Raw genomic sequence first — 123,942 nt, 5'->3', positions numbered from 1 at the left:
CAGCTGACTCGACCCCATATTCAGTTTTGGCGCCACGGCTTCTAATCTAACGTCATATGACCCACTTAAAACTGGAACTTTAACTACAACACGTTTTTGCGGCTCATACTAAGAAATTTCCCCATGATCTTATGGTCGGAATTAACAGCGATAATGCAATAGACGGCTACCTGAAGAAGGCACGTATGCCGAAACGCGCGTAGTAGACATCTGCCGCACTGCCTCCATCAACTTTCCGTCTATCGTATTTGATACATGCACAATCATGCTATTTTGATGATATAAATTTCTTGTAATTATGATCATAAATTTTATATGAATATGTCAATATGTCATTTATCAAGTAAACAATGAACAATATATAAAATAAGAGAATAAAATTTGTTTTGATATTGAATCTTGTGTGCACACATTTGTTAGAATAGGGTGGTTAGTTTATCTAAATGTGAAAATGTATTCTCACATGCTCTCTCTTTTAATATAAAGGTATTTTTATTACAATAGTCCTTGGTCATTACCTGTTTCTAGCTATAATTTTCTAACACTATAAAACGCAGAGCTACATCGCTTTTAAAACAAGCAATGGTGGCGCGAGCGGGCGCGATATGGGGAGAAGCGGGAGTTGCGTGCACGCGCGGCCAAGGCTTAGGAAGAAAAACAAGTTGGATGAGGGTGGGGGAGCAGGGGAGTGAGCCGATCATATGAGCATTGCTGTGGGGGGTGGGTGAGCGGGGGAGCAGCAGCCTTTGATAAAGCGCGCGCCTGGTGAAGCGTCATGCTTCAGTAGACAACATGCATTGGGAGGAATCCAGCTTGGAATCCTCTTGGTCAAAGAGTTTGTTTTAACTACAATAGTTCAGAGCTATAAATAGCGCAACCTAAAAACATGATGGTGAATCGAGATGAAAATGCATGTCGAGGTTCTAGTAGGGGACGTTGTGGCCTAGAAAACTTTTAACCATTCCCGCCTGCTAATTCCTTTGCAGAAGAAGTCCTGAGATATTAAAACGAGGTTCAGGAGTGGACTCACTCCGCACCTGGTGGAGGATCAGGGACCGTACCAAGGGGCAATAGGTTAATTCGCAATATGACTGGGGTCCTAAAAGTAACAAAGCGTCCTGTGATAAATCGGCATCGGGCAAAACATGAGACAGCAACAAGGTACCCTAAGCTCAATAGTGTGGCAGAAACAAGCAGGGGTGGTCTCACCCCGTATTTAGTTGGGACCCTATGACAGTAACAAGAGCCCTGATATCAATCTCCTGCAAATGGAGGGCCTAGGACAGTAAAAGAAAATGGTGCTGATTTCAATCCTCATTTAGAAGAAGCTCTGAACCAGCAACACTAAGCTTTGGGTTCAGTCTGTGTCTTCTAAATGCCCTGGAGCAGAAACAAGATGCAACGAGATCAAACCTCAACTGGTATAAACTACAACAAGATGCCCTAGGCTCAGTCCTTATCGAGTAGAGGTCCTAGATTCAGTTTATAGTGGTAAAGACTTTGTTACAGCAACAAAGCAACATATGTTCAATGCCCTTCTAGAGAGGCTTGGGGAAGTAACAACGGTTCCCTATTTTCTGGATCCTGGTCACTAGCAGTTCAGTACTGCTCCCTGAATCCACTGCAGGCAGGTCATTAATCAACTTGCAGAGGACGTCTCGGGGAAGTAACAAAGAGTTTTATGCTCAGTCCTTCTCTGTAATAGGCCCTGCCCACAACCCTCATCCAGTAGAGGCTTGAGAGAGCATTAAGGGAGGTTTAGGACAATCCTCACCTAGAACAGGTTGTAGAAGCTAAAGCGGGAGCAGAGCAGCTGTTAGCAGCCATGCAACAAATATCAGAGGGGGGTCACTGCAATTGTCATCAATCGAAAAGAGGCCCTAATGCAGCAGCCAGGGACCCTAGGCTCAGTCCCCATTACTAGATGTTCTGGGGCAACAGCCAAGGGCCCTGGGCTCAAACATCATCAGGAAGTGTATCTTCTAGAGCAACAAGGGACATTGAGCGCAAATCTCACCTGGAAGAAGCTGTAAGACAGTTACAAGGGCCCCATGGACTCAAGCCTCACCTGGAAGAAGAGGCTCTAAGAAAGTAATTAGGGGTCTGGAGATCAATCCCCATCTGGATAATGCTTTAAGACATTGACATGGGGCCCTTATTTCAGTCCACATCTGGAAAGGACTCCTAGACAGTAACAAAGGGCCCTGGGCTCAATATCCATCTGGAAGAAGCTGTAAGACAGTAACAAGGGGCCCTGGGCTCAAGCCACGCCTGGAAGAGGCTCTAAAAAATTCTTTAAAGGTCTGGGGATCAAACACCATCTGGAAAATGCTTTAAGACATTGACAAGGGGCCCACATCTGGAAGGGGCTCCAAGACAGTAACAAATAGCCCTTGGCTCAATCTTCATCTACAAAAGGCATTGGGCCCGTAACCATTGGGCCTAGGCTTAGCTACAGTTTGAGTAAGACAGTAACAAGGCGCCTTGAACTCAATCGCCATCTGGAAGAGGTTCTAAGACAGTAACAAAGAGACCTGGGCTTAGTCCTCGTGTTGACGAGGCTCTAAAACAGTAACAATGGACCCAGAGCTCAATTTCCGTCTTGAAGAGGCCTTGGAGCAGTATCTGGAGGGCCTGTGCTCAGAAGCATGAAGAAGGGCCCCTAGTCTCAATTCCCATCTGCAAGAGGCTGTGGGGCCGTAACCCAGGGCATTGGCTCAATCCCAATCTGGAAGACGCTTTACAACAGTAACAAGGGGCCCTGGGGTTAGCCCCTATCTGGAAGAGTCTCTTAAACAATAATAAAGACCCTGGGCTGGACTCCCATCCGAAAGAAGCCCTTGATGCTGCAACTGAAGGCCCTGGGCTCAGTCACAATCTGGTTGACGTCCTGTGACAATAACAAAGGGTTCCAGACTCGGTCCCTGCCTGGAAGAGACTCTAAACGGTAACAAAGGCCTTGGACTCAATCGGCCCATGGAAGAGGCCACGAGGCAGGAACCAGAGGGTCTTGGCTCAGTCACAGCCTGGACACAGTAACAAGTGGTCCTAGGCTCAGCCCCCCTCGGAGAGCCCCGCGACGTCGGGGAGCGGAGGTCGCCATCACTACCAGCCCGTGTTTACCTCCTCCCTCCCTCCCCTGCCTTCAGGTGAGGCGGAAATGAGCAGCGCGCGCAGGGCGTGCTGTGTGTGTCTGTCTGTCTGGCGCAGGAGGGCTGGGCTCCTATTCAGAGGTGAGTCAGTGCCGCCAGGGCACGGATTCTGGCTGTCAGCGGTGAGTCAGGTGGAGGAGATGATATAAACTCCTGGTGCGCGCCGAGGGGAGAGGAAAGCAGGCCACTCGGACCACTGAGCCCACCGGTGACCCCTGAGCCTTCCATCGGGAAACAAAGGCGGCACCATGGCCTGGCTGACAGGAATCCTCAGCCTGAGCGTCTGCCTGTCTCTGCACCTGCCCGCAGCAACCGGCACTGCCCGCAGGGAAGGTAAGACATGCGCGGGTCGGGCCCCGGGGGTCACAGAAAAGAGCTGGAAGAGGGGGTCCTGGAGGCCGAGGAGCGTAGAGAAGGGGCTGGCAAAATAATACTGCGAAGATGTGATTTCGTGGATAAATCGCAGACTGTGGAATGCGGCTAGACTGATTTGTAATCTCGGCTCACCCTTGACCAAATTGTGTGATCCCGGGCACATCGATTCTCCTGTCTTAAAACCTTTGCAGGCAATGGGAAAGAGGCAGTAGTTGCTACTAAGTGGGAGCTTTAAATTCGAGCCGTTTATGTCGCATGAGTGTGTTTTGGCGCTGAATTCAGTCGTTGCTTTCCACATTTGGGGACAAGCTTGCACCCTCAGGACCTGCCTTCATTTCCAGGGACGACGTAGAACCGGGTCACCAGGCGCTATATCAGCACGTGGTGGCCTCTCCGCTTTTCTACCCTCGTAGGGTTCGCAGTAAATAGCTGCGCCTGTGACCCCATTATATTTGAAAGCAGCAAATTAAGGGAAACGAATTTACGTCTTTAATACTATAAACTCAAATACATGACGTGATAGTTGATTGTAATGGTCATTTGTTGATCAATTTGTTCGTTTTCACCATTTTGTTACCAAATGCCAGGGAGGCAGGGGACTTTTGCATTCTGTGATGTTTTACTTCTCATCTCCATTGGTGTTGCAACCCTGGTATCCAACAGGCATCAGTAATTAGATTTGTCTTGGTCTTTTTAATGAGCAGACCATAATTGGTATTGTCACGTAATCAGTGTAAGCAATATGTAAGTCATATGTAGTTTACATTTTTATTGTTTTAGTTTTCTGTGAACTGTTTCACCTCCTTTGCTTTTTTGTGTGGTGTGTATGGTAAAAATGTATGTGCATGTATTTTAATGGATTTCTGATAAAGGCTGAGCACTGCACTGCGATGTTAGTCTCAGAAACAAGTGGAAAATCTCTGGACTGCCAAAAGTTCAAAGAAGCCTTACCAGTGGCAGAATGTGCACTATACGGATGGCTTTAACCCCTTCCATGCTGATGACGGCCCCCGTCCGTCATGCATCATGGTGGGCGTGTGCTGATGACGGCTGGGGGCCGTCATGATCCCACCCACTCTTTAAAATGGCCGCACAGCGCGAAAATTCGCCGCGCATGCAAGGGGTTAAACTGAAAATATGTTTATGCCTGCTAAGTTCTCCAGGCCCATACATGACGTGCTTCCTGAGTGCTTCCTGAGTCCAGTTTTTAAAAAAAATTTGGAACCTGTAGTCTTGCTTATGCCATTATAAACCAGAACTACAAGTCCCAGAATTCAAAGAAAAAACTGGATTGGAGCAGTACATAACCTATGGACCTGGAAAACTTGGCAGCTCATGTATACGTGCATAGCGCATTTCCACCACTTGAATAGACCCCAAGTAGAATATGGGTCGGGGCTTTACAATTCCGGCAATCTCATTTACTGGGGTCAAAGTTTGCTGCATTCCATATTGTTTCGAAGTGGTTCGTGCTTAGGGTGACTAGATGGCCTCGTGTGACCAAGACAATTAAAATGAACAAGACTACATCTCCCAAAATGCACTGGTATGTAAAAGTAAAGTCCTGGAATGGAAAAGCGATGTCCCGGTGGAGTGAAGTCAACTGATCATCCTACTCATGCTGGATAATGACCAGCAAGGTTAAAATAGACTAATGCTTTGTTTAATGAAGGATTGGGTTAGATAAATCACCTCATACTAAACACTCAAAAAAACGAATTCCCCCTAATCACCCCGCCCAACTAGTCACCTGTCATTGAAGACTGGTTGAAACACCCTACAGCCCTCAACTGCATTCCTCAGGTCATTGACCCAGCTAGATCTTTAGGACTAATTCGCGACAAGAAGCTCAACATGCAGAAGCACATCATGGCCACCATCAAAGGAGCGAATCAACAAATTAACACTCTAAGAAAACTCAAACCCTTCCTCCTCCCCAGCGACTTCAAGCAGGCAGTGCAAGCCTTAGTGATTCCTATGCTGGACTATGGAAGTGCTACCCTCTCTGGTTTGCCCAGATCCATACTGGCACCACTAAGGGCCTCGCTTGACGCTGCTGCTAGAATCATCACCAGCTCAAATAGAAACAACCACATCACCTCTGACCTGAAATCCCTCAACTGGCTCTCATATGAAGCAATAGTCCAGCTAAAAAGGACCTGCAGGACACATAAAGTCCTTCACTCCAGTACTCCCAGGTATCTTGCTCAAAAGCTTGTACTTTCTGGTGGCTCCAGATCCTCCAGAAGCTCCAACACCCTTCTTTTGAAACCACAGAGGTTCCGCAAGAAGAATACGTACAATCGATCCTTCTCTGCGATGACCCCGATAATTTGGAACATTCTGCCCCTGAAGTCAGAATGAGCCCCTCAGCTATTTCCTTCAAGGATGAAGTCAAAGCACTTCTTATGAACAAATTCCTTCCCTAGATTCCAGGATACCCTTCTTCCCGCAATCACAATCTAGACTACTGGCACCGACGACCTCCTGGTTCTCTTCATATTCAGCCCGTACTTTACCCTCATGTTTATTGACTTTGCCTATCTCTACAGTTTTTACGTAACGTTATTTTTGACTTTTATTGATGTTTCCCCCTCTGCTTCATGAACCTTGTATAACAATCCCCCCTGTTTCTGGTTGACACCTGTACATTGACACTGATTTTATTGCTATCACTCTGTTGCTCTCTGTAAATCTGTAAAGCACTCTACACCCGCAAGAGTCAGGTTTGCGCTATAAAAAACACTATCTAAATAAAATAAATAAATAGTGGGTTTGAATGCAAACTAACGAGCATTTTCTGCTCACTGTTCACTATCAAATTCGAATTGTAATGATAAATAACTACAAAGTATATTAGTTTGCCGATTTTGCAGTAGTAATCTCCACAGTACTATGTAAAATGTCGCAATAACAGAAATAGCACCACTGCAGCACTTAATGCAAGTAGAATACTCATCCCTGGCCTTTCCTAGGAATGTTACTGTCATCCTCTGTACTTTTTTATGAACATAATACAACTCATGCTCTGTGTTAGAATATGGTTTTATTAATTATCAAATGGAAATGCAAATAAAGTTACAGGTATGAACTACAACATTACGTTGTTAGATGCCCCGCCAGCTTCACACTCTTGCAAGAGGGAGGACAATAAATACATGAAGAAAAAGAAATTTGTAGGAAACCCACCTCTCTATATAGTACACCACAATGGCGTACACCGTGCAGAGAGGTAGAGGAGACCCTTATTGGTTTACAGAGGCAAAAGTAGATAATACTAACGCTTGATTTTGTGGTAGTGTGCGCGAGAATATGCCTCCTTATAACGCATTACTTCACTCCGCATGCAATTACAACGTGGTAGTTACAACGACTGCATTGTTACAACGCATACCATTACCCCGCAAGTCTTCCAACTGCAGTATGTGCAACAGTAGGGAAGGTGTTGGATTTTAAATCCAACACCTTCTCCCCTTGGATTTTAAACCCAACACCTTCGCCCCCCTCCGCAAATCGTTTTTACGACTATCAGGGTAATGGTATGCGTTGTTACAATGCGGTCGTTGTAACAACTGCTTTGTAATTGCTTGCGAAGTGAAGGATTCGTTGTAAGGGCTGTTTACCTGTGCGTGAGCAGTTAGGCTTATTAGAGGGTAGTGCTAAGCATTTTTTGTACACACCAGGGCAATAAATGATACACACACTCAATGACTGAAGTCGAGTCCTAATAATTATATAAATATTAGACCAAGAAATTCAGGTAAAAGGTAGATACTTTTCCCTATATGAGGAAATCCTAGTAAATGCAATATCTAGTGGTGCTCAATTAAAACTAGAACCTGGCCATAAGAGATCAGCATAGAAGAGTTGATTACTTGCCAATTTTATTCAAGGAAGGGGGTATGCATACAGTTTACATCAGACTGTGGCAGAGAATCAATGGCCTTATTCATCGCACCGAGCGCTCACTCGTACTCAAAAATGTATGGAGGAGGGGGGCGTCGACACCCCCACAGCTGGAGGACTGGAAGCGGGACCTGGACTGGTGCCAAAGGGCCAAAGAAACTGTGTACAAAAGTAGGGGGGGTGCAAAAAAATGGAAAAAAGTTTGGGTGTCATGGCAGAACTACAGAGGGTTTGGAGGGGCCCCGTAGTGGTTGGTGGGCTGGGTATTTTTGATTGTTTTGGTTGCTCCCTCATGATTGTGGTACTGTTGATTTTTGTGCTATCTCCAAAAATTGACTTTTGGAACTACTTTGTGGTGTATGGTCTCATGAGCATGGTTAATAAAAGATAGATTTATAAACATTTTAAAAAAATGTATGGAGGAGCACATCACTGAAAGCACCCTGATGCCTCTTCAGAAGTATGAAGCGCTAGTTCAATGCAATTGAAAATCAATGCAATCAGTACTTAATTTGTAAAACAATAAGTGCCAGGGCCCTTGTCAGAAGGCCACTGCAACTTGCGCCAACCATTGCCCCCACTAGCCCTGCCAATGACAATACCTTCACAACTAACCATTGTGCTCAGAGGAGTGTGACAATTTAGACTTTAAAAATACATTAAAAATGACTTACATATGCTGCCCGAGCTAATCATTATACCTTTGTGTGGCAGGTATTAGTGATTCTAATGTATATTTAATTTTTTAAACAACTGTTGTTGTGCTCCTCACAAAATCAGATAAACAGTGCCACCATGTGGCAGGCTGTTATAAGAATTGGTGTTGACAATAAAGTGCCAGTGCCGAGCACCGAAACCACCAGCTCAAATTAAGCACTGAATGCTATGCAATAACTATCAGACCAGAAAGATAAAACCCGAGAAACAGTGCTATATCATGTGCCTCAGATTACTGTTCTCAGCTGTAGATGCCCAGCAGTTATCTGAGTTAGATATGGTATATGTGTTCATTTTTACCATTGGCCAATAAATCCTAAGCATTCCTATCTGCTGAATTAGCATACAGTAAGATCTCATTTCATCACCGTTAAGAGATTGAAACATTTCTGGTTCAAGAGCTGATCCACGGAAACAAGCAGCTCACAATTTCAAGCTTTTTAGCTTTTTTCCCCATTGTAGAATTGTGTTCATCATCAATGTTGCAAACTGGCTCAGTTTCTTACAAATTGGGAAGTGGGAACCATTTCTTTTATATGACTATGACACATATGTTAGCTACACTTGCAATATTTTATTAATTAGGGATTTAATTGCATTATTGGTTTAAAGGTGTCAGTGAATACACTCATGAATGGCATATCGAGGAATGTTTGACGAGTCCTTTTCCTTTTGCATCTCTCATTGGGTGAAAGAGACAGTTAAACAGTATATTATTCAGTTATTCCAATCTCTCATTCTTTCTTATACAACCTGCATGCCATAACTAGCGATATTCTTACATTTGCACGGTTGTCCTGCAATTTTTCAATTGCATTTTAACCAAATGACCAGCGCACAAATGACAACTACACCGAGGGGGCAAGAACTATATTTTAGCACTCCCAACATGTGCAAGCACGGCTCTTTTTCACTGCACCATAGGGGCATTTCACTAATGCACTGTTCATGCATGTGCATATGGATCCCCACTGAAACGAGAAGCGTGGTCACCCAGGCCCTCGTCAGCAGCAGGTTGGACTACGGAAATGCCCTCTACCAGAAGCCTCAGCCAAACTCCTGAGACGGCTCCAATGCATCCAGAACGCCTCTGCATGCCTGATCCTCGACATCCCTCGCCGCAGCCACATCACACCCCACCTGAGAGACCTGCACTGGCTCCCAGTCAACAAGAGGATAACCTTCAAGCTCCTCACCCACGCACACAAGGCACTCCACAACACCGGACCAATGTACCTCAACAGACGACTCAGCTTGTACACCTCCACCCGCCAGCCTGCTCCGCCGACCTCGCCCGCGCCACAGTCCCCTGCTTCCAAAGAGCGACGTCCGGCGGCAGATTGTTCTCCCACCTCGCCGCCAAGACCTGGAACACCCTCCCCATCCACGTACGGCAGACCCAAGACCTGCTGACCTTCAGAAAACTCCTCAAGACCTGGCTTTTCGAGCAGTAGCAGCATTCCCCACCCCAGCGCCTTGAGACCCTCACGGGTGAGTAGTGCGCTTTACAAATGATATGATTGATTGATTGATTGATCCATCGGTCATTCTGCTATGCTAATGCATAGTTTTCATGATTTGGTCTGGTTAAAGCATTCATCCTCCATGGAGGCCTGTTCACCAAAATGCTATGGATCAAGTGAGCGACATCACACACCCTTTGTACTCAATGACGTCACACAGTGATGGTGGAACCCTTGCCGCATCCGGAGCAAATCATGCTCCTAAGGGATTATGGGAATGACTGTGAGTGGAACCTACAAACCTTAAAAATGTTTTTCTTTCTATTCCTGGTGCTGCCTTCATGGTTCCTGGGATCAGGGTGGCAAAGGCAAGCCTTGGGTGGCAGCTGCTACACCCTATTGGCACTCCTGCCCATTGGCTTAGTGAGGTTATCATGGAATCTAATACATGCAAAGAAAATGGGCCCCTGGCCACTGGTTGGTTAGTCAAAGGTGGTCATAGCCGGGGTGCAATAGGCCCCTCAGGCACTTTGTACCCGGTGCTACTGCACCCGCTGCACCATTGACAACTGCTCTCCTTTCAACTCAATCTACAGAAACTGTGACGCATTCACACTTTGCACGGTTTGGGGCTGCTGCTGAGTATTTGTCTCCTCACAAGCGGCCCAAAGCTTGTGAGGGAGAACAAACCCGACCCCCCCCCCCCCCCCCCCCCCCCCGGTGTGGCAGAGAAGTGCAAGATGTTGCTGCTGAATGTGAAATGCTCGTGGAGTCCTCAGGCATGAAACAGAACCCTGGGGAAAACAAGGCGCTTGCCAATTTTGTGTCCATTTTTATCTCTCACTCGCAATTTATTTAAATACTTTTTTTCAGCCGTTTGGGAAAGTTCGGAATCAGAGCAGAAACTTGATCAGTGGAGGTCTTCCCTGCTGGAAAAAGTGCTTTGACGCCCTCTCAAATTATTTGGTGCTAGAGGGGCATTATCCCGATGTAATGTTAATATAAAGGGGGGATTAAGATGTTACCGTTCAATTTCGTTGAGAAGAGCCAGGCATGAGATGGCAAAAATTTGCAAATGCAAGCATTTTATTGTTTTCTCCTATTTGTCGATATATTGCTGTAATCCAAACCTTTGTAGCTACCGGTCAAAATGCCAGAGAATTTAAAGGTGACTATTGGTGATTTCCCTTTGGGGGAAAATTAGACTGGGAAAGGCAAGCCTTGAGGTTCGATGTAATGTCCGCAGATGCCCATTGCAAGTTATGAGCCAGCAGTTTTAGAGTGTCTACTACAGAAGGACTTTGTTGTGTTTTTTCTTAGCTGCAGGCCCCTTCCTTCTATGATGGGGTGCTCTATCACCAACACTCTTGTGTTTTCTTCCGGCAGTTTCAAATTCAGTCCAGTCACAGTATTCAGCTTATATTGGGGGGTTCGATAACAGCTGAGGCCTCTGAAAGTAGGTTTTGCGAAGGGTCGTTGGCCTGACAGGCAAAGATTGATATCTACTGACTCTGCCCCAGCCCTCTCTGGCTTCCAGAACGACCATCAGCCTCAAGAGGGAAACCTAGAGTTTAATGTTCCTTCAAAAATATATTGAAAATGTATCTCTTCAGCAAACATTTTGTTACTCCGTTGCCTCGTATTCTTACTAAAGCGCTGTGACGTCTCTCCGGAGGCCGTTGCTGGCTATACAACTGATATTTCATTCATTCATTTTTTTCATCGCTTAAAAGGACCAGCGTGGCACGGCATCCACTCTGCCCATCTCCTAATAGGACCCTTCGAGTGACCTGAGTTTGCTTTGAACCCCACCACCTCTGAAGGGGTAGAAAGACTTGAGCTCAGTCCCACCGTAGCTGCTGGGCACCGCTGGTACACTGTGCAACCCTACATGATGGAGGTCACCGCGGGGCAGGCGCGCCACATAACCATAGGCATTGGAGCTGAATGTGGGAGCGGATAGCTCACTGCCACAGGTTTCTATGGATCCTTGGACACTGGAGCGGAATGCAGAAGTGGTTAGCTTACTGCCATGGCCATCTGAGCGACCTTGGGTGTTGGAGCTGTATACAGGCCTGGTGATCTTGCTCCTGTACTTTTTGCAACCTTAGACATTATAGATTAATTAAAAATCCCAGCTAGTAATGGGGAGGAGTTAAGACTGTTAGTCTAGAATATTGTGCGTCTGTAGGTTAATTCTGGTGACAGTACCCGGGTGCAGTTTGCTAGGACATATCATGTCATCTGTCTGCAGGAAACCTGGGAAGTGAGTTATTCTTTCTTCCTAGAAGGTTATAAAACGTATATTTCCCCTGGAGTGGCAACAGTGTGAGGGAGGTCTAAAGGGGGCTGGCCATTTTCATGGCGCTGGAGTTATGTGGAGTTAAGGACCTCAAGTGGGATCCACCCCTGTTTCAGGCCCTGAAGCTGCATGTCTCTGGCTTCACACCAACCATACTTATTAATTTCCTACAATGCAGAATCATGGCCTAATGGGGCCTCCAACCTCCTTGGCGGGGCCTGGTGTTTGCCGAGATAAGCTTGTATTTGAATCTAACTGCCACCTCTGCGCTTGTCCCTCAGCTTCAGTTAATATCAAGCCCAAATATTTGATGGCAGAGAGGCTCCTCATGACTCATACACTGGAGACAGCGAGTTAAACATATTCTTGCACACCTACACCCTGGTTTTTGCTTTAGAGAAGTTGGTCAACTCAGTCAAGCCACACATTCTTCCTACATTTAAAGGGAGGGGCTGTGCATCTATAATAGATTTTATCTTTGTCTCCGCCCCCTTGTTTTTGTTTATCTTGAACTCTAATATAATCCATAGTCCTTTCAGTGACCATAACCCTCTGTCGCTAGCCATTGGTGGAGTGAGGAGTGGGAATAGGCATTGATGGGTCCACCCTCTCTAATCAGGGTAGACCTTTGAGATGGTCTCATGTACACCGAAAGGTATTTAACCTGTCGCTCTTTACTAAATGTTGGCTGGAGATATCTACCTTCTTGGGTTTGAGTACCTTGTGGGGGTACGTTGCAGGAATCGCCAGCGACCCTCCCGCTCTTACATGCGGCTGCCGCGGGAGGTAAATGCAGGGTGGCCACGGGCAGCACAAGGTGTAGCTACGCCCCTGGTATTGCTGATGGTATGGAGCTTCAGGATGGTATGGCTATGGGGAGAGACAATGTTGTGTTTTCCCTAGAGGACGTTTCTCAGGGCATTCAGGCGCTAACCTTTAACAAGGCCCCAGGACACGACTGTATACCTCCTATTTTGTTTCGGGACAATATTGAGATCTGGGGGCCAGTTCTGACGTTGGTTTTAAATGCTGCAGTGAGGGAGGGAGCAACGCTTTTGTGGTCCACTGTTGTAATTGTCCTGCTTTTCAAGAAGGGGGACAAAGACAAACCCCAGTGTTATTGCCTGATTTCTCTTATTGATGCAGCGAAGAATGGCCTCAGGAGGATCATTTTAAATAGGCTGACTCTGTGGGCAGATGCAAATGATATATTCTTAGAGGGCAATATGGTTTTAGGCCTGGTAAATCGACAACTGACCAACGAATAAACCTTTATAAACAAGTACATTGTTACCCAGCCAGGTTCTCTTCACCTAACGTTTTTGGACCTCACGTCCGCATTCGATAGGGTTAGCTGTAAGATCTGGTCTTTGTGATGGGCGTGGATCTAGAACTAGTACTCCTATCGAATCTACACATTAACATCTTGGCTGCTGGGAGGTGCTCACAGATGGTGGCTTTCACCAAACAGATCGGGAAGAGGATGTGGCCTAACGGCTAGGGCATTCGATCTCAAATTTAGGGAACCAGGTTTGAGTCTCGGCAATGATGCCCAACATCCTGTGATTGTGGGCAAATCACTTAATGTCCCCGTGTCTAACAAAAATGAATGTGTCCTTGTGTAACGCAACTGGTGCTCATGTAAAATGCTCTGACACCTTCGGGTCAAGTTTGCGCTACATAAAACTCTGGAAAAAAAGCATTTTAGGGCTAAAAGGGTGAGTGCATCAGGGTTGCATACTTGCTCCTTTTCTGTTTACCCTTTATATCAACGGACTGGAACAGGCCCTCCTCTCATTGCAAGCTGATTGCCTGAGGGTGGGAACAAAATCATTGCCGTTCTTGTTATATCCCGATGACGCAATGCTCATGGCACGTATCGAAGTGGGACTACAGTCATTATTGGATAAGTTTGTCTCCTTTATGGACAGCTTGGACCTTGCGGTCAACTTCACAAATTCATACGTTATGGTCATTGGCCCTCAGTCCATGAGTTCACAAAACCTTTAAAGCGGAGAGCCATACCCTTGCAAAAGTTCCAGCTTTTTCCTATCTGTGGTGTTATTTGATGTTAACATAACTTGGAAACCCCTAGTTGAAGGAAAGAGATGTGATCTGGTCGAGACCACTGGTGAAGTAGCTAGTTTTGTGCAAAGGCTAGGCTCATGGTTACCGGACGCCTTAATTAAGGCCAAGTGTGTTTCCAGGGCATTATATGGCAGCGAGGCATGGGGTTACATAACAGCTGACATGATTTAGCTTGCAGAAAACATGTTCTTAAGACGTATCTTGCAGGTCTCGCAAAGCACGCCAGCCTTTTCAGTTCATGAGAAGTTTGGTATAATAAATATTGGGGCCCTTATTGCTCTTACGGCCCTTGCTGCGCCGGATTGAGATTTGGACTGGGGAAGGCTCTCAATTGAACAGACTGATCCTGTCTGACTGTTTGTCTCTCAATCACTCGCACAAAGTCCCCAGGATTGCATATGTGAAGGCAGCTTTTATCCGCATGGGCAGGTATATTCATAACCATCATTCCCTGCGCCGCCAGGAGCTTAAAAGAATGAGGGATCTATTCTTTGAATGTGCTATACTGCAACGCGAACACACGGAGTTGGTGAAGCCCATGGTACGGGCGCATATGTTACTACAATATGTTCTGGGTACAGAGCCCTATCCATCCCTTCTATCTAACAAGAGGGAGAAGTTTATGGTGGTGAGATTTAGGTTTAACTTTCTGCATTGTCTTTTGCCCTCACCTAGTGGATGGGCCTGTACGGTAATCTGGGGCCCTGTCGCTGTGTCAATGTGTCTCCACAGGACACTTCAAATTTCGTGCTGCTTTGTAAAAATATTAGTTTGTCAAGGAAGCGGTTCATTCTCTCGTCATTAAAAGTTCTGACTATTACACAAGCTCGCCGGCGCTTAGGTTTTTGCAGCTCCCGGCAAACGAGCGTGCTTTGTGCTGTTTCATGCTTTTTACGTGCAGCTGTGAGACCAAGGCGATCTAGACCCGATTAACCCAACGTGGCATACGAGGAATTTTTAACAGCAATGAATTGTCAGCTCAATCTCTCTTTTTAATTTTTATGTGTCATAATAATGAATGCCTATTTGTCATTATGGGTTTATGTAATGTATGTTTTATGATTTTATGCTCTTTTATGGTTGTATTTATAACCGAATAAAGATTTATATGATGATACAAGTTAATGTGAGTTGCTTAGGTGACTGCCATAGGTTTCCACGAACCTTAGGCAGTGGAGCTGAATGGAGGTATGGTTAGCTTACTTCTGTGACCGGACTGGCCGTAGCCGGCATCGGGCGTTTATCCGGGAGGCTAGAAGGGTGGGGGCCTGTTTTGTAGTAGTGTGGGACCTCTTTGCAGCAGTACTGCAATATCAACCCCCACTAACAAAAGCAGCTGGGCTTCACACCTGAAAACAGAGCTGCTTTGGATTTCCAGTCCGACCCTGGGTGGAACTCTCAGCAGCCGCATGAGTTAGAGCTGTATATGGGTGTGGTTAGCTTGCTGCTGCTAATACTTTTTGCAACCGTAGGCATTGCAGATTAATGTGAGCTGGTTAGTTTACTGTCACAGGTTTCCATGGAACCTTGGGCTTTGGAGCTGAATACAGGGACGGTTAGCTTACTGCCGAGGCCCTTTCAGCAACCTTATATGTTAAAGCTGTATATGGGTGTGGTTAGCTTCCTGCTGCTGGTACTTTTTGCAACCTTAGCCATTTCAAATTAATGTGGGATGGTTAGTATACTGTCACATGATTCCATGGAGCCTTAGGGATTGGAGCTGAATGCAGGAACAGTTAACTTACTTTTTGTGGAACTCTCAGCAGCTGTATATGTTAGAGCTCTATATGGATGTGGTTAGCTTGCTGCTGCTGGTACTTTTTGCAACTTTAGGCATTGCAGATTAATGTGAGGTGGTTAGCTTACTGTCACAGGTTTCCATGGAACCTTAGGCACTGGAGCTGAATGCAGTGAAAGTTAGCTTGCTGCTATGGAACTCTCAGCAGCCGTATACGTTAGAGCTGTATATGGGTGTGGTTCGCTTGCTGCTACTGGTACTTTTTGTAACTCAGGCATTGCTGATTAATGTGAGGTGGTTAGCTTACTGTCACAGGTTTACATGGAACCTTAGGCACTGGAGCTGAATGCAGTGATAGTTAGCTTGCTGCTGTGGAACTCTCAGCAGCCTTATATGTTAGAGCTGCATATGGGTGTGGTTAGATTGAAGCTGCTGGTACTTTGTGCAACTTTAGGCATTGCAGATTAATGTGAGGTGGTTAGCTTACTGTCACAGGTTTCCATGGAACCTTAGGCACTGGAGCTGAATGCAGTGATAGTTAGCTTGCTGCTGTGGAACTCTCAGCAGCCGTATATGTTAGAAATGTTTATGGGTGTGGTTCGCTTGCTGCTGCTGGTACTTTTCGCAACTTTAGGAATTGCAGATAAAGTGGGGTGGTTAGCTTACTGTCACAGGTTTCCATGGAACCTTAGGCACTGGCGCTGAATGCAGTGATGGTTAACTTACTGCTGTGGAACTCTCAGCAGCATTATATGTTAGAGCTTTATATAGGGTGTGGTTAGCTTGCTGCTGCCGCTGGTACTTTTTGCAACCTTAGGCATTGCAGATTAATGTGAGGTGGTTAGCTTACTGTCACAGGTTTCCATGGAACCTCAGGCACTGGAGCTGAATGCAGTGATAGTTAGCTTGCTGCTGTGGAATTCTCAGCAGGCATATATGTTAGAGCTGTATATGGGTGTGGTTCGCTTGCTGCTGCTGGTATTTTTCGCAACTTTAGGAATTGCAGATAAAGTGGGGTGGTTAGCTTACTGTCACAGGTTTCCATGGAACCTTAGGCACTTGAGCTGAATGCAGTGATGGTTAACTTACTGCTGTGGAACTCTCAGCAGCATTATATGTTAGAGCTTTATATAGGGTGTGGTTAGCTTGCTGCTGCTGGTACTTTTTGCAACCTTAGGCATTGCAGATTAATGTGAGGTGGTTAGTTTACTGTCACAGGTTTCCATGGAACCTTAGGCATTGAAGCTGAATGCAGGGATGGTTAGCTTACTGCCGTGGAACTCTCAGCAGCATTATATGTTAGAGCTGTATATAGGGTGTGGTTAGCTTGCTGCTGCTGGCACTTTTTGCAACCTTAGGCATTGCAGATTGATGTGAGGTGGTTAGCTTACTGTCACATGTTTCCATGGAACCTTAAGCATTGAAGCTGAATGCAGGGATGGTTAGCGTACTGCCGTGGTCCTTTCAGCAACCTTATATGTTAGAGTTGTATATGGGTGTGGTTAGCTTCCTGCTGCTGGTACTTTTTGCAACCTTGGCCATTGCAAATGAATATGGGGTGGTTAGTTTACTGTCACAGGATTCCATGGAGCTTTAGGGATTGGAGCTGAATGCAGGAACAGTTAACTTACTGCTGTGGAACTTTCAGCAGCTGTATATGTTAGAGCTGTTTAAGGGAGTGGTTAGCTTGCTGCTGCTGTTTTTTTTGCATCTTTAGGCATTGCAGATTAATGTGAGGTGGTTAGCTTACTGTCCCTGGTTTCCATAGAACCTTAGGCATTGAAGCTGAATGCAGGGATGTTTAGCTTACTGCCGTGGTCTATCAGCAACCTCATGTGTTAGAGCTGTATATGGTGTGGTTAGCTTCCTGCTGCTGGTACGTATTGCAACCTTAGGAATTGCAGATTAAAGTGGGGTGGTTAGCTTACTGTCACAGGTTTCCATGGAACCTTAGGCACTGGAGCTGAATGCAGTGATGGTTAGCTTGCTGCTGTGGAACTCTCAGCAACCGTATATGTTAGAGCTGTAGATGGGTGTGGTTAGCTTGCTGCTGATGGTACTTTTCTCAACCATAGGCATTGCAGAATAATGTGAGGTGGTTAGCTTACTGTCACAGGTTTCCATGGAACCTTAGGCATTGAAGCTGAATGCAGTGATGGTTAGCTTGCTGCTGTGGAACTCTCAGCAACCGTATATGTTAGAGCTGTAGATGGGTGTGGTTAGCTTGCTGCTGATGGTACTTTTCTCAACCATAGGCATTGCAGAATAATGTGAGGTGGTTAGCTTACTGTCACAGGTTTCCATGGAACCTTAGGCATTGAAGCTGAATGCAGGGATGGTCAGCTTACTGCGTTTGCCCTTTCAGCAACCTTATGTGTCAGATCTGTATATGGGTGTATTTAGCTTGCTGCTGCTGGCATTGCACATAAAGTGGGGTGGTTAGCTTACTACTGCAGGTTTCCATGGAACCTTAGCATTAAAGATAACTTTTGGGGTTGGTGGCTCGCTTCTGTAGGCATTTCGTGCAACCATAGGCGTGGGAAGTGAATGCAGGGGTGGTTTTCTTACTGCTGTGGTCCTCTGAGCAAAGTTGGGTGTTAGATCTTCATAGAACCTTCAGTGTTGGAGGTGAATTAAGGGACAGATAGCTTCTGTAAAGCTCTTGTGCAACTTCTGGACCTGAATTTGGTGCTGCCGCAGGTGCGCCTTTCAACTTTGGGGTTGGAGCTGACTGTGGGGATTATTAGTTTGCTGACACAATTGCTCTTGGTAACCGTAGATGTTGAAGGATTTAATAAACTCTTATGTTGCTCTATAATAATTTGGGCCACATACCGGATTTACATGACAATCGGCTTGCCTCTTAGTGCACTAATGGTTTCTGTTTAAAAACTATCATTTTTAATAAGTGCTTCTCAGTGCAGTGCTGCCTATAACTTGATGTATTAAAATCAAAACTTCACGTTAACGAAATACACTTTTTTTTAAACTTTGAAGTGTCTTTATCATATTCGATGTGATGATTGCTATGCAACTTCCATAGCTAACATTTTAAGGGCGTGGCTTGTGCACGGGCTCTAAGATCCGAGCCAGACCCTTAGTGCGACTCGGCCTTGGCTTTGTGTAAATTTGTTAGCTCGCCCACCTCTATTTACATGCACAAGTAGGCTCTTGTATTGCCTCAAACAATCACTGCTTGGCAAAGGTAGTTTAACAAATTAATGTGTGTGCAATGTACAGTGCCTGTGTTTTGGTGTGGCACCTCCCAGCATATTGAACTGCTGTGCTGGTGGGGCGCAAGGGCAGCCCGGGACAAATGGAGCTCGTAAGTCCGGCACGGTCGCTTTCCACCAGTAGCAGGAACAGTGTCATTCTTTTTATCTTGTTCATATCACAGGGCATACTCTGCTGCCCTTTTAGCACCCCTGATCAAGTGGCAGGGCATCAGTAGCGGCTGGTGTTGGGGAAAAGTGGTTCCCCAGCGCTGGGTGGGGCCAGTAACAAAGCAAACACCTCCAAAAAAAGGTACCTGCTGTTCACCGCCCTTTTGCTCCTCTGGTCACAGGCTGCGGCTCCCAGACTCCCCTACGGCCAATCCAGACGCTGCTCTCATGGTGGTAATACCCATGAAAGCAGGGTCGGGATTGGGCGGAACAGGCTGGTTTTGCGTTCCATCGGGTGATGGGAGCCTGTGCCTGCTGTTGTTCTTCACCCATCAAAGCAACTGGGTTGGAGAGATGTCAGTGCGCATGTCGATTAGGCCGTTCTAAGACGACTGGCCAAACCGAAATGCGCACTGACATCTCTCCTCTGCATGCTCCTCCCGGCTGCTGTCGTTATGATGGCCCCGCCACCATGAAGAAAAATAAAAGGATGATAAAATATGTTTTATTATTATTTTATTTTCCAATTTCCTCTGCGGGGAGGTGGGCAACGCCTCTCCACCATAGCGGAGGAGCCGCAGCATCAGGGCATGCGTAACAGTATACTTTCTACTCCCTTGCAAAACAAGCAGCGCCAGGATTTTGGAGAGGAACTTCTTTCTAAAACCTCCACCTCTGTGATGCAAGTCAAGGGGCCAGTAACATCTGCGTTCTCTGGTGCTCAGTCATCATTATGCATGCTTTTGCACCTTGGCATACATGTGATAAAACACTAAAACCGTCTTCTCCGGTCCCATCCCATTTATTCTTGGCACCAGGCTTACCCATGAGTAGTTGCACAGTTTTATAGTTACCAGGAAAGTTGACTGTCTACATCTTTGGTATTTATGTATGTTGTAGAGATTGCTGTGACCACACCCCTCCTTGGCACAGCATCAGTCGCTCCAGCTGCCTCTCTCACGGTGCCACACCTTCCCAATAGGGAGGAGGCAGCGTGAAGGAAGAGTTATTGCTGCCCGGGGAGCTCTTTCCTCACCGGTTTTCATATTTCACAAGGACACATGGGGCCCTATTTATCAATGGTGTGTGTTGCGTTTGCATCCTGCATCACACATGGAACACATCGAAAGAGGAATATGCCCCAGGGGATTGTTTTTGTGCAGGAAGGTGCTCCTTTCTGCATAAGAAACATTGCTGCATGCAACGTACCATGGTGCAAGGGAGCCTGTGTTGGCACTAGGCAGCCCATTGTGCGCCAGTACTGGGGAAAGGACAGGAATGCACCGTATTGTAATAAGTACGGCTCATTCCTGCCCTTTACCTGTAACGCAGCACAGCAAGGTGACTAGCTGCACGGCTTTACTTTTTAACAAATAGGCCCCATAGTGTAATTGTGTTTACATAGCACTTACTACCCCTGACGAGGCATTGCAGCACTATATGATAAGCAGCATGCTGCTCTGAAACCCAAGGTTAGGGGTTAGTTCAGTGTTGCTGGTTGTTGGCATTAGTCTTGTGTGCTCAAGCAAACCATTCCAGGCATTCACTACAGTTTGTTTGTGGAAGCTCAAAGTAATAGTACTTAGGTGAGTATTAAATTGTATGTGTATCACTTTCCAAAAAAGGAGAGATTGTGCTACTTCAGATGAGGTTGGGGTAATTTGCATAAATGCATTAATGAAGATTATGGCAAATATTCACAGACTTAGAGAAGGTGGTTATGTTATGTTTTAAAATGTTGCACATTGCTAAATTCTCCATTGGAATACATTTGCACTTAAATGCCAGTGTACTAAAAAATAGATAAAATGTATATATATATATATATATATATATATATATATATATATATATATATATATATATATATATATATATATATATATATATATCTTCAATGAAGAACAGACACAGCCAGCTCCAATTCGTAACCAGAGCGTCCGAAGCACCACAGCACAAACAGGGTCCAACACTCGTTTTTCAGGTAGGTTTATTTATTTTTCTTTCAACACCATTGTGCAGACAAAAGAGGACGGTCGACGCGTTTCGGCGGTTGCCTTCGACTGGACCATAGAGTCCTGCAGTCCAAAGAGTCCATTCAAAGTGCAAGGTGCTTAAAGTCCCTTCTTTATTACCATTAAAAACAGACTAGACTGTTAACCCTTCTAATCACTTATTTTTCAGTGGCCATTTTAGACTTTCATTTATGTACACAGTTTTATGACCAAAGAAACATATAGGTAAAGTACCCTATCGTTGAAGATGGCAAGTTAAAACCTCTTTTAAACAGCATTCCTCCCTTCATGGCTTCTCAGTAAAAATGCAAATTTCCACGGTATCATAAAAATAGGAAAAGTATATATGTGGTACAATGTATTCCTAATTACTGTATCAAACAGTTTTAATAATTCATAGTGAGCATCAAGAGATTAATTATTCATGGCAGAATGGGGGAAGGTAAAGGTGGAGAGTAGATGGATTGAGGAGAGAGACAAAACATTTCTCTGTCAGGTCAGTCAATCAATTATACTCTGAATAAAGTGCCAAGTGTAATGTGCAAATTATCATATGTAAACATGTTATGTGCAAATACCATCAATGTGCAAAAACGCATTCCTATCCTTGACCTTTCACATATCCCTCCACAACTAAATCTTCCCCATCAACCCATGTACATTGAACAGCCGGGAGGTATAACATGGCCCACTATCTGTTATATAATCAAGCTAAAATAGACTTACACTAACAGTCATAGTGAGCAACAAAATAAACCCCCGTATTCAACTATTCAATATACCCTGCCCTAACACTATGTCATTGGGTGTGACCATCTATATAGTACTCATGTGGTCATTATCCTTTTTGCTCAGTTAAATAGGACTTTTAATCACGTTTCCTCTTAAACCTTAGATTGTTTTCTCTCTCATCCAGTTTGACCAACAACATTTACACGTGTTATCCAAAGATGTAATTATTCTACAAATGTACATGCAGTTCTGCGTCCAGATTATGTCCAAAAGGATTCTCTGTTCACAGTGCCAAGATGAACCTTGATTCTGCTCTTCTAAGTTCTAAGGTTCTATCTCCTCCTCTTTCATGCTGTTTGACCAGTTTTGCACCAAAGAATTTAAGTTCTTGGTTGTTACTAGAATGTTTCTCCTGGAAATGTTTGGCCATTGGGTAAGAGAGATCCTGATTCTTGATCGCCCTAAGGTGTTGTAATATGCGTAGCTTCAATTTGCTTATTGTACTGCCTACGTATAGTTTTTGGCATGGACATTGTGGGACATATACTACAAATTTGGATTCACACGTTATGTGATCAGTGATTTTTTCTATGGTTCCATTTTGTAGTTGATATGAGAGTGTGTTCTTGCCATGCTCACAGGCTTTGCATTTAGAGCATTTCCAGAAGCCAGGTGTTGTAAGCCAGGGTTTGTTGCCTTTCTCGTTCCGTGGATTGATAGCGGATAGGTGACTTTGTGTGAGGATATCTCCCAGAGAAGCTGTCTTTCTGTACGTTATTTGGGGAGTTGGTGGAAGGTTTTTTTTCAATGAATCATCTAACATCAGGATTTTCCAATTTTTCTTTATTATTTTTTTAAGACTTTGGTGTTCTACGTTAAAATCCATGATGATGCGAGTTGTTTCTTCATTTTCCACCTTCTCCATTGATTCCAATAGTGTGGATCGTGGTCTTTCCTGAATTTTTGTCTTAGCTTGTTCAATGACCTCCATAGGATATCCCCTTGCCAGAAATCTGAGACCAGTGTCTTCAATAGTTTCTTCTATATCCTTTGGTTCTGAGCAGTTTCTTTTTACGCGGAGCATCTCTCCATACGGGATGCTCCACTTTAGATGGTCCGGATGTCCGCTACTAGCATGAAGAACACTGTTGGTGGCAGTGGGTTTCCTATGTATTTTTGTGCAGAATCGTTGGTTTTTGACAAATACTTCCACATCTAAGTAGAACACTCTGGTTTTGCTGCAGGATGATGTGAATGTTAAGTTCAAGTCATTGTGGTCTAGATCCTCTAAAAATTCTGATAGATGGTTTTGATCTCCTTCCCACAAGACAAACAAGTCCTCAATGTACCTTATCCAGGTTCGTATACTGGACTCATATTTGCCTCTTAGTATGTTTTCCTCCCATACTGCCATAAAAAGATTTGCGTATGTTGGAGCTACAGATGTTCCCATGGCAGTGCCCTGCCTTTGAAGGTAAATATCCCCATTGAAGAGAAAAACATTGTGGGTTAAACAATAATTCAACATGTCCAGCAGCATATCTGAGTGTTCGAGGAAGCTAAGTGACCGAAAATCCAAGAATTTCCTCACAGCTAAGAGTCCATTTTGATGTTGAATGGACGTATACAATGAGTTTACATCTATTGTAACCATGGTAAGATTCTCATTCCAGGTAAGATTTTTTAATTTGTTTAGGAAAGCTGTTGTGTCCTTTAGATAGGACGGAAGAGATTTCACGTACTCCATCAGGAACACATCAATGAAATGTGAAGTTTTCTCGAGTAGCGAACCCATTGAACTAACTATGAGTCTGCCAGGTGGACAGGTAAGAGACTTATGTACTTTCGGCAGAAAGTATATCGTTGCTGTGATAGGGTTCTCTACCTTCCAATACATGAATTCCTCAAAATTTATAAGTCCTTTATCTTTCCAATTCAGAAGTAGCGAATGATATTCTTTAGTCCATCGTTCAGTTGGATTGCTCCTAACTTAGTATAGTGATCTTGATTATTCAATTGGCGGTAAGCCTCTGTAATATATTGCTCTCGATCTTGCATGACAATATTTCCGCCTTTATCTGCGGCCTTTATAGTGACTTTTTGGTTGTCTCTCAGTTCTTTCAAGGCCCTTTGTTCTCCTTTTGTGAGATTCCATGATGGTTTTTCATATTTTTTCTTTTGTTTGGTAAGTTGGTTCATTTCCTCTACAACAATTTCATGGAAAAGATCTATTTTGTTACCAGGTGGTAATTGGGGACAAAATTTTGATTGTGTCTTAAGTCCACTTTCTCCACCCTTGTTAGTCATGATGCCTTCCCGTTTGCAGATGTCAAGATCAGTTTCTTTGGTTGTAGACTCAAAGGAATTACTTCCTGTTATTTCACTATCCAAATTTGACATTACCCTCAGGGCAGGTAATTCCTTTCGTGTCAGCAGCGATGTTTCAGTTGGTAATGAACGTGAGTTGGATTTGTTGGGCGGTCTCTCTTCAAAATGTTTCTTTAATTTAGCCTTACGACAAAATTTATATAGATCGATCCGAAAATTGGGGCTGCCCATTTTAGTGTTGGGGCAAAAGGAAAGTCCTTTATTAAGGAGGCTGATGTGGTCTTTATTCAGGATTATGCTTGACAAATTTATAACCAAGTCTTCGTTTTGTGCCATCTTTTTTATTTTTGTTTTTTCTTTTCTTCTCCTCTTTTGGGCCTTGTTCCTTCTTTTGCTGCGTCTGGTGGCGGGGGATTTGATTCCCTCCCTCTTCCCCATGTGGTCCCTCGTGCTCTTCCTCGTTGTCGCGTCTCCATTTGGGCTAGCCTCATTTCCCCACGAAAATCCAACTTCGCCAGGTCTGATTCTTCATCTGTTGAACTCGGATCAGAACTTTCATAGACACCCTGATTGTCATGACTGATGCATCTATCCATAGCTGCTCTGTTTCTTAGTGAGTCATACTTCCTTGCGAAGGTGTATATCCTCCCATTGGCATAATCTATGCGATCTCGGTTGAATTTACTCGCTTTTCTTTTTTCCACATCCGCTTCGTGTTTAGCAATTTTTTTCTCCATGGTCTCCACTAGTTCTTTTTTCTCCTCATTCTCGGGATATTTATCCAGCTCTTTTTCAAGTTCTTGAATTTTCTCCAAGATTACCTCTAGCTTCCGCTCAGCATGTATTATTAATGTCTTCATCAATTTTAACGAGCATTCATTAGTATCCATCTGCCATTGTTTGATCAAATCCATGCCTAGATCATTTAGTGTAGGCATAATTAAAATTCTCAAGCCCCTTGGAACTCTTTTAAATTCAATATACTTCTCAAGGGTTGTTTTTTCCCACCACTTATTGACCTCCACGATTTTGGCTTGTTGTAACTCTTTAATAATGCTCTGTATTGATCTCTTTTGGGTTTCTGAAGATGTTGCTGAGCTGGTTGAGCTATGAGGAACCTGCGTCACCATATTGTCATCCAATAGTTGATTTGCCCTTTGTGCACGATTTGTCATTCTTTCGGCCATTTTCATGTGCTTTTTTTCTCTTCTTTATTTTCTTTTTCTTTTGTTTTTTCTCTTCCCTTCATTATAGTCGTGATGTTAGGGTTAATGAAGAGTTCTTAAATATATATATATATATATAATATGTTTCACCAAAATTCCCACTACTGCTGCAAGTCGAAAAGCGGGACACGGACACCTGGTAAGTCCAAATTTTCTTCTTTATTAGCTGACGCTCAGCATGGTAGACGACGCGTTTCGCCCATCCAGTGGGCTTGATCAGATGACGAGACCTGAGTCCCTCATTGCTTTTAAACACCTTCACCATACACTACGTCACGTGATTAGTGAAAATAATAAAAATACTATTATACATTCCATCAGTGCTTGGGTCATCATAATTTCTTGTAATTCATTCATAAATACATAGCAGCAAGGACTATTAAAATATACAATAATTCAAGGATTAATACATTGTAAAATATAAAGTGCAAAGTGCAATTTCACATTTTTTGGGATACTGTTAATTTCTCGTTCGGATACATATTCGAAAGTTTCAATCAATTAACATGGGAATCGTTTGGTCATGCCCTGATACTTGTGTGTGGTTATGGGATATATCATGTCTAAGTGACATAAATCCCGATCTTTAATATGCTCTTAATCCATATTTTAAAAGATGCCATATCATAATATGACCTGATCCTCAGGTTCTATCTATCTGACATCTAAGATATCTATTATTTAATATAAGAACATATCTATATACTAGAAAAAGACCACATCAATAATTTCTGTAAAATTCTAAAATTCACTGTTCGACTGTCTGACTCATTAGGATTCCCTCTTATTTTTGATTCAACCGCGAAGATGTAAACAATTCAATCCTCAATTTTTTTTAACTAATGGACCCATATTGAAATTAATTCATAGCCATTACTTATGTTGCGATGGCACAAAAAGCAAATATATAAAGTGCTATAAAGTGCATTTAAAGTAAACTGTGCAAAAAACAAGAACATACAATTAAATATAAATGTTAGGAGAAAGCGGGCGGTTGCATAATTGGCCGTGTATTCCTGTCATATGGCTTTCAGTAATACAATGTACAATCAATAACTCAAACCTCACTGTTTCATTGGCTCAGTCGGACATATAACTAAATGAGCAACCATATTATGATGTTGATGGTGTGTGCCATCACACCTGATTGTGCAGGACCACAATCAGAATGATAAAACACATTGAAATTGAGACACTTGTTGTCTATTGGGGGTAATTAAAAAGAAGTTAAAAAATATGTTAAATATGGTGTTATAAAATTATGTTTAAAACCGTACATTATTAGTTCCATAAATACCCATAAATAATCATAAATATTTATAAAAATCTGTAAAAAAAATCCTCACGAAAAGTTATACAGTTCTTCCCCGTTATTAAGTCAATTTGGTGTACGAGTGTCTAATTCCAATATAAATTTGGCCTCCAACTGTCTTAAGATTCTCTCTCTATTCCCTCCCCTTCTCATTGGTGGAACCGCAGCTATGACAAAATATTTTAAATCTTCAAACTTGTTATGATGCACTGCCTTAAACTGTCTGGCCACTGGATAGGTCATGTCAGAGTTGACATTGGCTCTGAGATGCTGCAGAATACGCACATTAACCTGCAGTTTGGTGCTGCCTACATATTGAAGTCCGCATGTGCAGCTCAATACGTAGACGGCAAATTCAGTGCAACAATTGTACCTGGCTCTCAGTTTGTTGGATGTGGGGCCAGACACCGTTGTATATTGGGATGTGTTGGCCCCTAACTTGCACGCTCTGCAAGTACTGCACTTGATAAATTCATTGCGAGGTGCTAGCCGCATAGAGCTCGGCTGGATTGCATTGGTAATCAACTCTGGGCTGGCCTGACCAGGGCATTGTGCATTGATTTGGACTTGGGAATAGTTGATTTAATATCGTATCAGTTTGGACAATAGGCCAATGCTTGTTAATTATGGTCCTAATTTTCTTATGTTGACTGCTATATGTAGTTATGAATCTTATTTTGGTATTTTCTTCATCATTATTGGAGTGGATGGTCTTTCTTTTATTGAATGGGGTCTTATTGGTGGTCAACAGATCTTCCCGGGACTTTGTTCTAACCTTGGTCAAAGCTGAATCCATGGTCTTGTTATTATAACCCCTTGCTAGGAATCTGAGCCTGCTTTCATTTATACATTTCTCAAATGCTGTTTCAGTGCTTCAGATTCTACGTAGCCTTAAGAATTCCCCATAGGGGATACTTCTTTTCAAATGAGTGGGATGGAAACTCGACGCATGAAGCTTCAAGTTCCCAGCCGTACTTGTCCTGTGCAAAGTCGTCTCTATTTGATTGTTTTCTATATAAACATGCACATCCAGTAAATCAATAGATATCTTATTGACTACGGCAGTGAATTGGAGATTAAGATCATTGATGTTCAAAGTTTTGATAAAAGCTTCGGCCATTCCCTCAGTTTGCTTCCATATAAGTGCTGTATGCCTCTTCTACTGCTTCAAATGCAGGCTCAAGGCCAGATGCCCATAGAAATGAAAAGGTAAAACTCAGACCTCATATCAGAGATTTGAGGATTTGAAAGACACAACTGAGTCTTTCACTCTGACCTTCAATCAGCTTTTTGGCAGCCCTCAAGTCAAGGTGTGAGTCAATCATAAACCCAGTTATGCGTGCAAATGGTTAATTGTGTGTTGATAAAGCTTCCTCCTTCTGTGGTTAGACCGTTTTACAGTGCTGTAAATTGTTTTACTATACCACTTATCAAGGATGCTCTTGAAGTTTCACTTAGCTCAGCTAAGTGTCCCTTAACAGCCCCTGCTGGTCTTTTGGAACTGAAAACATTTTAGTTCTCGCCTACCAGACAGATTCTAGCTGTCTGCGGGCGAAAGCCAAAAACATAAAGCGGGCTTTGGGCCTGCCCATTGCTTACCATTGGTTGGTTTAACTGTGGCTTTATTTGCTTGTCATCCTATTCTTTCGTTTTTCCTTCCAATGGGGCATTAGCCCTTTAACACGCTTTTGATTCACAGACTTATGTCCTTCCACTGCTCAAATATAGGGGACTATTTTTCCTCTTTTGTGAAACGCTCCTTATGAGTTTATGTGCTTTCTTGCTCTCTCTTGTGTGCTTCTTCCCTCCCAAAAACCTCACCCTGCTCTATCCGTGTAGCTCGCCACTCTCTTAAAGCAAGTCTTTGGCTTATCCCAACCCTCCCTGTCACATTTAGCTTTTTTTTTTTAAACACCACCTTTCCACCCATTCTCCTCTGTTTTTCCTCTTGTTTAGAGGGGCCAATAGCTGCAATGTGTTGCCGGGCCAATCCTTGCTAAATTATGCACTTTTCCATGCTTTTTAGAGTTTTTAATTTACTATTTTGCGATGGTAGTCTGCTATAATGTACATTTACAAGAACAAAATAGCCACCGCTGTGTCAGAACGCATGTGTGCACACATGTAATGTTGTATGGGCATGCTTAAACCATTGCACTAAGTCTTTTTAGGACTCACCTACGCAGCGCACATGCGCTGCGAAGGAAAGAGAACTTTAGCCATTGATTCCCTTTTTGAGGCAAAAACGTACTTGTTGCATTGCTTTGAATGGCAACGCGTGCCCGTTTGGCGATTCCCTTGTGGGAGCAAGCGGGGCCATGCATTGGCAATTATCAAGGGAAATGCTGCGTGTCCCTACTGCAGATGTCCATACAGTGACTGTTGCCTTTATGATAACGGGCACCGTGTATAAGTGAAGCAATCGCCATTACTCAGATGGGTTAAAAAAAAAAACGGCTCAGCCAAAAATTGAAATATTTGCGTCCTTTTCGCGCCTTACCTGAGGTCGCTCTGCCGCCTCCTTGGCACTCTCTTTCTGTCTGCATCCAGGTTGAGGTCCACAGACTTGAGTGCCACACAATGCAGCCTCACTGAGTCAACAGACGCGCTACGGGCAAGCGTGCTCGCCTGACAAACTTCAAGTCTGCCGCGCAGCCCGCTCGAGCCAAGGGCTGACCTGCCAATGCGCGAGCAAGTGACGCAGAGTGAGAAGTCCTCTACTGGTTGTTTCTCTCGGCAATAGCCATTGGCCATTTTCAAGAGTGACTTCCTCCGTCCCGAGACGGCACGTCACAGTGCATATGAATGCATTGCCCCAGCTGGGAGTCATGTTACAGTGTAGCCTTTATGAGCCAACCATCCCTGAGCCTGCCACAAGCAGCGCTTCTGCACCTGGCTGAACTTCACAGTGAATATGTATGAATTGCAGCGGGGTTACATTTTATTTATTTAATGCATTTTTATAGAGCGCTGACTTTACCCGAAGGTGTCAGAGCGCTGTACAATAGAACCAGTTACGTTACAACAGAGAAATGCTACAAAATAGAATGTTACAGCAGGCTTGGCCCCAGTAGGCTGAAGCAGCAGCGCTCCGAGCAGAGGTGCTAGAAATGCACACATTACAGACGGGGGGTCCTTACACAGACAATGAATCTACCTCTTGAAGACATAATACACACATTACAGACGGGGGGTCCTTACACAGACATTGAATCTACCTCTTGGAGGCAGGAGAGGAAATAATTAATGAAAGAATGCATGCAGAAATGAGCTGATATTATTGTTCAGCCATTAGCCATTTTCAAGAGTGACTACCTCCGTCCCGAGATGGCACGTCACAGTGCATATTAATGCATTGCCCCGGCTGTGAATCCTGTTACAGTGTAGCCTTTATGAGCCAACCAACCCTGAGCCTGCCACAAGCAGCGCTTCTGCACCTGGCTGAACTTCACAGTGAATACGTATGAATTGCCATGGGGGTGAATTTTATTTATTTATTTATTTAATGCATTTTTATAGCGCGTCTTTACCCGAAGGTGTCAGAGCGCTGTACAATAGAACCAGTTACGTTACAACGGAGAAAGGCCACAAAACAGTACGTTACAGCAGGCTTGACCCCAGTAGCCAGAAGCAGCAGTGCTCCGAGCAGAGGTGCTAGAAATTCACACATTACAGACAGGGGGTCCTTACACAGACATTGAATCTACCTCTTGGAGACAGGAGAGGAAATAATGAATGAAAGAATACATGCTGAAATGAGCTGATATTACTGTTCGTTTCTGGGCCATCTCCTACCGCTGGCTAAACATAGTCTTATTACATTTCCGGATGGAGAGTTCTTTTAGGAAGCATGATTAACAAGCATTGGCATAGCCAATAGGTCTCGCCTTTTGGACCTTATAAGTGTTTAGTTATCCAGCACAATACCCTTGGTGCAACAACATCAGGTGTTGCATGGCTAAACACTTATATGGTCCCAAAGGCGAGACCTATTGGTAATGCCAATGCTTGTTTCTAATGCTATTCCGCATAAACACTGCCCTTTTTTTTGCCAATGCTGAACTGAAAAAAGCATTGGGAAAGCCAAAAGCAAAGACCTATTAGCTTTGTAAATGGGTGTCTATTTCAGGATGAAGGGCCTGTAAAACACCTCTTGGTGACCCTCTCCATTTTAGCACAGACCGCTGGAAGCTCAAGTGCTTCCTCTTAGTATTCTATTCTCCTCATAGACAGTGGGAGGGGTTATGCTTTTTGTGTCAAACCCTAAAGCTGCTAGTTTATTAGCTCCCATCTAGGGGTGAGAAAAAAGGCCTGCATTGCCTAGACAGTCCTATGAGCTAATAATAGTCATGCATTGTAAGGATGGTGCACTTTATATGCCTCTCCAGACCAGAGAACCCTGCTCTGGGTTACAGTTTATGCCACATAAAAGACATCAGTGCACATAGGTGTGCTACGGTGGGGGTTAAAAAGCTACCAAAGTAGTAGCAATGACCTTTAGGTAAAGGCTCTGCTTTTTCAAGCCATACCTAGCTCAGTCCTGGGTAGCTGTAACTCAGAGCTGTCAGGCTTTATCAAAAGAACAAGTGCAAAACATTAAGAAGTATCAAGTCAGTTGAATAAGAAGAAAACGCAACAGAATACAAATCTGACACAATTTATAAAAATAGGCTGTATTTTTATTTTTAATTTGACAACTCAATGATAAACATCCCGCAGAGTGTTTCGAAGATATTAATTTCAAAAGACACAATAAATCACAGCTTTTCACTTAGCGCAAAAAATCATTGTAATCTACCGCAACAGAAACACAGCTATAAGAGTACACTTGTGGCAGCCAACTTCGGCAGGCGGCCAGTCACAGGGACCAAAGGGTCCAGTTGAACAATTATCTCACAAGAAAAGCAGTCTCACGTACAGTTCCAGAGTCTATGGGCGAACTGTCATAGGAATTAATGGAGTGTTCCTGATGCAAAGGATACAGGATGTTGAAGATGCTCAAGGATGCTCAGGAGTAAGCTGGTGTCAGGGGTCTTATTATGGCTTTCCCTTGGTCCATGAATGCAGAGCGGTGACTTTGGCCTCAGAGGTCGATGTCCCACAAGGTCCATGTGAACCACAGCACAACACCAATTATCACTACTCTACCGGTCTCCGGTTACAGCAAAATCAGTAGTTCAACTTGCAGTAACGTTTGTGCTGAGCTACCAAACTGCACTCTGATAACTCTCCCAGGACCAGCAGACTTGAGTAAAACGTTTGAGGGACATGGCTCAGTCACTCAGACTGCACCTCAGCTTCCAGCGGGAATCCGGTTTCATGATGCTGGACTCTCAAAGGAACAGGCTTCTCAGCTTTTGTGGATCAGTGGCTGTAATAGGGAGTCAGCCAACTCACTCTTGAAGTCACTTCTGCCTGGGATTGAGATAACTTTTCCTTGAGCGGGGCACCACAGGCACAGATCTCTCTTTCCTAGCCCAAGAAGCAGCAGGTGCAGTTTAGTCTTTGGTGCAGCCGCTCTTTGCTGGGTCTACTGTAGGGAAGCCCTTCTTTGGATCTCTTCCTGGTACAGATGTGATCTGAGGTCTGGGTACCCAGGGTGCCACTTTTATACCCATTTCTTGCCATCGAGATGTGGTGGTCCTAGCAAATGGGTTACTTGGTCTCCTCCCACCAAGTGAGAACTTCATGGGAAATTTCTGGCCTCTGGCTAGCAAAGAATGCAGCATTCTGCCCACTCTGAACATGCAGAACCCTTCTCTTGGTATGTGGAGCTCCTTAGCCCATCCTGGAGGTGTGGTTACCTGGGGGCTACACCCACATAAAAAATGTCTTCACAATGGCTTCTTCCTCTCTTTCATAGATGCCAGCCTGTCTTAAAAGAAAAAAGCATCTACTCTTGTGTGTGAATGCCATTTGCTCTTCAAATCTGGCTTTGCCTTCGAAGCTTGTCTTTTAGGCTCAAATAGAAACTGGCCTTACTGCCAGGAGGACATTGCATCTCTACCCACATGTTCGCCAGTGGTCAAACATAAATATTGGATAGTGTTGGACTGAGAGCTGAGCCCTGTGGTACGTGAGAAGTCAAGGCAGAAGGATTGGACTTGTGGGATCTGGTAAAGACCTGACAGGAGAGGTCCTTTAAGAATGAGCTAAGCCAGGCCCAGCCATGAATACCTATATATTTCAGTCTTTAAAGCAATAGTCTATGAAATACTATACCAAACGCTGCACTCAAATCAAGTAGGATCAGAGCAGCTGAAACACCCTTGTCCGCATTGCACGGTAGAGCACATAGACAAAGTGTGGAATGTTTTGAATGTGTCTACACATAGAATTTTGTACTGGAAGAGTGTCATTCTCGTACAAATCCTATGCTATACAGCCTACACAGACCTCTGCACTATGGTGCAAAGGTTGTGTGTGGTGCTGTACAGCTTGTTTGTGCACCAGCGCAGCCTTAGTGAGCAGCAACAGGCCATTCTTAGGTCTGCCATTAGCCAAGACCTTTTGATTTTACTAAAATTGTATGTATAGTATATTTACTTTAGAGGCTTTTAGCCAGCTCTCTTCATCCATTTGTCTATTGTTGAACATTCGAGCTCCCAGTTAGGGTCTGCTCTTCATGCTGTTGTAAATTCCTTTTTGAGTGGCCTTTGTCTGACTGCTGCTATTTCACAGCATCCCAGAATGCAGGGGTGTCATTAACATCTCAATATAGCAGCTTGAGCAGGGAAGAGTTTCACTGTGCAGTTCTGTATAACATGAAACATTTAAGGTTTTGGTGGCTCCTTTGACTTTGATTGGAGACTCCAGTCTAAAAGAAGTTCATAAATACGTTCTCTTAGAGTGTAAAGGAGAGAGGGGTGGCCAGGAGCGACAGAGAAGAATGGGGAGAGAATGTATGGGTGAATGCAGGGATGGATGGCGTGGCGGATGGAGAGAATGAATGGCGGGAAGGACGGAGAGAGGATGGATGAATGAATGAATGCAGAGATGGCAGGAGAGCAAGATGAAGTGAAGCATCATCTTGGCTGAATGGGGAGAAGGGCGAATAGATAGAGAAAAAGAATCATTGAAGGAAGGAAGTCTAGATGTGAGAAGGAAGGATGGATGACGGATGAAAAAGTAATACAAGACGAAGACAGAAGGGTGGAGAGAAGGAAGTAAGGATAAAGAGAAAGATGGAGAGAAGGTAAGATGTATGTAGAGAAACCGTAGAAAGAAAGTAGAAAAGCAAGAAGGATGGGGTGAGAGAACAAGGAAAACAGTAAGAAGAATCAGAGAAAAAAAGGACGAAATATTGAAAGAAGGATAGAAAAAAGGACGGAAATTTAAGATTTTCAGCATTCCCTTAGTGACCAATCTCCCAAATGTCTGGGTCACGTCCTTTACCCACTTGCTCAGTGGTTTAGTTGGGGCACGGTTTAAAGCGGGGAGGTAAATTGTTTTTCTGGCTACTCCTTTGCCAGATTGTGTCCATTTCAAACTGTTCTTTTCGAAGTTGTTACCTTTTTAGTATGTGAGCAATAAAGTACATTTATCACCGGACTCCCGCCTTTCATGCCAGCATCTGCTTTAACTGAGGACTACGGTTATACTTGTAAACCTATTTAGTTTGGTTTCAAAGCATCCATCTTTGCAACCCTCTGTATTTACATACCTTATCAACCCTTTCTATTTCTAATAAAGACTTCCAAATATATCACAAAAAATAAGTATCTGCAAAAGCAGGAGGAAGGCTGCCTTCGCCGGACTTTGCCAATGCTTCTTAATAAATATGGCTGATGGTTTTCTCCCCCCGCGTGCACAGCACAGTTGGTGTGCTGCGTCGCGCTATAATTTAGTAAAACGTGCCCCTGAGAATGTTTTGTAGCTGACAGACGCTGACGCAGGGAGGGCGGGCCTCAGTCAATGAGATCATGTAAAGTGATGGGACGAGGAATTTCATGGTCGTGTTAGAACCTGTGGGTTTGGTTGGAGGCTGCGGATCACACCGACCTGCTGAGGACTCGGAGAGAGGGTGGCTGCTGAGCAACTGGGCCTCAGCCCAGGGATGCTGACTCAGTAACAGACTGCTGTGGGTTTGTGGCGCTGCTGGGAGGAAGATGACACTACACGAGGCCTACAGCCCCGAGAGGGCCTTGCTGGCAGAATCGCCACAGCACTGCCAGGGTGCTGCTGTGACTTGTAACAAGCACAGTGTCATAGACAGGGGACAGCTGGTAGAGGGCTCATACAAAAGGGGCCCAAAACACTGGCAGTCCTGCCAAGTACTACGCATCAGTTAGGCTAAAGCATTTCAGTGTGGTGCTCCGCATCACCGCACTGAAATGCATTGTCACGCATTATAGGCATAGCCCTTCAGCTGTCACTCAAGCCATTAGTGCTGCCTAAAACGGAGTTAAACTGCAGTGGCAGCTGCCAGCTCACTCGGCTGGCTGAGCTACTAGTAGCAGATAAACTGACTTAGGTGCCGTGGGGAGGGACCTGACCGGACTTTACATCCTGCTGCGAGTTAACTTGTAGGAGGTGCTGTGCTACTTTGCGGCAAATCATCATGGTGCGGCAGTGCTGCCTGGTCGCACCACCGGCCACCGCGTGGGATACAGCTCGGGAGGCAGCGTGTCTGAAGAGCTAAGAGCACTGCTGGGAGGAAGGTCACAGCACAGGTGTTGACCCGGAACTGTTGTTGTGGTGAGCAGCATGAAGGAGAATACTGATTATGTCATTGGTGATGTCATATGTGATCTCATCAGTGATGTGCAATGAGATGTCATCAAAGATGTTATCAATAGTATCTTTTAAGAAATCATTGTGTGATCATGAGCAGTTTGTAGAGGGGTTCAAGTTACGAATTTACTGACCAGTTTCAGTGACAGGGCGTCAGTTTTGTTTTGTAATCATAATGTTAAAATATATATGAATAAAGAAGCAACATGTACAATTGAAAATGTTTAAATAGTCTGTAAATGTGAAGGAAGTTGATCTTGGAGACTAAAAATGAAGATAGCATCTTCAGATTGATTTGTGGGAGTAGTGCAAGCGCGTCACATAGAATATAGAATGGACGATTAGTTCGAATCATCGAAACTCATTTAACTGGGATCCCCGGCTTCCAGTAATGACACAGTGCGGGTCCCTTGCTTCCAGTAATGACGAAGTGGGGTTCCCCGGCTTCCAGTAATGACTCAGTGGGGGTCCTCGTCTTCCAGTAATGACAAAGTGGGGGTCCCTGGCTTCCAGTAATGACTAAGTGGGGTTCCCCGGCTTCCAGTAATGACTCAGTGGGGGTCCTCGTCTTCCAGTAATGATTCGGTGAGGGTTCCCAAGCTCCAGTAATGTTTAAATGTAGGTCCACAGATGTCAAAAGATTAAGAACCACTGCCCTTGAAGATACTAAATGTACAGAAGAGCAAGGCTGTGAAAGGTGCACCTGTGATTCATGGATGTTTTCACAGACATGGAATACAGTTACAAGGCTTCAGTAACACAGACACCATCCAGATGTCCATGCTGAGAATATTTAAAGGCAAGTGCTACATTTCCCATTAGCAAACATGTTTGAAAGAGTGCAGCCATTTGCATCTTCTTCAATGTCACAGATAATGCCAATGGTGAAGTCACATGTGATGCCACCTATGATGTAACTGATGATTTCATCTGTGATATTGTCTTCATCTGAGTTGTCATATATACAGTCATGATACATGCTTTGGAAGGGTCTTACAGTTACACAATTATCCATAAGAGGAGAATGTAATTTGCCTTCATCCCTTGCCTCACATACAGCTCATGGCTTTGCCCAGAGGCCCTCAGGCACGGGTGTTGGTCTTTGGCCGCACCTTGCTTTTAGTATCCCTGCCCTCATTGGCCACTGGGAACAACCTGTGGCAATGGCTATCAAGAACAGAAAAAATATGGTGGCCTTTGGCCACTCCTTGTGGCCATTACCCCAAACCCAGTACGTACTACTCAAGGTGTAGCTGAACCCAGTATCTCTACATGAAATACCTCTTGGGAATGGATTAAGGGGCTCAGTAAGAGCCTGGCGGTCAGCCCATGAAGTCAATGGAGGCTGTTGTCTCTGCTCCCCTGGGGGAGACTGCCTGCTATATTTAGAGAAGCCCACCAAGCCGACAGGGGGCTCTGTGCCTTCATTGGAGCCATTGCAGTGGTGGCTCCACTCAAGGCATTGATTAATTGTTGAGTAGTCATCGTGTTTGATGTACATCCTTTGCAAAGTATTGTGTTTTCTGAAGGCTGGCTCCCAAAGCGGGAGCTTGTTTTCAGAAACCGAAAATCAGTTGCCCTAAAGCATGGAGAGCCCCCAGCAGAACGGTGGCCAACCATTTAGTGGTGTGCCATGGACATGAAATACACCCATAGCTGAGGAGTAAAACTACCCCCGTTGCGTCTGGGTCGAAACATCGACGACAACGCCTTACCTTGGGGCCTGCACCCTCCTGTCCCTCCCCGCCCTTTTGAAAACCATCACAGATGAACACATCACTGTGATAGATGAAGTAGTAACTATGTCCTAAATGACGTCAGGGGCAGGCTTTCCTCACTGCTAAAGATAGTCAACCTTGGCACGATAAAGAATCGGAATCGTTAATCTTGTCTTTTTTCTCTCTACCCCCTTTTGCCCTTCACACGAGCACTACTCTTTGCACTTTTTCACTCACCACTTGGCAGTAACCAAAAAAATCCTCCTCCCGTAATCTAACTGGGAGCTGCATTTTTGCATTCACACAGAATAAACTGCTATTAAGCTAATACTGTGCGCGTTTGGCCTGAAATTTATCAGTGGGTACTGTTTTATGTTTATGTTTATGAATGCATTTGGCCTGTTCTCTCTCACTTTATCCTGCAGGTTCTAACCACATATGATGATTTAATATAGCGTTTTCATTTATTGATCACTGAAAATACTGTCTAGGACCACTTGTTTCCTGTACCGATTGCTGAGGGACATGAAACCCTATCGCTCACTTGTTTTTCTATTTGACACCAATATCAGTTGCACATATAGGGCCATATGTATCAAGCAAATTCGCATTCGCAAAGGCCAAAATTCGAAGAATTTCGGCCTATGCGAATTTGCTAAATGGTATGTATTAAGCAAAATCTGGTGCAAAATAAGGAATCGCAACATTTGTGATTCCTTATTTTGCAATTGCATTTAAGGAATCGCAAATTTTGCGATTCCTTAAATGCAATGTATTTAGCAAAAAAAATTTGCAAAATGTCCTTAAGGAGTCGCAAATTACCACCAACTAAGTTGGTGGTAAGTTGCGAATTCCTGGAAAAATGCACATTTTTGCATTTTTCAAAGTGCCATGTGACGCACATATATGCCCTTAGGGCATGTATTTGCGCCACATGTGCACCCATGCATATTTCAGGGGTGCAACAGGGTGTCCTTAGGACACCCCTGCACCCTTGAAATAATTCTCAATTTGCGATTAGCAAATTGCGAATCGCAAATTGCGAATAACTTCCCATTCATTCCTACCGGCTTCCTGGCCCATAGAAATGAATGGGAAAGTATTCCTTAATTGCGATTCGCAATTTGCAAATTGCATTTAAGGAATTTTAAGAAATCACAAAAAAATGTGATTTTGTACATACATACCCATTTGCGATTCTCAAATAGCGATTTCTTAAAAATCGCTATTTGAGAATCGCAAATGGGTATCTTGATACATATGGCCCTAAGACACTTCAATGCAAGTCTTTTCCCCAAAAACGTCTTCAAGCCATGTACAAGTAACGGTGCAGAATTTGGATGCCCAGTGCACACAACCAATCAGGTGAAGCTATACAATATTAGTTGCGGAGAAACTATAGTAAGTTTGGGTTGGTCGCAGGAACTCACGTTATGGGACTGGCTGCCATGAGTTATTGTGAGTTGACCATAGGACGCGGGGACTTGGCACTGTTGTATCAAAGTATAACATAGGCTTAAAAATGTTACCCACGTTTTATTGGCTATGATGCCCTATAGAGGTTCAATTGATGTCAGTAGCCGGAAGATCCTGGTGGACCATGTGCAGTGAATTGCTGCTGGTGGGTAGATTTCACCAAGGCGGGCTTACTTAAACTCGAACAGGACCGCATCATATTTTTTAACTTGCATTTCAACTTGTGTGCTTCCCCAGTATCCATCCCTGATGATAATGCAGCACACAGATGTTTATTCGCCTCTTCCTCCCCGGGTTTGTCTTGTAAGCCACCTGTGTGCCGCGCTGCCTGCTGGAATAGCGGAAAGTCAAATGTTTTTGACCCTCACCTTCAAGACAAGACAACCACCACTACATTTGGACTGCTGACTCATCTTCCCTGCACTGTCTAGACGTTTCTAAATGCATGAAATGTCTGTTCGCAGGGTTCCTGTGTGAAGCTTGGTACGGCATGTGCAACACAGTTGTCAGACAAGTGGTGTAATAGTGTATTATCTACAGCTGGTTTATGTTTTTAAGGAAAAAACTATACATACTAGACTGCAGTGACTTTTTTAGTTAAGCATTTCATACCACGATTCAGCCGTCTCTAAATGCTATGAATTGATTTAGGTTTACCGGCTTCTGACGGATTAGTCAGGTTTGCGGGATTTGAACTTGGTACTTGCCTATCACAGTTTATTTCATCAATAAATGTTTAATGCACTGGGTCCTGCAGCAGTGTGAAACAATTGCTCAAGACATGGGACAGACATGTTCAAGTTTAAATTACTGACGTTGTCCTATGACATTCCTCTGGCTCGCTTTTTAGGTCTCAGTTAAACAGCACATGCGCTGTCTCTTCAAGACATGTTGTTTTCAAACAGTGGGCTTACAATATGCCCATAGCTTAGCATTAGTAGGCATCAGTTTCGCTCTCATTTTCTTTGATTCCATTTGTCATGACTTGTGGGCATCATGTCCTTTTCTTGTTTTTGGCCCTTTCGTAGAGCACGGCCCAAGTACTTGTCTCCTTCCACTGTTCCTGTTTTTGGAGCGATTTTATTTTTAGTGTGTTCAACCAAGCCATAGGAGAGTGCTTGTGTTTTCAGGCCATCTCCCCTATTTGTGTTGCTTCTTTTCCCTTCACCCTTCTGCTTCCTTCTGTTTCTTCACTACCCTCTCCCTCCACCCCTTTTTGTAACTGTATAGCTCTTCAATCCCTGGCGGCACAGCACCCAGGATGATGTGCTGAATAGCTACACACATAAGGTCCAAAAGGTGAGACATATTGACTGTGCCAATGCCTGTGTTTTTGTGCTGTCAGTTTCAACAGTCTTCCAGTTTTCTCTCATTAATTAGGTCACATTATTTTTATGAGATATTTATCTATTGTTTTTCTTCTGTTCATGTTTTTTGTTTTATGGCTCCAGTGTGATATTGACTACTACAGACATGCAACCTTAAGAAAACATTAATTGTGTGAGGAGGGGGCATGGCATTGGAGGGGTGGGGACATGTGCCCAGAACTACCTAGGAAGCACTTCTGTGCCCTCCTCCACCAAACCCCCACCTCCTAAAAACAAGCCTGCTGAGGCAGGTGCCAATGTCCTGGGGTGTTTGTACACCCCATAATGGACGTTGGCTTTTGAAAGCACCCAACTACCCTTCCCCCCAAAAAATGAGCTGGAAATCTACTCTTTGCAGTGGTTTCTAGCTTGTTTATCCTGCCACTGTGCGATATCAGAGCCTCACTGGGTGATCGTATCGAGCGAGCTCATATTGCGTGACACACGGTGGCACCATGTGAGTTAGCAGGCCTGCTGCTGCTGTGGAGTATCTCTATTGGAACCGGAGTGGGGTGTAGACAACCGCTGTGGCTTGGTATTTTGGAATTGGTTTTGATTCCTTTGCTGCCTGAACTTATTTGTTACTTTTGAGGTCTTCTTCTTATGCGAGTCTCCTCTGCCTAAGGTTCCTAATGTTGGTATTCTAGGTTTCCACTGACCAGCTGTCCTCTTTCTCCTTCTCTTCTTCTATAGTGTGTGACTGTAACGGGAAGTCAACTCAGTGCATCTTCGACCGTGATCTCTGGAGACGGACTGGACAGGGATTCCGCTGCCTAAACTGTCTAGACAACACAGACGGACTTCACTGCGAAATGTGCAAGGAAGGCTATCACCGCATACGAAGGAGCGATGGAGATGTTTGCCTGATCTGCAACTGCAACCCTACAGGTGGGTCACTTGTACTGAGAGGATGGTCTGGTTCCGAGGCAATTTAAAGGTGCAATCCGACCTGCACTTCCAGCTGTATTAATGTTGACACAAGGACGAAGGGAGCCCCAGAGGTCTGTTGATCCTAGTGAGGTGTCACTAAAGTCACAATAGAGTCACCCCAGATGACTGTCACTGATGGCAAAAACTTATGATTCCAGTGAAGTGCCTCTAATGTCTCAATCTAAAAACTCAAGAGGTCTACCATTGGTGCCACTAGCTGATGACCACAAAGGTTTGGCACTAGTGACACATCGGATAACCCCAGAGATCTGTCACTAGTAACGCATCTTAGGACCCTTGAGATCTATCATAAGTTACACTAGCTGATGACCCCAGTGGACTGGTACTAGTGACACTTCTGATGGCCCTTGAGGTCTGCCATTAGTGACACAAACTGATGGCCCCCTTGAGGCGTCATTGATGACCCAACCTGTTGATGACCCAACCTGACGGCCCGATGAGGTATTACTAACGGCACATGCTGATGATACCTCAGGTCTGTCAGTGCAGGATTTGGGGGGGACCCCATCCGCTGCCACTGATGATACAGGGAATGATCAGAGCACTTGGTTCTTTCACTGATCTGCACCACCTGCATTCGGGTCTGGGGGTTCATCTGAATGGAGAAGGTTTCAGGACTCCAGCATAGATAATTAAAAACAAAACATTCCCATTAAAAGACATTAAAAGACAATACTGTGTAACATGCAACCAAATTAAGCTAGGCCTGGCTAAACAATTGAAACTATTTTAAATTAGGTTCAATCAGGAGGAGCTGAACCCAAGAATGAAATCAGTCAGAATAAATATTGAGAAATCATGGGAACCAATTCTAATGAAATTTCTCTTATGCTTTATTTCCTGAAGGACTTAAATCTTTAAAACCATTCAGTTAGTAAAGTGCTTATTGTACTGTGCAAACCTTATGCATTAAAATGCGTGTCATGAACTGTTGTAATACCTACTAGGTGCAGCATGCACAGTTATATGCCAACACTCATGCCATGCCATGCGCCTCTTTTAAGGTTAATTTCAGTCATCAGTTCACTTTCAGTGGCCTGCTTATTTACCGTCCTCCAGGGAATGACACTGTCTTCAAGGCCGCCCTTGCTGATGTGGTTAGTTCGTTAGCTCCTAGATGTGCTAACTTTAACATCGTTGGCGACCTAAATATACATCTTGATCAGGCGTCATCCTCACCCATCAGTTCTCTGTTAGCGGACCTTGAAGCCATGCAACTGAACCAACTAGTTACCTCCCCCACCCATATAGGAGGGCATATTCTTGACCCCTTCTTCACCACTCTGGTTCGGGCTAGGGCATCTGACCCGATGGTGGTAGGTTGGACCGATCATCTGTTGGTTAAAGTGTCGTTCCCTTTAGACGACCCACAATTTAAACCTGCGGATAGACTGATCCTTAAAAGAAACTGGCGTAAGCTCAAACTGGAGGAGTTTGTTAAGATCTTGGAGGCGCAGCCCTTGGGTAACCTGCTGAATGTGGAACAGGGATATGAGCAGTTTTGTAACTGGGTTCTAACCGCCCTTGACTCTCTTATACCAATGCGCTGGTCGAAATGTCACGCCAAAACGCGCAGTCCATGGTATAACGATACTTTGGCTGAGCTTAAGAGAACATGTCGACAAGCTGAGAGGGCTTGGAGGAAATCCTTTGACTCCACGTTAAAATCGTTGTATTTTACCCAGCTTAAGATCTACCACAGGGCAATCTGCCAAACCCGGGCTGCATATTATGCGTCTGAGTTTCTTAGTAGCCCTAACCCATCTAAATTAATTTTTAAGGTTCTCAAAGACCTGATGGGAAAACGGGCAACCTCGCTTGAAATCTGCACAGACTCTCACTGTGAAAATTTGGCATCCTTTTTCGTGGAGAAGGTGCAGATAATCTACAGAGGATTTTTGTCATCTGCGCCCGAGGTTGAGCCTTGTGGTGTGAGGGCTACGGTCCACGAAACTCTTTCCTCTCTGCCTGCTATGTCTGTTGAGGTCTTTGACACTCTCAGCCTCAAAATTAAATCTGGCTCTCCCTTAGATCCGTTGAAGCCAGAGCTATTCACTCTTTTACCGCCCCTTTGTCGTGAGCCTATATTGGAATTGATTAATCTCTCACTCACTGAGGGCGTGGTTCCTTCCTCTTGGAAACAAGCAGTGGTCAGCCCCATTCTGAAGAAGCCTAATCTTGATCCCCTGCTACCTGAGAATTATCGTCCCATCTCCCTCCTGCCCTGGACCGCCAAGGTCACTGAGGCACACGTGAATTCCATCCTGTCTGCCCACCTCTCTCGTAATAATATTCTAGACGAGAGTCAGAATGGTTTTCGAGCACAACACAGCACCGAAACCGCTCTGCTCTTTATGACTGAGCATCTGCGTTCGGTGCTGGATGCGGGGCAGACAGCGGCGCTCCTCTTGTTAGATCTGAGCGCCGCGTTTGACACGGTGTCTCATGACATTTTGGTGCGGCATCTGGAGGAAGTGGGAATTGAGGGGACGGCTCTCCAATGGTTTCGCTCCTTCCTCTCGGACCGGTTTTTCAAAGTGGCCATTCCACCTGGTCAGTCCTCTTTCCATTCTTTGGAACTGGGAGTCCCTCAGGGCTCTGCGCTGAGCCCCACTTTGTTTAACTTATATGTGAAACCGCTGGCTGCAGTCGTTAGACAGAGTGGCTTAACCATGACATTGTATGCCGACGATACGCAGCTGGCGGTGACACTCAGTGGGGACCCTGAGGTGACTGCTCCCAGATTCCGTGCAGGACTTATAGCCGTGGCCAATTGGATGCGCATTAACTGTTTACAGTTAAATGCCAAGAAAACCGAGGTCCTGATTTTAGGGAAGCAGGCGGAACTCTGGGGAGATCAGTGGTGGCCTCCAGAACTGGGGGTGACTCCCATCCCAGCTGCTGAAGTTAAGAACTTGGGGGTTTGGCTGGAATCTACACTCTCCTTTACCAGCCACACAAAGAAGATTGCAGCTACCTGCTATGGTATTCTGCGAGGACTGAGACCAGTCCTCAAATTCTTCGATCCCCCTACTCGGCAACTGGTGGTCCAAGCCTCCATCCTCTCTCGGCTGGACTACGGGAGCGCTCTGCTGCTTGGAGTGAATCAGGCGGAGGCTACTCGGCTGCAAAGGGTGCAGAATGCCGCAGCGCGGGCCATTGTTGGCCTTCCGAGACGTTGTTCTGTCTCCGCAGTCTTGACCTCTCTTCATTGGCTGCCGGTTAGACAGAGAATTAAATTCAAGGCTCTCTGTTTAACATTTAAGATCTTGAAACTCTCCTCTCCTCCAGCCCTTGTAGGTCTTGTTTCCCCTTATGTTCCCACGCGGGCTCTCAGGTCGGAATCTTTATATCTGGCGACCAAGACCAGGTTTAAACTGAGTAGGATGGGCGGTCGCTCATTTCGAGTTCTGGCGGCAGGATTGTGGAATTCTCTTCCTGTCTATATTCGTGCCCTGAACAGCCTGACTCTCTTCAGACGTACCATTAAAACTCATCTGTTTGCTAATACTGACTAATCCCCTGTCTTTCCAGCTTCGATCTGTTGTGTTGTGGCACTTGATCAGGCGCCAGGACGCCCCTTCGCTGGGGCAGCTGTGCGCCTAATAAAAGTTATTAACATAACATAACATAACATAATTAAATTATTCAATGGCACACCCATCAAATGTAATTTCTTGATAGACTCTGCTAATACTGGTTATAAAGTGCTAATCAATACCCCCTCCAAAATACATTGCGCACACATAGACCATGGGTGAGTTATTCCTAAAAGGATTACCATTTTAGCCAATACTCATGAATTTAACACTTTACTCGATGCATAACTCAGGGTGTAGAGTGCTAAAAATGCTATGCCGTGTACAGCTTTGATGCACATTGGGCATACACAAACATTGGTCAGATAAAATCTTAGAAAACATAATGTGCTATACATAGCGCAGGTCGTAAAATGTTTATCGTGCTATTTAATAGATCTCACTGGCATAAAAAAAAAACCTTATAAAACAGGCAACAATTTGATAAACCAGGTCTCCAGATTTTAGGCTCTCAAAAAGAATAGGCAAAAAGACAAGTTCTTATGAGAAACCATGGTGGTCCCAATAGGTGAGATCATGAAACAATTCACTATGCTAACCCAGCATGAAAATGAAGTTTGAGTACGAAGCATCATGTTGCACATGAAAAAGTGAAATTGTGTTTCAAAACATTATTTACAAATAGTGTGTGCTGAGTGCATGGTGGGGAAAGGACAAGACGTTGACAGCTTGCAGAACAAGCATTTGCAATGCAATAGGTCTCGCATTTGCAAGAGTTTGAGCTATTGGCATTGTAAATGACAATGCCTTTAATTTATATGTTTTGATACTCAACACGTAAATAAAAGGCATTATCATGTACGATGCTAATAGCTCGAACTCTTATAAACGCGAAACCTATTCAAAGAAGCGGCTGCAATTGTCCCGGGCTGCTTAGAAAGTGAAGGCACGCATGGCGTGCAGAATGTTGCAGGAAAGCACGTGGTGCCTGGAGTAGGAGAAAGAATTTAAAGAAAATAGGGCTTACAGACTAAAAAGACTCAACGTTTAACAATCGAAGTAAAAGAGCTAGTCCTCATGGGAGGTTGCGAATGAAGACAAGGCGGTACTAAGGAGGGCCTAACAAGCCTATTAACGAATCAGAAGCCAGCATTTACGAAGGACAATGACACAAGAGTGGGCGGGGCTCCTATTCCGTACTCCAATACAGCATGGCTCGCTGCCCAGGCTCGACCTAAAAAGATGGCTGCAGACAGTAACCACCATTTTAAAATCGAGGACTACACTGTCCAGTTTTAAAATAAACACAACTTCTCAAACAGAAAATCTTAATTTTACTGTATGTCACATCATGTTAACACAATTACTTTTTCATTTAAAAAAAAAAAACCTTCATCAGCTGCCATATAGAATCTGCCATATTTACTTTTTTTTTTAACCAGTAGTGTTCTTTCTCTCCCAGGGTCTGTCAGCGCTCAGTGCGACACCTACGGACGCTGCCACTGTAAACCAGGTGTAATGGGTGAGAAATGTGACCGATGCCAACCCGGGTTCCACTCTTTAACCCAGGCCGGGTGTGTTCCAGAAAAGAAATCCTTGTAAGTTTTAAAATCCATTAAAGATTTACTTTTTTATGAGCTGATCTAAGCAGCAGACTGTTTTCCTATTCAGTACAAAAGGGTGAAGGGATGAGCTTCCTGCATGATGTATTGTTTTCTCTTGTTTACAATTTTTTTTAAAGTCATAGATGTATATACATTTCTTCACTGTTAGCTGCTACCACCTTTCCTGTGTCTATTTCTCTGTCTCTTGTTTCAGAGCCTTATCTGAGGGTCTGCCCTTACTACCGTGAATTGGGCATGAACATGTCAGCCCAGTTTGTCTCATTTTCAGTGCTTAATTAGTAGCAAAAAATACTTTTGAGACATGCATCATCAAAGTTTAGGGTACCGTATACCAAGGCTGTGCCATCTTGGCTTCAATTCATGCCTCTTTAATCCACTGTTGGAAACCTCCTGCCTCACTATCTCACTTTTTTCATCCCTACTTTCTGTCTTTGTAACTGTTTTTCCCTCTTTCTCTTCCTCTTTTGTGTTTTTCTCTCTCTTACTCTGTAACAAAGTCTGCTGTAGAAAATTAAGTGCCTGTCCCCAAAAAATAAGTGTCGGTGGACCACACCTGCAACCTGGTTCAAATTAAGCATTGCCCTATTTATAGGGTAATAGAGGGATAGCAGGCAGCGTACTGGCAGATCAGCACAGTGACCCAGGTCTGTTGTAGCAAAGGATGCTGCAGGTCAATTTAATAATGTTAAATTATTTATGGAAAATGTGTAATTATTGTTATGTGTGTGTTGTGGTGTTTGTTGGGGTAGAGGGTGGAAAATATTGAAAGTTTAAATAATTAAAAAATATTAGCTAATTATTAGTGATGAATTAATTTATACATTTTTATGGTAAATGTTTTCTTTTATTTTGTGTGTGGAATGTGAATTTATAGGAGTAATGTTTGGTGAGTAAAATAATTTTTCTGTTTTAATTTTATTTATAATTAATAATTATTGTTTATTTGATAATTAATTATATTAATTATTGAGGTACTTTTATACAAATTTATATGTGTGTAGTAAAATATGTGGTGTTATAGGGTAGGAAATAAAAAGTATTGTTTTTGTTTAATAATAAGGGTTTTAGATTATAATTAATTTATATTAAATATAATTATTTGTAAATTATTTTTTAATCTGTAAAAAAAGTATGTCTGTAGTTAAATGTTTAAATTTTTTAACATCATAATATAATTCAATCTTTTGTAGTTTTTAAAAAGTTTTATATATTTTTTATTTTTGTTATTGACAATTTTTGTACTGTACTTGATACATTTTTTTTAAAACTTAAAAAAATATATATTAATTTTAACCCTCTCCTATCCAACACTTTCTCTATTGTTTCACTCTCTGAAATGGGAATAGTAATTTTTAACCCTACACTATCTAACACTTTCCCTACTGTTGCACTCTCTGGAGCGAGAATAGTAATTTTTACTCCTCCGCTATCCAACACTTTCCCTAGGGATGCACTTTCTGGAGTGGGAATAGTAATTTGAACCTCTCCGCTATCCAACACTTGCCCTATTGTTGCACTCTCTGCAGTGGGAATAGTAATGTTTACCCTTCACTATCCAACACTTTCCCTACTGTTGCACTCTCTGGAGTGGGAATAGTAATGTTTACCCCTACGCTATCCAACACTTTCCCTACTGTTGCACTCTCTGGAGGGGGAATAGTAATTTTTACCCTTCACTATACAACACTTTCCCTACTGTTGCACTCTCTGGAGTGGGAATAGTAATTTTTACTCCTACACTATCCAACACTTTCCCTACTTTTGCACTCATTGGAGTGAGAATAGTTTTTTTTACTCCTCCGCTATCCAACACGTTTCCTATTGTTGCACTCTCTGGAGTGTGAATAATAATGTGAACCTCTCCGCTATCCAACACTTTCCCTACTGTTGCACTGTCTGGAGTGGGAATAGTAATTTTTACCCTTCGCTATCTAACACTTTCCCTACTGTTGCACCCTCTGGAGTGGGAATAGTAATTTTTACCTCTACGCTGTCCAACACTTTCCCTACTGTTCCAGGCATTGGAGTGGGAATACTAATTTTTACTCCTTCGCTATCCATCACTTTCCCTACTATTGCACACGCTGGAGTGGGAATAGTAATTTTTACTCCTCCGCTATCCAACACTTTTCCTACTGTTGCACTCTCTGGAGTGGGAATAGTAATTTTTACTCCTCTGCTATCCAACACTTTCCCTACTGTTCCACTCATTGGAGGGGGAATAGTAATTTTTACTCCTTCGCTATCCAACACTTTCCCTACTGTCTGTTGCACACACTGGAGTGGGAATAGTAATTTTTACTCCTCCGCTATCCAACACTTTCCCTACTGTTGCACTCTCTGGAGTGGGAATAGTAATTTTTACTCCTCCGCTATCCAACACTTTCCCTACTGTTGCACTTAATGTAGAACAAAATGTAGTTTTAAAAGATTAATATTTATTTTAATATTTTAATTTATTTTATTTTTAATTTCTATGTGACAGGTGTATGTATATATACATATGTATTTATAATTTTTAATTTATTTCTAACCTTTTATAATTTATTAAAATAAATATTTATTAATTATTAAGTAAAGATTTATATCAAATTTTATATATGTATGTTTAATTTATTTTTTATTATTTATAATCGTTAACATTTTCTAATAATTATTAAAAAAATTAAGTTATATCTATTATTTAATTTATTTTCATTATTTTTTATATTAAAAAAACGATATTTTGTACTTTGATATTTTCAACATCTATATGTATTTTCTCGATATTTTTGTACGTACCATGATGTCGATAGGATGCCGATATTCTTGACATCTATATTTATGTCCCGATATTTTGGTACCTCGATATTGTGATCATCGATATTTTGTCCTTGATTCAGTGGTGCCCTAGTGCATTGAGGCGCAACTGCACCGCGCACTGGTCAGACGCATGAAACATTCAATACACCACTTGTTGTACAGGATGTTTGGTCTTGGGTTATACTCCAGTGTATGACATCATACTTTCTGGTTTCCATCTTTCATAGGGACCGGAGGTGTGACTGTGACCCAGCAGGCAGTGTTGGAGATTGTGACGCTGCGACAGGAAGATGTGTGTGCAAGACCTCCGTTACAGGGGACCGCTGTGACAGGTACGTAGGGATTACCTTGAGTAATCCCAATTAGTCATATAGTAACACTGTACTCTAATCATTCAGCTAGCCCCTTTGCTGTGCCAGGCATATATGGTGGAACAGTGCCTCATACTGTGGTAAGGCTTTATGAAGCAACTTCTGGGGAGATCATAACTAGGTACATTTGATCCTGCAAAAATTGCAAAACTGATTATCTCTTAACTAAGTACATTTGATCTTGCAAAAATTGCAAAACTGGTAATCTCTTAACTAGGGACATTTGATCCTGCAAAAATTGCATAATTTATATTCTCTTAACTAGGTACATTTGATCCTGCAAATATTGCAAAACTGATCATCTCTTAACTAGGTACATTTGATCCTGCAAAAATTGCAAAACTGGTAATCTCTTAACTAGGACATTGATCCGGCAAAAATTTCATAATTTATAATCTCTTAATTAGATACATTTGATCCTGCAAAAATTGCACAACTGATAATCTCGTAACTAGGTCTTTCCGTCCGCCGCGGACCCCCCCAGCCATGATAATATGGCAGGGGGTCATTCCGGCACGGATGGCGGGCGGATCGCCCCCGCCAGGTCGGCGGTGGCTACCGCCGGCCTGGCGGGGGCGATCCACCCGCCATCCTAATGGGGCCCTATGTTCCAAACATTACACGGAGGAAGACTGATGGGAGAACCGTCCAACCGAGGGCTCCTAGTGGAGCAAAAGACATATATTAACCCATTCCGGATCTTCAATATAGCTCTTTATTCATTTTCCATGAAATGCAACAAAGCATCATGACTAATACATATGTCCTATAAGCAAAACTGTACAGGTGGTCACCTACATGACACATTTCTGCGCAAATGGCTGACCATAGTTTTAGTGTATCACATAGGCTTGCAAGATATGCAGTGAACATTATTATATCTACATTACAAACAAACGATTATAACATCCACCCCTCTGCCCCTGATCAACCCAATGCGTATGAACACATAGTATATCCTTCATTCAGCTGTGCAAAGTCCCACTGCATCATCCACCGTACTGAGGGGCATATTTACAAGCCCCTTTCACCACCGGAGTGGCACTTTTTTTGACTTTCCGATGGCGTAGCTCCATTTTCCATATTTACAAGGTGGGGTTAAGCCACTTAGCGTGGGTTAACGCCACCCTCTAAATATACCCCTTTCTGCAGTGGGCCTCTGCAGAAAAGGGGCGTCATGGGTGTTACTGTGGGAGTTCCACCGCAGCACCAGTTGCTTTTTGATGCTTCCCCAGATTTACAAGACTGAGGCAGCACCAAAAGTAATGCCATGGAATACCAGGCGTTAGAAGGGCGATACGAGGAGAAATTATTAATTTTTCTTCATTTTTTGCTCTTTCCATGTGTGCTGCATTTTGCATTCTGCAGCAGACATAGGAAGAGCAAACCACCATTATTGATTGTTTATGTGCAGGCAGACGCCCCTACCTGCACACAAACAATCGTCCCTGCAGCGCAGGCACCTTTGCAAAATGGCGGCAGGGTGCTGGCCGTAGTGCTAGGCAGCTTTTTTGCACTAAGGGAAACACAGGGGTGTGCCATATTTCTGTGTATACGGTGCGTCCCTGCGTTTTTAAAATGTCAGAGCGCAGCGCTGCCAAATTTGGCACAGCTCCGCGCTCTGACATTGTTTTGTAAATATGCCCCATAGAAAGAGCTAATCACCATTACTGATTGTTTATGTGTCGGAAGGTGTCCCTTCCTACACATAAACAATAGTTCCTGCTGCGCAGGCACCCTTGAAACATGGCAGCAGGGTTCCTGCGCTGTTGCTAGGCAGCTTTTTTTGCACCAGTGCTGGGGGAAACACAGGGGTGCGCTGCAGTCTTGTGAATACGGTGCATGCCTGCGTTTTCAAAATGTTGGAGCGTGGCGCTGCCAAATTTGGTGCAGCTCCGACCTCCGACTTTGTTTTGTAAAAATGCATCTAGGCTTCCTAAAGCCACCGGACGACCAGCCGAGATTAATCTATTCTAATGAAGCTTCAGTTTGAAAGGAGAAACTCAGACACTGGCTATGGACAACACCCACAGTCTGCAAATAAGTGGTGCCAGGAGATGTTAGACCACCAACGAGTCGCCAAGCCTTCATGGAGGCATCTCTTGTGCTGAAAATGGAGGATAGGTATAACGGACCATCTCAACTTTGCATTAAACATTATATTTTGGAATTCGCACTTCACCCTCGGCACGTGGTCCTGGGTAATATTACATCAGCCTTGTTGACGTGGGCTGTTACGAAGTGGCAGCTTTGGTGATGCACCGAAGCCGCGACACAACACCAATGTGTGAACGCCAACGCACTACTGCATTTGTAAGACACCTTGTGAATCTACTTCATGTATGACTTTCCTTTGCAGTTCCCATGATCCTTCCCTGACCTTCCATTTATTCATTACACTCCTCACTGAAGTTTGTTTGTGCTTCCTCTTTACCCACACCACACTCGGTTACCCTTCCCATGTCCGTTCCTTCACCCTGCTCTGTGCCATATCACAGGTTTGTCATCTTTCTTCCTCTCCAATCCCTCTACCAACATCACTAATCATTTTTCCTTTCTTTTACATGCTTTGTAGCTATGATCCATGTCCCAGCGTCTCCCCAAGCCCCTCACCAAGACCATTTCTGCCCAGTTTCCATTGTATGCCCATATCAAACCATTCCTGTTCATGGTAATCCCATGTCCACACCTTACATTACTGTCCATACATGCCCCTTTTCCCATCCTGCACCCAGTCAAGTTTCTGCGATTTCACGCTATGCACCCATGTTCTCCCACTGTGTCCCACACTCCACCCCACAGGGGAGCTCCCCTTGAGCCACCCTCATAACTTCTGCAGGCTCCTCATCTTACATTTTGCTGCCAGCCTTCTATTTGTTGAGGTCCGTTTCATGTCTAGGGCAGTGGACGTAGTGTGGGGAGTGAGGCGCAGTTGAAATATACCACCACACACAAAGTCATCATAGGATAACCAACGCAAGGAGTCCATTATTTCCTAACAGGTGTACACCAGTCAGTGACACTCTACACGACATGTTGGAAGCCCCAGATCGGTTTTAGCCAAATGTAGGCAGTACACTTTGTACTGTACCACCATCACTTGCCAGAAGCCATGACCAGAATACCATTTGGAAAGCTTCCTGCTTGGGGTGTGCTCTTCTGTAAGAGAGCTCTTAAAATATCAGCCAGCTCTTCTGATGTTCAAGACCATCTCCTCCATACCCCATGATTTTGATCTGATTCCGGCTGTTGTCAGTATCCCTGGAAATAACTCATAGGGTGTTTCCCAACTCACGAGGAGCCAAGTTGGGCTTAGTTCCAATGAGGAGGACTTCGACCCTGACACCATTGATTCATCATCGACAGCAAGACAGCACCACGTGTGGTGGTCTCCTCACTGATGGCTCTGAGGTACTCCCGGGGATCATCTACAGAGAGGGTCCTTCAATAGACCAAACTAGAGCAGGCGTCAGAGACGGGTCGCATATGAAGAGCATTCTGTCCTTTACACCTTGACATTTATGCGTTCTTTATTCATTCTTTTTGCTTCTCACTGACACCTTCAGAACTTGCCTAAGACAAAGGAGGGCAGATTGTAAGTGCTCCTCCATTAGTGTTTGACACACATCAAAGCAGGTTGTGTGAGGTCTGGTTACAGACGAGTTTTAAGACCGGGTTCTCCATCTGACAAAAGTATGTGATTCTAGGTAAATCACTATACCTCCGTGTGAATCAGATGTTATTACTTTTCCATTGTTTTCCGTTAATTTGCATTTTTCGTGCCCCAAATTCTGGGTCGTTCAAGCTTTTGTGCCTTTTATGGTTGCTTTCATCAAAACCAATGAAGACTGCGATCCCTTGTTCTAATAACTAAGAAAGGAGCCCCCTGAAAAAGCGGATGGAAGGCAGACAAGCAGGGGAAATAACAGCTAAATTAAAGAAACAAATATGGTCTGCCCCATATGATTTATAGTAGGGCTCAAAAAGAGTCCTCAAATCAGGTATAGGCTCACAGTAACCAGAAACAACAACAACTGATGTCAGGACAAGAGCTTATATGAGGATAGTCATATTTTATTTTCCTTTTTCATTATAAAAATATCTTTTTTTTGCAAACAAAAAGACCAGGTTAGCACAACATCAAAATCACTGGTAAATCACAACATATTTCAAAAAACATCCCACACACCCCAAACATTTTTTTTCAATCCTACTCCTCAACAAACATACACATCCTTTAGGCATACTTCAACTCAACAAATTCTAACATACTCATTCATTCATAAATCATCCCATAAACATTATACTTCAGTAGCCATATGTTATACATATGTAATGTCCTGAATAGTTTCCAAGCTCAAAACCGGAGACCAGTTGACAAGATTACAGGACAGAACAAACAACGCCAACGCGCGTTTCGGTGCAAGGCCAGGTCTGATGACTGGGAGCATCGCAACTAAATAAATCACTTTTGCACCTACTTTGGGTCCGTGTCCGTATTTGCAGCCTGGAGAAAGCCTGCGCCTTGCCAGATTTTCCTTGGAATATATATATATATGTGTGTGTATGTATGTATAGAATTGTATATATATATATGTGTGTGTGTGTGTGTGTGTATATGTATATATATACATATACACACACACACATATATATATATATACAATTATATACATACATACACACACACATATATATATATTCCAAGGAAAATCTGGCAAGGCGCAGGCATGTGTATATGTATATATATACATATACACACACACACACATATATATATATATACAATTATATACATACATACACACACATATATATATATATTCCAAGGAAAATCTGGCAAGGCGCAGGCTTTCTCCAGGCTGCAAATACGGACACGGACCCAAAGTAGGTGCAAAAGTGATTTATTTTGTTGCGGTTATATATATATATATGTATGTATCGGCGAGGAGGTGCATCCTATAGTCCACCTCCCACTGAGGTTAGGATTAGGTTAAGATAGTCCATGCTTACTGGGTGAACTCATGCAATGTGAGGGTATCATAAGTGTTAACCTTCTCCTGCAGGTGCAAGCCCGGATACTACAACCTGAATGCCCAGAACCCTGAGGGTTGCAGCCAGTGCTTCTGTTATGGGCATTCGTCCAGTTGCCGCAGCGCCCAGGACTACAGCATCTACGAGATCTCCTCTTACTTCCAGCAAGGTATGGCAAAAGAGAGTGTACCGGGTCCCACAGTCAGCCATAGCCTCCACCAGAGGCGGTGGCCAACAGCAGAAGGTGGAAGCGAAGGAACAACAGTGACTACCTCTCAGCAGCAATCAAGGCTGAGAAGGCTTTTCCAGTGTGTGTTAGTGTGAGTGCTTGAGTAACTGGATCGATGGACGGACGGATGGACGGATGTTGATGGATGGTTTGGGTGAGTGGGTTGGAAGGATGGATGAGTAGTTCTGTCCTATACATTCTGTCTTATACTAATGTTTTGATCTTCTCTGTTTGCTTCATATGCTTCTATACATTCAGATAAAACAAAAGTTGACAATTCCAGCAAGGGCTGTTTGGCCCGTCTTCCTTCTTCTATAACTCTCATCGCTAGCTATCCTTTCCCCTCCTCTCTCCACTTTTCCTGGTCTATTAACTTGAGTCTTAGTCTCCTGTCGACAACAGTTGCTAATACAAGGGTAAAGTCAAATTTGGCTAAAAGTTGAAAATTGGTGGAATTTGTTTTAACACCTCAGTATTACTCACAGGACATGGACAGAGCTTCTGGAAATTGGGCTACTGTGCAAGCTATTTCCATATTGTTTGAGCTGTGTACCTCTAGCGCGCTCTGGGCCGACGTCCCTAGTAGTGAGAGAGATCAGTTGGAAGTCAGTGGCAATGGCCGGCCAATATTTGGCCTCTCTTTGCAGAGGAACGAAGATAGTCTATGGGCTTGTTTTTCCTATGGTTCCTTTTGAACAGGGGTATCCAGTGTACGCCCAGGAGGGCGGGATCGATGCCATATTTTCACAGTCTCCCAAGAGGATAAATTAGCATGCAATTAATGGAAATGAAAATGGTTTACATAGCAAATGATTATTTTAAAATTTTGTGTGGATCCGTCCCTCCAGGAACAACGTTGTGAACAAAATTGCTTTCACGAATGGTTAAAGCGCCTTTAAGTCTTCTTGCTAGTTTATTCTGATAAACCTACTATTAAAAATGCATTTTAATTGGTGTTTGTGGAAGTAGACACCTGACCTCTGGGCATTCAATGGATATCAAATATAGAACTGGTGTGGCATGGCCAGAAAGTTGCAATACCTTTTGGTCATCATCATTGGTCGCTGCAAGATCTAAACTTTTATTGAGAGGGGAAAGAGAGCCCAATCCTGTACCAAACCAATCCAGTGATCTATGTGTTTTTGCAATACCAAGATGGGAACTGGTGAAGCTTGGAAAGTAGCAGCAACATTGCCTTTCATTGGCCGAGGTGTTGGCGCGGGATTATTCACACAATGGCTTTTACTTAGCGAACCCTCCATGGCTGGGCTCTTCTATAGATGTTCCCTCTGCTGTGCTCTCGCTGATGACTCTTTCTCTTCATCCTGCAGATACAGAGGGCTGGAGAGCTGTCCGGAGTAATGGGGCTCCTGCTCCTCTGCGATGGTCAGACCGCCACCATGATGTGTATGCCACAGCCCGGCATGAAGATCCTGTGTACTACACGGCTCCTGGTAGGGATGCTCTGCGGCAGCGCATCTCATTCAGATTGTGTATGTGAAGAACTGGATAGGGGGTGCTGTTCAGCTGTGTGAAGCTGGTGTCTGGAACGCTGTCAGATGTGTGCAGCTCGGGTGTGGAACACTGTCAGCTGTGTGCAGCTGGTGTCTGGAACGCTGTCAGCTGTGTGCAGCTGGGGCCTGGAACGCTGTCAGCTGTGTGCAGCTGGAGCCTGGAACACTGTCAGCTGTGTTGCAACTGGGGTCTGGAACGCTGTCAGCTGTGTGCAGCTGGGGCCTGGAACGCTGTCAGCTGTGTGCAGCTGGGGCCTGGAACGCTGTCATCTGTGTTGCAACTGGGGTCTGGAACGCTGTCAGCTGTGTGCAGCTGGGGCCTGGAACGCTGTCAGCTGTGTTGCAACTGGGGTCTGGAACGCTGTCAGATGTGTGCAGCTGGGATCTGGAATGCTGTCAGCTGTGTGCAGCTGGGGCCTGGAACGCTGTCAGCTGTTTGCAGCTGGGGCCTGGAACACTGTCAGCTGTGTTGCAACTGGGGTCTGGAACGCTGTCAGATGTGTGCAGCTGGGATCTAGAATGCTGTCATATGTGTGCAGCTTGGGTCTGGAACGCTGTCAGCTGTGTTGCAGCTGGGGTCTTCAAATCTATCAGCTATGTGCAGCTAAGGTCTGGAACGCTGTCAGCTGTGTGCAGCTGGGGTCTGGAACACTGTCAGCTGTGTGCAGCTAAGGTCTGGAACATGATCAGCTGTGGTCTGGAACGCTGTCAGCTGTGTGCAGCTGGTGCCTGGAACACTGTCAGCTGTGTGCAGCTGGTGCCTGGAACACTGTCAGCTGTGTGCAGCTGGGGCCTGGAACGCTGTCAGCTGTGTGCAGCTGGGGCCTGGAACGCTGTCAGCTGTGTTGCAACTGGGGTCTGGAACGCTGTCAGATGTGTGCAGCTGGGATCTGGAATGCTGTCAGCTGTGTGCAGCTGGGGCCTGGAATGCTGTCAGCTGTGTGCAGCTGGGGCCTGGAACGCTGTCAGCTGTGTTGCAACTGGGGTCTGGAACGCTGTCAGATGTGTGCAGCTGGGATCTGGAACGCTGTCAGCTGTGTTGCAGCTGGGGTCTTGAAAGCTATCAGCTATGTGCAGCTAAGGTCTGGAACGCTGTCAGTTGTGTGCAGCTGGGGTCTGGAACACTGTCAGCTGTGTGCAGCTAAGGTCTGGAACATGATCAGCTGTGTGGAGCTGTGGTCTGGAACGGTGTCAGCTGTGTGCAGCTGGGGTCTGGAACATGATCAGCTGTGTGCAGTTGGGGTCTGGAATGCTGTCAGCTGTGTTGCAACTGGGGTCTGGAATGCTGTCAGATGTGTGCAGCTGGGGTCTTGAACGCTGTTAGTTGTGTGCAGATGGGGTCTGGAACGCTCTCAGCTCTTTGGAGAGGGGCCTGGAACGCACTCAGCTCTTTGGAGAGAGGTCTGGAACGCTGTCAGCTGTGTTGAAGCTGGGGTCAGGAAAGTTGTTAGCTATGTGCAGCTAAGATCTGGAACGCTGTCAGCTGTGTGCTGCTGGAGTCTGGAATGCTGTCAGCTGTGTGCAGCTGGGGCCTGGAACGCTGTCAGCTGTGTTGCAACTGGGGTCTGGAACGCTGTCAGATGTGTGCAGCTGGGATCTGGAATGCTGTCATATGTGTGCAGCTGGGGTCTGGAACACTGTCAGCTGTGTTGCAGCTGGGGTCTTGAAAGCTGTCAGCTATGTGCAGCAAAGGTCTAGAACGCTGTCAGTTGTGTGCAGCTGGGGTCTGGAACACTGTCAGCTATGTGCAGCTAAGGTCTGGAACATGATCAGCTGTGTGCAGCTGTGGTCTGGAACGCTGTCAGCTGTGTGCAGCTGGAGTCTGGAACATGATCAGCTGTGCGCAGTTGGGGTCTGGAACGCTGTCAGCTGTGTTGCAACTGGGGTCTGGAATGCTGTCAGATGTGTGTAGCTGGGATCTGGAATGCTGTCAGATGTGTGCAGCTGGGGTCTTGAACGCTGTTAGTTGTGTGCAGATGGGGTCTGGAAAGCTCTCAGCTCTTTGGAGAGGGGTCTGGAACGCTCTCAGCTCTTTGGAGAGGGGTCTGGAACGCTGTCAGCTGTGTTGAAGCTGGGGTCTGGAAAGCTGTCAGCTATGTGCATCTAAGATCTGGAACGCTGTCAGCTGTGTGCTGCTGGGGTCTGGAACGCTGTCAGCTGTGTGCAGCTGTGGTCTGGAACGCTGTCAGCTGTGTGCAGCTGGTGTCTGGAACGCTGTCAGCTCTGTGGCGCTGGGGTCTGGGATGTGGTCAGCTGTGTGCAGCTGGGGTCTGGAACACTGTCAACTCTGTGCAACTGGATCTGGAACGCTGTCAGCTGTGTTGCAACTAGGGTCTGGAACGCTGTCAGATGTGTGCAGTTGGGATCTGGAATGCTGTCAGATGTCTGCAGCTGGGGTCTGGAACGCTGTCAGCTGTGTACAGATGGGGTCTGGAACACTGTCAGCTTTGTTGCAGCTTGGGTCTGGAAAGCTGTCAGCTATGTGCAGCTAAGGTCTGGAACGCTGTCAGTTGTGTGCAAATGGGGTCTGGAACAATGTCAGCTGTGTGCAGCTAAGGTTTGGAACATGATCAGCAGTGTGCAGCTGTGGTCTGGAACGCTGTCAGCTGTGTGCAGCTAAGGTCTGGAAGATGATCATCTGTGTGCAGCTGTTGTCTGGAACACTGTCAGCTATGTTGCAGCTGGGGCCTGGAACGCTGTCAGCTGTGTTGCAACTGGGGTCTGGAACGCTGTCAGATGTGTGCAGCTGGGATCTGGAATGCTTTCAGCTGTGTGCAGCTGGGGCCTGGAATGCTGTCAGCTGTGTGCAGCTGGGGCCTGGAAGGCTGTGAGCTGTGTTGCAACTGGGGTCTGGAACGCTGTCAGATGTGTGCAGCTGGGATCTGGAATGCTGTCATATGTGTGCAGCTTGGGTGTGGAACGCTGTCAGCTGTGTTGCAGCTGGGGTCTTGAAATCTATCAGCTATGTGCAGCTAAGGTCTGGAACGCTGTCAGTTGTGTGCAGCTGGGGTCTGGAACACTGTCAGCTGTGTGTAGCTAAGGTCTGGAACATGATCAGCTGTGGTCTGGAACGCTGTCAGCTGTGTGCAGCTGGTGCCTGGAACACTGTCAGCTGTGTGCAGCTGGGGCCTGGAACGCTGTCAGCTGTGTGCAGCTGGGGCCTGGAACGCTGTCAGCTGTGTTGCAACTGGGGTCTGGAATGCTGTCAGCTGTGTGCAGCTGGGGCCTGGAATGCTGTCAGCTGTGTGCAGCTGGGGCCTGGAACGCTGTCAGCTGTGTTGCAACTGGGGTCTGGAACGCTGTCAGATGTGTGCAGCTGGGATCTGGAATGCTGTCATATGTGTGCAGCTGGGGTCTGGAACGCTGTCAGCTGTGTTGCAGCTGGGGTCTTGAAAGCTATCAGCTATGTGCAGCTAAGGTCTGGAACGCTGTCAGTTGTGTGCAGCTGGGGTCTGGAACACTGTCAGCTGTGTGCAGCTAAGGTCTGGAACATGATCAGCTGTGTGCAGCTGTGGTCTGGAACGCTGTCAGCTGTGTGCAGCTGGGGTCTGGAACATGATCAGCTGTGTGCAGTTGGGGTCTGGAATGCTGTCAGCTGTGTTGCAACTGGGGTCTGGAATGCTGTCAGATGTGTGCAGCTGGGGTCTTGAACGCTGTTAGTTGTGTGCAGATGGGGTCTGGAACGCTCTCAGCTCTTTGGAGAGGGGCCTGGAACGCACTCAGCTCTTTGGAGAGGGGTCTGGAACGCTGTCAGCTGTGTTGAAGCTGGGGTCAGGAAAGTTGTTAGCTATGTGCAGCTAAGATCTGGAACGCTGTCAGCTGTGTGCTGCTGGAGTCTGGAATGCTGTCAGCTGTGTGCAGCTGGGGCCTGGAACGCTGTCAGCTGTGTTGCAACTGGGGTCTGGAACGCTGTCAGATGTGTGCAGCTGGGATCTGGAATGCTGTCATACGTGTGCAGCTGGGGTCTGGAACGCTGTCAGCTGTGTTGCAGCTGGGGTCTTGAAAGCTGTCAGCTATGTGCAGCAAAGGTCTAGAACGCTGTCAGTTGTGTCCAGCTGGGGTCTGGAACACTGTCAGCTGTGTGCAGCTAAGGTCTGGAACAGGATCAGCTGTGTGCAGCTGTGGTCTGGAACGCTGTCAGCTGTGTGCAGCTGGAGTCTGGAACATGATCAGCTGTGCGCAGTTGGGGTCTGGAACGCTGTCAGCTGTGTTGCAACTGGGGTCTGGAATGCTGTCAGATGTGTGTAGCTGGGATCTGGAATGCTGTCAGATGTGTGCAACTGGGGTCTTGAACGCTGTTAGTTGTGTGCAGATGGGGTCTGGAAAGCTCTCAGCTCTTTGGAGAGGGGTCTGGAACGCTCTCAGCTCTTTGGAGAGGGGTCTGGAACGCTGTCAGCTGTGTTGAAGCTGGGGTCTGGAAAGCTGTCAGCTATGTGCAGCTAAGATCTGGAACGCTGTCAGCTGTGTGCTGCTGGGGTCTGGAACGCTGTCAGCTGTGTGCAGCTGTGGTCTGGAACGCTGTCAGCTGTGTGCAGCTGGTGTCTGGAACGCTGTCAGCTCTGTGGCGCTGGGGTCTGGGATGTGGTCAGCTGTGTGCAGCTGGGGTCTGGAACACTGTCAACTCTCTGCAACTGGATCTGGAACGCTGTCAGCTGTGTTGCAACTAGGGTCTGGAACGCTGTCAGATGTGTGCAGCTGGGATCTGGAATGCTGTCAGATGTCTGCAGTTGGGGTCTGGAACGCTGTCAGCTGTGTACAGATGGGGTCTGGAACACTGTCAGCTTTGTTGCAGCTTGGGTCTGGAAAGCTGTCAGCTATGTGCAGCTAAGGTCTGGAACGCTGTCAGTTGTGTGCAAATGGGGTCTGGAACAATGTCAGCTGTGTGCAGCTGTGGTCTGGAACGCTGTCAGCTGTGTGCAGCTAAGGTCTGGAAGATGATCATCTGTGTGCAGCTGTTGTCTGGAACACTGTCAGCTATGTTGCAACCGGGGTCTGGAACGCTGTCAGATGTGTGCAGCTGGGATCTGGAATTCTGTCAGATGTGTGCAGCTGGGATCTGGAATGCTGTCAGATATGTGCAGCTGTGATCTGGAATGCTGTCAGATGTGTGCAGCTGTGGTCTGGAATGCTGTCAGCTGTGTGCAGCTGGGGTCTGGAACGCTGACAGCTGTGTTGCAGCTAAGGTCTGTAACGCTGTAAGTTGTGAGCATCTGGGGTCTGGAACACTGTCAGCTGTGTGCAGCTAAGGTTTGGACCACGATCAGCTGTGTGCAGCTAAGGTCTGGAACATGATCAGCTGTGCGCAGCTGGGGTATGGAATGCTGTCAGCTGTGTTGCAACTGGGGTCTGGAACACTGTCAGATGTGTGCAGCTGGGGTCTTGAATTCGTTAGCTGTGTTTAGCTGAGGTCTGGAACGCTGTTAGTTGTGTGCAGATGGGGTCTGGAACGCTGTCAGCAATGTGCAGTTAAGGGCTGAAATGCTGTCAGCTGTGTGCAGCTGGGGTGTGGAACACTGTCAGCTGTGCGCAGCTGAGGTCTGAATGCTGTCAGCTCTGTGCAGCTGGTGTCTGGAACGCTGTCTGCTCTGTGCAGCTGGTGTCTGGAACACTGTCATCTCTGTGCAACTGGGTATGCTGTCAGCTGTGTGCAGCCGGGGTCTGGGACGTGGACAGTTGTGTGCAACTGGGTCTGGAACACTGTTAGCTGTGTGCAGCTAAGGTCTGGAATTTGGTCAGATGTATGCAGCTGGGCTCTGGAACCTTGTCAGCTGTGTGCAGCTGGGTTCTGGAACGTGGTCACCTGTGTGCAGCTGGGGCCTGGAACGCTGTCAGCTGTGGTGTAGCTGGGGTCTGGAACACTGTCAGCTATGTGCAGCTGGGGTCTGATACGCTGTGGGCTGTATGCAGCTGGGGTCTGGAACGCTGTCATCTGTGTGCAGCTGGGGTCTGGAAATATGTCCGCTGTGTGCAGCGGGGTTTGGAACGCTATCAGCTGGGGTCTGGAATGCTGTGAGCTCTGTGCAGCTGGTGTCTGGAACTTCTGTTACCTGGCGTCTGGAACATTGTCAGCTGTGTACAGCTAAGGTCTGGAACGTGCTCAGCTGTGTGCTGTTGGAGTATGGAATGCTGTCAGCTGTGTGCAGTTGGGGTCTGAGAGGCAGTCAGTGGTGTGCAGCTGGGGTGTGGAACGTTATCAGCTGTGTGCAACTGGGGTCTGGGAGGCTGTCAGCTGTGTGCAGCAGGGGTCTGGGAGGCTGTCAGCTGTGTGCAGCTGGGGTTTGGGAGGCTGTCAGTGGTGTGCAGCTGGGGTCTGGAACATGATCAGCTGTGGTCTGGAACGCTGTCAGCTGTGTGCAGCTGGTGCCTGGAACACTGTCAGCTGTGTGCAGCTGGTGTCTGGAACGCTGTCAGCTGTGTGCAGCTGGGGCCTGGAACGCTGTCAGCTGTGGTGCAGCTGGGGTCTGGAACACTGTCAGCTATGTGCAGCTGGGGTCTGATACGCTGTGGGCTGTATGCAGCTGGGGTCTGGAACGCTGTCATCTGTGTGCAGCTGGGGTCTGGAAATATGTCCGCTGTGTGCAGCGGGGTTTGGAACGCTATCAGCTGGGGTCTGGAATGCTGTGAGCTCTGTGCAGCTGGTGTCTGGAACTTCTGTTACCTGGCGTCTGGAACATTGTCAGCTGTGTACAGCTAAGGTCTGGAACGTGCTCAGCTGTGTGCTGTTGGAGTATGGAATGCTGTCAGCTGTGTGCAGTTGGGGTCTGAGAGGCAGTCAGTGGTGTGCAGCTGGGGTGTGGAACGTTATCAGCTGTGTGCAACTGGGGTCTGGGAGGCTGTCAGCTGTGTTGAAGCTGGGGTCTGGAAAGCTGTCAGCTATGTGCATCTAAGATCTGGAACGCTGTCAGCTGTGTGCTGCTGGGGTCTGGAACGCTGTCAGCTGTGTGCAGCTGTGGTCTGGAACGCTGTCAGCTGTGTGCAGCTGGTGTCTGGAACGCTGTCAGCTCTGTGGCGCTGGGGTCTGGGATGTGGTCAGCTGTGTGCAGCTGGGGTCTGGAACACTGTCAACTCTCTGCAACTGGATCTGGAACGCTGTCAGCTGTGTTGCAACTAGGGTCTGGAACGCTGTCAGATGTGTGCAGTTGGGATCTGGAATGCTGTCAGATGTCTGCAGCTGGGGTCTGGAACGCTGTCAGCTGTGTACAGATGGGGTCTGGAACACTGTCAGCTTTGTTGCAGCTTGGGTCTGGAAAGCTGTCAGCTATGTGCAGCTAAGGTCTGGAACGCTGTCAGTTGTGTGCAAATGGGGTCTGGAACAATGTCAGCTGTGTGCAGCTAAGGTTTGGAACATGATCAGCAGTGTGCAGCTGTGGTCTGGAACGCTGTCAGCTGTGTGCAGCTAAGGTCTGGAAGATGATCATCTGTGTGCAGCTGTTGTCTGGAACACTGTCAGCTATGTTGCAGCTGGGGCCTGGAACGCTGTCAGCTGTGTTGCAACTGGGGTCTGGAACGCTGTCAGATGTGTGCAGCTGGGATCTGGAATGCTTTCAGCTGTGTGCAGCTGGGGCCTGGAATGCTGTCAGCTGTGTGCAGCTGGGGCCTGGAAGGCTGTGAGCTGTGTTGCAACTGGGGTCTGGAACGCTGTCAGATGTGTGCAGCTGGGATCTGGAATGCTGTCATATGTGTGCAGCTTGGGTGTGGAACGCTGTCAGCTGTGTTGCAGCTGGGGTCTTGAAATCTATCAGCTATGTGCAGCTAAGGTCTGGAACGCTGTCAGTTGTGTGCAGCTGGGGTCTGGAACACTGTCAGCTGTGTGTAGCTAAGGTCTGGAACATGATCAGCTGTGGTCTGGAACGCTGTCAGCTGTGTGCAGCTGGTGCCTGGAACACTGTCAGCTGTGTGCAGCTGGGGCCTGGAACGCTGTCAGCTGTGTGCAGCTGGGGCCTGGAACGCTGTCAGCTGTGTTGCAACTGGGGTCTGGAATGCTGTCAGCTGTGTGCAGCTGGGGCCTGGAATGCTGTCAGCTGTGTGCAGCTGGGGCCTGGAACGCTGTCAGCTGTGTTGCATCTGGGGTCTGGAACGCTGTCAGATGTGTGCAGCTGGGATCTGGAATGCTGTCATATGTGTGCAGCTGGGGTCTGGAACGCTGTCAGCTGTGTTGCAGCTGGGGTCTTGAAAGCTATCAGCTATGTGCAGCTAAGGTCTGGAACGCTGTCAGTTGTGTGCAGCTGGGGTCTGGAACACTGTCAGCTGTGTGCAGCTAAGGTCTGGAACATGATCAGCTGTGTGCAGCTGTGGTCTGGAACGCTGTCAGCTGTGTGCAGCTGGGGTCTGGAACATGATCAGCTGTGTGCAGTTGGGGTCTGGAATGCTGTCAGCTGTGTTGCAACTGGGGTCTGGAATGCTGTCAGATGTGTGCAGCTGGGGTCTTGAACGCTGTTAGTTGTGTGCAGATGGGGTCTGGAACGCTCTCAGCTCTTTGGAGAGGGGCCTGGAACGCACTCAGCTCTTTGGAGAGGGGTCTGGAACGCTGTCAGCTGTGTTGAAGCTGGGGTCAGGAAAGTTGTTAGCTATGTGCAGCTAAGATCTGGAACGCTGTCAGCTGTGTGCTGCTGGAGTCTGGAATGCTGTCAGCTGTGTGCAGCTGGGGCCTGGAACGCTGTCAGCTGTGTTGCAACTGGGGTCTGGAACGCTGTCAGATGTGTGCAGCTGGGATCTGGAATGCTGTCATACGTGTGCAGCTGGGGTCTGGAACGCTGTCAGCTGTGTTGCAGCTGGGGTCTTGAAAGCTGTCAGCTATGTGCAGCAAAGGTCTAGAACGCTGTCAGTTGTGTCCAGCTGGGGTCTGGAACACTGTCAGCTGTGTGCAGCTAAGGTCTGGAACAGGATCAGCTGTGTGCAGCTGTGGTCTGGAACGCTGTCAGCTGTGTGCAGCTGGAGTCTGGAACATGATCAGCTGTGCGCAGTTGGGGTCTGGAACGCTGTCAGCTGTGTTGCAACTGGGGTCTGGAATGCTGTCAGATGTGTGTAGCTGGGATCTGGAATGCTGTCAGATGTGTGCAACTGGGGTCTTGAACGCTGTTAGTTGTGTGCAGATGGGGTCTGGAAAGCTCTCAGCTCTTTGGAGAGGGGTCTGGAACGCTCTCAGCTCTTTGGAGAGGGGTCTGGAACGCTGTCAGCTGTGTTGAAGCTGGGGTCTGGAAAGCTGTCAGCTATGTGCAGCTAAGATCTGGAACGCTGTCAGCTGTGTGCTGCTGGGGTCTGGAACGCTGTCAGCTGTGTGCAGCTGTGGTCTGGAACGCTGTCAGCTGTGTGCAGCTGGTGTCTGGAACGCTGTCAGCTCTGTGGCGCTGGGGTCTGGGATGTGGTCAGCTGTGTGCAGCTGGGGTCTGGAACACTGTCAACTCTCTGCAACTGGATCTGGAACGCTGTCAGCTGTGTTGCAACTAGGGTCTGGAACGCTGTCAGATGTGTGCAGCTGGGATCTGGAATGCTGTCAGATGTCTGCAGTTGGGGTCTGGAACGCTGTCAGCTGTGTACAGATGGGGTCTGGAACACTGTCAGCTTTGTTGCAGCTTGGGTCTGGAAAGCTGTCAGCTATGTGCAGCTAAGGTCTGGAACGCTGTCAGTTGTGTGCAAATGGGGTCTGGAACAATGTCAGCTGTGTGCAGCTGTGGTCTGGAACGCTGTCAGCTGTGTGCAGCTAAGGTCTGGAAGATGATCATCTGTGTGCAGCTGTTGTCTGGAACACTGTCAGCTATGTTGCAACCGGGGTCTGGAACGCTGTCAGATGTGTGCAGCTGGGATCTGGAATTCTGTCAGATGTGTGCAGCTGGGATCTGGAATGCTGTCAGATATGTGCAGCTGTGATCTGGAATGCTGTCAGATGTGTGCAGCTGTGGTCTGGAATGCTGTCAGCTGTGTGCAGCTGGGGTCTGGAACGCTGACAGCTGTGTTGCAGCTAAGGTCTGTAACGCTGTAAGTTGTGAGCATCTGGGGTCTGGAACACTGTCAGCTGTGTGCAGCTAAGGTTTGGACCACGATCAGCTGTGTGCAGCTAAGGTCTGGAACATGATCAGCTGTGCGCAGCTGGGGTATGGAATGCTGTCAGCTGTGTTGCAACTGGGGTCTGGAACACTGTCAGATGTGTGCAGCTGGGGTCTTGAATTCGTTAGCTGTGTTTAGCTGAGGTCTGGAACGCTGTTAGTTGTGTGCAGATGGGGTCTGGAACGCTGTCAGCAATGTGCAGTTAAGGGCTGAAATGCTGTCAGCTGTGTGCAGCTGGGGTGTGGAACACTGTCAGCTGTGCGCAGCTGAGGTCTGAATGCTGTCAGCTCTGTGCAGCTGGTGTCTGGAACGCTGTCTGCTCTGTGCAGCTGGTGTCTGGAACACTGTCATCTCTGTGCAACTGGGTATGCTGTCAGCTGTGTGCAGCCGGGGTCTGGGACGTGGACAGTTGTGTGCAACTGGGTCTGGAACACTGTTAGCTGTGTGCAGCTAAGGTCTGGAATTTGGTCAGATGTATGCAGCTGGGCTCTGGAACCTTGTCAGCTGTGTGCAGCTGGGTTCTGGAACGTGGTCACCTGTGTGCAGCTGGGGCCTGGAACGCTGTCAGCTGTGGTGTAGCTGGGGTCTGGAACACTGTCAGCTATGTGCAGCTGGGGTCTGATACGCTGTGGGCTGTATGCAGCTGGGGTCTGGAACGCTGTCATCTGTGTGCAGCTGGGGTCTGGAAATATGTCCGCTGTGTGCAGCGGGGTTTGGAACGCTATCAGCTGGGGTCTGGAATGCTGTGAGCTCTGTGCAGCTGGTGTCTGGAACTTCTGTTACCTGGCGTCTGGAACATTGTCAGCTGTGTACAGCTAAGGTCTGGAACGTGCTCAGCTGTGTGCTGTTGGAGTATGGAATGCTGTCAGCTGTGTGCAGTTGGGGTCTGAGAGGCAGTCAGTGGTGTGCAGCTGGGGTGTGGAACGTTATCAGCTGTGTGCAACTGGGGTCTGGGAGGCTGTCAGCTGTGTGCAGCAGGGGTCTGGGAGGCTGTCAGCTGTGTGCAGCTGGGGTTTGGGAGGCTGTCAGTGGTGTGCAGCTGGGGTCTGGAACATGATCAGCTGTGGTCTGGAACGCTGTCAGCTGTGTGCAGCTGGTGCCTGGAACACTGTCAGCTGTGTGCAGCTGGTGTCTGGAACGCTGTCAGCTGTGTGCAGCTGGGGCCTGGAACGCTGTCAGCTGTGGTGCAGCTGGGGTCTGGAACACTGTCAGCTATGTGCAGCTGGGGTCTGATACGCTGTGGGCTGTATGCAGCTGGGGTCTGGAACGCTGTCATCTGTGTGCAGCTGGGGTCTGGAAATATGTCCGCTGTGTGCAGCGGGGTTTGGAACGCTATCAGCTGGGGTCTGGAATGCTGTGAGCTCTGTGCAGCTGGTGTCTGGAACTTCTGTTACCTGGCGTCTGGAACATTGTCAGCTGTGTACAGCTAAGGTCTGGAACGTGCTCAGCTGTGTGCTGTTGGAGTATGGAATGCTGTCAGCTGTGTGCAGTTGGGGTCTGGGAGGCAGTCAGTGGTGTGCAGCTGGGGTGTGGAACGTTATCAGCTGTGTGCAGCAGGGGTCTGGGAGGCTGTCAGCTGTGTGCAGCTGGGGTTTGGGAGGCTGTCAGTGGTGTGCAGCTGGGGTCTGGAATTCGTCAGCTGTGTGTACCTGAGGTCTGGAACGCTGTTATCTGTGTGCAGATGGGGTCTGGAACGCTGTCAGCTCTTTGGGGAGTGTTTTGGAACGCTGTCGGCTGGGTGCAGCTGGGGTCTGGAACGCTGTCAGCTCTTTGGGGAGTGTTTTGGAACGCTGTCGGCTGGGTGCAGCTGGGGTCTGGAACGCTGTTAGTTGTGTGCACATGGGGTCTGGGAGGCTGTCAGCTCTTTGGAGAGGGTTTTGGAACGCTGTCAGCTGTGTGCAGCTGGGGTCTGGAACGCTGTCGGCTGTGTGCAGCTGGGGTCTGGATTGTTGTCAGCTGTTTGCAGTTAGGGTGTGGAATGCTGTCCTCGCCGGGGTACATTTGCACAGTGGAGGCGGATAAGGGACGCTGTGCACATTTCGGAATGCTTCATATTTTGGCAGGCTAGTGCTGCTGGAGAGAAGTCACCTTTCTGTTGGCCCACCCACCTGGGATCCTGTGTTTCATAACTCAAGTTCCAATACAGGATTGCACACGTCGTTGGTGTTGCCGAATAACTGACGTTACCAAGGACTCCGGGGAGCATCTGTACACAAGCATTGGTTGATTCCTTTCTCAGAGCCTGTTTGTTGCTCGGGGAGGGGTGGGTGTGGCTATATAAGGAAATGTGTGCCACGGGCCTCGGTTCAGGATGTGCTTTGTGTGAGAAATTCTTCTTCTCGCACGCCAAGCCCTTTACCTTTTATCCCGCGCAGCACATCATATCCCCCCGGCCTTACCAGTCCTCTCTCACTTTCTTCTGCTCAGTCCCTGTCTCTCGTCAGAGGCAGACTAACCCAGAACGAAATACGGAGGCTTCCGTTAACCAGTAGCTTTTCAGTGACGTTTAAGGCGGATTATTTTTGTCCTCCTTGCATTTATGTTCCTTTTCTGGCGCATTTGTTTCCCATAATTTCCCCTCTCAGTCCTTTCTGCTTCTCCTCAGACCCTTTTGTGTTTCGCCTGACCTGCCTGTTTCTTCTCTGGTCTTCCTCAACCCCCTACCACCCTTCTATCTTCCTTCTGACGTTTATCTTTCCCTTTTGGTCCTTCTTCCTCCATAGCATCTTCTGTTTCTCTCCTAACGTTTGTCTTCCACCAGAACTTTTGTCCCCCTTCTGATTTTTCTGTCTCCTCATTGGTCTGTATTTCTCTTCTCTGAACTTTCTATCTCCCCATAGATCCTCCTGTCCTTCTCAGACCCTTCTAGCTCCTTTCTCAGCCTTCTGCCCCCAGACTTTTCTATCTCCCCTTCTTTTACCTTTTTCTCATATGACATTTGTGTTTCCCCTCTGACCTTCTGACCTTGCAGTCTTTTCTCATACCTTTCCTTCTCACCTCTGGCCTCTCTTCTCCCTCCCACCTTTCTCTCGCCTCTGACCTTCCTCTTTCCATCTGACTCCAGAGTCTCCACTCCGAATGGTCTGCCTCCCAACCGACCCTTTTGTCTGTCCTCTGAGCATGCTGTCTCCCTGTTCACTATTGTTTCCCTTCTGACTATTCTGTTTCACCCTAACCTCTCTCTCCCTTCTGACAATTCTGTTTCCCCTTTCACTTTCTAGTCCATTCTGAACTTTCTGGCACTGTTTAACCCTTCTACCTTCTAACCCTTCTCCCGTTTACCCTTCTACCTCCCCTCGGATCGTTTTGTATTTCCTCTGACCTTTCTGTCTGTCTTCTGACGGTTGTGTATCCCCTATAACCTTTCTGTTTCCCCTTTGGTCTCCCAGGGGCTCCCACCTTGCTTTGTGGTTCCCCTTTGACCCTTTGTCTCCCTTCTTCTATTTATGTGTCCCATCTAACTTTGTGTTTGCCCTCTAACCTTTCTCACTCTCCCCCCCCCCGCCTTAGTATTTCCCCTCTAACCCTTCTGTAGCTTTTCTTATTTTTCTGTGTGACCCCTGAACTTTCTAGTTCCTCCCACTAGTCTCTCCCTTTGCGTAATTTAATCTGGTGCTCATATAATCCATTTTAATGACCCTGGGCTGAGTTTGCGCCACATACAACTGCAAAAATAAATAAAATATAACCTCTCACTGTCTATCCTTACTTTGCAGCAAAGTTTTTGGGAAACCAGCTGCTGAGCTATGGCCAGGAGCTGTCCTTCAATTATCGCGTGGACCGGGGAGGCCGCCGTCCATCTGGCCAGGATGTGGTGCTGGAAGGGGCTGGCTTAAGAATCACCACTCCCCTGGCTCAGCTTGGCACTACCCTGCCCTGTGGCATCACCAAGAGATACACCTTCAGGTACGAGGCTGGTATTGTTTGGAATAAGGGGTCGTTTGCATCCAGCCTTCTGAGGGACAGGCTATGGAAGATCTGTGTCTCCACTCAAAGAACAAGCATCTTGAGCAAGGACCAACCTTTAAAACCTAGAGCAATCCTCTCTCAAGCTCTATAGACAAGAAAACCACATTGGGTGGGATATCTAGGGTGGGTCTTGTATGTTCCGCCTCTTGGTCTCATTTTAACCAGCTGTTCCTAGGGAGATCATTGCAGGCTCCACCAAACCATTCCAGAAAATGAGTTATTTTTTATCATTGAGATTATGAAAATATAGATGGGTAACTGTGAATAATGGAGATGTTTCTTTATCAAGGGGTTCTGGGTTGTCTATGATGTCACTAAGAACGCCAAGGTGAAAAGCATCCCTGTTATTCACATTTTAGCCATCTATAATTTTATGTTGTATGTGCCCCCAAATCATCTACCCCTGCTTCCAACATATAGAGAGGTGCAGAGGAGTAATGGGAGAGACATAAATAACATGGCCTGTCCTCCAAATATTACAAAAATCAGACTTGCTACCACCCACCCCTCCACCCTCTGAGAATTACCCTCCCACCCAAATCAAAATATTAAATAAGATGACATGGCCTCCTGTCACCCGCCCTCACCACCATGGACATGTGCCATACCCCAAACTGAAAAATAAATACTTGGCGTCCTGACACCCACACTCGCCACCCTCTGAGCGTTACCTCCCCCTACCTACCCAAAGTCGCAGAGCGGAGAGCTGCCGGTGCCATGACAGCGGCTCTGTGAGAGCTGCTTGGAAGCACAGATGTTTGACCCTTTTAGGAAAAAAGCTTGTTAGTGCAGGCACAGTGCCACCCACGTTCTCCCACCTCCCTTGGGTGTGTCTGGAGGCCCGTAAGTGGTGGTGGAAGCATTAAGTGAGAGGTCTGGGACATGTTCATAACATAAACAGACCTCTATGGAGCAAGAACTATACAAGGCAGAGTGAATCTTCTATGTGTCTTGGTCAGACACACAGCATTCCAGTTTGACACATTACGTCACACCATTGAATGTATACAATCCAGTAGATCATTCAGCGGTAGAATTTGTTGATTGAGTGGTTGTGATAGATTCTTTGACTGACAGAGCCTATTTCTAAAGCAAGGCATTCATCTTTAGAGCCAAGAACAGCAAAAAGTGGCAGATGCTGGAGAGACGAGTTGATTTTACTATTTAAAAGTTGAGTGTCTGGACATGGCAATGAGTACTTAGTTCTGCAAGGCTGGGCACACCACAGGTGGATTCTTTCAGATTTCAGTCTAGACTTGCATGAATGAATGAATGGAGAGACTTCTAAAGCGCTCGGCTGCTATAAGGAGTGTCCCGGCACTACAGCGAAAGAGAATTCAGACAAGAAAATTCGAGACAGAAAAGTCTTAAGTTGATTTCTTAAATGATTGTTCATGATTCACTTGGCGGAGTTCCATAGGCACAACTCTGGCATGATTAATGTACTGATCAATGGTTCCCTTGAGAACTATTAATGAAGTTTGCTTACAAGACAGGCTTGAGGAGGGTCTAGTATTGACCTTGAGAGCTTTACCAGCAATAAGACCCATCACAGTTGCACAAAGGTGGGCACCCTTCGTGGTCTAAGAATCTAGAGGAGCAATTGTGCAATAGGGTAGAGTGCTTTTATATCTTGTGCGCAGTGTGACCATGTTATGTTCTGGGCAATGAGGACTCAAAGAGCTGACAAGAGGAGAATGTGTTCATAAGACAGAGGAAAGTTGGGTGCAATGGCACATCCAGGGATCTGGAAAGAGGAAAAGTATGTATTCATAGGGGTTGAAAAATACAACATTCCAATGGGGATACCTGTGAGGCATTGTCATTTCCAGGGCTGGACTGCTGCTCAAAACAAACACAAAATATGTTTTAGTAAAAGTGACCCAGGGCACAGAGCAGGTGGAGCCAGAACGCCTCCAGATCTCAATAGCGGCATGAGAGTGATTGTACTCTTAAGAACTCATTGAGAACAAGCAGCTGAAGAATTCATTTTACTACAAAGACTTCAAATATATTGGCTAAAAGGATGTAGGTTCCAATGAAGAGGAATTCATAAGGTAATCCAATACGCCAATAGATTGTCAGCATGCAGGAGTATTATTTTCCTACAGCAGCAACTGTGCTTATAAGAAAGGCGTGTGAAGCTCTGTTAGAGCTGCTGTTAGGCCTGAATGGTCTAAGGATCCCCTAATCATTCAGCCTTTAAAGCTGCCTACTGCCTCTATTCCACTGGGTTTTTATTTCTTTGCTTTGTATGCTCAGACTAGCCCGTGCCACTGGATGTCTTCTTACAGCATCCAGTGAGCTCATCGGATAGATATTGAATAAAGAGTTATAATGGCAGGACCAATGACTAAGGCCAGTTGCCTGTTCCTCTCCCCAAAACCCTAAGAAGAAAGGCTTGAAATAATCTCAGCCTCTGGCAATCCTTCTGGATTACATTCTAGACCCTCATTTTTTGTGCACTATGCCATTCAAGACAAAGGCCTGCCTTATGCGAATCTGTATGGTCCTGCTCCAATAGGGAAGTTCAGTCCTAAATGCTAGGCCAGGTTCCCTCCAGATGGGGACTCAAGCATCCCCAGACCGTTGTTGACCTACTTGGGCCTCGCTAGTGCAGTATAGTTTGAGGTCTGTGGCACAGTGAGCACATGATCCATGTCTGGACATACCCATAACACTTAGGACATCAACTGCAAAAACAGCAAGGTGATGGAAGGAATGCTTGAATTATGCTCAGCCACTGGCAATCGCCCTCAACTACATTCCAGCCATCATTTTGTTTACTCACTACACCATTCTAGATTGAGACCGTCCTTACGAAAATCAGTCTTGGTCTAGGACTCAAGATGTACCTCACTGAGGAGAACTAAGTAGGTCGAAAGTGGTCTAGAGTTGCTTGTGTTTCCATATGGAGGGGTCCTAGCCTGGTATTTCAAGCTGGACAATTCTAATTGAAGGTGAACTAAGACTGATCTGCATAAGGCAGGTCTCTGGCTAGATTAGTACAGAGAGAAAAGCTATGGTCTGGCATCTAGGCCAGAGTGATCGCCTGTGGCTGACATTAATTCAAGGATTCCTTCCATCAATTTGTTGTTTTTGCACTAGATTTTCATCTCCTGATGCTTCCTCTCAGAGGTTTGCTGGTCCTAGCAACTCTGCACGTCTTCCCTTTACCCACTAGCTAGATTTTCACCCCGAGGTAATGAAATGCAGCATATGAAAGTGGTGTGGAGCCGATAATAGGTGGTTGTGGATGAGAGGAAAGGGTATGCCTTGTGGTGGTCTTTCGATGAGTCTTAGTTTCATAGAATGTTGGTAGACAAAAAATGGACACATGATCGGTAGGCTACGTTACAGAGTAGGACTCGTTAGGCAGTAGACATGTTGTGAGACTCTAATATGCCGACTTGGAGGATACTCTTAACCTTCTAAACTAGATGGAAAGATGATGATGAAGGAGAAGAGGGTGGTAACTCAATGTTTTTAATTTTCAATGTATCCTCTTGTCTGTGCAGATTGGATGAACTTGCAGAAAGCAAGTGGAGCCCTCAGCTGAGTTATATGGAGTATCGACGGTTACTGCGAAACCTGACAGCCATCCAGATCCGAGCAACCTATGGCGAATACAGTAAGTGGCCTTGGTTTAAAATCTTGGTCTTAGGGACTACTCTGTAGATCCAGGTGTAGGAAGTGATGGGCATCTCCCCTCAACATCGCTGCCAAACTTTACAAAGTACCACCCAGAGCTCCTCAATGCTGCCGACACGTTGCCTTTAGTACCCCAGTGCTGGCCAGAACACTTTGACACTTTCCATATACCACAGTACTGCCCCAAAGAAAGCTTTGGTACCTCTCCATACATGCTCCTACTGCTCTCAGACCCCTCCCTAATGCTGCTCTACACAGCTATACATCCGGATACTCCCAATACACCCTAATTCAGCCCTCCTTGCTCTAAAACTGCTTCACGTACCCTACTGTACAAAACACAGTGATCATGCTACACACACCACAACTATGTGCTACCTACCACTACATTTCTTAGGGTTGCAGCCATGCAGATCCTGGCACGTTTTCTCTGTCTCTCTCCTCCCTCTCTTTCTCTCTCTCGCTCTCTCTCTCTCACACCCTCACTGTCCTATACACACCAATAATCTGGGAAGGCACAACACTACATTGATGATGACAGCACTACACATACTTCAGACCAGGTTAGGACTGTATGCCCAACACAAAATCACCACTGTATGGCATGCTGAGGAAGCACAGCACATCCATGTGCTACCCAGCACTTCAGTGCCATACAACACACAACAATGCTACCTAGGACTCCATCACAACACAACAAACCACAATACAGCCTAGCATTTCAAACACAACACACCCCAATGCTAGCGAGCACTACAAAAAAAGTGCAGCACTTCCCAGGTTGTGCAGCCCTTTGATGAAGCGCAGCATGCTCCAAAGCTGCTTAGCACCATTGATAAGGCTTATTACACTCCATTGTAGTCCAGTACCTTGATGAAGCCAACATGTCCCATTGCTGTGTACAGAATTCTAACAAAGCGTAACGCAGTACTCTAGTGAGGTCCCAGACACCAAACTCCAGCACTGTATGGTAGGTGGCAGTAGGGTCCAGAGGCCTACCGCACGAGTTAGCCCTTTTCCCTTCCATGTAGCAGAATGGCTTCCAATAAATATGTAGCAGGCATGTTTGGACATGGTTCCCTGGCATTTATAGAGGGGATCTTGGGGAGCTGCAGAGTTACCTCTGGTTGCCACGTACACATGTGACCCTGTCCTTATAAGAGTACAGAAAGTGTGGGGTGGGCATACTAACTAGAGTTATAGAGTTTATTTTTGGGGACATGCTTTTTGTCTAAGAGAAAAGCACAGGAAATGATGCCAACGAGTGGCACTTCCCTTTCTGTAACCCCATGCATGGCAAGTAATGTTTTGCGAGTAGAGCTTGGCACATGTTCTGGGCACCTCTTGTAGGCAGACCATTATTAATGTCTTCTGTTGCCTTCCTTTCCAGGCACGGGGTACATGGGGAACGTCACCCTGGTGTCGGCGCGCCCCATTTCAGGGGCACCGGCTCCCTGGGTGGAACGCTGCACGTGTCCCCCTGAGTACCAGGGTCAGTTCTGTGAGAGGTGTGCCCCCGGGTACCGGAGGAGATCCACAGGCCGAGGTCCCTTCTCCGTCTGCGTACCCTGCAACTGCCGAGGTGGAGGAGTCTGTGATCCAGACACAGGTGAGGGAGAGTGTACCACTTGGTGTGGATGGCGGGGGGATCGGGAGAGGGTGGGTGAGGAACCTTGACAATGTATGGATATGGTAAAGTGAAAATAGGCCTCTACCTTTATGGGTCTGTTTAGTACTCAAATGTCTGTTGCCTTGTGGCAATCAGTGCATCCTCAGTAAATTCTTTTTTACCCTCTCTTTCTTGCTCTAATTTGTATTTCTTTCATTTCATTTTTCACTCTTGTCTTCTCTCCCCAATCCTCTTATACCACTCTCTCCCTTGCTGTGCTTCATCTTTACCTCAACCCTCCTTCCCTGCTTCCTGTTTCTGTCCTTTTCTCTTAATCCTACCCCTCTTTTTACCTTCCCCTCTGGATTTCCCTTTGTTCATTCCCCTCTCTCTTCACCTCCATCTTTTTCTTCCTTCCTACTTCCTTCTGTACCCTACCGCTGGCTCCACCTCTCCTTTTCCATCACCCTTTCTCTGCTCTCTTTCTTTTCCTCCCTCCTTCCGCTCATGTAGGCGATTGCTATGCTGGAGACGAAAACCCCGACGAAGACTGCCCCGAATGCCCAGCAGGATCCTACAATGACCCCCAGGACCCCCGGAGCTGCCGGCCCTGCCCCTGCAGAGAGGGCTTCGGATGCTCGGTCATGCCTGAGACAGAGGAGGTGGTGTGCAATACCTGTCCAGCAGGATTCACTGGTGAGGAGGGCAGAGTCTATTTTCATTCCTGTCCTGTAATGCCATGCCAGGCAGAAAGAGTAGGGGAGAGGGGATGTGCCTGGCAGAGGACACTGTTGTGTAGATGCCGCTAGCAGAAATAACTGGGGACCTCTCCTCCTTTTGATATATTTAACCCCAGTCTCAGATGTTTCCTGTATGTCTCAGTTTTTACTAAAATGTTTATATTTTTCTGTGTTTCTAGACTGACTGTCCTGGTCCGTCTCTGGAAGGTTAGCATTGCAAATCAGCAGATTTGACCAAACTGTTCGTAAATGGTCGCCCATTTCACTTAATATTATAACCTCTTTTCTTTTGGATTAGCCACAGCTTAGTCAATCCATTTATCAATACTGAGAGGCCTTTATGCATCACCAGTTATTTGCAAATGTCCAGTATGTAAGCATCAGTTTTGAATACGTCATCTGCCTTTCCTTGGTTTGATCTGAGTTTTGATGTTTTGCCCAAATTTTGACATCACCGCCCCAAGTTTTGACATCTTGTGCCCCAGTTTCAATATAATTAGCACTGTTTTTTTTACTGATCCTGCCAGTGGTTTGATACTCTTTGCCATTGTTTCAAAGTATTTACTTGTTTCTACCAATTGTATAAGTTTTGTCATGTTTTGACCAAATTGGCAAGTTTTTCTCGGTTTTAATAGATAGTGTAGACCTTTAACAGGTGTTGTTCAGCTTTGCCTCGTTTTGTTAATCGTTGGAAGGTTTTGTTCAGATTTGACATATGTTTTTCATCTTTGAAAGGTTTTGTTCAGCTTTGACATGTATTGTTCATCTTTGAAAGGTTTTGTTCAGCTTTGACATGTATTGTTCATCTTTGAAAGGTTTTGCTCAGATTTGACATGCATTGTTCATCTTTGAAAGTTTTTGCTCAGCTTTGACAGATTTTGCTCAGATTTGGTGTTTTGCTCTTATTCGATAAGTTGTACATAGTATTGCCATATTTGCTTTGCATTGATGGATATTTGTCAGCTTTGACATGTATAATTATGTTTTATGTATGTGTTTCTCTCAGCTTTGACTAGTTTTCTTTTGCTTCGATAGACATTGTTCGACTCTGAAAGGTTTCGTTCAATTTTGATAAATTTTGCTCAGATTTGACAGGTTCTGACTTAGTTTTGACAGACTTTCCCTTTTTTTTACATTACTATTGATAAGGAAGTAAATACACCTTAAGGAATAAATGTTATCAATTTACTAAATATTTGGTACCACTCAAAAGTAGACTATTACTATAGAGCAATACAAGTACCAGAGCTATGGGGCATATTTTACCAAAAAGCTGCTTGACAAGGAAATGGCAGGAATGCGGCATATTTAACAAATACCGGCGCATTTATGTCTTTTCCCAGCGCTGGCGCACAATGCTCTGCCTAGCGACAATACAGGCACACTTGCACCATGGAGCAAGGGTGCCTGTGTTGTAAGCAGTATTGTTTTTGTGCAGGAAGGGCACCTTCCTGCTGAAAAACAATCCCCTGAGACATTTGCCTCTTTCTATGTGTGCTGCAGAATGCAGGACACATAGAAAGAGGAAGTAATGAGGAGAAATAAAGATATTTCTCCTTGTTACACCTACCCTGGGAAAGCTTTAGTATCTTTATGCATTCCCAGGTCTACCAGTAATGGTACATCTGGGAATGCTTCAGAAACCATGGGTGGATGCATGGGAACATCCATGCTCCCCCCACGAAACGCCTTCCTAGGGCAGAGTAACGCAACACAACACAGCGATTTGCACTGGGTCGGATACTCTGGCTTTATCAAGCCACTCAGGGCCATGCAAGGTGGGCCCGTGTGGCTTTATAAATCAAACTTAAGGGTTGTGTTGCTTATTCACCTGGTGGGTGGCACAAAAGCGACACAACCCATGGATAAACCTCGCTCTAAGTAAACTATATTCAGGCTCCCATGTCAATGTGATGTTATCCAACCTGTAAAACCAGATACTGAGATTAAGGAGTGTTGATAGCAAAGGTGTACATGTGTGGGGAGAAGAGTGGGAAATGTTGGGGGAAGGGGGTAGGGCAATAAAGGAAGGGTTAATTCTCCTTGATTGTTGTGTATGGAACCGCTTGTTGTTACAATAAGGAATGCAAAAGGCAAACACAAATGTATTCAAACCTAAATATCAACAAGTTCACATCAAAGTTTGCATAATTTTACATTCAAATCCATAATTTAATCTCATTTAAGCTTTTACAATGAATACCAGGGAAACTCATCTCATAGCTGATAAATGTTCTTTTGGGTCCTATCCTAACTGCAAATAAACTAACCCTATCCTTCTCTTCTGCCCATTCTGAAAAAGTGGGAATTTGGTGCAGTTTCCATGCATAATTGGAGATCTAGGTATGCGCATACAAATATAGATCTAATTACTCCCAGAATTTAATAACTGCGATCTGAAAAACATGGTCAAATAGGGCTACCTTAGGATCTTTTAGGCTAGAAACATGGAAATTAGTTTCAGTGTGTCTAAAAATATCCTCCCAAAATCGTATCAATAGGGAACATGACTACCCTATATAAAACCAAACCCCAGTTAAAACATTAAGGATTAATACTTTGCTTATTCTTCTTTATAAATGCAGGAGTCAATTTGGATAGGATTGGATCTTACTATAATTCGCCTTACCGACAGTGGATAAATTAATCTTACATATCTTTTGTCACATGCTATTGGTCAAATTTATATATGTTTTATTTTTTCCATTTCAGAGCCATCATAGAGAAAATTGCTTTTATCTTTGTCTCAGCTTGATAATAATAATCCACATTTGTAAAGCCGCGAACAATCACCCGTAAGGGTCTCTAGGCGCTTGGGGCCGTCGGGAAGATTAAGCAAGCTATTGCCCAGAGTCACATGGTGCTGGGCTAATCTGCCGCCGGCGATCGAACCGTGATCCCCAGATTCCAGCGTCAGTCGCCCTGGCCGCGGCGCCACACCGCTCCACATTTCCTTGAACCTACTGATCCTACATTGTTAGTTTCTAGCAAATTAAAAACCAAATCATCAGCATCATGTGAATAAAGTAAAGATAAAACGTAACAATGATAATTATATGGCCACCTTTAAGAAGATGCTGCCAGGCGATAGGGACAGTGCGCTGTCTTACAATAAATGTTCTGCCCCTAGGGCAGCAGCAAACTCACGTTGCCCCAGAGCATGCGCCTTCAGTGAAATATGGAGCAGCTGAATCCTAGCTGCTCCTGTTTCACAGCACTGGTGGCAACCCACCTGCACTATAAAGAGGGCTTAGAGCCCCCCCTGCAGGCGGGTGCAGTGAGTTTGTCCATGGCACTCCCTCTCCCCCTTCCAGAGTGTTTCCATCAGGTGGTGCACTGACAAATTTGTGGCCAACCATCAGTGGCATGTATGTCTCTGCACCCATGTCCATTATATGGCGCGGGCACAGAGGCAAAGTGTTTTCTTCCTTTGCTTGGGGCCACACCCCACATAAATGAGGGAACGCCCTCTGAAGATAGCACTGGCACCACATGTGCGCCAGCGCAATCAGTATTACAGAAGGGAATGCACAAGTGTGTGTGGCCCCTTCTGCAATACCATAGGGCCCCGGGGGTGCAAAAAGTGGGCGCTCACACCCTTTGCACCCATGGGGCACTATTGGTAATATAACCCAAGGCCTTCCACTCATTGTTTATTTTAAAAAGTCTGTTCGTTTAAAGAAACCACAGTCATACCACCTTGCAACTTCAAATTTCGATAGGAATAATTTATAATTCACCCTTAAATCCTGTAACTTCATTGCTGAATAAATGTATGGGATGAAAAACAGATTATTTATTTCTCTTAAACATTCAGGATTTTTGTGACAGACGTATTTGGGAGACTTGGGGGCATATTATCAAGGACCGGTGTTAAAATTTTCACTGTTTTATTGGCAGGAAACTGCCGATAAAAGGGCGATAATGGGCTTGATAATACGCCCTTGTTAATTCCCATAGAAGCCCATGTTGTGGTGTTAATATGGGCTTCTATGGGAATTAACAAGGGCATATTATCAAGCCCATTATCGCCGTTTTATCAGCAGTTTCCTGCCGATAAAACGGTGAAAATTTTAACACCGGTCCTTGATAATATGCCCCTTTGTTTTTTCTCAGCTCAGACAGGTTTTGACTCAGATATGACATATTCTATTCCGCATTGACAAGTTTTTTTTCAAGTGTGAAAGGCTGTTCTCAAATCTGAGAGGTTTTGCTCAGCTTTAACATGTGTGCTCAGTTGTTACAGCTATACCCAACATTAACAGCTTTTCTCTCAGTTTGCCTTGGTTTCTGTAAGCTTTGACAGATCTTGACATAGATTTCACTTCTTTTTACTTACTTTGGACCGGTTTTTCACCGACTTGACATGTTCTCCTGAGATGTGGCCTGTTTTCTCTTAGATTTGATTTTTAACAGGTGTTTCTTCAGCTTTTACATGTTTTGTCTTGGCACTGACAAGTTTTGCTTACCCTTTATCAGTTTTACCATGACATATTTTCCTCAATTTCACAGATGTTGCTCAGCTTTTAAAGACCTTCCCTTCATTTGGCAGGGTTTTTTCTTCTATCTAACAATTTTTTCCTTAGACTTGACAGTTTTCGCCTAGCTTCAGTGGGTTTTTCTCAAATGGGATACACTTTGACGTATCTTCGACAAGCTTTGCCTTGACTTCAGTGGTCTGGATTTGATTTGACAGTTCATACAAATCTTGCTGAGGTGTCATGAGATATTGGTCTATTCTTGGTTCGAAACGTTTTTTGCCAAAGTTGTACAGATTTTTTCCCTGGTTTTGAGAATCATCAATTGTGACCCATTTTGTCCAGACCAGTATTTATACAGTAAAGTTGATGTGATTTTATTTATACATTTGTCCGTGACTTTCTTAAATGTTTCCAAATTTGCAGGGTAAATGTAATGTAGCGCAGTCTTGGTAGCACTGTGCCAAATTTCAATACATTGTTGCATCCTTACATTTTCTGTGTTTTGCCACAGTTATGACATTTTTGTGTTCCACTTTTAATTCACATGGCAGAGTTGTTTGTTTCTGTTTTATGGGACTTACGCAAACACAGTTGTGGTTGCCTACATTTTGTTTCCCTTTATGTCTCCTAGATTTCCATCGTATATGTATATTTACATCCTTATAGGGAAGTTCAACCTCATTGATTTGAATTCAAGTTTGGGCCACTTTGGCCTCAAATGTTCAAAACCAGCTCCCTGTAAAACCACATATAAATACCTAGTTGTGCCACAACCTACCTAGTTTTCAAGAGGATTTAGCAAACTGTCAGCAAATCGACTGCACTGGGACTATTATGGCCACTTTTCTGCCAAGTCTCGATCCCAATTTCTATCCATTTATTTGGCTGTTGTCTCAACACTGCCATTTTTACAGGTTCTTTTAAGATTTTCGAAGTAAGATTGTTTTATTTGTTGTTGCAAGTGTCAAACTATGGACCTGGCTTGTGAGGACGTCAGGAGTTTTTCCAATAGGCAGGTGCTTACAAAAAGTGTTGTTGGGGCTGAAATATGTCAGGGATTGACTAACTCTCTTGCACCCTCACCACTAGCTTTAAGAGGCACTTTCCTATTGGGTGATGTTGCTCCGCTTATAACCCCGGCCCATCTCAATTGGCCTCTAGGCCCCGCTAATTGGATTTCTTTGCTGTTTGCAGGGGCTCGCTGTGATATTTGTGCTGATGGATACTTTGGAGATCCGATGGGTCAGAGGGGTCCTGCCAGACCATGCAGTGCTTGCAGGTGCAACAGTAACGTTGACCCCCTGGAGTCTGAGAACTGCGACCGTTGGACCGGCGAGTGCTTGAAATGCTTGCATAACACAGTAGGCTTCAACTGCGAACGCTGCCAGGAAGGCTTCTACGGCAACCCATTGGCGCTCAACCCAGCTGAAAAGTGCAAAGGTGAGAACGGACCGATAACGTGGTGCACACTCATCTAAGATGCTAGCCGAGAGGGGCTGGGAAAGGTCGTGTTGAGTAACCACCCGCGGGAGGCATCTCGTGGTACCTCCTGAGAGAGGTCGATCTGTGAAACTAGCTGTTGGTATATTGTGCCACCTCCCAGGAGGAAAGAGCACCATTAAAACAGAGAGAGGGCACATCGTGCCACATCCGGCGTGTAGAGAGCAATATTGTGAAATTTCCTAAGAGGTGGGGCATTGTGTAAACATCTGAGGGTACATTAGCCTGTTCCCTGAGAGAGACCACACTGAATCCCTTGCGAGAGGGAGCTTTCTGACTTCTTCAGAGCAGAGAAAGCAATATTGTTAAACCACCTACTACAAGAGAGAGCTTTGTGAAACCATTTGAGAGTGCATTGAGCCAATAACTGAGAGACACCAGATTGTGTCATCACCTGAGACAGCACACATTGTGGCCCCTTTTAGGGAAGAACACAGTGTGCCATCTCCTGAGTGAGGGCACAGTGTGTGAGTGTCTGAGAGAGGACACACTATGTCATTCTCAGGGGCAGGGTACACGGTGCCAAACTCTCGATGACTCACAAAGCATCCTTTAAAAGAGAATACTCTATGCCTTCCCATGATAGTTACACTGTGCCATGCCCAGAGAGAGGCAGTGACAGAGAGGGCCTTGTCATCAGCAAGGGACAATCAATTCTGAATGGAATGGCTTGAGGCAAAATGCATCCTCTCACAAGGGTGGGTTGAGGTTAAGGATGACTTGTTTACAACCCTTGTTGGTTGGAAAGGATTTGATTGTTGACATATAGCCTGACCACTTAGCTGCCACTCTTTTCCTTACACTTGCACGGTTTGTAGACTGCGTACCCCCTTGCCTTCATTATCTAGGCTTCAAGAAGACATATTCTGCCACCATCTCATTTGACCTCTTACATTTTTCAAGCAAAATTATCTGTCACTCATATTGACAGCATCAGAGATAATTTGTCCTCTCACCCAGGACGTCCTGCGGCACTATCTGCCCTTGACATCCACTCTGACTGGGCTTCTCCTACCTCGTAGCAAAGACATCGAACAAGCTATCCTTTCATCTACAGAGTCCCTGAAGCCTTGGCTATTCAGCTAATCAACTGGACCCTGCCAGGGGCCTGATACCCTCACGGGTGACAGGAGTGCTCTACATATCTACTGATTGATTGATTGGTAGTTTAGCCTTATGGTGGGGACTGAGAAAGGAGCAAAGGGAGGTGCCATTGGGAGCATAGTTTCATCCTAGGCACTGGGAATGGGGCAAAGTCTTATATCTGTCGAGGTTAGGGCTACCCCCTTGGCTCTAGGTGTGTATGACATTTTGCTGCCATGATTCACTTCCTAACCATTGGCCTCCTGTCCTTCCACAGCCTGCAACTGTCACCCTGTGGGTGCAGAGTCCCAGCTGTGCAATTTGGATGGAACCTGTCGTTGCAAAGCCGATTTTGAGGGACCCCGGTGCCAACACCCGCAGTGCCCGACATGCTATGTGGAAGTAAAGAGTCAGGTAAGTGCTGTGGGGATCTATCTCTGTCGTCATTCATTCCTTGCGCTCTCGGCTCCCGGCAAAGACTGGTGGGATGCCCTTTTTCTGAGGGTGCAGAGAGGTTCCCTACAGAAGCACCCAATGCTCATTTAACCTGCCCCTTCAAGGCACTATCGCCACCTGCTTTTACTCATGTTCCTTCGTCCCAATTGTATACCGGGATACCTTCCATCAAACTCAAAAGTGCCTGTGGTTTGCAAGTTTACACCTCCTCTCTTCATTACGAGAAGATCCCAGTCGGTACCCTTACACTACCTCCTGGGATCTGTGCCTCCCTTGTGAATTATTCTGCTTCCATGTTACTATTACTGCCTTAGTTATGAGCCTGCACAGTGAATCTATGCCCCCAGTCAATGCCACTTCACCCCTCCTCATTTCTGAGCCTGTTGCGCCCACCTGACAGTGGTCTCTGTACCCCTCTCCCTGCAGGGTGAGCGTGGCAATATCTGTTAGCTCCTCCCCCTGTCTCCGCTTGTAAGCGTGGCAGATGACTTGACGCCATGCAATCAAGGACACCATGGGACATAATCACAACGAAGTGGTGGAGCGTGGCGCTAGCCTCCTTGGCTTAACGCCGTGCTCCGCCACTTCTGAAACGCAGGGCTGCACCATATTTACAATATGGTGCAGCCTTGTGTTTCCCCCTGCATTGGTGCTGAATTTAGCTGCCTGGTGCCAATGCAGGCACTCTTGCATCATAGTGCAAGGTTGTCTGAGTTGAGGGTAAGATTGTTTATGTGCAGGAATGTCTCCCTTCCTGCACATAAACAATCTGTAAATGGTGTTTTGTCACTTCTATGTGTGTTGCCTAATGCAGCACACATAGAAGTTGCAAAATGTCATTTAAAAAAAAAAAGATTGTTTATGTGCAGGAAGAGTCACCTCCCTGAACATAAACAATGAATGGTCTGTTGCTCTTTCTATGTGTGCTGCGCAACACAGCAAAAATGGAAACAGCAAAAACGAGTAGAAATTAAACATTTCTCCTCATTTCGCCAGGGTAGGACCAGGTTTTCCCTGGTTCTAATTTTGGTGCTGCCTCCTATTTATGCTGCCCTTGTAATTTGGGGGCAGCGTCGAAATCAATGGGTGTTGCGGTGGAATGCATACCGCAACACCCATTGCCCTCCCCTTTCATGCTGAGTACAGCGTGAAATGGTGCCTTATTTACAAGGCAGTGTTAAGCCACGATAAGTTACTTAACGCTGCCTTGTACAGAAGGCAAAGCACATATCACCACCAGAACGTTAATAAAAGTGGCGTTCCTGTGGCAATAGGGGCTTGTAAATATGCCCCCATGTTCCAGTCTTGGGTGTTTTATTTAAAAAAATCATTGTATTCAGGTTTCTTGGTCCAATTAGTTCAGTTGAAATTAAACAAGACTGCAGCTGCATAAATGGATCTGCTTCTTATGACACAGGGAATAGAAAATGGCATCCCCGATGACATTAAAGATTTTTATTTAGAGAGGGCAAAAAGTGTTCAAAACTGCTTTATAATTCTTTTCTTTTCTTTCAAATATGTTTATTGTGTTATTTAAGGACCCTCTGAAATCATCCTTCATCTAAAAAGTTGTTCTTCCAAAAAAAATACCCAACCCAAAGCTTCTTGACAGCAGTTTGTGCAGTATACCTTTTTACAGAACAATTCGTGTAAATAGCAATGTCAAGTCACTTTTTAATGAAATCTCTTTCACCAAACCCTTGCGAAACCCTGTTTTTAAACCCTCTTTGCATGCATGTCCTGTCACGTTCGATCTTTTCATCAAAAGCACCATTTCGTTCCAAGTTAGCAAATTGAAACCGTCATGAAAATGCGGTAGGAAATTTTAGTTTTTACCTCAGTCGAACCAAGGTTAGACCTGTTCCACCCATGGCTGACCATGCATGAGCAAGGGACAGCGATGGTTTGTTCATGAACATAGAAACAGTCACCTTGTGCTAGTGGCCTAAGCAGTGCTAGTTAAAGCAGAGTCCAGAAATGGTCAATTTAGTATTTTCACACTGCTTGCTCACTCTCATGACTCCTTGGGTTACAGATGGACCAGCACCGGCGACAACTCAAGGATTTGGAAGCGCTGGTGTCGGGTGTTCAAACTGGCGACATTACTGTCAATAACGCAGAGCTTGAAGAAAGGATCCGTCAGGCACAGCAGTCTGCCCTGGGCATGAGGAAAGAGGCCGAGGCCCTTGAAGGTAACAATGCCAGCTTGAAAACTCTGGAGTGAGACTCTGGATGGTAGCACTGCAACTGGGAAGACTCCCTACTGAGAAAATAGGAGTGAGGGTGCCACATAGGGGGGGTTCTAATGTGATTCTGAAGGGTGGCAGTGCCACATCCTTCATACCACTGCTTCTAAACAGAGCAGCCATCTTGGAATAGTATGGTCAATAGTGAAGCATTGCTTTACTGCTCCATGATGGGCACCACATTTATTAGGGCGAGTCTTCGAGACCTCTTATATATACTTTAGTGTATACTTAAGTTTATACTTATATGTGCATGTACTTTGTGGGCTCAGGAGATCAGCCCTAGGACTTGTCTGCTTTCGCTTAGGGACTTTATTTTTCTGTTCAACTGCCTCTATTTAACTTGATAGAAAATGACCAGCAGAGGTCAGTAAAATACCAGAATTGCTTTCTGCTGAGGGACTTTCTTTTTTTTTTTTCTGGAAACTGCCTATATTTAACTTTCTTGATAGAAAACGACCAGCAGAGGTCAGTAAAATATAAGAATCACTTTAACAATCTCTAGATTACAGTCCATAGAAACTGTCTTCCACCAGCACCTGTAGACAATAATATTTTTTTCAAATCTTGTATGTTCAGTGATATGACCACCGAAGGTCCTGATTTTATATTAAAAACAGAGCTTTGGATATACGATTTCCAGCTGAAAGGCAATATTTCTTTCCATGTGTTCCCATACCGGGTGTGTCACGCAGTTTTGTGCTTACTTTCCCTCCATGTTAAGAACAGTAGATGTTTCAGCACCCAGGCTAATGTGCTACATAGCTTAATACATATAAGGTCCCAAAGGAAGACTGATTGCATTGCAAATGCTTGTTAGCATTATGTTGGCCAACTTGGATTGGTACAACAATGATTTCTGAGTCGTGCAATGTTTATTTAATGGCCTTCTTGGTGGCGTATTTGCATTGTATATTATTGTTTTGCTTCTTCAAGGAGGCAAACATGTTGCTTCTAAACATTGCAGACCCGCTGAAGTTTTAAAACAATACATTACATAGCCAATGTAAGAAGACTACTCACTCCTAAGTTTAATTGCGTTTTTTATTGTAAACATTTGTCTGCAATATTTAGGCAGTTGTATGTTTTCATTTTCTACTTACATATGCTTATTGAATTTGTGTTCATGTTTTATTGTGTGTGGGAAAGTGGTTGAATGAAAGAGTGAGTCAATGAGTGGATGAATGAATCGGGCAGTGCAAGGATGAGTGACAGATTGCCTGTGTGATCACTTATTGATTGCCTACACTCAACAGTGACTGAATAGGCACTTTCTTTTATAAGCCAGTAATATAATGACATTGCCAAGTGTGTTATTTTAGTCTCATCTCTTTCCCTCTACGGTTTTTAACTCTATTTTCCTGAGCAATCATCTAATTTGCGGCATTCTCTTTTCTGCTTTAATTTTTTCTCCTCGCTTGACTTTTCCACTCTTGTGACATCTTAACATAGGTCTTTCTATCTTTCCTTCCCTTTCTTCTTTTACCTCACTTATTCTTTCCTCCTATATTTGTTATTCACATGCCATCTCTACTACTAGTGTCCCCTCTTCTCCCATGTTTTGTACTCGTTTATCCACCCTTCTCTTTTACTTGCTCTCTTTTTACTCGCCTTTCAAATGTCTTTTCTTGACCTTTACCTTGTTTTTGTAAATCTTTTTTCTAACGTCAGTGTTTCTTCCTTCTAATATCAATGATCATCTTCATTTTTCTGTGTTCCTCTGTTCACTTTGACCCAACTCCAGTTCTCATATCCTCTCATTCCCTTAGGCCTTCTTCTTCTCCCATTATGCCCCCTCAATCATTCTTCCACTACCGTTTAATCTCTTTCCCCCTCTTTCTCCTTCATTTCCTTTCATCCCATTTGCTTTCTTTACCACTACATATCACATCTCTCATCCTTTATAACTAGCCTCTAAAAAACTGTTGTAATGTAGTTTAAACTCTCTTCCTTTTCTTGTCATTCCATTCCCTTTTGTTCTTGTCATTCCATTCCCTTTTGTTGCCCTTCATATAGCCCTATAGTCCACTGCCGAGGGCTATACCGGGTGTTAAAGGCCCTTAATCTGTGGTATAGACCCAGGCTGCAGACGAGGGCCTTTAACGAGGGTGGGGGCCTTTAAAAAACGGTATATCACGAAGGAAAAGGGCTAGAAGGCTATTAGAACATTCCACCCAATAAGGGTAGAGTGTTCTAAATTAAAAAGGGAGAAACAGAAAGACAAGCATTGGAATGTTGGACCTCTGGGATTCTACCAGCTAGTATAGGCCCACAACTACTCCCTTGTCTTCAATGAAACTCTCAGCATTCCAATGTTCTCATTTTATTTTCGTCATTGTATTTTTCATTTAGCTGTCTTCCTCTCCTGTTATGTCCCCACCTCCGTTCTTGTCTCTTTCTCATACTACTTTAAAAATGTCTTCTACAGATTCAAACAGATCTCTCCGGAGCCGCTTCTCCAAGTTGAAGGCGGAGCAGGCCAGTACTCAACAGAACATGGACAGAGTGCAGGTGAACACAGGCGGGTTGCAGATTCTGGCAAGCCAGTACCAGGGCCAGATGCAAGAAACGAGACGGCTGATTGGGAAGGCTCGTCTAGAACTGGAAGGTTCAAAGGTCACCGTGCAAGAAATGGTAAACCTCAAATCATAACCGTAGACTGAACACAGAAAATACCTCAGCACAGTAGATGGGCATTTTGGGCACTACTCCCTGCTCCTCCACTGGAAAACACTACAAGAATGTCTCCCATCATCATCTGTGTAATATAAGCTTCTGAGAGCACTAATAAAGTAGGACCACCCACCAACTAAGCAATCTCTCAGGAAGCACCACAAAACACAGTTTCTACCTTCTTAGATATGCTATCAGCAGACACACCTAATAGACGCGGCTACAACCTCACTCACAACTCTTGACACAAATCACAAGACAGTATCTCCTGCACTGTCATGGAAAGTATAGTCCTCACTATCTACACAATATTTTTTGTGCACACCACAAAACTCTCATAACTCTAAGCTCACCACTAAACAGCACCAGTCATTTGCACTGTGCAATTCAGTAAATAGACAGCACCTGCAATCTAACTAATAACTGTCCCAACACATACCCAAAACACCAGTGCACACAATCTCACCAAGATATCCCAGTCTCACTGATAATTCTCAGCATACATCTCAAAACAGCAGCTCCCACAAGTAACACTGAGCACACACTAGCTCCCCCAACCTCACAGATAACACTCAGCACACATCACTGAAGAGTAGCTGCTAAGCAGTAGACCCTAGCATGTCCATTCTGATGTCTCTTCCCTGCTTCTCTTTTATCAGAATATTCCACCTTCAGCATCCTCAGCTCTGGCACAGGAGGCCCTGGAATTGGCGAACCGGTAGGAATAAATAACTGTAGTTGCCTTGTGTCAGCACCCTTCTCCCACTGCCCCTCGCTCCTTTTTCGACGCTCCCATTTTCCTTTCTACCACTCACAGTCTCTGTTATTACCCATACATCACTATTCTTTCTCATTGCCTCTCACTGCACTTTTGTCTCTGTTCCTTTCGCTTTATACCGCTTACTCCCCTTTTGTCACCACCCTCTCACTATGCCTCCTATATTGCCTAGGCTTCACAGTCACTCCCACTTCCCTTCTCTCTCTGCCACTCTCTCTACCAACCTCATAGACAGTTGCTTACGGGAAACAGCTGGAACAACGAGGGAATAGCTACGCGTGCCGTTCCAACGCAACGCCGACTACGCTTGCCTGAACCACGCATCTGCCTTAACAATGCATATAAGAGCGGTCATACAAGCGTTGCTTACTGCGGCTCTTTCAGTGCCACATTTTCAGTGCCTCTCCTTAACTTTCTAGTGCCTTGATTTTCTTCACCTCTCTCATCATTTTGAACTTTGCTCCCTAATGCTGACTCATTATCTCTGCTACCTTCTTGCCCTCATTTCACTGCTCCTTATTCTATCCCTCTCTCACTTCATGACCTCCCCGCCCTATCAAGGTGCTACCCAGCGTCAGATTGGTAACGCGGGCATTCGGGCAATGCCCGAGGGGCCGGTGTCCGAGTTCAGCTGTGGTCTGCTTTTTTGAGCAGTCTGGGGGGCCATTTGGGGGCTGTCTCTATTGTTCGAATACAGCCAGCGGCCCAGTGGGAGTCTGAGTGGCCTTTCTAGTGGCAGATGTTCGCTCATTACCTCCGTTTAGCAACAGGCAGCGGTGTCACTCCCTTTGTCTCGCTGGCCGGCCCATTAAAGTGGGCACATACTGAGCGGGGGCAGGGGGCCTGAAGTGGCCTCACTTGTTTCACCACTGTAAACTAACGCGTGCATTTTTTAACCTCCCCCCCCCCTACATTTTTTTTATAAGATTACACCAACGGCAGTGATATGAGGAGTGTTTATGCAAATGTGGGCCGTTTTTTTTTTTTGCGTGCCCGGGCCGATTTTCATTCCCAATCCAACCCTGGTGCTACCTCATTATTCTTTTTAACTACCCCACTCTTACTTCCTTCCATCGCTGCCCCTTTTCCATTCCCTGCCAGGTTCTGCTGACTTGTGACAAGTTATGCTCTAGCATGGCTGGCCTTCCACAGGCCCGCATGGCTTGTCCAGATGCTCTATGGACTCGTCCACCCTGACAGCCCTTGAACCGTGCGGCTTCTTCCTTCCCTAGGCACACCCGGGAGGCCGGCGCAGTAGAGCAAGCAGCCCAGGATGCACAGGGAGACTCTTCTACGGCCCTGGAGTTATTGCGCACTGCCCTGATTACAGGGGGAGCTGGTGCTGGAGTCTCCATCGAGGGATTGACGAAAAGGTAGGCGAGTGCATGCCGGCTGCAGTGTGCCCATCAGAGGCAAGGCCATATACACTAACGAAAAAGGACTGGATTTGAGATCTTTCTAGAAGTCAATAAAGTTTACTTGGATGTATATTTGAAATATCCAAAAGTTTGTTTTTATTGTTTAAACAGAAATTAACAACATAGGCCAACACGTGTTTCACGACACATGTCGTTTCATCAGGGCCTTACTGTACGGTATATGAAGTACGCAATCAATGGAGCACTCCAGATTCATACAGGATGAAAAAAAATTCTATAGATTTAACATTGGGTATCAAAATAAACATTATAAGGTATGAACTGTGTAGTTCCATATACACTAACGAAGGTTCATTTAAGTCCAGCAGCAGTGTAATCTTCAGTCCTTGGATAAAAGTCAGGTCTTTCTTTGAGGCTTCGAGTACCTGCACTGATAATCTTTAAAAAACAAAAAGTACCAGAACATCTCAGAAGTTTCAAGCCTCATTCTAAGTCTGACACAAAAATTGGTGTGGTACCAGAATATTACCCAACATACATATCATGTCCTACAAAGATATGCCCCATTGGAATTAATAATGGATAACCTAATCTCAATGCCTCATCTGGATGTTATTTTTTAACGTAACTTAAATTTGGGATACGCTATTTACATCGAACGAGATTCCTGTATACAATATTCTGACATTCAACTCAGAAACTACTTGGGTGCAAAAAACGTCCTGACACAGTGAAATACAGTATTTCCCCCAATTCCTAGTTTTCCTCTATACTTTTGAGACTAACGTCAATAACATTTTTGACTGCGGGTACGACCCAAAATGATTCCCTTTGTGCACTGTTTTAGGCTAGACAGGTATTACCTGCGCATTCAACAACAATTGACTAAGCACAATTTGTGCAGAACATAAGCGTTTGAAATCACCGCTTTTGCCAATTTCAAAGTTGTCCTGGCGCTCAGAATGACTAAGTATGTAGTCACAAGAGATTGCCCATTTAAGATAACAGCAAGACATAGACAGATGTGTCCTTGAGATTAATACCTTCAAACAGACATCTTCATTTATAACAGCAAATGAACAAATTAGATGATTTGGGATTTCTATCATGTATCATTGTATCTGTGTGTTGTTGCTTGATATTAATTAATTGTGCTTTAGTTGCCAAGATGAATAGTTTTTTTAATTATTATTTTTATCGTAAATTCCCTGCCCCCCCTCCCCCACTTTCGTTGTGCCACTGAGTGACCTCGATGACCTAGACATGTCAACCCTAGTTATATGGTCACAGATGTCTAGGTATCAAATGGCATAGGGGGGATTTAAAGAGAAAAGCAAGGATACACAGGCAAGTTGCAGTGTAGTTGCCGATCACAATGGCTTCTTAGGCTCTTCTTTCCCGGTTAGCATGTGGCTTACCACAGGCTTCCCATCTATCCCAAACCTGAACTGGTTTCTCTGCTCAGCCATTTTGTGACTTATGGAGATATTCGTTTTAATGTAATTTGGGTTCTGTTCCAAGTTATCAGGGATAACTTAACAGGTCCTTCCCTTCATCAACATGCTGGTCGATAGGTTGTTGCACATGCTCCTCTATGGTATTTAAATTACCCGAAAAGTAGTACGCCGCCATGTGAAAAAAGTCTTTGATTGCTGATAGGAATATTCCCTAGTAGCCAAGCATTGAAAAGAGGTTATCCTTGTGAAATAGGTTATCCTTGATTTTTGGACACCTCCTAGGACATCCTGTGGGGTGGGTCAGATTCAGCTCTGGCTGCTGGAATAGGATGAAAACATGCCTCCTTGTCACAGGGACACAGAGATCCCACATTGCAGGCACTGTTCTTTTCAGTTAAATCACATGGACCAAAATATCCCATCACAATGTTTTTTAATAGAAAAGGTTGTGATAGGAAATATGTTATCCCAATGATGGAGCCACTTGGTCACTATACCCTGGAACAGAAGAAGGCTTATCTTTTTAGGTGGACCTTCTGGGTGACTACATTTTAGATCTACTGATCGTATCTGTTGAATAGACTTAGCTTCAGAATATTTGGAATACATTTGTAATGCATCTCCAAGAATTTGGGCTATTTATCCACTAAAGCTTTGGAATCTGATTGTGACTTCAGTTCAGAAGCATAATTAAAGCAGGACATACAGCAACATGTCCCCGATGACGTATAAAAAACTGTCCTTCATATTATGCTCCCACTTGCATGTGCCCAGCTCACTCAGGTATTAGAAGCCTGTGCTTGAGGCTTATAGAGGTCTCTTTGAAATCACAATAAGTAAATATAAACTGGCATTACATTCGTTTATAATTCAAAATTATGACACCTGTGCAAATCCATGAAGCTCTAGGATTCTTGATTTGCGACACCTTATGCATCTTCAAGAACAGTAGACGTGTTAGTTCATCAATGTTACACATTATTGGACATCTTTAGAGGTGCACAATGTCCTGAGCAAAGGTAAAGAATCAGATTTATCCAAATCTTCTTGTTCTCTGTAGTTGTATTTTGTGTGTAGTCAGAATGATGTGTGAACATCACTGACTTCATCAGGATCCCTCCCAATCAGGATTTCGTACTGGTTTCAGTACAGAAACAGCAATTCTGTCTGTTACTGACTCACTGAGGCGCACCCTCGATGCCGGGGACCTTCGATCTTGATCCTCTTAGATCTCTCCGCAGCGTTCGATACGATATCCCATCAACGGCTAGTGGAGAGACTGATTGAATGTGGCATCGGGGGTAAAGCCTTCCACTGGCTGACTAATTTTTTAATGGACAGATGGCAGACTACCTCACTTGGATCATTTGTCTCAAAAAATAAATTCCTGCTGGACAAGGGGGTACCTCAGGGCTCCTGTCTGAGCCCTACCCTTTTTAATATGTATGTAGCCCCCTTGGCGAAGATTGTCCAATCCTTCGGCTTCGAGATAGTCTCGTATGCCGATGACACGCAGCTACTATTTCCCATAGGGAAAAACATCATGGACGAGAAACTTTGTTTCTCGGGTGGTATGCTAGCAATTGCAAATTGGATGAAAGAGCGGTGTCTACAACTCAACCCCGGGAAAACAGAGCTTATGCTCTTAGGGAAGGAGGTCCATTTCTGGACGCGGGAATGGTGGCCCGCTGAATTGGGAGAAGCGCCTACGCAGTCCCCCTCAGTGAAAAGCATGGGAATCCAGTTGGATGCCTTGCTCAATATAAAAGATAATGTTAAAAACATAGCAGGGACATGCTACTATAACCTACGCCTATTACGTAGAATTATATCCTATCTTCCACTAGAACATCGCCGAACTGTTGTACAGGCCATGGTAGTGAGCAGGTTAGACTATGGCAATGCCTTATTGGAGGAAATAGGCACCACCACACTTGGAAAACTACAGGTTATACAGAACACCACCGCCAGAATGGTTCTGAATGCACCGTCTGGATCCCCTTCCCTTCCTCTGCTCAGACAGTTACACTGGCTCCCTGTCCAAAAGAGATCTATTTTCAAGGTATGTGGCCTCTCCTTTAAAGCACTTAGAGGTGAGGGGCCAGCATATCTTTATAATAAACTTTCTAAACAAGCACATGAACGTAACCTAAGATCTAATGACCTAGCCCTCCTGAAGATTCCGCGTAACCGGCTAACCCGTACAGGCGGCAGAGCCTTTTCATACATCGCCCCCAAATACTGGAACTCTCTTCCGATGGCTCTGCGACAATCTAGCACCTATATTCTTTTCAGGAAACATTTTAAAACATTTGTATTTTAACTTGGCCATGTTATAACCCCTTTTCTGTCTATGTGTGCAGGATCTCCACTGGTAAAGCGCTGAGATGCCCCTGGGTGAGTCATGCGCTATAAAAGAATCCATAACATAACGGGCCCGATGTAGGTCACCAAATACCGGTCGGTAACGGCCGAATTCGGCCATTACCGACCGGTATTTGGTGATTGAGATGTAGGGGCCATTATTACACTGATTCGGTAAATTTACCGAATTGGTAAAATGACCGATTCTGTAAAATACCGATTCGGTAATTTTACCGAATCGGTAAATCCCAGATGTAGGTAGCACTGTTCACAGTGCTACAGGCCTTCAGAATTCGGTATTTTACCACCCAATACAATTGTGTGGTGAAATACCGAATCCAGGTGTGCATGCACATCTGTGCATGCACACTGTGCAATGTGACACACAGACATGCCCTTAGGGCATGTATGTGTGCCACATGGCACACATGCCTTTACTTGGGGTGCTAGAGGGTGTCAAAGTGACACCCCCTGCACCCTTGCAGGATTCGGTATTTACCGAATCGGTAAATACCGATTCGGTATTGCCCATTGATTCCTATGGGCTTCAAGGCCCATAGGAATCAATGGGCAATACCGAATATTACCGATTCGGTAAATTAAAAAGTAAAATTTCCTACATCTCCCACCTTCTAATTTACCGATTCATAAATACCGAATCGGTATGATTCGGTATTTATGAATCGGTAAATTAGAATTACCTACATCGGGCCCAACATATCATAACAGGGCTCTCGTTAATAGTATTGGTTCAACCTACATTCTTTAAGGTTCACAACCTCTAAGCTCAATGATGCTCCATTCAATTATTCAGCGTATTTCTGTTGACTCATATATATCATTTCGGGTGGAGAGTACTCCTCCAATTTGTCCTACTCTTTAAGATTCACAACCTCTAACTTGCCGAGTTGGACAGATTGGAGGAGGACTCTCCACCCGAAAGGATATATATGAATCGACAGAAATACACTGCATAATTGAATTCAGCATCATTGAGCTTAGAGGTTGTGAACCTTAAAGAGTGTAATTTGAGCCAATACTGTTGAAGAGAGCCCTGATGAAGTCAGTGATGTTCACAAATCATTCTGACGAAACACGTTTCGGCTAATGATGGCTACTGAGGGTTTTTGAAATGAAGAGAATACAAATGGAGAAAGAGTGACAAAATAAAACTACAGAGAACAAGAAGATTTGGATAAATCTGATTCTTTACCTGTGTTGGTTGCCTGGGACATTGTGTTTCTTGTAAAATACTGGGGTGTCCCAGTTGTTGCAAGAGTGTAAGTGGCCGCTCTTTCCCTCTGAGCACCAAATATTGAACATTATCTATTACTGTGGGGAATACTCGAAGGTTTGTGCAATTGGCCCTGCCACTGTATACTTGTTTATCTTTAGAGGTGCTTTGAGTATTTCTGCAGTCTCCATTGGGGAACCAAATCAGCAAGCACAACTTGTCTACGGATGCCCACTCATAAATTAATGCTTTTATGTGTTCATAGGTTGGATGCGGCGAAGATGGCAGCAGGGGAGCTGGAGGCAGAGGTCCTCAGCTCAGTGGGAGCTGCAGAGAGGGCATATCAGAGCAGCCTGCAGGCTTCGAATGCCTTCACTGAGCTGCCAGATATCAGCATGACTGCTTTCCAGGTGAGAACACTACAGACATAGCTCTGCATCAGGGATACTCTTCCACCTCACTGCACAGCTTCACCTGATTGCCACTACACTACCTCACTGATACAGCTGCATTGACACTGAGCTAACTCAAGAGGGCAGCTTTGCCACACTGACACTGCTGTACTATGCTGATGTCGCTCTAGCTCACCGACATCTCTGCTTCGCTAACACTGCTCTCTCCTAATAAAATAATTCACCCTCATCTATTTCACTCTACTCTTCCTCATTGCCATTGTTCTTACACTAGGTGCACACTGCTTGCCTTGTCTTAATACCCACTCATATGAAGAGACTATGGTGAATTGTATTCCTCTTGGCCTTGTTTAGAGTTTGGTGATCAGCACTTCTGGCTGCTAGGGCAGAGGATGGATTTACACCGTTGCCTTTGCAGAAGGCTGCTCACCATATTTGGAGATCCCTGCAAGGCAGGCAGAGATCTCTATGCCTTCCGCAGAGCTGCCATCATGGCAGCTCTATTGACACCAAGAGTTGTAGAACCTGCTCGGCCGCAAAACATTATTTCAAGTTGTAACAGTGTCTTGCTTTGTCAGCAGTCTCCCAAAGGGGGAGTTGTCTGTTTGGCTGTTGAAGAGGAGTCTACTTAACTACTTCACATTTACTTGACTGTGACAGAGGATTCTTGAGTGTAACTGAAAGTTTATTGATGCCTCTACCATGTTTAAAGGAGCTCAGCAAAGTTTTTTTGTTCTTCAAACATAAACACCCAAAATGGGACTTTGGGTTTGCAAACGAAAGCAATGAATGTCCCTGGCATGTTACAAGTTTTCTTTTAATGTGCGAGAGGCATTATTTTATTTTCCTATTTTGGGGCGCCAGGCCTTCCCTGGTGGTCTTGGACAGAATAAAAAGAATGTTGGGGAGGAGGAGCCAAGCTCGCAAGCGTAATGGTCGCCTTTTAGCTCGGCTCCCGCAGCCCTCCGGCCTGATTGCCTATCCTGTCTACTATCCTGTCCGGAGATGACACATTATCGGGGAATTGGAAACAGAACACCTTGTTTGTACTTACCATTTGGCCCGGAGATCTCAATGTGCAGCGGCTCCGAAGTTGTGCCCTCCGCAAGATCGGGGCCTCCGTGGAACCTAGACCGGGACCTAGCCTGTGGGATCCGGCCGAGAGCGTGAACCAATGATAAGAGCCGTTGTGCGAAAATCCGGGCGATCCTGATCCGGGCCTGCCCTGGTGACCGCGCGGCAGATGTGGGTGAGATGCACCGGGGACTGACTCTGTGAAGGGGTCCTCCCCCCGCCGCTGCTTTGTCCGGCGGCCCTGGTCCTCTGCGCCCGGACTCTGCTTGTTGGGGGCGCCGGTGCTGGTGTAGGCGGGGACCCGTATTGGGCGGACATCCTTACGGCACCAAGGCTGCCATTGCTGGGACCCCCGGAGCTCTGTAAAGTCCTACATTTTTGAACTGTTTTTCCGGGGGTCGTGGAGGGCGGCGACTGGGCTGACTTCACAAAATGGCGGCCGACCCTCTGAAACAAGAATCACCCTGTGGCGGCGGGCTTGGGTTGCCTAATTGCGCGGGGATCTGGTCTGGTGAGCGTGAGCTTACGGTCAGAGATATCCTGGAAGCTCTGAGATCCCTGCGCGCATCCCTGGACCCCGATGTCCCTGTGGGTCCGCCACGATCTGCCGCCATTTTGGGCAGCCGTTTCTTCTTGCTGCCCTCTTGTTTCAGTGACTCCATTGCCTCGCCCCCCTCGATTGCTGCAAGTGTTGCTGCCGCTGATCGAAGATCGTTTTGTGTGCCGGTGACTTTGGAGCTCCCTGTTCTTCGAGGTTCTGACCCCGGGGACTTGGACATTGTGCCGTGGCCCTGTCCGACATGGATGCCTGGAACTATTGGTGGACTGCCGCCTGCACCTGCTCCGATTGCTTTGCCTTTGTCTATCATAGAGACCCCCTCGCCCTCCCCAGCGGCGAAACTGAACTCCTGTTTTTCATCATCCGTGCTGCGATTGCTGATGCATCTAAACTCTCTGTTTGGACTTCTGCTCCCTTGCGGACCGATTTACCCCCCATGTTGTTATGGTAGTCACCATTTTTCTCGACTGTATGCTGGTCTTGTATTTAGTATCTCATTTTACACTGTCATGTGGTGGGTGGGATTTGTGGTTCGGAAGGGATGGGGGTGATATGCACGACTCTTGGTTGATTCTTGGTATACGACTTAGTGGCGCAATTGTTTCTACCCGTGGAGAGGTGGGAGGTCCCCTTCTCTGTACGTTTTATGGCGCTTGATGGGGTGTCGTCCTGGTCTGTTTTTGCTGTGATTGTTTGGTTGGGCGGAGGGCGGCGGCCGGCCATATTGATTGCTGTTCTTATGCTCCTCCCTCCTGTTTTCTTCTTTCCGTTTCTGTTTCTTTTTTGTCTCGTTCTTCTCTTTTCCTTCTCGCTATATTTCGGGTTCTGGTTTAGGGCGACAGGCACGCTGTCTGAAGGGTAGGCCATAGCCTTCTACAGGGGTGCAGGGTGGGATGGGTGGGTTGGGTTCTATTTTTTTTTTTTTTTATGGTTCTATGGCCCTTTTGTATCTCTTTTTCGTAAAGCCGCGTCTGGCCCGGCCTCCCGTGGTGTGTTCGGGGTGGGGTGTGTGGCGTCGTTAACCCTCCTTTTATGGTTCGGTTGCTTTTCTTCTCGATCGCTGTACCCTCACTGGTGCTGATACTCCTGTTGTCTCCTGTATTCCCGCCACGGGACGCCTGTGTCGACGTGTCTTCTTCCTTTCGTTTTTATATGTCATTTCTTTTTTCCTTTTTTCATTGTTCCACCTTGTCCTCCTCCCCTCCCCCTCCTTCCCCCCCTCTTCCCCCTCTTTTCCTCGTCCCCGCCCCCCTCCCTCCTTTTTCCTAGAGGTCACTATGACGGGCTGGTTTTGATGTGCTGTTTCTCCGATCCCTCTGTTCTGGCTTAGCTGTGGTTTGGGTGGTGGGCATGTGACGATGATAATGCTCAGGTGTCGATTATGTCTCAATTATCCTGATCTTCTTGTGTGCATTGTGTTGTCTCTCCTGTACTGCGGCCCCTTACCCCCTTATTGACGCTGAGGCTGGTTCTGGGACATCGGACGTCTCTATATTGAAAGTGAGCCTGTCGTACGCCTTATCCCCATATTATAAAATTAACCTTTTTTTGCTCCTGTGTTTTGGCCCTCTGGTTCCTAAGTCTCTTCTCCCCTTTTAACGATTGTACTGCCTCTGCTTCGTGCTGATTGATTCTGTAATGTTTGCCTTGGAACCTCTGATTGCTTTATACATTGCGGCCGGCCGGTTTGGTTGTAGGCCTAGACTTGTATATCCTTTTGATGCCAATAAAGGTTTTAAAAAAAAAAAAGAATGTTGGAACGTCTATCATAAATAGATGAACAATCTGATATACTTTGACCCAATGCCAGTCGGGTCAATGGTCAAAGATTTCCACTGGCAGAGCCACCAAAGGCTTCACCAGCAGAAATGCAGTGGTTCACCCAACTATAAATAAAACAGGTATTGTGAGATTGGCAGACAGGGTACTCCACCATGTTTGTGGCAGAGTACCCTGTGTTTAGCATGTTCTTTAGAACCTGTGAATGCTATATGAGATAGTTAGCTAGAGCAGTTGGGATCCTGATCCATAATAGAAGGAAGAAAATGCAATATAGCAACAAGTGGTAGGAGCTTCACCTAAAGTGGTAGAAACAAGGAGAAATACGGCATGAGGCGAAAGGAATGTGAACTAATGCAGGCGAGGGGAGAGCCTAACTTGGACAAGGTGCCTGAAGTAGAGAACAGGGATAGAGTAGTCTGGCTAATAGCATGTGAAGAAAGAAGCCTAAACTACAGTGAGAGGTGGCAGGAACCTAAAATGGAAAGAGCCTGGTTAGAGTAAGAGAAGATGGGTCCCTAAAATGGAGCAGGGGGCAGAAGCTAGGCTGAACGAGGTCAGTGAAATAGAGTTGTCTGACCTTTCGCAGGAGAAGACAGTATTTAGGCCTAGAGCTTGAGCAAGAAGTGAAAGAACCTGAAGTACAATAAGAAGGGAAAGGATCTGAAATAAGGCAGGATATCAAAGGAGCCCAAACAAGAGCAGAAGAGGAGAGTGTCTGAACTTCAGCACGAGGTAAGAGGTGACTGCACTAGATAGTGATGGATGGAGTCTCAACTAGAGCAGGAGATGGACAGTCTGAACTAGGGCAGAGGAAGGAAGAAGTCTGAACTAGAACTGGAGGTGGAGGAAGCCAGAACTAAAGCATCAGATTGAAAGACCTTGAGCAAAGGTGACCTTCAACTAGGGGAGGTGCTGGTAGAAAATGGTTCTGGAGCATGAGTAGGTCATGGCAGAGTTCAGGCATAGGTCAGGTGGGCTAGGAACTTGCTATGAAGCAGGTGAATGCTGGATCTGGTGCTGCAGCACGCACGCCAGGGCAGATCCAGAGATGGCACTTTAGGAGTTGGAACCTTTGACAAAAGATAGCAACAGATGGCCCTGGAGCAGGTAATTGCCCGTATAGTCTTGGCGGTACATAGACACTGCATGGGTGTCGTTCTCGGCTGTGAGAGCAGCTTCAAGTAACACTTCTTTTCTTGTGACTTCCATTGCAGACACAAGCTTCTCGTGCTAGGCTCGAAGCAGACACCCTCAGCAGCAATATGGATCGAAGAATGGAAGAGTACGGCACTCTGCAAGGCAATCTGGTGACATGGGAGACAGAAGTAAAACGGCTCCTTCAGAGAGGCGCAAGCGGGAGAGTGGTAAGAGATCGCCGCATAACGTGCATGAGTGAGATCGACAAACATAAATATAAAGACATGCTTTGACTCCTTACTCTGACCATTGTTCCTACTTTAATAATCATATAAGGTAGTTTACTAGAAGGAAGATTGGCATCAGTGCTTTGCCCTTGATGTTCTCAGCTCTCTGCCCCATGTCCAGATTGTGCCACTGTATTACCTCCAACCAAAGCTTTTTATCTGTCACCATGCTAGTTGAGACATTTCAGAGCCCTACAATATCAAACCTTTAACTACTCCAAACAAATGTGTTTATCAACGACTAGCAGATGAATCAAATCTGGCACTTCTTTGACATATTCTTCTTGTACTGTAGGGCTTATAAAATCATCTAGTAGGCTTGGGCTGGCTTCCTGTCCTTTCTGGAAAGAAAAACACATTTTGCAGTATTTGGTATCAAAGATTACACCCAGCAGAAGAGAAGGGACTGAATAGGAAGGGGGCCAGCACTAGCCCTTCACCTACAACTGCACTCTAGAGGGTATGCACAGAGGTGTGTGCCTGCTTAGGGCAGTCCCCCAACTTCTACTGGGGCAGATCTATGGAAACTCCTTATCATTCGGAATCCTGTGCTCTCTGTCAAATGCTGTACGCAAGAAGTTATATTCACATGCAAACAGACACACCCAAGCAAAGTCCAGAACAATAGGGATGTATCATTCTGTGACTTGGGGTGTCATTGCAGCTTGTGTACATGGCATGAACAAGCTAGGTTAGTGATTGGTGATTAGCACTGTTTGAGATATTATCACACTTTTCCTCTTTGTTTTGTCCCGATGTTGTCTTGAAGAGCATAATGTAGAATCAACAGTTGCTCTGGATTGCTTGGGTTTCCAAGATTATTGAAGGAATAATCTGCACCATCTGAATTTAATGAAGTGTGGATGGTTGTGGCTGTCCAAGAACAATTTATAATGTTGACAGCGGCCACATCCTCCTCGGACTCACTACCACTGCAGTGGAACCATGTCTTTGGGCAAGAAGAGGTCTCACAGGATGCCCTGACCTTTGGGTTGTGTCCTCCTAACAAGCCTGTCATTGCTGTCTCTCTTTTGCTTCTTGACAGAAGGCGGATCAACTGCTGTCGCGTGCAAATGCTGCCAAGAGCCGAGCCCTGGAAGCTCTGAGCACTGGCAACGCCACCTTCTATGAGGTGGAGGAGATCCTGAAAAACCTCAGAGGTAGGTGGTTGTGTCTCTTCTTAATCTCTTCATACTTGTTAGTGCTTCTATAACAAAATGATAGCTAGGGAGCACATATTTCTACATCTAAATTGTTTTCCTACCTGGTATACCATCTAGAGACACTACTTTGCTTCCATTTGTACCTATACTTTTACTGCTCTCTGTGGCTCAGCCTTTACATATTCTATTTATTTCTGAGTTGCCACCCGACCTATCTTAATTTTTCCTCCTTTTCTCAGGTTTCAAATGATAACACTTTTTCATTATTCCCCAAATGTTGCCAATGTCACACCATCCCTCCTGTTCCAGGCAACCTCGACATGCAGTCTGTAAACTCCCGCCTGAGGCAAGTGTTTAGCGATTTGCAGCATGCTCCCTTTGGGAACAAGATTGAAAAGGATGAATAAACTCACCAACCCAAGGCCCACATCATCTCTCCTAGTCAGAGTCCAGGTTCAAAATCCATACTCTCTTAGATCCCCAGAAACCCTGACAAATCTGTCAACGAGCTGACGGTGCAGCACTGCACTGGCAGTCCCCTATTACTACTCCCTTCTACATTGATTCTACCCCTGGCTCGCTGGGTGAACACTGATTAAACTTTCTCTCTCTCTTTCCCTCACTAGCTGCTGAGGCTCACATATCATGTCTAGCTTTCTTCAACCTCTTGCTTCTACTTTTCATATAGGCACAATTTTTACCAGAGCGGACGCCTCATTCTTCACTTTGTTTCATTTCCTTCTTCTCTGTCAATGGCTCCCATTCCTGTATTACTCCTCATACATCTCAAGCTTCTTGTACTCCACCAACCCATCCGTAGTTAGTGTCTCATCCCCTTCCTTTATCCTTCATTATTCATTTTTCACATTGGCTTGTCTCCCATTCTTTCCTTCATCAAATGTAAACCTAACTTTCTCTCTCCATATACTGCTCTTCTCTATTTCTCACTTTTCCTTCCTCTCCTCAGTCTCCCTTTTTGTCTTCCTATTATCGTGTGCTCTTCCTCTGATCCATTTCTGACTCCTTTCCCTCTGTGCCCCCCCCTATAGGCTATACATTCCATCAGCTTGCTCTCTTTCACTTTGCCCTTAGCTTGGACCCCATTGCATCATCTCCACAAAGTTTGTTAGTTTCTTTTGCTTGAGTCTAGACTGTACTTTCTATCACTCAGACCCACAGTTAAAGTTTGATGGACTGGAAGCCAAATGGTTGGGGCAGAGAGTGGGGCCGAGGAGCAGCCTGCAAAATTTAGAGATTCCTGTCAGCATTTCTTTTTTTACCGAAGCAGCTTTCACACTCATGGAAGGAGGAGCCTCTTTAATGACAAAAACAGGTGTCCTTCAGGAAAGAGACACATGTTGCTGACACCCTGGGAGTTTTCAGAACATTAGAGCATTTTCCCATCTGAGACCCCATTAGTGTGTATGGCCATTCCAAACAGGGAAAAAAGCTCATGGTCATGGCATCAGAGAGGGATCCCCTCTTAGGATGTCCCACCGAGATGCATTACCCAGCAGAAGAGAGGATTGAAGTAGGCTACGTGGATTAAGGAAGAGGAAGCAATTGGCTGGTGGGCGGTTGAAACATCTGCCATTTTTGATGTTTGTCTGGTTACCATCTACCTTTGAATAACCACCTTAGTATTAGATTCGTATCTCCTTCGTCAGTCCTGCCACTCAGTTTATCTCACTCAGTTCTCTTATTCAGTTTTATTTACCGAGTCCCAAGATACAGTTTGTCTTTGTCCTAAAGCTACGTTTTCTCAATCAGAACCTTTAGCACTCATTCTGTTTCTTTCTGTCTTACCCGCTCTCTCTCTGTTCCTGGTTCCCCTTTTCAATCTCATTCCCTTTCTGCCACACTCTTTTTCCCCTTCCCCTTCTCTCTTTGACATTACATATGAAACTTTGGGGCACATGCATCATTCTAGGATTTTGCGATTCCTAAATTGCGAAAATTAAGGAATCGCAATTTAGCAATTGCAAAATCCTATGCAACAAGAATTTTCTAAAGTTTTAGCGATTCCTTAATTTTCTGTATTTACGATTCCTTAATTGCGAATCGCAATTAAGGAATCGCATTACATTGATTCCTATGGGCCTAGAGGCCCATAGGAATCAATGGCAAGGCATTCTCATTTTGCGAATTCGCAATTAAGGAATCGCAAAAGGAGAATGCAATTTCAAGGGTGCAGGGGGGGGTCCAAAGGACCCGCCCCTGCACCCCTGAAATGTCACGTAAGTACATTTTACTCACACACATGTCCCAAGGGCATGTCTGTGTGTAAAATAGAAGTTACAAAAATGCACTTTTGTGCATTTTTAACACTTTTCGCAAATTACCATGAAGGTTGACTTCATGGTAATTTTCCCCTTCCTAATTGCGAATTCGCAATTTAAAAAAAATCATGCATAGCATTTAAGAAATCGCAATATTTACGATTTCTTAAATGCTTTAGCAATTTAAGAAATCGCTAAAAATTGCGATTTCTTAAATTGCGAAAAGTTAAAAAAAATATGATGCATCCCAAAAATGGTTTTTGCATTCGCAAACGGACGATTTTTGCGATTCGCACCGTTTGCAAATGCAAAAAGCAATAATGCATGTGCCCATTTGTTTCTTTCAATTAGTCCTTTTATTCTGCTTCTGTTTTTTAACCCTGTAGCACTTATAAACACTTAGGTCATTCATAGGATTATCTCTCTTAACTTTAATATCCATTTTCTCACAGTTTATCCACATGACCAGTATACCCTCTAAAGCTTGATTCTTTCACTGAGTTCTAAGATTCAGTTTTACTTAACCACAAATGTTTTCCTCAAGCCACCAACATTTACTTGTCTCTCACTTGGTCAGCTCTGCACTGTATCCATTTAAAGTGCTTTGTTTTACCTGTGCTTAGGATTTGACGTAAAGGTGGATGATAATAGAATCGAGGCAGAAAATGCAATGAAACGACTCCCTGTGATCAAGGTGAGAGTGGATCGCGCCACAGGAACAACGAGCCAAGCAGAGGCTGCCCTCGGCAGCGCATCAACGGATGCTGCATCGGCCAGCGCTACCGCAAGCCAAGCTCAGGGTATCAGCGCTGACATAGGATTGGTGAGTATGGTGAGGTTAATTCATCAATAGGAGAACAGATACCGTTTTTTGTTGTTGTAGGCTGTGAGAATCCCATTCACATTATTCTTCATCTTGTGGAAATGCTGTCACAAGGCAAGCCTTTACACGGTGTTGCATACCAGTAACTATACCCAGTGACCACAGAAACTCCATTTATGGTCTCCATCCATCTTTTCTGACAATCGCCTCCGTACTGCTTTACCAAGCATACTATATATAGACTTATAATAGAAGAATCTATTCTTCATGTTCATTCAGTCCTTAGTTATTCAACACATCTATGTTCTTTCTGGGCAAATCAGAACTCGTCTAGTTTCCTTTTCTCCTGGACTTCTCTTGCGCACAGCTCTATTGTCTAATACCATTCAACAGATGATACTCCTTGTGTAAGTGAAAGTGGTCTTGCAGTGTGGGTCCTTTTGCTACTAGCACATCTGAGCTTAACTGCCACTGTGGGGGATTTATATATCTGCAGACCACTATGCAGTGGATAACCCTGGCAAGTGTGGCTCTCGCTCAATGTGGGATGGGCTGTAGTGTGTGAATGCGAAAAAATATGGCTGCGCAGGAGTATCCCCATCTGGGACTGTGGATGTCCAATACGATTGGGAAAATCACCCAACAATCTCCCTAACAGTTGTAGAATCTGCTTGGCCGTAAAACATTATTTCAAGTTGTAGCATCATCTTACGGTGTCAGCAGTCTCGCCCAAAGGGGGAGTTGTCTGTTTGGCTGTTGAAGAGGAGTCTAATTAACTAATTCAAGTTGACTTGACTGTGACAGAGGATTTTTGAGTGTAGCTGAAAGTTTCCTGATGCCTCCCCCGTGTTTAAAGCAGGAGCTCGGCAAAGTTTTTTTTGTTCTTCAAACACAAACACCCAAAATGGGACTGTCTTCTCAACTAATTCAGGTTTACTAGACTTTAAAAGAGGATTATTGGATGTAATAATTTCCTTTGTCCCCTACAAGATTCCCTTGCCTCTGCTGAGTTCTCACACCCTTTATGGTTTCAATGACTATGAGGTTGCCTGACAGTTGACTTTTTCTCTGAATATGGAAAGTCTCCATGAGCTCAAATCTTTTCTACAAGATGGGGATTATACATATCTGTGACCAGATGAGGTCTCACTAGTTCTGCTTCCTCCTGATGCTCCTTTGTGGTCAATGGGTCATAAGTGTGAACCGCCTCTTAGGGTGCATTATATTTGATAGACCCATCTTCTCTCTGGCAGGGGCTTCGTCAGCTGAACATGGATGTCAATGGCACTGCAGACAGAGTGCTGGTTCTGGAGCAGGGCATAGCATCTCTGAGGAAACTGACTGGAGAAGTGGAGGGAGAACTGGAGAGTAAATCCCGGGAGGCTGAAGGGGACACCTCACTTGTGCAGACTGTAAGTTTACTGACAGCAGTAGTTTTTCATTCTGTTGGTTTTCACCATTATTTTCCTTCATCAAATGACAATTCTTTTCTTGTTTGAATCACTGGCCTAATTATGTCTTGTTTCTCCTTCAGACCATGCAAGCAGCTCAGGGTTGCCAGCTTCGCTCCCGCAATGCCAACGCTGCTGTTGAGGAGACACTTGGCGTACTGGAAAGTGTCCTAAAGCTGATGGGTGAGCATCAAGGGGGTAGGGATGTTGGGAGCTCAGTGGGAGTTTGATAGAGCAAAGCATGGTCTACAATGACAACACTGCTGTTGAGTAAGCACTTGACCTGCTGTAAAGTGTCCTAAAGCTGATGAGTGAGCAACAAGGGGGAAGAGACGACGAGGTTGTTAAAGCAAAGGCCAGCCTGCAATCAATGGTGCCTAGTTTTGATTTTGAGCATTGGCCAAGGCTATAAAATTATACATACTGCAGATTTAACAAGCACATATACATGCCAAAACATATGCATACACAACTGGTGCCCTTAGAGAGCGACAAATCAGAAATGTGAACATTTGAGGAATTTCCATGCGCTAAACACTGCCTACCTGTGTTTGAAAAATTAAGTTGAAAGCATACAGAGAAATACGTTCCCTGTTTCTAGCAACAGATGTATTTGTTCTGTTGACGTCCACCTTATTTTCAAAGTCAGAAAGGTAGAGCAGGTGCTTGCTGTCTCAGAGTGAGTGGCACAGAGGGGTGAGACAAAGAGTGCCTGTGGGCAGTGTTCCCCCTTCCTGAGGTACTTGCTGCCATTTCTGCAGAGTGAGAACCCACATGCACCACAGCTTCCCTCCTTGAGAGAGGAAGAAATGGCTGTAAAATTAATTCCTATGTCTCTAAATAGCCACTTGACCTGAATGAGAATGGGCAACATGTCAAGCAAAGGATGGTGATAAAACAAAACTTGTTTAAGATATAACATTGAGGGAACAAAGCTTGTAGTAATAAAGCCTTCAGAAACATAGCATTTAGAAACATAGCTTGCAGGAAGAAAGTTCTTAGAAAGAACCTGTAAAAACAATCCTTCTAGAAACAATGCTTGTAGAAACTATGCTTGTATAGACTGTGCTTGTATTGACATAACTTGTAAAGATATATCATGTAGAAACAAAGATTGTAGAAATAAAGCTTGTAGTTGCAGCTTTCATTAGCAAAGCTAGTAGAGACAGCTTGTGTTAATTGCGAGGCAGATTTGCTAACATTTAATGCAGCGCAGCAAGACAACTTGCTGAGCTGCATCTAATGGAGAGGGCAGGAATAGTGGTTAATTTGAGCCGGTGGTTTTCGGCGCTCGGCACCAGCACTTAATTGTCAACACCAGCACTTGTAAAAGTCTACCACAAGGTGGCGATGTCTGGCTAATTTAGAGATGACCATAACAGTTCATTATTAATTCAATCTACATTGTAAATGACTGTTACATGCCACCCAAGCCATTCTTATAGCGTTGGGAGCCTGGAATAGTCCAAATTGTCACAGTGGTAGGAGTGTGATGGTTAGTAGTTGTGTTGTTACTATCATCGGCAGCATGGCAGGGCCAATGTGTGGTGCAAGCTGCAGTGGCTTCCTGGCGAGAGCACTGGCACTTATTTGTTTATAAATTGAGTACTGGGCAGGAATGCACCATATCTACTAAGATATGGCGCATTCCTGCTTTTTCTACTTGCTGGCGCACTGGTGCCTGTGTTGCAGTCAGCATTGTTTTTGTCCCAGAAGGGAAACTTTCCTGCACAAAAATACTTCTCTTAGGCTGTTTCCACTTTGTATGTGTGCTGCAGAATGAAGCACAAATAGAAAGAGGATAAATAAACATATTTCTCCTAATTACACCTCCCCTGGGAAAGCGTAGTATTTTGACACATCCCCAAGAATATTATTGTTATTAAACCTGAGAATGAGCCATAAACCACAGGTGGATGCATGGGTACACCTAAGCTTGTGCTGCCTTGCGTTACTCCAGATTTACTATGCCACGCAAGGTGGCTCTGCACAACTTAGTAAATCTCATTGAAGGGCTTGCGTTTCCCTGGTGTCACCGTGTGTGACGGATGGGCAATGCAAGCCCTTAGTAAATCTGGCCCTATTTTTGTAGTACCATAACTTGTAGAAATACAATATGTAGAAACCAATATTGTAGAAATTATGCATGTATTAATAGAGCTGCTATAAACAAAGGTCATTCAAAATAGCTTGTGGGGATGCGTCAAAGTGCTACAACTTCCCGATTGAAGCGTAACCAGGAGAAATATATTTATCTCTCCTTGTTACTTCCTCTTTCTATGTCTGCTGCGTTCTGCAGCACACATATATAGAGGAAAATTCTTCAGGGGAATATTTTTTGTGCAGGAAGGTGTCCCTTCCTCCACAAAAACAATCCTGCATGCAGTTCAGGCACCCTTGCACCATGGTGCAAGTGTGCACACATTGACGCTAGACAATCCATTGTGTGCCAGCACTGTGAAAAGGTATGAATGAGCTGTATTGTGATAAATATGGCGCATTCATGCCCTTTCCCTGTATCACAGCGTAGCACAGCGCAGCAAGGTGACTTGCCGCGCTGAGTTACATCTAGATAAATATGGCCCCCAGGCCTCGATTTACTAAGGATTGTGTAGGTACTCGAGTAGGGCTGCTCAATTTTCTGCTGCCGCTGAGGCTTTTTTAATGGTAAGTACTACCTAAAAATAATTATTTAAGTAGTTGAGGAAACATACCGCAGGTGGTAAGAGATATGTCTCTTATACAACTAAGCTCTATTAATTGATGAAAAGTCGTGAACCTGCTTAAGAATTTAAGCAACACAGCTGTCAAAAAACAGTACTGCGAGTTGCAAAACAAAGGCAGCATGAGTGGCCTGAAGTGAAGTATCTGAAGACACTGTGGTTATGAAGAGGGGGTAGCTGTGCAGTGTGGGCACAAATGCACTGAGTGTTTGAGGGAGTTTTGTTTCAGCAATTCATGAAATATTTTAGACTTTAACACTAATAAATCTTTGAGGACTCATAAGCGATTAAGGAAACGTAAAGTAATCATGAGACTAACTGGATCTTGACTTGTGGAAAAATGTAGTGTGTGTGGCTGCAGTGGTGTCTCAAACTGTGTGGACATGAACTTGTGCCATTGTTGAAAAGTAGCTAGTTGCTTGCGGAAACAGTTGTGTGGTTCTGGACATCTAATGCTTGTGGTTTTGTAACTTTAGATTACGTGTAACAATTTTGTGGTATGTAAAGTTAATTTCAGAGTACATGCTTTTTGGAAACCCCTCATAAGGTTGAAAAGTAACATGTCCCTGTAACAAGATGTCATCTTTCTTGATGGGGACAAGGGCCTCCTCTTCTTATCAACAGATCCTTTCCTGCTCAACAATGATCTCTTTCCTTTTCCCCATAGACCAACCCTTGGAAGTGGATGAAGAGGGAGTGAGAGCACTGAACGCGAGCCTCAGTAAAGCCCGCATGCAGGTCAATGGCAGCCTGAGACCGCGCATGCTTGAGATGGAGGAGGTGGCCGGCTTGCAGCGACAGAGGATCCTGTCACTGGAAGGCAGCATTGACCAGATCTTACTGGATATAGAAAATCTTGAGCATATCAAAAAGTCCCTTCCCCCGAATTGCTACAACACACCAACCCAGGAGAGGCCCTGAGCCGTGTAAAGAGCGCACAACTTCCTGGACTTCGAGCTCACCCAGCAATATCTGCCAAAGAACAGCAGAGCACATCAATCCAGAAGCGGCCCTGCACTGAGGCGATAGGGCACCACATCGTGGGTGATAGGCTCTTATGGAGGCATCTGCCAAGGGACTATGACAGCAGACCAACTTAAGAGAGACCCTGAACTCAGATGGGACTATAACTAACTCCTGGACTCTGAGCTCACTCAGCGAGATCTGCTCTCGAACTAGTACAAGACGCTGACCAAGGTGATGCCTTCCACCAAGGCAGGAAGACCCCAACAGCTGAACAACTCAGTTCACCCAGTGACATCTCCCTTAGAACTGCTCTAAAACACTAACAAAGGGAACTTGCTAGACGTAGGTGAAAGGGCACCACCTCCTAGACATTGAGCTCATCATAAAGTCATTGGCCAAGCTGGGGCCATTGGGAAGCCTTAATCCAGCTGGAAGGGTACAACCACCCATGGCACACACACTCCACTGGAAGGCTGCACTTCAGCACAGAAATGCTGATGACACCAAACTCCTCATGCCAGCAGAAGTAGAGCAAATACCTCTTGTGCACTTCAGTCACATGTTCACCTAAAGCAGTCCGTGTCAAGGATCCGATCCATTTCTTTATATTGTTTATGTTATTATATTATAGTATTTTATATTTGGTTGACATATTGTTTCACTTTTTCATTCTTTGAAGAGAGTGAGTGGGTGTGCAAAGAGTGTGTCTCGCGGAATGGAATTAGAACCTGTGACTTTCAGATCTAAGGCCCCTGACCCTGTCCATCAGCTCACTGGGAGCCACCGCCTACCTATTCTCTGCCAGCTACAGTTACTCGTTGACACCATTGGTCCAGGACCATCACTATTTGTAACGCTGACATGCTATGAATGTTCACACTGTAAGACAATTACATCACCAGTGACATCACTGTCGATGTCTCTTAACTTTGAATTGTTAGATGATGTCACCAGTGCCATGAGATATCATTCAATGCACCCGTTAACTGAAACGTCCCATGTTAGATCATGCTGTCAGCCATGTATAAGAAGCTTTGTAGCCATTTAAACCCCATGTTGGTGCGGACGACTCTCGCAGTTAGTGGAGTGTCGTCTGCTAATTGTGTGTCCTCTACCTACATAGGGTCTGATGACCGTCTTCAAATATCCCGGTACGTGTGGACAGTGGGACGCATGTAGTAGTGAGGTTCCTCTTTATGGAGCGGGATCTTTCAAGCTCCTCCAACATGCCTACAAACTTTCTGACATGGGTTCCCATCACAGAATGAGGTTGATCTTTTGGAGGACAAACGCTTATTCCCACAGTTGCAGGCTGTTCAGTGTTGGCTGCTAACCCATGAACTATACAGACTCTATCAACAGCAAAGTTATGTTAGAACAGTGGATGCTCAAAGATGAAGAGTAGTTGCACGGCGGCTGCATCTAGACCTACGCTTAACACATCGTCCATACTTGTGTGCAGCGCCAATTCTACTCTGCCTCCAAACCTCAAACATTGTACCCAGGATTTCCCACAATGGCTTAGCCGCTACCAATACCACTTACACCACACACCTCATGGATGCACTAAGCCATACAACCCAAGGATGCTGATAAAAAATCTGAGCACTTCATGACCTTTTCTAGGTTTCGAAGCACTATATGGATGAAACTTATGGAAAAGCTATATATTGAAGAACCCAAAAGCATTTCGAGCCGTGTAAGGAATATGGAGAGATTTTATATAAATACTAACGCAGTTCAATCTGCTTTGGGTTTCCTCATGCTGGACGCTGTTTGTGGTATCTCTTGCAATGCTGATTATATTACAACCATAGATGATGTCTTTAATTTCATAAAAGATATTTTTTAATCCACGTAACCTTTCCTAAATGCCATCTCCTATGTCTTAGAAACTCGATCTAAGGAACAATCTTGTCTCATACAGTATTTAATTCACAGTATCTACTTATTTATTATAATTTAATATGTAAACCAAGATACCAAGATAATCCTTCAAAGAGGGATGCAACTGCCGAACATGGATCGAGAGGGTATAAGGGCTCATAACCTCTGGGCCATCAGGAGTGATCATTACAGCGTCTGCCCTTTCCTCCACACTAATGCCATCAGTTTTCCTGCTTTAGCCATAAAGTGGGTGGCGCTGCCTCTGTGAACTTGTTAAGTGGCATGGAGATTCTTTTCACATTAAACTTAGTTACTACAGATCCATTGGGGCTCATTTATCAAACTTACACACAGCGCAACACTGCAAGCCACCTTGCTGCGCTGTGCTGAGTGAAAGGGCAGGAATGCTCCGTATTTAACATCATTCGGCACAATCTTGTCATTTCTATGCACTGGCGCACTCTTGGCTGCCTGGCAAGCAGGATTGTTTTTGTGCAGGAAGGGACACCTTCCTGCACAAAAACAATGCTCTGAGGCATTTTCCTCTTTTTGTGTATGGATTGAAAGAAATAAAAAACGAGGAAAAATAAAGATATTTTTCCTCTTTACATTTCACCTGGGGAGGCATAGCATTTTGATGCGTTCCCAGGGCTATCAGTAATGGTAAATATGGGAATGTGCCAAAATCCATGGGTGGATGCCTGATAACACCCACGTTCCACCTCCCTGGGACCTAAAGGATTGTGTCAGTTTACATACTATTAGAATGGCCTACACGTGTAGAGCCAAATTACACATTGCTGCAAGAGACCCCTTAGTACATCTAGGCCTTTGTGCAAAAGCGACTACAAAACTAGAGGCAAATGAAAAGGGAGACAGTCTGTGATGGCGACTAGAGGCATAGCAGGGTGGAGAAGGACCACCTGATACTGCTGCCCCGCCACAGTCCATATTCCTTTGTTGTTGAGCATCTTACCCTTGTGCTCTTCGGCCCACACTATCGCTCCCACCCCTATACCCCACCTTCTTTGGTGAACCGCTCTGTTCACCGTCCTCTCCTCACTCTGCCTTTCTTAATGATTTAAATCTCTTTCCAATCTGGGTTTGAGAGTCCCCACACAAAATAGTATATCGTCGAGAATGAAGGGGGATGCACAAGAAAACGTACAAAATGTTGAGAGCTACCACCTACAATCTAGTCCTAAAGTCTCTAGGAAGAGAAAACTCTGTTGTTACTTTTGTTAGTCATGGTCATTGAAGGGATACCTGAGTTAAAGCCAACTATGAAAAAATGAATAAACCTCAAATCAACAAAATAAGGTGGGTCAAATAGTGTACCCCAGTGTCTGTAGGTGGAAAGAATGTTTGCCTTCTGAGTCCTGTAGCACCATATTGATAAGTCTATATATGTAACTTGCACATACATTGACCAGCCATCATTAGGTGCTGTCATGAAAACTCCATAGAGCGTGTTTTGGACCTTCATGACCAGCTGCAGTTTGAGAATGTTCTGCTTTCAAGCAAGTTGCTGCTGCCCTTCTGGACCCTAAAGTGTCTTTCCATGGGTGTCGGGGAGTGCTCAATGCCTCGAGTTATTGGTTGTGATTAAACCAGCTCCGCTGCTTGAAATTCAGACGTGGTGGTAAATTTCGTGAAGAGCCCAAGAGCAATTGCTTGACATTTCGTAATCTTTGGTATTTAAACACATGGCCCCATAAAGATAAGAATGCTTTTGTGATGCACATGAAAGGCAGACGAGCCCGTCTAGGTGGGACGGCTCAAAACGATAAAAGTCTACGTCAGACAAAACTTTTTCCCAACAACTCGCAAAAGTTTTGCTTAAATGGTGACGCCAGCCAATGGGAAAGAGGGCGGGGCTTAAAGCCCGATACTCAAAGCTCCTAAAAAACATAAAATCTTGCCAGCAAGACTACGCATGTGCGCAGCCCACACAGGCGACACCTAAAAATTAATAATTGGAAAAGTTTTCATCTGTAATTATTTGCCCCGATGGCTGATTTACAAAAGTTATATATCAATATGTCCAGCAGTAATATATAAATTTTGTGCATTGTCCAAAAACAGGCACTATCAAGAGCCAACAACTGAGCTATATTAATATTATTATTCTGTACAGACCATGCATCAATTCTAATGAATTAAAAATGGGTATTAAGGAAACCTAGGCATTGTTTAAATGTGCCCTGGATAATGAGTTTAGGACTAATGGTTATTTGTACAACTCTGAATTTGGGGTTACCCATACTGTGGTATGATTCAGAGGGCATGTGTTATTTCTTGTGAATATGATTACATTTTGTTAGACAAAAGTTGAGAGCCATCAATTGATAATAGCACATGTTCCACTGTTCTGTTTTTTCCACTCTTCTCCAGATAGCAATGGTACCCCACTTGTGTGGCTGGGCCTAGTTCCTGAGAATATAGGTTCTAAAATGCAACACAGAGACATCTAATTTTCACGTTGAAATTAGACCCATGTCTGTGATGTGGTACAGCAGTATTTGGTCAGGGGCTCAGCTGCCACCTATGAAAATCAACTAACCCAGACTTTTTAAAAAACTAGACACACTGGGGAGTTAGGGATGGTGTGGCTTGTGTGGACAACACTCCGTTTTCTTACCCAGCATGCACTTTAAACCTCAAACATTGGCTAAAAGCATGCAATTTTCTCACATTTCTGTGAGATATGATTTTTATTGGGAGAAGTGGCTTGGGTGGTATAATGTTGTGGATCCCCACAGATTCCTGACTTTTGCCCTCTCATAACAGCGAGAAATTCATGATATTAACCAAAGTTTGAGGTTTGCAGGGCACTCTGGGTAAGAAAACAGAGTGGGGTCCACACAAGCTACAGTGGCCACGAAAGGACATCAGACTTCCCTTGGTAGTCTGACGACAGACAACATACGTATGTAGCCTATTGGATCAGGTGGGTAGCCAACTTCTTATATTATGTGGTGTGTTTTACGACTCACAATATATAATTGAAGTACCTTGTGATTTAAATCTACTCTGTCGTATAATCAAGCATGCAGGACTTCTCTTCCAGACTGCTCTTGGTGCAGCCCAAAATCCTGCATAGATCGTACCTATCTGGATCAGTTTTGTTCCGAATGGGCTATAGCTCAGACGAGAATTGCTCTACGCGGTGTGGACAGGTGGGCACGTTTATCCATACACTCTGGGAGTGCACAGTTATTCAGGGATATTGGGCGGGGATTGTGAGGCTTATGGAAAATGTATTGGGACAACGGATTGATGGTAACATAAAGTTGACTATCCTGAATGCCTGGGGACCAACTGACCTAATCTCCAAGAAGCACCTGTGGGTAACTCCGGGAGTGATGGTGGCGAAGCATAATATTGTAAGGTTATGGAAGGCCCAAGAGCCGCCAAGCACTGTGGACTGGAGCAAAGATATGGACTGGTGCATGGTCACAGAGAAAACAACATATGTTGCAAGAGAGTGCCCCAATAAATGGTCACAGGTTTGGAATAGATGGAACACCTATAGGGGTGGGATATGCGAACCCCCACTGACTAGGGAAGAAAAAATTGCGCAACCATTGAGCACGCTAGAAATGTAAATATCATGTCTGATGTTTTAGTCCTATAACTGTACCTCCTCGGACACATACTTGCTGTACCATTGCTAATGTATGTCGTTTTAAAGTTTTTTGTCAATATGTCATACTTGATTTAAATAAAAAGAATGTTACAAAAACAAAGTATGCAGGACTTGTAGACTTCTGCCAACTGGCCCCAAACCATGACTGTAGGAGTGGTCTCATCATGAAATGTAGTGAACATGTATACTCACTGTCTATCTGAGAATTTCACAGTAATCAGTTTGTTGCAACACACTACTGTGAACTGTTTGGAGCATCTTACAAACAAGGTTCTGAAGGAATACTTTGCGATGATTTTCAATTTTACCGCAAACCACAGTGCAAGCTTTGTACAGCTTGCAGAACAGCTGTATCAACATAAAGATTATAACCTCCATGAAGGATTGAGTGTGCGAACTCCTACACAATCTTCTCACTAATTTATTTATTTATTTGTGTGTTTTATAAAGCGCGCAGCTACCCCAACGGGGTGTTCCGGCGCTAATGCTTAGGATACTGGATCTTACCGGAGGATACGATTAGCAGAAGAGAAAGGTCTTAAGAGATTTTCGGAATGGCAGTTCCTCTTGAATCATGCGCAGAGACATCGGAAGTTTGTTCCACCGAGAGGAAGCACACACTTGAAATGTTCTTCAGCCTGAGTGAATTTTTTTAAATCTGGGAGTTACAAGTAGTAGCTTGGAATTGGAGCGGAGATTTCGGGAATTGTTATAGGGACGAAGGCACGATGAGAGATAGGCAGAACCGCGTCCTTTTGTGGCCCGGTGAGCCAAAGTCAAAGCTTTGAACTCCACCCTTTTGTGGATCGGTAGCCAATGTAGCTTACACAAATGAGGGGAGATATGTTCTCGGAGAGAGATGCCACAGACTAGCCGAGCTGCGGTGTTTTGGACTATCTGCAGTCTGTGGCACAGGCCTGAAGATAATCCAAGGTATAAACCATTGGCATAGTCCAAATGAGATGTAATAAGGGCCTGAACAATTGTTTTTCTAGTATTACTGGGTAAGTAGTTGATGAATTTTTTTATCAACCTAATTTTTTGGAAACATGCTGCAGAGACCGTATAAATTTGGCAGTGGAAAGAACGACAAGTATCCCATCCAGCGCCCAGGTTTCTTACTGATTCCTTGGGGAGGGGAGCGGGACTCAAATCCACCGGCCACCAGAGGTTCGAATCCAACGGAGAGGGTTGATTAAAGAAAAGAACCTCGGTCTTTCCTGCATTCAATCTCAAAAAAGTTGTCAACCATCCAGTTAGCAATGTCTCTGAAACAATTTTTCAGGGGATCAAAGGTGGTCAGGTTAAAATCGTCGTAGGAAAATAGAAGCTGGATGTCTTCAGCGTACGATGTCATCTTAATTCCATTCTGGGATATTAACTCAGCCAGGGGGGAAAAATAAACGTTAAATAGAAGGGGACTCAGCGAAGAGCCCTGCGGCACTCCCCATTTAAGTGGGTGACTGGTTGAGGTGTAGGGAGGGGTAAACACTTGTTGAGTGCGATTGGACAAAATTTAAACAATCCACTTGAGTGCTATGCCCTGAAAGCCTATGGCACTGAGACGGTTGATCAAGATCGGGTGGGAGACGGTGTTGAATGCTGCGGAAAGATCCAGCAGCACCAACACCGCCTTTGAACCCTTATCCAGCGTCCACCGCACGGAGTCTATCGGGGCCGACTCAGTACTGTATCCGGACCGAAACCCGTGTTGGGAATTATGAAATAGGCCATTTGATTCGATGAAACCTGCGAGCTGTTGGTGCGCCAGTCTTTCAAGGATCTTGGCTGGGGCTGGAAGTAAGGAAATGGGCCTATAATTAGCCGGGTTATTGGGGTCAGCGTTGACCTTCTTCAGAATGGGAACAAGGAGGCCATGTTTCCATGACTCTGGGTAAACGCCAGTACGCAAAGAGGCATTCCAGATACAGTTAAGATGGGGATTGAGAAGTATAGCCAGGGCTTTGTATTGTTTAGCCGGCCAGGGGTCGTTAGGCCACCCAGACTTGCATTTGTATAGTTCTTGGAGGGAACGGTCTTCGGTGATTTCTTGAAATTCAGCAAAGATTGAGGTTGGAGCTGGAGGTACCGATGACACTTCCCTGATATCATGACTTTCAGTAATGGGGAATGAGTCATAGATTAAAGCTATTTTCTCCTCAAAGTAATTGGAGAGCCGTGTGCAAAGGATTTGGGACACTGGTGGTCGCCGGTTAAGAGCCTGGGGGTCATTGAAAGTTTTGACCGTTTTGAAAATCTCCCTAGAAGAGCCATGAGCCTGATTGATTTTTTCCAAGAGGTAACATCGTTTATGATTTATAATCATTTTCCGATAATCTTTTAGAGAGGCTCTGTATTTTAGTTTACTGTCTGCTGATAAAGACTGTCTCCAGCTGCGTTCAAGAGATTTACATGCAGACTTACATTTACGCAGGTCATCAGAATACCAGGGTGCAGCAGGGGCTGAGCGAAAGGTTTTAATAGGTTGAAGTGGGTAATGGAATCGATGGCTGAAGAGACCCAATTGTTAAAATTGTCTAGACGGGAATCCAGGTCTGAGGCGCCTGGTGGTTCAGCAGATGGGAGATGATCCAATAAACATTCCGATGAGATCTTACTCCAGTTTCTGCCAAACTCCTTAGCCAGTATCCTAGGTCTATCCCGGTGGAGCAGTAGAATAGAGAAAGGAATAAAGTAATGATCGGACCAGATCACTGGACTAGGGTCACCAATTATAATATCAGGGAGGTTAGAGCAGATAAGGTCCAACGTATGTCCAGCCCTATGTGTGGGAAGAGTAACCAGTTGAATTAATCCACAGTCATCCAGAGTGGATAAGAAGTTATTACTAGACAGCCAGGATTCATCTTCCGCGTGGAGATTGAAATCTCCAAGCAGGGTGAAGTTTGCATAGCGAGAACTAGCTTGAAGAAAAAAGTCCAGACGGCTAGGTAAGTGCGACGTGCTGGATTTAGGTGGACGATAAACCAGTAGGCCTGAACAAGAGGTAGCAGCAGTTAATTCGATACAGAAAGGAAGAGCTTCTATGGAGTCAATGGGATCGTAAGGAAATGACGAGATCTTCCATTGAGATTTATAGATAATGGCAACCCCGCCACCATGTCTGCCACTACACCGGTTAGCACATAAGATATTATAGCCTGCCGGGATGGCCAGACATAATGCTGGATTTGTTTCGTCACCTAACCAAGTTTCCATCAAAAAGAGTAGATCCCAATTGTTGTCACTGAGAGTCTGAAAAATGACTAGAGAATGTTTCACCAAAGAGCGGCAATTAATAAGTCCAGCCCTAAGGGTAAGTGCGGTATGGGGGATCTGTGATACGGGAGAAGTCTTTAATAGTGGGCATTTATGCACTGAAGTTTCACCAGCCCATCTAGGGTCACATGCTTTACACGGGTAATTCCTGACCTGTAAGTCAGGAGGAAGAAATTGTCGGTAAAGGCACTCCTGGGGTCTGAAAGACAGCCTAGTGTAAACACTTAAGGACATATTTATGAACCCATTTGCATCGCGGTGCAAAAGCAACGCAAACCTTAAGACATATATTTGAAGTCATGCAAAGCCACTTTCTGTGGCTTTGAGTAGCTCCAAAAATGTGGCCTAACGCATCACAGCGCAAATCAGTGCATTGCATTACTCTACCCTAGGTAGGCATTCCATTGGCCTTGTTTGGGTGTTTCCAAGCAACTCTTTTTGTTTTTGACCCATTCCCATATTTACAAGACCTTGTAAACATGGGAATGCGCCAAAAAGATACGCCGTAACAAGGAGAAATATCTTCATTTCTTTTAATTATTTCCTCTTTGCCCCTTCCTGCACATAAACAATCCTGCCCACAGAACAGGCACCCTTTCACCATGGTGTAGGGGTGCCTGTGTTGGCACTAGTCTGCCAAAACTGTGCCAGGAGAAAGGGAAAAGGACAGGAATGCGCCGTATTTATCCAATACAGCGCATTCCTGCCCTTTCCCTGTGATGCAGGGCAGCGCAGCAAGGTAACTTGCTGCGCTGCCCTATGCCACAAAGATCATGAATATGGCCCTAAGGCTGCATGCACAACCAGTGGAGCTCTCACCCAACATGGACATCTTGTTGCAGTAACAAACCTTTTCCCGTACTGCCTGAACAGCAGCTGCCCTTTGTACAGGGTCCACTACTCGTCAACCACTATATTCTTACCAAGAGTATAAATCTCAGGAAAGAGTAATCGTTGAAATGCAGCACATACAAATAAAAAAAAACATCTCTGCTCATGACTGTACAATTCGACGAGTAAGAGTGTACTGTTGGTTTGTCCACTAGTCCCATCAGGAGTTTAAGGGCCAGTACTTTTTTCAACTCCCCAGGTGGAGTGGAAGTTCACACATGTTCCTAGAATGAGGATGCAGAATGCTCCCTCAAAAACTATTTGCCATGCAAATTCGTTTGGTGTATAGTTTCTTCAAGGACAGCAGCATTCAGAAAAAGATGGAAGTATTCAATGGGCAAAATAATTGGAGTTTTTACTTCACATTAGGCCAGGGTGAAATTTCAATTACACCGGTGTAGTTTGCATAACTTCCAGCACTTCTGAAATTATGCCATTCACCATTTGGTGTAATTGGGTGGCACTTGGGTAAAACATTTGATGGGGGAGCACCTGATCAACGTGAAAGGATAGAATACAAGTGCCTCTTTTTTGCTGCACTTTTCGTTTTGTGCAGTTTTTTAGCGAAAAGTGCCTTCTTCTGTCAATATTGGCAACAAAGGCGCGGTGCAATAAAAATAGCACAAAATGCCGGATTTACACCTCATATAATTTTGCACAATATGGTGTCATTTCTCTGAAATTTCGTGTTATTATGTATAAAGGAAATTATGCACGTTTCACACACCTCTACTTTGAGGTTTCTGCGGTTGACTTTTATTAGAGGGCTGCCATGTGAGCAGTCCCTGTGCTCTGCATGGCACATGCCTACTCTCCAGATTAGGCTTCCATCCACTGTATCTCAGCTGCACAGATTGATTTGCAAAGGGGCATTATTGCAGCTATGAACATGTTAGTCAGGATCACTGGAAGACGAGTCATCCTCGGATGGAACTTCACCACCTGAAAATTCACTTGCAGAGTCTGATCCAGGATCCTCTCCCTCAGACACCGTCTCAGTATCAGAGCCTGCCTCAGAGCTCTCCTCCTTTACCCGAGTTAGAGCCTGGGCAGCAGTCATCCACCAAGGTTCATCTCTTTAATTTATTTTTCTTCTTTCTCTGCTTCCATCCAGTACCAAGTCTATGATTGCTTTTTGGCTGTTGAGTCTTGGATGTTCATTATTTAACCCTTTGTGTGCTCGTGACGGAACCGTTCCGTCACGAGCCTCAGGTGGGCTGTGCTGGTGACGGAACAGTTCCGTCACGGCCCGCTCGCCGCACGAATTCCACGCCTGCGCTGACGTTCTAAAGAGCAGGCGGGGCCGCGACGGAACCGTTCCATCACAAGCACAGCTCACCCGAGGGCCGTGACGGAGCGGTTCCGTCATGAGTACGGGAGCGCCGCGCTGCCCCGCCTCCCCCTTAGCGCTGCGGCGGAATAGCCACCGCAGCTAAGGGGTTAAAACTTAACCCCAGTAAAAATAAGGTGCTCTGCTTCTCAGCTTTTTCCATCTGTCGTACTCCTCCTCTGGTGTCCTTAGCACCTTCCTATCTTCATTGTCCTCTTCGAAATGTACCTGCAGCCGAGATGTCATGTTCAATTCATCTGTGGATTTTTCTACTTAAAATGCTTCTGTTGTGAAGACTTGTCACTTTTTGCTCTCCAATATTCTCAACATCAAGCCTTTCATTCACTTCTCCTCCTTTAAACTCCTTCTACAAACCCCGATTCTGTATTGTTTAAGTTGGTGTTCCTAGATTTTTAACAACTCCACTTTATTTCTTTCAAAATTATTATATACATTTTCTTTTCTCTCTTCTGCCTCATTCTTCAGTCCCCCCACATCTGCATCAATGATGCTTGTTTCCTTATAACGTGCAATTAAACGTAGGCTTTGCGGACCCCCAGTGATCTCCGTACAACAGGTTCAGATTACTGCTCTAGTTTGATCTTGAGGCACAAATTGCATACAAATATTACACACCAAAGATTTGAACTATTAGGACTTCTTATAGAGTGCTTACAGTGCACTGACACACTTGACGTTTTTCTGTGTTTTGAGGCACCAAAACAATAGCACAGCCAATGTGACTAATCCAAGTTGTACAAAGAAGACCCAGGGACATATTTACAAGCCCTTATTGCCTCAGGAACTTCACTTTTAGTGGCGTTTCACTTAATGTGGCTTAATGCTGCCTTGTAAGTAAGTCCCCTTTTCATGCTATACTTAGTGTGAAAGGGGTGGACAATGGGTGTTCAGGGAGTTTCACAGCAACACCTATTGGTTTCGATGTTGCCCCATATTTACAAGGGAAGCATAAATATGGGGCAGCGTCAAACTTAAGACCAGGGAAAACCTGGTTTTCAACAGGCGTAACAAGGAGAAATGTTTCCTTTCTGCTTGTTTTTGCTGTTTCTATTTGTGCTGCATTGTACAGCGCACATAGAAACAGCAATAGGCCATTAATTATTCATGTGCAGAAAGGTGACCCTTTCTACACATAAACAATCAATAAAAAAAAAGGCCTTTTTGCAACTTCTATGTGTGCTGCATTAAGCTGCACAAATAGAAGTTTCAAAATGTAATTTAAGATTGTTTATGTGCAGGAAGGGACACCTTCCTGCACATAATCAATCTTCCCTACAACGCAGGCACCCTTGCACTATAGCGCAAGGGTGTCTGCATTGGCACTAGGCAACGAAAATTCACACCGGCGCAGGGCGAAACGCAGGGCTGCACCATATCATTGTAAATACGGTGCATCCCTGAGTTTTGGATGTGGCGGAATGCACGTTAAGCCAAGGTGGCTAACACTGCACTACACCACTGCTTAGTAAATATGCCCCCCAGTATTTCTTATATATCTTCAGAATGCTGGGATCTTTACCTAAAGAGTTTGCAAGCCAGGTTTGCTCAAAAACCTCTGCGCCCATACAACCAAGGTGGAATTTTCAGCAGACAGTCAGAACGGGGACCGAATGACCACCCAGTAACCTAGTCTTCTGCACAATAGCACCCGAGAATGGGACCGTATTCTCAGATTTACCTTTCCTATGTCCTGCACCTTGGGGATTTGAGATGAAGAATAGTTTATCATCATCTTCTCCATCACCAACAAGAACTTCTAGATAATCACCATCTTCAACAAAAGCTAAGTGTTAGTACTTCTACTGAAAATTGACTGCAAAGAGATTCTTCACAATATAGCATGTTGCCTGCTTTTATAATGTTTACATTCTGGTATTTCATGATCCCTCCTGTTATTCTTACAACTGCAATAATATTTGTACATATACTCAACGATACAATTCACTTTAAATAAAGCCTAAAAAATAATAGTGTTGTTTTCTTGTGTATGTTCACTTTGGGGGAAAAGTGTTCCAGTAGCTCATGATAAGTAAATCCTTCTCTGAAATGACTGGTTTGTGTCTAAGATGCATTTTCTCCAGGTTAGTATAGAGAGATATGTGTGTCATTACTTGTTGGTTTTCCCCACTCCCACTAGTAATTATATCTATCTGTCCTTGCCTGAGAAGTAAAGAAAATCTATTGGGTGCTGATCAAGGATGCCCCTGACAATGTAATAACTCTACCCCTCAGCAGCATAGTCTTGCTAAAATACCTACAAAAAGTCACATGGAAAAGAAACATTGCTCTTACGTGGTTGACATCGACCTTGAACACCTCCCCCACACTATGGGGCATTTTAACGACAGAATGACGGGGCGCAGAGTCAAGCCACAATTGGTAACGCCGCGCTTTGACATTCTGAAAACGCAGGGATGCGGCGTATTTACAATAATATGGCGCACCCCTGCATTGTCTCTAGCGCTGGC

At 45.3% G+C, this 123,942-nt stretch overlaps 1 protein-coding gene across 1 annotated transcript; it reads left to right on the top strand.

Annotated features, from left to right (window-relative positions):
* The first annotated feature begins 3,199 nt into the window (after positions 1–3,199).
* On the top strand, positions 3,200–111,066 carry LAMC2 (laminin subunit gamma 2). The gene is made up of 23 exons (XM_078643168.1): positions 3,200–3,485; positions 40,725–40,919; positions 45,984–46,119; positions 49,176–49,280; positions 54,386–54,522; positions 55,914–56,036; positions 69,857–70,046; positions 73,628–73,740; positions 75,151–75,369; positions 75,883–76,065; positions 81,785–82,030; positions 83,451–83,587; positions 85,665–85,821; positions 88,304–88,509; positions 89,208–89,266; positions 90,559–90,699; positions 96,026–96,170; positions 100,803–100,952; positions 102,058–102,172; positions 105,078–105,277; positions 106,531–106,689; positions 106,812–106,911; positions 110,119–111,066. Exons 1-23 carry the CDS (start codon positions 3,401–3,403, stop codon positions 110,370–110,372), a joined length of 3,555 nt encoding a protein of 1,184 aa, XP_078499294.1. The 5' UTR covers positions 3,200–3,400; the 3' UTR covers positions 110,373–111,066.
* Positions 111,067–123,942: the final 12,876 nt, after the last annotated feature.

This window comes from Lissotriton helveticus, chromosome 1_1, assembly GCF_964261635.1.
Source record: "Lissotriton helveticus chromosome 1_1, aLisHel1.1, whole genome shotgun sequence".
Lineage (NCBI taxonomy): Eukaryota > Metazoa > Chordata > Amphibia > Caudata > Salamandridae > Lissotriton > Lissotriton helveticus.
This window is presented reverse-complemented; position numbering and strand designations above follow the sequence as displayed.

Coding starts and splice junctions, on each gene's coding strand:
- LAMC2 (XM_078643168.1), top strand. CDS start 3,401: ATGGCCTGGCTGACAGGAATCCTCAGCCTGAGCGTCTGCCTGTCTCTG. Junction 70,047..73,627: donor ACCAAGAGATACACCTTCAG/GTACGAGGCTGG, acceptor TTGTCTGTGCAG/ATTGGATGAACTTGCAGAAA. Junction 106,912..110,118: donor AAGTGTCCTAAAGCTGATGG/GTGAGCATCAAG, acceptor TTTTCCCCATAG/ACCAACCCTTGGAAGTGGAT.